The 144,179-nt window shown below is 41.6% G+C and overlaps 3 protein-coding genes across 5 annotated transcripts; 2 read left to right on the top strand and 1 right to left on the bottom strand.

The window, feature by feature from the left end:
• Window positions 1-5,465: 5,465 nt before the first annotated feature.
• LOC109899866 (kelch-like protein 31) lies at window positions 5,466-10,617 on the bottom strand. Of its 2 annotated transcripts, none has more exons than XM_020495473.2 (3): window positions 10,510-10,617; window positions 7,768-8,973; window positions 5,466-7,607 (listed from the first exon to the last, which is right to left on the bottom strand). In XM_020495473.2, the coding sequence occupies exons 2-3, from the start codon at window positions 8,940-8,942 to the stop codon at window positions 6,875-6,877; spliced, it is 1,908 nt and encodes a 635-aa protein (XP_020351062.1). In that variant the 5' UTR covers window positions 8,943-8,973; window positions 10,510-10,617; the 3' UTR covers window positions 5,466-6,874. The 2 variants fall into 2 exon arrangements, with proteins under 2 accessions (XP_020351062.1, XP_020351063.1); XM_020495474.2 differs by having other exon boundaries at window positions 7,768-8,970; window positions 10,510-10,611.
• Window positions 10,618-38,482: 27,865 nt separating this feature from the next.
• LOC109899864 (leucine-rich repeat-containing protein 1) lies at window positions 38,483-107,752 on the top strand. 2 transcript variants are annotated; one of them, XM_020495471.2, is made up of 15 exons: window positions 38,483-39,210; window positions 72,152-72,269; window positions 76,975-77,053; window positions 79,489-79,578; window positions 83,271-83,327; window positions 83,856-83,919; window positions 84,434-84,508; window positions 86,306-86,450; window positions 87,207-87,325; window positions 87,847-87,930; window positions 93,107-93,222; window positions 96,779-96,951; window positions 105,000-105,139; window positions 105,663-105,782; window positions 105,931-107,752. In XM_020495471.2, exons 1-15 carry the CDS (start codon window positions 39,052-39,054, stop codon window positions 105,952-105,954), a joined length of 1,563 nt encoding a protein of 520 aa, XP_020351060.1. In that variant the 5' UTR covers window positions 38,483-39,051; the 3' UTR covers window positions 105,955-107,752. The 2 variants fall into 2 exon arrangements, with proteins under 2 accessions (XP_020351060.1, XP_020351059.1); XM_020495470.2 differs by having other exon boundaries at window positions 38,599-39,210; window positions 105,663-107,752.
• Window positions 107,753-111,863: 4,111 nt separating this feature from the next.
• On the top strand, window positions 111,864-120,852 carry LOC109898909 (protein scribble homolog). The gene is made up of 7 exons (XM_031835449.1): window positions 111,864-112,381; window positions 112,597-112,833; window positions 113,039-113,128; window positions 113,489-113,566; window positions 115,473-115,778; window positions 116,001-116,099; window positions 119,023-120,852. The coding sequence occupies exons 2-7, from the start codon at window positions 112,630-112,632 to the stop codon at window positions 119,173-119,175; spliced, it is 930 nt and encodes a 309-aa protein (XP_031691309.1). The 5' UTR covers window positions 111,864-112,381; window positions 112,597-112,629; the 3' UTR covers window positions 119,176-120,852.
• The last annotated feature ends 23,327 nt before the right edge of the window (window positions 120,853-144,179 follow it).

Below are 144,179 nucleotides of genomic sequence, written 5' to 3' on the forward strand. Positions count from 1 at the left end.
ACAGTAATGGCAACATTGCCATCTCTCTAAAGTAAATTTTACAACATCATAATATGGCAAAGTTGTTTCCTACTAGTTATTTGCCTACTTTAGCAAAGTCATCGTATTTCCATGCCACTGTAAATTAGTGTAGTTTACATGAAACAGTCACATTAGCCTCCGAGGTGCAACCCATGTCTAGGGCACAAATAAATATTGAATGCAGCTATGGTGCAGCCTGGTCTCATAGCCTAGATGTAACATAGTAAATGTAAATCCGGGACACTCAAATTAGCATGATATGTTATGTTTGGTATGGTCACATAAGACAGAAGGTTACTTAAGGCAAAAACGATGGAAGAATGGTTGGTCGAGGTGGATGGGTATAATGTGAACAAAAGGTTGCATTTTCGAATCTCATCACTGACAACTTTAGCATTTTAGTTCATTGGATACTTTGCAAGCGCTTACTACTTTTTTGCTACTTTGCAACTACTTAGCATGTTAGCTAACCCTAACCTTAACAATTTAACCTAACTCCTAACCCTAACCTTAACCCTAACCCCTAGCCTAGCTAACGTTAGCCACCACAAATTGGAATTTGTAATAACATACTGTACGAATTGCAATTCGTAACATATAATAAGATTTGTAATTTGAAACATATCACATGAAAGGGATGTTGGACATCCACAAATTAATACATACTATATCATATTAAATGGATATTGTCCCGAGTTACTGCCCTGATGACACAGATGACTTCATCAACAACGACAGGTAATGTGTGTAATGTAAAATGTGAAAAGCTGTCCTATTTTTTTTACCTGGCTTGATAAAATATTAGGCTAATTCTTCAGCTCTTGCTGCGGGCGATTCCCTGATCCACCTCTACGCAGACGACACCATTCTATATACTTCCGGGCCGTCCTTGGACACTGTGCTATCTAACCTCCAAACGAGCTTCAATGCCATACAACACTCCTTCCGTGGCCTCCAACTGCTCTTAAATGCTAGTAAAACCAAATGCATGCTTTTCAACCGTTCGCTGCCTGCACCCGCACGCCTGACCAGCATCACCACCCTGGATGGTTCCGACCTTGAATATGTGGACATCTATAAGTACCTAGGTGTCTGGCTAGACTGTAAACTCTCCTTCCAGACTCATATCAAACATCTCCAATCGAAAATCAAATCAAGAGTCGGCTTTCTATTCCGCAACAAAGCCTCCTTCACTCATGCCGCCAAACTTGCCCTAGTAAAACTGACTATCCTACCGATCCTCGACTTTGGCGATGTCATCTACAAAATTGCTTCCAACACTCTACTCAGCAAACTGGATGCAGTTTATCACAGTGCCATCCATTTTGTCACTAAAGCACCTTATACCACCCACCACTGCGACTTGTATGCTCTAGTCGGCTGGCCCTCGCTACATATTCGTCGCCAGACCCACTGGCTCCAGGTCATCTACAAGTCCATGCTAGGTAAAGCTCTGCCTTATCTCAGCTCACTGGTCACGATGGCAACACCCATCCGTAGCACGCGCTCCAGCAGGTGTATCTCACTGATCATCCCTAAAGCCAACACCTCATTTGGCCGCCTTTCGTTCCAGTACTCTGCTGCCTGTGACTGGAACGAATTGCAAAAATCGCTGAAGTTGGAGACTTTTATCTCCCTCACCAACTTCAAACATCAGCTATCTGAGCAGCTAACCGATCGCTGCAGCTGTACATAGTCTATTGGTATATAGCCCACCCTTTCTCACCTACCTCTTCCCCATACTGTTTTTATTTATTTACTTTTCTGCTCTTTTGCACACCAATATCTCTATCTGTACATGACCATCTGATCATTCATCACTCCAGTGTTATTCTGCAAAATTGTAATTATTTGCCTACCTCCTCATGCCTTTTGCACACATTGTATATAGACTCCCCCTTTGGTTTCTACTGTGTTAATGACTTGTTAATTGTTTACTCCATGTGTAACTCTTTGTTGTCTGCTCACACTGCTATGCTTTATCTTGGCCAGGTCGCAGTTGCAAATGAGAACTTGTTCTCAACTAGCCTACCTGGTTAAATAAAGGTGAAAATATCAAAAAGCTTTGTCCTTTCATTAGAACAAAATGCAATTTACCACTTGGCTGTCTATTATATCACCCTGTCGCAGGACATCCCAGTCATCACCATCTCATACGATTGCATGCTGCAGTTGTTTGAGAGATGTCCAGTATGCAGGTGAACATGCAGCATAGAGGAGACAAGCAAGGGGGCCCTCATCAGCATCATGCAGACATGCAGACAGGTTGTCAGCAACCTTCACCTGTCAGCGGCAACAGCTTTCACAGGCTCATCATTTGTACAAGTACAGAAGGTAACCCACTTAATTTACTTTGATACATTTGATAACCCAATTGTGAAACATAATATATGTAAACTGACATTATTTGTTGCGTATTTCCTACTTAGAAGCATAGAATGTCCAGGGCATAACCAAGCTTGATGGAACCAGCCTAAGTGCTGTGTCCACTATTCTATTTCACTTCACATTTTATGATATCTGAAGTAAAATATAAAATGGCTGTTGGTTCCACCAGGCTAATCATAGCCACCATTGATAATGAAATCAGTGCTCTCTGTGTGTGTGTTTGTGTGTGACTGACCAGTATCTTTGATGAGGGGCCAGGAGCTGATCTAAGCTGCTATGCCCATCAATGGCAAAAACCTCACCTTCAGCCTTACCTCTTTCCTGTTCACAAATGGTTGCCGATGGGGAGAACATAATTAGTTACAGTGCCTTTTTCCACATTTTGTTAGGTTACAGTCTTATTCTAAACTTGATGGAATAGTTTCCCCCCCCTCATAAATCTACACACAGTACCCATAATGACAAAGCAAAAACAGATTTTTAGAAAGGTCTGCTTATTTATAAAATAAAATAAATGGAAATATCACATTTACATAAGTATTCAGACTCTTTACTCAGTACTTTGTTGAAGCACCTTTGGCAGCAATTACAGCCTCGAGTCTTCTTGGGTAGATGCTACAATCTTGGCACACCTGCATTTAGGGAGTTTCTCCCTTTCTTTTCTGCAGATCCTCTCAAGCTCTGTCAGGTTGGATGGGGAGCGTTGCTGCACAGCTATTTTCAGGTCTCTTCAGAGATGTTCGATCGGGTTCAAGTCCCCAGGCTCTGGCTGGGCCACTCAAGGACATTCAGAGACTTGTCCCAAAGCCACTCATGTGTTGTCTTGGTTGTGTACTTAGGGTCTTTGTCCTGTTGGAAGGTTGAACCTTCGCTCCAGTCTGAGGAGTGGCTTCCGTCTGACCACTCTACCATAAAGGCCTGATTTGTGGAGTGCTGCAGAGCTGGTTGTACTTCTGGAAGGTTCTCCCATCTCCATAGAGGAACTCTAAAGCTCTGTCAGAGTGACCATCAGGTTCTTGGTCACCTCCTTGACCAAGGCGCTTCTCCCCAGATTGCTCAGTTTGGCTGGGCAGCCAGCTTTAGAAAGAGTCTTGGTGGTTCCAAACGTCTTCCATTTAAGAATGATAGAGGCCACTGTGTTCTTAGGAACCTTCAAAGCTGCAGATATTTTTTGGTACCTTTCCCAAGATCTGTGCCTCGACACAATCCTGTCTCGGAGCTATACAGACAACTCACGTTTAGTTTCTGTCATGGCCTCCAGCATTTCTTGAGGAGCAAACCAAAAAATGAGGCTAAATTAGTGGGTGCAGTTCCCCTTTTAAGCGTACATTTTTCTTTCTGCCTTCAAAGGGGGGGGGGGGGGGGGGGGGTCATCATAGAATTAGGAATTAAAATACTTTTGTGGTCAGCCTTTGTGGTCAGAAAATTGGTCAACCATGGTTTTCCAGTGCTATGATAAGATATTGTTTAAATAATGCATTTAAAGAATTTATGTGCACTGTATGTTTGTTAGCTAGCTAGCCAGACAGTTTTAGAGGAATGATTCCATAAATGTTTCTTATTAGCTGCCAGTATGCCAACATTCCAATCAAACAATGCAGTCAATCCACAGGTTTACACTGGCTGAAATCAGTTGATGATAGGACAGTTGTAAATGCAACAAGTACTGATATTGTATCATATTTTAGCACTCACACAGCTTTCCACGAAAACCAAAAATGCATATAAAGTATATAAACTGTTTGCATATATTTTAGACCCTATTTATACATACAATTTGTATAAACCCATATAAACTGTATTTATAATTATATGACAATATTTTAGGTTGACAATACATCTATTACACAATTTCTGATATATCACATGCCTTACTTTTATTTTCCTGCATAAGTAATATCCAGATTATGCCTCTACTGCCTTTCATTCCAATTAGACTGGTATGGATTTCTCACTGGCTGTCATTTTAACCCCATTCTGAAAGTTTGAAGGTTTATGACACAGCCTGTCTAGTCATTTAATAGGATCTCTATGAGGGCCACTAAAAAAATTGCCCGCTCGGTGGGGGGTCCCCCACCTTGCCTCGTCTCTTTCTGGAGGTACAGGGTTCTGGTCTGGAGCCAATGGGCCTTCTTCTCTACCTCTATTTATTTCTCCCTTTGTCTCCTTCTCAAGTAATATTATTGTTCAAGTTGATCATTAAACATCTTTGTAACTTAAAAATGTTTATTTTCTTAACCAAACTACTATATAGTAAAAAACAACAATATAGGTTTTTCAGATATCAAGACAGAATCGCTCTTTTGAAAATAGCAAAACGGGGCAAGCAAACTTGATGGAATAATGAGTAAGTCATATTGCCATTTAGAGTGACTTACATTGCTGACGTTACTGTATCACATATACACACTGTTAACCTTAGATCTGTAATTTATTACTGACAACTCACAGATGTTGGTTTTGAGATGATCTGTATTATCGATGCTGCAAGTTACAGGGCTAAAATTGTTTTTGCACACTTCGACACTGTGAAGAGGACTGAAAATGTCGCCCTCTGTAGTCTACTACTTGTACTTCTTCTCTACATGAGATTTGAACCTGATAGTCACAACGATTCAACAATGTGTGGAGTTAGACCATGAAATAAGGTGGCTCATGTATGATTACTCAAGTTCATAGGCAAATATGTCTCACCGCCATGGGATTTACTGCAAATAGGCCAAGTAAGCTCAGACCTGTTCTGCAGACCTGGGTCAAATACATGTAATATACTTTCAAATATAGAAAGTATTTGAGGTGTGCTTGATTTAGCTCACTAATTTAATTAGACTATTCCCTTGGTTCCATTGAACAGGTCAAACTAAATAAACTACTCATGTACAGTTATTATACTGATTGATGATGAATAACTTTTTTGTAGATGTATGCCTACAAATGAAATGACTTAGCTTCTGTGGCCTCATGAAAGTTAGCAAACTCATATCAAAGGTAAAATGAAACATGTGTTTGCATATAGGACAGTAAATTATAGCTTTGTATAAATAACAGAGAAATAGTCAAGTTCAGACAATATTTATGTTGTTTTGTTTTTATAGTGGTGTATAGCCTTGAAGAAAAAGGCTATAGGTACAGTGAAAGGTGTTGTTTTACAGAGTCAGCCATAGTAGTACAGTATGATGAGACAATCCAGCTTCATCTACAAGTGAGGGCACCTTTTAAAAATGTAAACATAAGAACAAGACAAATTATGAGTTTTCAGGGAAATTAAGAGGCACTGTTGCAGAGTGCCCACACCCTTAACAGCTCAGGCTAATAGCTTAATGTTCCAGTATTCACCATTTTTTTACAAAACATATTTGACCGCTGTCAAATTCATTTTTGACCCCATTCAACCCTCACCATAACTACATTCTCCCAGACAGTACATAGGATCATAATTTGACCTATATTGTCACAGCAAAATAATCCTGCAGCAACAGGATTTGAATGTTTAGTCCACAATGTTGCTTGATCGGTGGTTAGGCTATTAGCTGGCCAAAAGTAGTCTACATGAAAAGTGCCGTAATATAACCATGTGTTATTATGGGTTTTCAGTGAATTTATGGATTTCACTAAGCTCATCAGCATTTCCTGCTATGCAGGCAGATCTCAAAAGAGCGATCAAATTCATCCCAATTCACATAACTGTACTGTGTAGTGTGTTAAATGCTCAAGTAAAAGAAGCATCAAATACTAACCAACAGCACCTACTCCTGGTAGGTACAATATATCATTTCTTCATGATTTATTAATCCAGCAACAGAGTAATTCCTTTACCTTCTGCATTGACATCTAATTTCAGAGACATTTTCTTTTCAAGCTTGAAATGTTATTTCACAGTTGTATACCTGTTTATGATGTTTTAAGTATACAGTATTCCATCATCATATGTCCAGTCTTTGTTTATACTATATACAGTGTATTTAGCTTTATGTTACTGGAAAATAATGATAGTGGCATTATAATAAGGGTTCAATATATGGGCATGTGTATGTGTATTGTACAAATAATGCTGTTACTATTAGCATATATACCGTCAAATAAGTATTATATTGGGAATAACAGCTATGGTCGGTGGAGTATAGGCTCATTCAACTATTATGGCTGAATAGGCCCCAAAATAAAATAAATGTTCCCATCATAATAGAAGATTTTAATTAGTCTCACAACACAAAACAACTTCCTGAATTGTCACACATTAAAGCCTTAATAAAAGTAATGAAAACAATTTGAATATATCTGATTCAATTCCAGATTAGTTGCATGCGTGACATTTTTATGTTATCACTTTTTTTCTGACCTTAAGTAGGGATGATCACTTTCTGCAATGAAAGCCATAAAGGATTTTCTGAAATGAACTGGCTAGAGAATTGTTGGTCTTGCTTCAATTAGCAAGTAAACTACTTTTCAAACGACCTACCAGACTCTATATGCTGACTGGCGCAGATAAAACTGAGCTGGACCTGGACTCTCGTGTTTTGCGTGTGGGTATGGTAACGACACAGCATGAGATGCCAACTGTAGCCTCTGGCAACTCATCGTCCTCAGTCCATTCATTGAGGTCAGGGTTATACACCTGGATGCATTTCTTGTACTTCTTCTCAATCTCGTTCCAGCCTCCAAGAAGATAGATCTTATTATTCATGCTGACGATACCAGCAGTGCTCACTCCTGTGTTCAGGGGGGCAGAGTAGCTCCACTGCCCATTGTGAGGGTTGAAACACTCAACAGCTAAGACATCCACCCTCTCTCCACGGCCACCCAGCTGGCTGCCACCAATCACGTAAGCCCGTTCTCCGACTGTAGCAGCGGAATGCCAGCCTCTAGGGGAGCTCAAACTGTTCTTATCCTGCCACACATCAGTGGAAGGATCATAGCTGCACACAGCCCTGGAGTACGCATTGTTGATGTAACCACCGCTAACAAGGATTTTGCCATCAATGACGGAGCTGGCGTGGCAGCACCGGGGGATTTCCATGGGGGCTTTCATCTGCCATTGGTTGGAGGAGGGCACGTAGCACTCCATTGAAGCCTGGCATCCATCAGAGTTACGACCACCAATAGCGAACAAGAGGCCATTGAAGGTGTTGAGACTGAAGTGGGTGCGCTTCTGGATCATGTTGGTCAAATGAATCCAGGTGTTGAATCGAGGATCATACCTAATTGCCCCAAAAATCTATTAGATACATATTATTATTCAATACACAATTGAATGTACAGTACAATAGCCTATCATGGTCTGTGTAATATCGGCCATACTTTAAGAGCAGAGAAAATACATTTACAATAGAATAAGCTTATATAGAATCAAATCCTCACCTGCAGAAGTTGCTGACAGCATGTTTAGCCTGGTTCCTGGCATCATTCTGGTCTTCACCACCAGCAACATAAAGGAAGCAATCCAGGACTGCCACACACTGATTGAAGCTCTTGGCTGGCATCTCTGTGAGCCTATTCCATACATCGTCATCATCCCTGTAGAGGACCTCTTTGCTGAGAGACTTCTCCGTCAAGGCCGGTCGTCCACCCACTGTCAGCATGACCCGGATGCCACCACGTACCTTTGTTCTGCGGGACTGAAGAATGTTCTGCTGGTAGGGCAACAGGTGGTAATTCATGGCGTCCACTAGGAGACGATGGCACTCGGGGTCCTGCATCATTCTGGGCACACTCTGGACATGGTTGACCAGGTCCATGGCTGAGATGGTCCCGAAGCGGATGTTGGTCAGAAGATCTGGGGCGTATTTCAGCCTCTTCTCGTTGAAGTCCAACCACTTCATAGCTATCTGAAAGGCTGTAATCTCAGAGGGCAACTGCAGGGAATCATCACTGAGGAAGTCGTTGATCTGCTCGTAAGTGAGCTTCAGGAACTGCTCCATCTCAGAGAACTCTATAAAGTTCTCCCTCATGAACTTCTGGGTGGCCTGCTTTGTTTCTTTGAGGTTGTAGGTGTCGGCGATGTTGGCCACGTACATGCAGTTCTCCGCACTGAGCTCCTGCATGAGGAAGTCGCTGCACATCTTCACCAGGGTGTTGATCTGCAACAACATGGCTGCTGCGATGGTGCTGCCAATGCTGTACAACGACAGGGTTAGTTTCCCTGAGTAGGCGTATGTGATGGCTGTGGCCAGGCCTGTGGGTGAAAGGTCGTTCAGGTCGATCTTTGTGAGGGCGGAATCGCTCTTTAAGATATTCTGAATGTACTCACTGCAGGAGGCCATGACAACTTTGTGGACATCGAAGGACTTTGACTTGGTGGAGACGGTCAGGTCACAGAGGAAACTGTCCTGCCTCATGGTACTAAGACCCTCCAAGAGATTAGGAGCATAAACAGGGTCAGTGACTTCACTTGAGATGCAGCTGAAGCCGTTTCCTCCCTCCAACAAGGTATTCAGCCCATTGATATTATTGATCGGGCTATCCTCGACCATTATGGTTATTTCATTGATATCCCCTTTGTTTTTTTTGGCAGTCTTGTTCTTTTTGGGAGCCATGTCTGCAGCAGAGGGACACAGCCCAGATCTACTGTAAAGAGAATAATAATATGACAGAGAGAGAGCTACCTTTTGATATTAACAATCACAATCGCAACACCAAATGGTAAATAAATACATTGAAGGCAAATCTGACTGATGTACAGTTTACTAAATATTGTCATACAAAATATTGTCAAAATCAGATGTGTAATATATTAGGTAATAATCATTACCTGTATTTGTGGTTATAAGTAGGTCTGCTTTTAGAAAATATCAGTCAAATCAAATCAAAGTTTATTTGTCACGTGTGCCGAATACAACAGGTGTAGTAGACCTTACAGTGAAATGTTAACTTACAGGCTCTAACCAATGGTGCAAAAAAAGCTATTAGGTGAACAATAGGTAAGTAAAGAAATACTGCATTTATGCTGCATTTATGCAGTACTGCATACTGCATTTATGCATGTTATATATGTTTCTGAAATGTTGCTGCTGCCATTTGACAATGTATGTTGTGGAATAATTGACTAAGTGGTTGAATAAATCAAATCAAATTTCCACCAAATACAACAGGTGGCCTTACAGTGAAATGCTTACTTATAAGCCCATTTAACCAACAATGCAGCTTTTAGAAAAATAAGTGTTAAGAAAGTATATATTCAAATAAACTGTGAATAAGGGAATGAAGTGGCTACATAAGGCTGTCTGAATAATAAATAAATAAATTGTGTGCATTTATACTGCAATTTGGATATTTTAACCAAAGTTCAACACGTCAATGAAAATATTACCTTTTTTTTTCTTCTGACATTTGGAGAGGATTGTGACAAGGGCATTACATTCCCAAACCACGTGAAGGCCTATTCTATCTTAGTTGCATTTTTGGCATTTATATTTAATACAAATTTAAAGCAATTTTGTTAGGCAATCAACGTCAATATGATTACTATAAACTGCCAACTCCCCCCACCCATCAAATAAATTAAAACAACAGTAGGTATAGTAGGACTATACCGGAATAATGCTATAGCCCAAGTCAGCAAGACAACATTCCTCTCTCTGCATCTGTCATGATTTATCAGTACCATGTCCAGGAATAGCAATGCTTGATAGTTCAACCATGACGTTCCTTTTATAGACTTTGTGGCATGAGGACCTGGCCTAATGTCCTTCTAAAAAGTTCTGTTATTAATTATGATTTTTTTTTACAGAAGTCCTAATGATCAACTAATCAATGAAAATATCCACGTTTGTAGAATTATAAATCTGAAATAATCGGAAAGGTTAATGAAAAATCCCAAACATTATTGAAAAAGTCATCAGATCTACAGCCAATAATAATACCAGCCTACAATAAAATATTGAGCCTATAGTAGAAACTTGCCTAGTTATTTGGAAATCTGATGGAAATACACTGACAATACAACTATGGTTGCAAACTTACACATCAGGCTACTGTAATGTGTCACTGTGCCAATATCAAACCAAACCGGTTGACACACATGTAGGCAACTTTTTTCATTGACAGACACAGAGAAAATTCAGTGACATAGGAATAATATGGCCTAAACGGGGACTTACTTACCAAAGATATGAGAAGCCGGTGAAGAAAAGACTTGCACCTCCAGATAGTGTGCAGGAGAGAGAGACTCGCTACTCAATGGTGCCAGAAGAGTTGGGCAAGCTCCTCCTCTGAGCATATGCGAATAGAAGTATTGCACAATACGTGTGAGGAAGACTCATGAGTTTGGAGACTCTGAAGGCTGAAACCATACTCCTAATCAGGCAATCCGACACCCTAACAATAGTATATTGATTTGTAATATGACAGCTGGGATCACCCTGAATAACTTTTCATATAGTGTAGACTACATTAAAATCCATCTTTCCGGCTTGATATCACAGGCCTAGTTGTCAACCAATTTTAATACCTCAAGAGCATCGAGAGCATCCTGACCGGTTGCAGCAACTGCTTGGCATCTGACCATCTTTACTCCACACACAGGGATGCATACAAAGCTCTCCTCCGCCCTCCATTTGGGAAATCTGACCATAATTCTATCCTTCTGATTCCTGCTTACAAGCAAAAACTAAAGCAGGAAGTACCAGTAACTCGCTCAATACGGTAGTGGTCAGATGATGCGGATGCTACACTACAGGACTGTTTTGCTAGCACAGACTAGAATATGTTCCGTGATTCATCCAGTGGCATCTAGGAATACACCACCTCAGTCATCGGCTACATCAATAATAAGTGCATCGATGACGTTATCCCCACAGTGACTGTATGTACATATCCCAACCAGAAGCCATGGATTACAGGCAACATCCGCATCGAGCTAAAGGCTAGAGCTGCCGCTTTCAAGGAGCGGGATACAAATCCGGACGCTTATAAGAAACCCCTCTATGCCCTCAGACGATCCATCAAACAAGCAAAGCGTCAATACCGGATTAAGATTGAATCCTACTACACCAGCTCTGACGCTCGTTGGATGTGCCAGGGCTTGAAAACTATTACTGACTAGAAAGGGAAACCAAGACGCGAGCTTCCCAGTGACTCGAGCCTACCAGATGAGCCAAATGCCTTTTATTCTCGTTTTGAGGCAAGCAACACTGAATGCTGGGACCGAGAGACTGAAAAACAGCTTCTATCTCAAGGCCATCAGACTGTTAAACAGCAATCACTAACATTGAGTGGCTGCTGCCAACATACTGACTCAAATCTCTAGCCACTTTAACAATAAAAAATGGGATGTAATAAATGTATCACTATTCACTTTAAACAATGCCACTTTATATAATGTTTACATACCCTACATTACTTATCTCATATGTATATACTGTACTCTATACCATCTACTGCATCTTGCCTATGCCGTTCAGCCATCGCTCACCCATATATTTATATGTACATATTCTTATTCATTCCTTTACACTTGTGTGTATAAGGTAGTTGTTGTGAAATTGTTAGATTACTTGTTAGATATTACAGCAAGGTCGGAACTAGAAGCACAAGCATTTCGCTACACTCGCATTAACATCTGCTAACCATGTGTATGTGACCAATAAAATTTGATTTGATTTGACTCTGGGACTAAACACCTCCCTCTGCAACTGGATCCTGGACTTCCTGACAGGCTGCGCCGAGGTGCTAAGAGTAGGCAACAACACGTCTTCCACGTTGATCCTTAACACTGCGGCCCCTCAGGGGTGTGTACTTAGTCCCCTCCTGTATTCCCTGTTCACCCACGACTGCGTGGCCAAACACGACTCCAACACCATCATTAAGTTTTCTGACGACACAACAGTGGTAGGCCTGATCACCGACAAGGATGAGACGGTCCATATGGAGGAGGTCAGAGAACTGGCAGTGTGGTGCAAGGACAACAACCTCTCCCTCAATGTGAGCAAGACAAAGGAGCTGATCGTGGACTACAGGAAAAGGCAGGCCGAACATGCCCCCATTGACATCGACAGGGCTGTAGTGGAGCGGGTCGAAAGTTTCAAGTTCCTTGGTGTTCACATCACCAACGAACTATCATGGTCCAAATATACCAAGACAGTCGTGAAGAGGGTATGACAAAACCTTTTCCCCTCAGGAGAGGGTCCCCAGATCCTCAAAAGGTTCTACAGCTGCACCATCGAGAGAATCATGACCGGTTGCATCACCGCCTTGTATGGCAACTGCTCGGCATCTGACCGTAATGCGCTACAGAGGGTAGTTTGAAGGACCCATTACATCACTGGGGCCAAGCTTCCTGCCATCAAGGACCTATATAATAGGCAGTGTCAGAGGAAATTCCATAGAATTGTCAGAGACTCCAGTCACAGTTGCAGTTCAAACTTAAGCTCAAAGAATCAAAGAAGCAAGGAAGGTATTTTAGACGCACTAACAAGTGTAATTGCCTGTTTTAATCTGATTCTTTATTGTACAATTACTCACATCCTGGACAGTAATAGATTGACACCAATGATTCAAATTTGGCAGCCCTCATTTGCTTTGTCGACAGAATCACAATTATTGTACATTAGGCTACTGATTTATATTTTAAACACGCATATTGTCTGTAGAGCTGCTTCCTAAATCAATTCATGAAATGCTTGTTTTGTTTGACACTAATGAATGTTTGAAAGAGTTTACAAACAACTATAGTTAAAGTTTACATGGGAGTTTCTTGTGACTGGTTGTATGCTGCTGTGTCTGAGAAGGCATTGGGAAGGCACCACTTTAGATTGGATTGGGAGTGTGGAGAAGCAGGACTAGACATAACAAAGTAAACGTAAATCTGGGACACGCCAATTAGAATGATATGTTACGTTTCATATGGTATGCATTACTTTGTGGATGTCCATCATCCATTTTGTATGATATGTTACGAATTGCAATTCGTACAATATGTTACGAATTTGCAAAACATCTGATTTAATAAGAATTCCAAATTGCTGTGGCTAACAGTGACTAGGTGGCTAATGCTGACGTTAGCTAGGGGGCTAACATTAATTAGGCTAGTGGTTAAGGTTAGGGTTATGGGAAGGGTTATCTAACATGCTAAGTAGTGGCAAAGTAGCTAAAAAGTCGTAAGAAGATGCAAAGTTGCTAAAATGCAAAAGTTGTCCGTGATGAGTTTTGAACATGCAACCTTTGGGTTGCTAGACAGTCGCTTTATACGCCCACCCCGATCAAGCATCCTACTTTCAATTTTGTCATAAGCATTCCAAACGTTACATACCACACTAATTTCAGTTTTTCCCGGATTTAAGGTTACTATGTTACATCTAGCCTATGAGACCAAGTTGGGGTGGAGGAGAGTGTTGGGGGGAAGGGGAGATGCTCTGGTGCTATAATTAACAACCCAGTCAGTTGCCCAACTTGTGGCTGCTGTCTGTCAATTCAGCACTGAGTTGCAGAAACACTTACTGGAATGGTTTTGTTTGAGATAATTATGAATACAGATGTAGCGCTCACCATCTGTCATGTGTGAAGACCTTGTTTTAAGTGTGTGCCTTGTGTTTCTGGGCTGCATGTGGGGGCCTCTGCTGCAAACATACATGCAGTAGGCTACGTAGGCAGCCACATTTTACAACCGAGGTGGATGCAGGCATTGCCCATTTATAGTTCATAGTAAAAGGAGTAGCCTAGCTGGGCGGGGGGTGTTCCCATACATAGCTCCTTCTCGGAATGCACCTTCAGCAATTCTGACTTTCTAGTCAACCGAAACAAGGATTACCATTTTGGGATGTATGTCAATTTGTTTCAGCTTTCATACACATTTTCATTTGTACTTTTTCACACAAATTCTGCATGATGTCCATGGTAGTTCATGATAAACAATAATGTTGGCCATTATAATCGTGCAAGGACAGTATTATAATGTATCCTAATCACAAGTGATTGGTGGCACCTTTATTGGGGAGGATGGGCTCATGGTAATGGCTGGAGCGGAATTGGTGGAATGGTATTAAATACATCAAACACATGGTTTTCATGTATTTGATGCAATTCCATTTGCTCCACTCCAGACATAATTATGAGCCACCCTCTCCTCAGCAGCCTCCACTGATCCTAATGTAAACTGAAGGTTTATGCTAAACATTATGGTTTATGCATAGACATCTGTTTATTTACAGATCCTGAAAACCATAAAGAAACTACAGGAGTTGATGATTGTGTCCACTGTCCATTATCAGCATGTTTGAATTTCTCCCTAATACAGCCATACAGACACGGATGATGCTTTGCAGAACAAGTTTTTGAAAACTGAAGTGGAGGTTCAAAACAGCTTAAAGGAGGAGTGCTCAAAACAGTTTCTTGGGTATGACGCTACAATCTGGCACACCTGTATTTGGGGGATTTCTCCCTTTCTTCTCTGCAGATCCTTTCAAGCTCTGTCAGGTTGGATGGGGAGCGTTGCTCCACAGCTATTTTCAAAAACGGAAATATCACATTTACATAAGTATTCAGACTCTTTACTCAAGTACTTTGTTGAAGCACCTTAGGCAGCAATTACAGCCTCGAGTCTTCTTGGGTACGATGCTACAATCTTGGCACACCTGCATTTAGGGAGTTTCTCCCCTTCTTTTCTGCAGATCCTCTCAAGCTCTGTTAGGTTGGTTGCTCCACAGCTATTTTCAGGTCTCTTCAGAGATGTTCGATTGGGTTCAAGTCCGGGCTCTGGCTGGGCCACTCAAGGACATTCATAGACTTGTCCCGAAGCCACTCCTGCGTTGTATTTGCTGTGTGCCTAGGGCCGTTGTCCTGTTGGAAGGTGAACCTTCGCTGAGCTCTTGAGCGCCCTGGAGCAGGTTTTCATCAAGGATCTCTCTGTACTTTGCTCTGTTCATCTTTCTCTCAATCCTGACTGGTCTCCCATTCCCTGCCGTTGAATCCCCACACCATGATGCTGCCACCACCATGCTTCATGGTAGGGTTGGCACCAGGTTTCCTCCAGATGTGACTCTTGGTATTCAGGCCAAAGTGTTCAATCTTGGTTTCATTAGACCAGTGAATCTTGTTTCTCATGGTCTGAGGGTCCTTTAGGTGCCTTTTGGCAAACTCCAAGTGGGCTGTCATGTGCCTTTTACTGAGGAGTGGCTTCTGTCTGACCACTCTACCATAAAGGCCTGATTGGTGGAGTACTGCAGAGATGGTTGTCTTTCTGGAAGGTTCTCCCATCTCCAGACAGGAACTCTGGAAGCCTTTCAGGGTGACCATCAGGTTCTTGGTCACCTCCCCGACCAAGGCCCTTCTTCCCGGATTGTTCAGTTTGGCCAGGCGGCCAGCTCTAGGAAGAGTCTTGGTGGTTCCAAACTTCTTCCATTTAAGAATGATGGAGGCCACTGTGTTCTTGGGGACCTTCAATGCACAAAACATGTTTTTGGTACCCTTTCCCAGATCTGTGCCTCGACACAAAGCTGTCTCAGAGCGCTACAGACAATTCCTTCGATGTCATGGCTTGGTTTTTGCTCCTACATGCATTGTCAACTGTGGTACCTTATATAGACAGGTGTGTGCCTTTCCAAATCATGTCCAATCAATTTAATTATGCACAGATGGACTCCAATCATGTTGTAGAAACATCTCAAGGATGATCAATGGAAACAGGATGCACCTGAGATCAATTCCGAGTCTCATACCAAAGGGTCTGAATACTTACATCAATAAGTTATTTATGTTTTTTATGTTTAATCAATGTGCAAAAATGTCTACAAACCTGTTTTGCTTTGTCATTATGAACCGGAAAAGGCAGGTCTATTCTGGTTCCATGTGCTTTTCTGCCAACCATGATGTCCTTGAACCAGCAATGTATCCGGGAACTGCAGAACAGTGACTGCGAGTATAGCTCAGGCAGGGAACCAGAGCTGGCTCAGCCAGTACTAGAGCACTGTATACCTGATCAGCTGCTTCATTTTGAAGAATGCAACACGGTAAGAATCCCAGTCTTTTTGAAGAGTCCTGATTTAAGTGTTGTGCCTGCAAGGTTTAATGCTGGATAGACCTCTGATAACCTAACTTGACCCATACTTAACCCATAATCTAACTAGATCCATACTTGACCTATACCCTAACTTGACCCATACATGGGTAAAATGTATGCATGCATTACTGTAAGTCACTTTGGAAAAAAAAAAATATATATATTTACCCCTGCGTGTCTACTCACAAGTACTTCCTGTATATCTGATAGGATTGCATAGGTAATGGCTTCACCTTGGCATGTGATAGGCTTGGTGATGTTTTTTCATGTTTCTTACACCAAGTTCTTCCACCTCATTGCTGTGAATAGTGATGGCTTAGATTTGTAAGGTTTTGTAAGAAATATTTTGTCAGTATCTACTGTTAGCAGATTTGTCATTGCGACTGATCATGCAAAGCTCTCTGACAGGTGTACGTTGGATTGACTGATCACTTATGGGAAAATCACTGTCAGCAAGACTTTAGGAATACCCAGCTGGAAGAGTACGAGTCCTGGAGAGAGATGCACATGAGGCGATATGAGGAAAGAGAGTGGAAGCTCCAAAGACTGACCAAACCATAGTCTCTGTCCATTCAGGAAAACTCAAAGGTGTGTGAAGTTGCTGTTTATGTATAATTGTATTACTTTTTTATTGATTAATATAATTCACAGGAAATCCTTATCGTTCAAGCTCTTGGACAGGTCAAAATGGAGCCCTAGCTATCTTACCAATCAGCCATGTGATTGGTAAGTTGCTCAGTTGATGTTAATTTGTTACATTTTTCAAATGAGATTCTCTTCTTCTTTACAAACTCCAGTCACAGTTTGAAGTTACTTATTTGTATTTATTTAACCTTTATTTTAAGAGGGAAGACATATTGAGACCTAGGTCTCTTTATCAAATGCACCGTGTATAATACAACATAAATATACACATAAAACACAATATATACTGTATAGACAGTACCAGTCAAAAGTTTGGAAACACCTACTAATCCCCCCCCAAAATTTTTTTTCAAGTGTCTCAAGCAAAACACCCCCACACAATCACACCTCCTCCTCCACTCTTCACGGTGGGAACCACACATGAAGAGATCATCTGTTCACCTACTCTGTTTCTCACAAAGACATGGCGGTTGTAACCAAAAATCTCACATTTGGACTCATCAGACTAAAGGAAAGATTTCCACCGGTCTAATGTCCATTGCTCATGTTTCTTGGCACAAGTCTCTTCTTATTGGTGTCCTTTAGTAGTTTTTTTGTGTGCAGCAATTCGATCATGAAGGCTTGATTCACATAGTCTCCACTGAACAGTTGATGTTGATATTTGGCTGTTGAACTCTGTGAAGTATTTATTTGGGCTGCAATCAGTGCAGTTATTCTAATGAACTTATCCTCTGCGGCAGAGTTAACTCTGGCTATTCCTATCCTGTGGCGGTCCTTATGAGAGCTAGTTTCATCATAGCACTTGATTGTTTTTGTGACTGCACTTGAAGAAACTTTCAAATTTTCTTTATTGACTGATATTCATGTCTTGAAGTAATGATTGACTTTCTGATTTTGACTGATTTTCTGTATACCCACCCTACCATGTCACAACACAACTGATTGTCTCAAATGCATTAAGAAGGAAAGAAATACCACATATTAACTTTTAACAAGGCACACCTGTTAATTGAAATGCATTCCAGGTGACTACCTCATGAAACTGGAACATGCCAAGAGTGTGCAAAGCTTTGAAGAATCTCAAATCTCAAATATATTTGGATTAGTTTAACGTTTTTTTTGGTTACTACATGATTACATATGTGTTATTTTATAGTTTTGACATCTTCACTATTATTATACAATGTAGGAAATAGTAAAATAAAGAAAAACCCTTGAATGAGTAGGTGTGTCCTAACCTTCGACTGGTATTGTATTTATATGAAAATACAAAAACACGGGAATGTCACGGACCAGGGCGCAGCGTACATAGAGTTCCACATGTTTAATCAGATGAAACTCACAATAATAACAAACAGCAAATGAAACGTGCCGTTCTGTAGCGCTCACAGGCATCAACACAAAAACAAGATCCCACAAAAACCAGTGGGGAAATGGCTGCCTAAATATGATCCCCAATCAGAGACAATGATAAACAGCTGCCTCTGATTGGGAACCATATCAGGCCAACATAGAAATCAACACAATAGATCACCCACCCTAGTCACAACTCGACCCAACCAAAATAGAGAATAAAAGGCTCTCTATGGTCAGGGCGTGACAGGGAAGCACAAAAAACATCACAAATCACCCAGAAAGACAGTTACATTCCTCGAACAAATAATTCCCCAATCAATATTTTCCCCCGAACTGCACCAAAACATCAAGATAAAGTGACTTGGCAACAGTTGGACCAGTTGTTTTCAAGTGATGTGAGCAAGTCTACTCAAAAATAATGGCCAGGCACTGGGTTAACAAAGACATGGCCATCTGTCCTCCGACCATCTGAGGCTGTGAATTGGTCTGGGGTGAAACTAGCTACAGGGCTAAATGAGACCCTTTCAATTTGTCAGAGTCCTCGTTGGCATTGTCGGGCATAAGTTTGTTTATTAAAATATGAGAGGATCCTAACAGGGTTGGGGTCAATTCTGAATTGAGATGCGAATTGCTATTTAATTCCAATATCAATTCACACCTCACAGGAAACAGAATGTTTTAATTGAGTTTGAATGAAAGGAAGTAGAATTTAATTCAATGAAAATCATATGGATTATTTATTATACACATCACCATTTACATTTTTATTTTGACATCATGTATTCTTACCAATACCATGTAGCATAAGGTTGTGTTTTCTCATGTCATTGAACTTATTCGTTTTTCATTGGTGGCCCAAAAACATCTGACCATGGACAACGTTTGTTTTATTCCCGTGGTCTACACACTACTCCCCCAAATGAAAATGATCAGCAACAGTAGCTAAGCAGGTTCATAACATGGCTTTTAGAGATTGATGTGATGGTGCTGGCTGAAATACCTTTGAGGTTTCATTCTGGTTAGAGACCAGGGCTTGTCCTCGGTCTGATGTCTACTGGTAGTGTACATAGTCTCTGCCCTGCCTTTACTCTGACATCTGTAGCATGCCGTTATTTCAGGCCCAGTGGAACATCAACAAATCATCCTAACAGACATTGTATACTAGATTGAACTAATTTGACATCATTTGGCAGTGTCAATACAACAGAAATGGTTCGTTAACAGAAATTGCTGATGGTGCTTTCGAACGGATGCTATTCAAAAACAGGACACCAAACATTTTCAATGTTAATCCTTTACTTGGTCTGTGTGTGTGGTTTGCAGTTTATCACCAACAGTGTATTGATATTAGCCCTTTAAAGAGGAAATGCCTTTAAAAAGCAACAAATCCCTTTCAAAAACACCTTTTGTGGCATCGATATAAGTCAGAAACAGTTATTCTAGTGTAAAGATTTACTGAAGTGTAAATAGGATAATTTGGGTCACAAAGTCAGTCTTGTCTAAAACGGAGTTTGTGACATCCGTGTGTCACAACGGGTAAATTAAGGTCTGGTTTTGATTTGACAATGTCCATTTGCCCACTAACATGCGGTGAACAGCTGCGGTGATTGCTCTCTATCTAATAGCATAGACAGTGAGACAGACCTGCCCAGCAGCTCCTACTTTGTTTACATAAGACAACACATTGCACATTTTTTTACTTGAGAAATACTGCACCAAACTCTTTAGTTAGAACCTCCGGTATTGGAGTTGTTGGTTCTGTGGGTTGGGCGGATGGGGCACCAGCATCCTCCTCCTGAATCCTCCTCACGATGTGTCGTGTTATTGACTATCATTAAATGTGAAGACTGTATATTATCAAATCAATTCTCTAAGTGTAATTTAATTATGCGATTAAACTAATCATGTAACTTTAATTAACTAGGAAGTCAGGTGTACCATGGAAAAATTATGTTTATAGAGTGTCAATTTCCTGAATATAACTCTTTAGATCTTTTCGACAGGTTGCGTTCCTAGTTGATACATCAGGCATACCCATGTTGTCGCATAGAATAGATGTTCTGTGGCTTTTGGGATTCTTCGTCCTAGGCTACATACATTTCCAGCTGCAGACTGAAAAGGCCTCATCTAAGATTTGTTCCTTCTGTGGCAATGTTTTAAAGTTCAACCACTTTTAGCCGTGTAGCCAACGCTACATGCTGTATGGTCTTAGAAATTAAACCATTTGCAACCTTAGATTACACCGTGGTTTGCGTGATCTGGTGTGAATTGCGTCACGGGGGATTTTATACTTGGGTAGAAAAGGGCCCTTCTCATCGTGTTTGTGCCAACCTGGGCGTGGCTACTGACTGTGCATAAGTTACCATAAAATAACCAATTCTCATTTAGAAGACTACATCACATTGTTAGATTTTCAAAAGTATTCTTATACTTATTCATTCATTTTATACAACATTCAGATGTAAACCTGACAGCTGGGAAATTTACACTTTAGGAGATACAGTTATGTGTGATTCCTGTCCTTCATGGGATCACCAAATGAAACACACTCGACATGACTGTCCCTTAATGTCCCTTAAGTGTCCACGGACCATTCCAACACTCTCAAAAATATAAATATTGTTTAATTCTCCCATTTTGGGGATTAGGAGTTTTGACAGAAGAAGCACTTTGTTCTCCATAGACTCTCCCTCAATACTCTCCCTCAATACAGCATGGCAGTTTCTACCAGGTATTTATGACCGTTGTAAAACCTGATGTGGGAGAGCGAGTGAGAGAGGGGGGGAGCCACGATATACACCCCAAAAGGGCCATGTCATGAAACCGGGGTCCTTGGGATATGTTGCCTCCTCTGGATTTGAGGTCTTACCAATGCCTTGCCCAGCTCCTCGACAAAGAGCCAACTGGAGCTTCCCTCTATTCCAATCTGGGTTCAACGCCATCCACATGACAAATGCTGTCACGACTTCCGCCGAAGTCGGTCCCTCTCCTTGTTCGAGCGGCATTCAGCGGTTGACGTCACCGGCCTTCTAGCCATCGCCGATCCACTTTTCATTTTCCATTTGTTTTGTCTTTGTCTTACACACCTGGTTTCAATCCCCCAATTACTTGTTCATTATTTAACCCTCTGTTCCCCCATGTTTGTTTGTGAGTGATTGTTTCTTGTATTGCGGTCCGTTATGTGTTGACGTGTATTGTATTATTGTTGAGTAAATTACGTACATTACTCTTATCTGCTGTCCTGCGCCTGACTCATCTACACCAGCTACACAGAGACGCATTACAAACATGTTGTACCCCGAGATGTCCAAGATGTTGAAGAATATCACAAGTGGCCAGCGTAGGGTTCTTCTTTTGCAGCTGTAGTCAGTCACTAGCTTGTCTAAATTGTCCACCCATCCTTTTGTGGCATAGTAATCCATTATGATTTCTGGTTTTTGATGTTCCTGGCCACAGATTCTCCCATCCCTATGCAGCATACTCATGAGTACCACATTTGTGCCTTTCTTTGGCACGTAGGACACTATGGACTTGTCGGCCGTGAACACAAACTTAGAGGAATTGATAGGCTTGTTCCGTGTATTCAACAGTTCAAAATCAAATCAAATCAAATTTATTTATATAGCCCTTCGTACATCAGCTGATATCTCAAAGTGCTGTACAGAAACCCAGCCTAAAACCCCAAACAGCAAGCAATGCAGGTGGAGAAGCACGGTGGCTAGGAAAAACTCCCTAGAAAGGCCAATACCTAGGAAGAAACCTAGAGAGGAACCAGGCTATGTGGGGTGGCCAGTCCTCTTCTGGCTGTGCCGGGTGGAGATTATAACAGAACATGGTCAAGATGTTCAATGTTCATAAATGACCAGCATGGTCGAATAATAATAAGGCAGAACAGTTGAAACTAGAGCAGCAGCACAGTCAGGTGGAAGTTGAAACTGGAGCAGCAGCATGGCCAGGTAGACTGGGGACAGCAAGGAGTCATCATGTCAGGTAGTCCTGGGGCATGGTCCTAGGGCTCAGGTCAGTTGAAACTGGAACAGCAGCATGGCCAGGTGGACTGGGGACAGCAAGGAGTCATCATGTCAGGTAGTCCTGGGGCATGGTCCTAGGGCTCAGGTCCTCCGAGAGAGAGAAAGAAAGAGAGAAGGAGAGAATTAGAGAACACACACTTAGATTCACACAGGACACCGAATAGGACAGGAGAAGTACTCCAGATATAACAAACTGACCCCAGCCCCCCGACACATAAACTACTGCAGCATAAATACTGGAGGCTGAGACAGGAGGGGTCAGGAGACACTGTGGCCCCATCCGAGGACACCCCCGGACAGGGCCAAACAGGAAGGATATAACCCCACCCACTTTGCCAAAGCACAGCCCCCACACCACTAGAGGGATATCTTCAACCACCAACTTACCATCCTGAGACAAGGCTGAGTATAGCCCACAAAGATCTCCGCCACGGCACAACCCAAGGGGGGGTTAAGGTGGGAGCTCTGGCTTGTTTTTTTATACTGTTGCTACCATCGTCAGATTTCTCGAGGAGCTCCGGTCCCAGCTTGTGCAAATTAAAAAAGTTATCACGTGATGTTGTGGCCACGGAGTCCCTTTGTCACGTTCAGGACAACCCGCATCCCTTTGTTCTTCTCAGAGGCTCCTCCCATCTTGCTTCCTCGTATACACTTGCAAGTTCCATGCATACGATGAAGCAGCGTCACAGGCAGCCCAGATCTTGATTCCGTATTTTGCGGGTTTAGATGGTATATACTGCCTGAAGGGGCAGCGGCCCCTAAATGGCATAAGCTGCTCATCAACAGTAACGTTGGGCCCAGGGTTGCAAAACAGGGGAAGGCGGTCCACCCACTTGTCACACACTGACCTGATTGCAGCTAGCTTGTCTCTCTGCCGTCATATTAGTTGTGTCCCTCCTCCAATTTGCACCTGGCTGGGGTAGAGTGTGAGAAAGGACTGCATTTTTTAACAATGTATCAAAATGAGGTATTGAAATAATGTATTGTAATGACATTGTGCAAGTTCCCGCAAGACATTGTGTAGTTTCACACACTACAAAGGGTAAAGAGTGCGAGAAAAGCGGGAGATAGGCAGGTTCTTGGTGCTATGTTGGAACAGCAGGCCCAGGGAGGAAGAAGACAGAGTGAAGGCACACACACACACACACACACTTTTATTACCCTCAGGTCCAGTGGACCCAAACACCACATATGTCAAATAAATGTGTAGGAAGGTACATAGTGTGCACTCAATGAAAATGTGTTATTTTACATGTTCTTCACAGAAAATGAGCCGGGCGGTTGAGATAATTTTGACAACCAATTTTAAATTAAATTAAAAATATTAATTTTGTTTGGCATATTTTATTTCTCAACCAATGACATTTAATAAAATTACCATTTGGTTTTCATTATTGGACTCCTGTATTTTGAAAACCAGGAAGTGAATTTTAGCAAAACCGAACCTCATTAATCACATGTTTTCAGTACTAATTGTGTATAAAATGGGAAATTACAAGACTGTAAAATGTTGTTGACGTCTAAAACATTTTGGAATGATGAAATTATTAAAATGTTGCTTCATAATTTTAGGAACTCGTGAAAAATATGCTCTACCAGGTGGTTGAGTTGCCCATTAAAGGAATGCTATTTACTCAAAGCTAGCTATTATGGACAATTTTTGGGTCTGTGCAAATACACACACATTTTCATATTCATATCAGTATTTACAGCACGTTTTGTACATAGTCCTCCCATTTTAGAGAACCAAAAGTATTTGGACAATTCACTTGTGTATTAAAGTAGTCAAAACTTTAGTATTTGGTCCCATATTCCTAGTATGCAATGGCTACATCAAATCAAATCAAATTTTATTTGTCACATACACATGGTTAGCAGATGTTAATGCGACTGTAGCGAAATGCTTGTGCTTCTAGTTCCGACAATGCAGTAATAACCAACAAGTAATCTAACTAACAATTCCAAAACTACTGTCTTATACACAGTGTAAGGGGATAAAGAATATGTACATAAGGATATATGAATGAGTGATGGTACAGAGCAGCATAGGCAAGATACAGTAGATGGTATCGAGTACAGTATATACATATGAGATGAGTATGTAAACAATGTGGCATAGTTAAAGTGGCTAGTGATACATGTATTACATAAGGATGCAGTCGATGATATAGAGTACAGTATATACGTATGCATATGAGATTAATAATGTAGGGTAAGTAACATTATATAAGGTAGCATTGTTTAAAGTGGCTAGTGATATATTTACATCATTTCCCATCAATTCCCATTATTAAAGTGGCTGGAGTTGAGTCAGTGTCAGTGTCAGTGTGTTGCCAGCAGCCACTCAATGTTAGTGGTGGCTGTTTAACAGTCTGATGGCCTTGAGATAGAAGCTGTTTTTCAGTCTCTCGGTCCCAGCTTTGATGCACCTGTACTGACCTCGCCTTCTGGATGATAGCGGGGTGAACAGGCAGTAGCTCGGGTGGTTGATGTCCTTGATGATCTTTATGGCCTTCCTGTAACATCGGGTGGTGTAGGTGTCCTGGAGGGCAGGTAGTTTGCCCCCGGTGATGCGTTGTGCAGACCTCACTACCCTCTGGAGAGCCTTACGGTTGAGGGCGGAGCAGTTGCCGTACCAGGCGGTGATACAGCCCGCCATGATGCTCTCGATTGTGCATCTGTAGAAGTTTGTGAGTGCTTTTGGTGACAAGCCGAATTTCTTCAGCCTCCTGAGGTTGAAGAGGCGCTGCTGCGCCTTCTTCACGATGCTGTCTGTGTGAGTGGACCAATTCAGTTTGTCTGTGATGTGTATGCCGAGGAACTTAAAACTTGCTACCCTCTCCACTACTGTTCCATCAATGTGGATAGGGGGGTGTTCCCTCTGCTGTTTCCTGAAGTCCACAATCATCTCCTTAGTTTTGTTGACGTTGAGTGTGAGGTTATTTTCCTGACACCACACTCCGAGGGCCCTCACCTCCTCCCTGTAGGCCGTCTCGTCGCTGTTGATAATCAAGCCTACCACTGTTGTGTCGTCCGCAAACTTGATGATTGAGTTGGAGGCGTGCGTGGCCACGCAGTCGTGGGTGAACAGGGAGTACAGGAGAGGGCTCAGAATGCACCCTTGTGGGGCCCCAGTGTTGAGGATCAGCGGGGAGGAGATGTTGTTGCCTACCCTCACCACCTGGGGGCGGCCCGTCAGGAAGTCCAGTACCCAGTTGCACAGGGCGGGGTCGAGACCCAGGGTCTCGAGCTTGATGACGAGCTTGGAGGGTACTATGGTGTTGAATGCCGAGCTGTAGTCGATGAACAGCATTCTCACATAGGTATTCCTCTTGTCCAGATGGGTTAGGGCAGTGTGCAGTGTGGTTGAGATTGCATCGTCTGTGGACCTATTTTGGCGGTAAGCAAATTGGAGTGGGTCTAGGGTGTCAAGTAGGGTGGAGGTGATATGGTCCTTGACTAGTCTCTCAAAGCACTTCATGATGACGGAAGTGAGTGCTAGTAGTCGTTTAGCTCAGTTACCTTAGCTTTCTTGGGAACAGGAACAATGGTGGCCCTCTTGAAGCATGTGGGAACAGCAGACTGGTATAGGGATTGATTGAATATGTCCGTAAACACACCGGCCAGCTGGTCTGCGCATGCTCTGAGGGCGCGGCTGGGGATGCCGTCTGGGCCTGCAGCCTTGCGAGGCTTAACACGTTTAAATGTCTTACTCACCTCGGCTGCAGTGAAGGAGAGACTGCATGTTTTCGTTGCAGGCCGTGTCAGTGGCACTGTATTTTTTAAATTTATTTATTTAACCTTTATTTAACCAGGTAGGCTAGTTGAGAACAAGTTCTCATTTGCAACTGCGACCTGGCCAAGATAAAGCATAGCAGTGTGAGCAGACAACAAAGAGTTACACATGGAGTAAACAATTAACAAGTCAATAACACAGTAGAAAACAAAGGGGGCGTCTATATACAATGTGTGCAAAAGGCATGAGGAGGTAGGCAAATAATTACAATTTTGCAGATTAACACTGGAGTGATGAATGATCAGATGGTCATGTACAGGTAGAGATATTGGTGTGCAAAAGAGCAGAAAAGTAAATCAATAAAAACAGTATGGGGATGAGGTAGGTGAAAAAGGGTGGGCTATTTACCAATAGACTATGTACAGCTGCAGCGATCGGTTAGCTGCTCAGATAGCTGATGTTTGAAGTTGGTGAGGGAGATAAAAGTCTCCAACTTCAGCGATTTTTGCAATTCGTTCCAGTCACAGGCAGCAGAGTACTGGAACGAAAGGCGGCCAAATGAGGTGTTGGCTTTAGGGATGATCAGTGACATACACCTGCTGGAGCGCGTGCTACGGATGGGTGTTGCCATCGTGACCAGTGAGCTGAGATAAGGCGGAGCTTTACCTAGCATGGACTTGTAGATGACCTGGAGCCAGTGGGTCTGGCGACGAATATGTAGCGAGGGCCAGCCGACTAGAGCATACAAGTCGCAGTGGTGGGTGGTATAAGGTGCTTTAGTGACAAAACGGATGGCACTGTGATAAACTGCATCCAGTTTGCTGAGTAGAGTGTTGGAAGCCATTTTGTAGATGACATCGCCGAAGTCGAGGATCGGTAGGATAGTCAGTTTTACTAGGGTAAGCTTGGCGGCATGAGTGAAGGAGGCTTTGTTGCGGAATAGAAAGCCGACTCTTGATTTGATTTTCGATTGGAGATGTTTGATATGAGTCTGGAAGGAGAGTTTGCAGTCTAGCCAGACACCTAGGTACTTATAGACGTCCACATATTCTAGGTCGGAACCATCCAGGGTGGTGATGCTAGTCGGGCATGCGGGTGCAGGCAGCGACCGGTTGAAAAGCATGCATTTGGTTTTACTAGCGTTTAAGAGCAGTTGGAGGCCACGGAAGGAGTGTTGTATGGCATTGAAGCTTGTTTGGAGGTTAGATAGCACAGTGTCCAAAGACGGGCCGAAAGTATATAGAATGGTGTCGTCTGCGTAGAGGTGGATCAGGGAATCGCCCGCAGCAAGAGCAACATCATTGATATACACAGAGAAAAGAGTCGGCCCGAGAATTGAACCCTGTGGCACCCCCATAGAGACTGCCAGAGGACCAGAGAGCATGCCCTCCGATTTGACGCACTGAACTCTGTCTGCAAAGTAATTGGTGAACCAGGCAAGGCAGTCATCCGAAAAACCGAGGCTCCTGAGTCTGCCGATAAGAATATGGTGATTGACAGTCGAAAGCCTTGGCAAGGTCGATGAAGACGGCTGCACAGTACTGTCTTTTATCGATGGCGGTTATGATATCGTTGAGTACCTTGAGTGTGGCTGAGGTGCACCCGTGACCGGCTCGGAAACCAGATTGCACAGCGGAGAAGGTACGGTGGGATTCGAGATGGTCAGTGACCTGTTTGTTGACTTGGCTTTCGAAGACCTTAGATAGGCAGGGCAGGATGGATATAGGTCTGTAACAGTTTGGGTCCAGGGTGTCTCCCCCTTTGAAGAGGGGGATGACTGCGGCAGCTTTCCAATCCTTGGGGATCTCAGACGATATGAAAGAGAGGTTGAACAGGCTGGTAATAGGGGTTGCGACAATGGTGGCAGATAGTTTCAGAAATAGAGGGTCCAGATTGTCAAGCCCAGCTGATTTGTACGGGTCCAGGTTTTGCAGCTCTTTCAGAACATCTGCTATCTGGATTTGGTTAAAGGAGAACCTGGAGAGGCTTGGGCGAGGAGCTGCGGGGGGGGCGGAGCTGTTGGCCGAGGTTGAAGTAGCCAGGCGGAAGGCATGGCCAGCCGTTGAGAAATGCTTATTGAAGTTTTCGATAATCATGGATTTATCAGTGGTGACCGTGTTACCTAGCTGGGAGGAGGTGCTCTTGTTCTCCATGGACATCACGGTGTCCCAGAACTTTTTGGAGTTGGAGCTACAGGATGCAAACTTCTGCCTGAAGAAGCTGGCCTTAGCTTTCCTGACTGACTGCGTGTATTGGTTCCGGACTTCCCTGAACAGTTGCATATCACGGGGACTATTCGATGCTATTGCAGTCCGCCACAGGATGTTTTTGTGCTGGTCGAGGGCAGTCAGGTCTGGGGTGAACCAAGGGCTGTATCTGTTCTTAGTTCTGCATTTTTTGAACGGAGCATGCTTATCTAAAATGGTGAGGAAGTTACTTTTAAAGAATGACCAGGCATCCTCAACTGACGGGATGAAGTCAATGTCCTTCCAGGATACCCGGGCCAGGTCGATTAGAAAGGCCTGCTCACAGAAGTGTTTTAGGGAGCGTTTGACAGTGATGAGGGGTGGTCGTTTGACTGCGGCTCCGTAGCGGATACAGGCAATGAGGCAGTGATCGCTGAGATCCTGGTTGAAGACAGCGGAGGTGTATTTGGAGGGCCAGTTGGTCAGGATGACGTCTATGAGGGTGCCCTTGTTTACAGAGTTAGGGTTGTACCTGGTGGGTTCCTTGATGATTTGTGTGAGATTGAGGGCATCTAGCTTAGATTGTAGGACTGGCGGGGTGTTAAGCATATCCCAGTTTAGGTCACCTAACAGAACAAACTCTGAAGCTAGATGGGGGGCGATCAATTCACAAATGGTGTCCAGGGCACAGCTGGGTGCTGAGGGGGGTCGGTAGCAGTCGGCAACCGTGAGAGACTTATTTCTGGAGAGAGTAATTTTCAAAATTAGTAGTTCGAACTGTTTGGGTATGGACCTGGAAAGTATGACATTACTTTGCAGGCTATCTCTGCAGTAAACTGCAACTCCTCCCCCTTTGGCAGTTCTATCTTGACGGAAGATGTTATAGTTGGGTATGGAAATCTCTGAATTTTTGGTGGCCTTCCTGAGCCAGGATTCAGACACAGCAAGGACATCAGGGTTAGCAGAGTGTGCTAAAGCAGTGAGTAAAACAAACTTAGGGAGGAGGCTTCTGATGTTGACATGCATGAAACCAAGGCTTTTTCGATCACAGAAGTCAACAAATGAGGGTGCCTGGGGACATGCAGGGCCTGGGTTTACCTCCACATCACCCGCGGAACAGAGAAGGAGTAGTATGAGGGTGCGGCTAAAGGCTATCAAAACTGGTCGCCTAGAGCGTTGGGGACAGAGAATAAGAGGAGCAGGTTTCTGGGCATGGTAGAATATATTCAGGGCATAATGCGCAGACAGGGGTATGGTGAGGTGCGGGTACAGCGGAGGTAAGCCCAGGCACTGGGTGATGATGAGAGAGGTTGCATCTCTGGACATGCTGGTAGTAATGGGTGAGGTCACCGCATGTGTGGGAGGTGGGACAAAGGAGTTATCAGGGGCATGAAGAGTGGAACTAGGGGCTCCATTGTGAACTAAAACAATGATAACTAACCTGAACAACAGTATACAAGGCATATTGACATTTGAGAGAAACATACAGCGAGGCATGCAGTAATCACAGGTGTTGAATTGGGAAAGCTAGCTAAAACAGTAGGTGAGACAACAGCTAATCAGCTAGCACAACAACAGCAGGTAAAATGGCGTAGACTAGGCAACGGGGCCAACAGATAAAACAAACAAGCAGAATGGAGTACCGTGATTAATGGACAGTCCAGCGTGCATCAGCTATGTAGCCAAGAGATCAGTGTCCAGGGGGCAGCGGTGGATGGGGCAGGGAAGCTGGACTGGCGAGTGTTATCCAGGTAAAAAAAAACTAACAATGACTAAATAGCTTGTAGCTAGTTAGCTGGTTAGCTTCTGGAGGTTCTTGAGTGTGTTCTAAAAATAAAAAAATTATAGCGATTCCGTATCACATTGGGTGAGGCAGGTTTCCGGAAGGTATAAACAAATTAAAAGTCAAAAGAGATAGAAAGTAAATATGGGTCCGGTAAGCGTTTGGGACGCGGCGATTCAGGCGGTTAGCAGGCCTGTGCTAACAAGCTAACAGTTTGTAGGCCCGGGCTAGACAAGGTAGCAGTTAGCGGACCGGAGCTGGACAAGCTAGCAGTTAGCAGGCCGAATTAGCAAGCAGGGAGATAGTGAGGGCTAGAGAGTTAGCCTTTGGGGGACGTTGCGATGGGGTGAGTCTGTTTATTCCTCTTCATGCGATGACATCGATAGACCGGTCGTGGGCCCGGGTATTGTAGCTCAGGAGTATGCTACGGTGGTAGCACAGGTGCTACGGCCGGGCTAACTTCAAGCTAAGTGGGTGGAAACGCTGGCCAGGAGTAATCCGGGGTTGCGGTTTAGCTAGATAGCTAGTTGCTGAAAACTCCAGCTGAAAGATGTTCCGTTTGCGGTGGGAATCCGGGTATGAATCTGGGGATGAAAAATAAATAGGTCCGTTATGCTCTGGTTAGAGTCGCGTTGTACGAACAGGCGAGAGCTTTCCGAACTACAGGTTAGCTGATGACCGGTTAGCTGAAGACCGCTAGCATACCCGCTGGTTAGCTGGCTAGCTTCAGTTGAGGGGTCCCGAAGTAAATATAAATACTTTAGGAATTTAGGAAAAATAGCTACATTGGGTGAGTCGGGTTGCAGGAGAGTATTTGGAAGCTTAGGGTTTAGCAAAATGTTTTCAAAGAGATATGTGGAGAAAATATGTAAAAATATGTAAAAAACGAAAAAGAAACGATAAATACAGGGACACGACAGGACAGGACAGGACGACTTACTGCTATGCCATCTTGTCCTGAAAGCGGGCAAAGCGGGCAAAAAAGTTATTTAGTCTGCCTGGGAGCAAGACATCCTGGTCCGTGACTGGGCTGGATTTCTTCCTGTAGTCCGTGATTGACTGTAGACCCTGCCACATGCCTCTTGTGTCTGAGCCGTTGAATTGAGATTCTACTTTGTCTCTGTACTGACGCTTAGCTTGTTTGATAGCCTTGCGGAGGGAATAGCTGCACTGTTTGTATTCGGTCATGTTACCAGACACCTTGCCCTGATTAAAAGCAGTGGTTCGCGCTTTCAGTTTCACGCGAATGCTGCCATCAATCCACGGTTTCTGGTTAGGGAATGTTTTAATCGTTGCTATGGGAACGACATCTTCAACGCACGTTCTAATGAACTCGCACACAGAATCAGCGTATTCATCAATATTGTTATCTGACGCAATACGAAACATATCCCAGTCCACGTGATGGAAGCAGTCTTGGAGTGTGGAGTCAGCTTGGTCGGACCAGCGTTGGACAGACCTCAGCGTGGGAGCCTCTTGTTTTAGTTTCTGTCTGTAGGCAGGGATCAACAAAATGGAGTCGTGGTCAGCTTTTCCGAAAGGGGGGCGGGGCAGGGCTTTATATGCGTCGCGGAAGTTAGAGTAACAATGGTCCAAGGTCTTTCCACCCCTGGTTGCGCAATCGATATGCTGATACAATTTAGGGAGTCTTGTTTTCAGATTAGCCTTGTGAAAATCCCCAGCTACAATGAATGCAGCCTCCGGATAAATGGTTTCCAGTTTGCAAAGAGTTAAATAAAGTTCGTTCAGAGCCATCGATGTGTCTGCTTGGGGGGGGGGGGGGGGGGTATATACGGCTGTGATTATAATCGAAGAGAATTCTCTTGGTAGATAATGCGGTCTACATTTGATTGTGAGGAATTCAGGAACCATGGTGGGCCACCAAAAATGTTGTCGGATGACATGTCCAGTCAGTCTAGAGGAATGTGCCTATACCAGGACCAGGGAATCTGCAGACCCCCCCACCCACTTGGGGTCAGATGGTGTAGCAACGGGGCTATACAGGCGTGAGAGCATGTCAGGCTTCACATTCTTGGACCGAGGGCGGTAGGAGATAGTTTAATTGAACCGAATGAATAACGGCCCATCGAGCCTGCCTTGAGTTGAGGAGCATAGTGGTGTGGAGATATTCCAGGTTCATATGGTCAGTCCACACTAAGAATGGATGTTCCGCACCCTCTAACCAGTGCCTCCACTCCTCCATTTCCCATGTCATATTTCCTCTCAGCAGGGTTAAGATGATGGGAAAGGAAAGCACAGGGATGCAGCTTTTGGTCTTGGGCAGAACGCTGGGACAGGACGGTCCCCACTCCAACGTCCGAGTCGTCGCCTTCCACCATGAACTGACAGGACTGTTCCGGATGGATCAAGATGGGAGCTGTAGTGAATCGATGCTTGAGATCCGAGAATGCCCGGTCAGCTGCTGGAGACCACGTGAACGGAACATTGGGGAAGGTGAGTTCTGAGAGGGAAGCCAGAGTGCTGTAACCCCGGTTGAAACGGCGGCGCAACCTGCCACGGGAAATGAGCAAACCCCAGGAAACGTTGCAGCTGTGCTATGGATGTGGGTTGAGGCCAATCCACTACCGCTCTCACCTTGTCAGAATCCATCTGATTGGCCTGGAACACTGCAGGAGCGTTGGTCAGTCCGAAATGACATAACAAGGTACTCGGAGTGGCCGCTAGCCGTGTTAAAGGCTTTCTTCCATTAGTCTCCTTCTCGTATTGAAACCATATGGTAGGCGTTTCGAAGGTCCAACTTCGAGAAAATCATCACCCTCTGGAGAGGCTTGAATGCCAAGGAGATGAGTGGTAGAGGGTAACGGTTTTTAACCATGATGTCATTAAGGCCCTGATAGTCGATACACGGGCGGAGGTTTTTGTCATTCTTCTCCACAAAGAAGAACCCAGTGCCGGCAGGGGGAGGCAGATGGGTGAATACTACCTGCAACAAGAAAGTCCTCAATGTACCTTTCCATAGTCTTAGTCTCCGGACCCAACAGTGAATAAAGCCGCCGCCGAGTCAGTGTAATTCCTTGGAGAAGATCGATAGTGCAGTCGTAGGTTTGATGCGGAAGGAGAGATGTAGTGGGGGCCTTGTTGAAAGCCTCCTGGAGGTCATGGTACTTCGCGGGAATGACGGAGAGATCCGAGGCTTCTCACAAGTCCACAAGAAGACGTCCCGTGGCAGGTTGCGCCAACTTCAGACAATGTGTGGCAGAACAGGCTCCAACCCATGATAGAACCAGTAACACAGTTGATCAGGGGATTGTGCCTGTGAAGCCATGAAAACCCCAAAACCACATGCACATGTGGAGATTCAATGAGCTGGACCTGCTAGACTCACTGTGATTACCTGACACTCACATGTTAATAGGAAACATATTCTGGGTGACTGCCAATAGAGCGCCCATCCAGCGCTCTGACGTCCATGGGGATGGAGAGGGGTTGTGTGGAGATTCCCAGCTCTGACACCAGGATAACGTCGATAAAGGTCTCGTCGGCCCGAGTCAATGAGCACCCAGAGAAATTTGGACTGGTCACCACACAACAGGATGACATGGATAGGGGTACGAGTAATGGAGGATTGGACACTCCCCGTACGGCTCACTAGCGTACTCGTACCTACTGATGAGCCTGGTCTTCTAATGGACAGGTAGATATATAATGTCCTGTAGTTCCGCAGTACAAACAGCTCTTGGTGCTCAGTCTGCGTAAGCGTTCAGCAGGAGACAATCTAGCCCTGCCCAGTTGCATGGGCTTGGGTGACATCGGATTTTCCCAGTGTTGTAGACGCCAAGGACTTCCGGGATTCTTTGGAGACGAGGTGGGAGCCATGGATGAGCGAGTGTGACCGGGAACGGACTTCCTCCCTCCTACGTTCTCGCAGCCGCCCATCGATCCCTATGGTCAAGGCTATGAGAGAGTCAAGGTCCATGGGAAGCTCCTGGGCTGCGAGCTAGTCTTTAACCACCTCCAATAATCCATGAAGGAATGTGTCAAAGAGAGACTCTGGGTTGCAGGCACTCTGCATAGTCTGCCACACTACGGGGGTCTTGACGCAGTTGAAGTAGCTTCTGAGCAGCCTCCCTCCCAGACGATGAAGAATCGAACACCTTTCCAACCTCCGCCTCAAACTCCTCCAGACTGAAGCAAATGGTGGATTGTTGCTCCCACACTGCCGTAGCCCAGGCGTGTGCCCTCCCGGACATCAGCATTGTCAGGTACGTTATCTTCGAGCGACCGGAGGGAAACGAAGAGGGCTGCAGCTCGAAGATAAGGGAGCACTGGGAGTGAAACGCCCGGCAGGTTCCTGGATCTCCAGCGTAGCACTTTGGAGGAGGTAAGCAGCGTTTTCGGGAAGCTGGGGTAGGCTGGGAAGAGGCTACGCTGGTAGTGGGGTTACTGAGAGTTTGGGTGTTATCGTAGTGGCTTGCTGCCTAGTAGATAATCTGCAGAATTGCTCCAGCAATGCATTGAAAGCGTGATCATGGCATTCTGCCATGGTCTGGACTCTTTTCATAAGGTTTTGAAGTAGCTCCCCGTGTCTTCCAATGGTGGCTCCTTGGGAGGAGACAGAGTTACGAAACGGGTCTGAGTCTGCTGGGTCAGTCATGGCCAGTTCGTACTATCACGACTCAGGATATGACCCAGATGCAGACACAGGAGGCGGATAGTTCGATTCTCTGAATATTTATTATCACAAAGGGGCAGGCAAAAGGCAGGTCGAGGGCAGGCAGAGGTTCGTAAACCAGGTCAGAGTCCGGCATGTACAGGACAGCAGGCAGGCTCCAGGTCAGGATATGCAGAAAGGTAACAACTGGGAAGACTAGAAAACAAGAACTTGAAAACAGGAGAAACGGGAAACGTGCTGGTAAGACCTGACAAAACAAGATGAACTGGCAAAAGACAAACAGAAAACGCAGGTGTAAATACACAGGGGACAAGCACAAGACAGGTGAAACAGATTAGGGTATGACAATACTTTTGGTTCCCTACATTGGTGGGACCATGTACAAAAACTGCTGTAATTTCTAAACGGTTCACCCGATTGGATGAAAATACCCCCAAAAAGACCCCCTTTTGGAGCTCACTGTAGTTATTGGACCATTTTTGTCTTTGTACAACAAGCTGTTTGCCCATGCTGTTTGTAAAAAAATCGATGTGTATGAATGATGAGTATGTTGGCCAAAATCTAAATTGAACCTGGAATAATAAAATCCTCTTGCATTTCGAAGATGATGGTACAAAAGAAATACAAAAAAACTGTTGTTTTTTTCTTTGTATTATCTTTTACCATATCTAATGTGTTATATTCTCCTACATTCCTTTCACATTTCCACAAATGTAAGTGTTTCCTTTTAAATGGTACCAAGAATTTGCATATCCTTGTTTCAGTGCCTGAGCTACAGGCAGATAGATTTGGGTATGTCATCTTAGGCGAAAATTGAAAAAAAGGGTCCAATCCTTAACAAAGTGTGTCCGCTCCCTCATGCTTGTGTACCCAAAATGTTCCCGCTTTGGGGTATTTTTCATTAGGGCACTGTGGAATGACTCCAGATAACCTGAGTTTACAAAAAGAAAAGGTCAGAAGAGAGGGGTAGACTAAATTGATTACATAGTCTGGAAGGTACGCTGTGGTCCTCAGGCTACCTCTAACCACCTGTAACCCCATAACATAACCCTACAAACACTACCCAACTCATGTTTATACCATGCTTACTGTAAATTGAGCTAACTTAGCCGTCAGATTGTAAATATTTTGGACAATTTACCTTCACCTTGTGGAGAGCTAGGGGTTGGAAGTGTATGTTGGTGGAATTAGATTCTGTACCACCTACAACAAAATACACAACAATACCTAATTTATCCACACCCAGTCTGCTAGACTGGCTAGCTAAGCATACCTAACATGGACATTTCAATATTGCCAGCTTGCTGTTAGCTAACTAGAGCCACTAAACTGGCAGCCAGCTGAGACTAGATTGCTACCCAGTTGAGACTGGCTGAGAACCAACTAACCTACCATAGACGATTTATACACATTCATCATTGCCACCAACACACAGAGTGAGTTGGCAATATTGAACATTTTATTTTTAGTTACATTAGTGTTTTCGAGAAAAAGGTGGAATATATGGCTACCAAATTGATATACTCTTTACTTGGTAACATTAGCTATCTTATGTTAGCTAACGTCAGTCAAAGATAGAACGAACAATCAAACGTGTTTACTCTGCTGAAGGTAGCTACCAGTCTAGCATACTACCATGTCATAGGCGAAATTGACTGACAGTTTGTTTACCAAAAGATTGCTATATGATTTAGCTTATGGCTTTCAGAGGTCAATACAGGACTGTAGCGTTATCTAGCTAGCTAGCTAACTTACCCAGCTAAGCTAGCAAACTAGCAAACGTTAGGTTACCTCTAATTGAGAATCTTCTGTGTTCTTGTGAAGTAAAAAATGTGCTGATGTTCCATCACTTCTGAGCAGCCATTGAAATGGATTCCACATCAGTTCAGCCTTAAAATCCTTCTGATAATCTTTGGCCTCCGCAGCCATCATCCCCTTTAGGAAAAAAACAATTGCAGTCAGAGTGCAGTTAGGGTGCAATATAAATGCAGTATGCTGCAAATACTGCGTCCTAAATAACACAGCATTTTATACTGCAGTAATTTTGCAGTGTAACTGCAGTTAGAGTGCAAAATAACTGCAGTTCAACTGCAGTACACTACAGTTATTCTGCAATTGCTGAGTCCAAAATACCACAGTGGACTGAAGTTACTGCACTTTTACTGCAGTTTCAAAACGGCAATCTTTTTTTGTAAGAGTCTTGATAGCCCAAGCCACTGGCAGAATCGGGGTGAATCTCTGGTAGGTAGAAGATAACTCATTTTCGTGCTTGTTTGTAATTAGCACAGCCAGGCACAGAACACTATACGAGCATGATGACAAACAGTGAAAAACAAATGTTTTCCAAAAAATCTTGCCTGGAGAAGTCCTGAGATTTACTGTGTGTTGGTCGTTCGAGGTAAACAACTCCATTATTCAAGTTTGTTTGCATGCCACTTCTACCTAGCGGGCGGTATCAGCATTAGCTATGAATGCCGGACTTTGTGGTTCACTATGAGCAGACCAATGCACAGGGAGTCGAAACTTCCCGATTCTACCAGTTAAATTAAAATGTGCTAGTCCTAGCTTGTGGTTTGGATAATTGTGATGTTTATGATAAAAACATAATGTTGTTAATATAGTAATGACTATATGCCGTGGCAAAGCCAGGGTGAAATTCCCCTTTAAATTTCATAAACCATGCATGATTGTTTTTGGCCTTACATCCACTTGTGGACATAATGTGAGCGTTCTTTTCAGGGTGCTAGTGTTGTCATTAAGTAGGCATTAGTGCCTCTTAGTGGATAAGAGAAGAAAATTAGAGGCAAGTCAGTCGTTCCCATCATATTATCAAGGCTCTCATTTTGTCAACTGGCAGTGGTTCTCAAAATGTTTGGTTACTGTATACCCTAATCACATTCTGCTCTACCCAAGGTATCCCATCATCTGCAACTGATCATTATGCCTATGCTCTTGAGTCTTCCCAAGTATCACCTGTGGGTATACCATATAACACCAGGGGCACAAGTACCCCAGGGTTGAGACCCACTGACCTAGATGTTCACCAAGTGGAGACTAATTATTAATCCTGATTAACAAAGGCAAGCAATGACTTGAGTTCAGACGCTACACCCTCACTATTTAGAAAATGGATTCTATATTTGTATTCATTACTTTTGATAAATGGACATACATTTGGGTGCATTCAGCATGACAGAACGGTGTTTAACAAGTCAAATGAAACTACCATACTCAACGACCAGTTGAGAGAAGAACAAGAACAGTGTGATTGTGGCCCAGAGGGCGGTTGTGCATGTGGGCTGCATGAGTTTTGCGATTTCTGATGGTCACACCCATATTGATTAGGCCAGACTTCGCCACACCCACCAAAAGGGAGCAAACGTAGCCCTACCTCAAAGGCGGTTGAAAAATGATGCACACCCTTTTGGTAATTCAGTACACTACAAACCGTCAAACGTATCAAATGTTGAACCAAACTGAATGCACCCCAGATTTACATGTTCAATTCAGACAGGGAGACCATAAAGACAGGTTGACATTTGAGAGAAATGCTTTATTTAAAAAAAAAACATCCATGCTGAAATGCATTTTTAAAATGTTATTTAGTTATTTGTACTCTACCTACCTACTCTAAAGTATAACTCCAGAATAAACTGTATAAAAAAAAGGTCAAAAGATATGTATAACTGTAGGCTATTTCAGGCTAAAATAACACTGAGCTGAGGTACAGTAGGCCAACTGAAGAATGAATCAGAAGCCTATCTATAATCCTCTCTGGCTTCTACTTTTCTAGAGGGGGAGGGAGATATACAAAGGGGGGAGCGGTTAGGATTGGTGACGTCAGATTGGAATGAGGGAGTGAATGTTCCGGGTCAGACTGAGAGGAAATTAACTCTGGGACAAGGAAAACAGTACGTTACACGAAATAAAACAGAGATGTGATCGTTTTCTGGACACGATTAGAAAAACTACTAACATCCCAGTGGCGACGTGATTAAAGGATAAAGAACCAAGCGAAAATCAGGTGCCTACAACTATTCAAAGTGAGAGACAGCGTATGTAGTATTCCATGGTGTCCAGTGCAATTTATTTACGCCTGTGGAGGTGGTTTCGATGTTTGTTGTCTTTGAAAATTCGTTCGAATAGCAAGAAGGTGTTTGGCAAGCCATCTAGCTAGTTCAGTTCGAGTAGTAGCTGTCCGTATTCAGTTGCGCCTTCCGTTTCATTTATTTTACGTCTTTTCGGGCTATTTTTTAAGAACGGATTTTGCCATCACCCCGTGATGTTTCAGTGTATACCCCTGTGGCGGTGCAATCGTCATGTTGAATTGATCGATAAGCGGCACTGTTCTCTGTTATACGTTCCGGATGAGATCTACCGCTACAGTCGGAGTTTGGAGGAGCTTTTGCTGGATGCTAACCAACTCAGTGACTTGCCCAAGGTAAGCAGAATGTTTTCCAACTGGCTAAGTTAGCTGCTAAGCTAAACCTGTAGAATGCGAAGTTCGCTGATAAGGTTTACATGGTGGCATGTCAGGAAAAAACACAAGTTGTAATTTAAATGTAACCAATGACCACGTGTTGTTCATGTGATGGAAAATACCATAACCTGCAGTTTAAACAGATCGTTAGGTACATGATTGCATCTCAGGGGGGACATCATTACGCAATATCGCCATTCGTCAGGACAGAGAGGGAACGCGTATGTCGTAGGCATTTTCCTTGGACAGATTTTTTACGTGGAATGATGCGCACGCCTTATTTGACATTATGCAAACTGCAAAACATCGCCTACTACAAAAGACACTTTCTACTGTCATGCTATTTGATCTTTATTATGACGAGCGAAGACTAATCAGCTGCAAACTTCTTTATTCAATAACCAATCTACATAAAACAATCATTAGGATCCGCTTGATTGTCACACATATCTGGCTATGTGGATACTATATGGTAGTTGTCAGTATTTGAAAGATTAAAGGTGAAATAGGCCTGTCACAATGATGAGTATCTCTGGCCCTGTGGTTTTGAAGTGACTACAACAGTTAGGCCTAGGCTTAGCCCAATAATGGACTAAAGGAGCTTAACTTTATTAACTCTATTCCAGCAATATTTAAACTTAAAAATTTAAACATCATCAAACCAACAAGGCTATATGTGCTTAGTTTAATACACTGAAAACAAATTTTAAAGATATCAAAAACAATTAGTCTAATCAATTTAGCAAAATATCACGTGTGTGTGTGATGACTCACCCTACTTAGACTAGTTGAACGCCAATGCCATCTTCCTCTCTTTCATGTTGTCAACGGTCTATGGAACTTTCATACAGATACAGTACACTTTTATTTTTTGTTGTCACAGGCTACCGAGCTAAAATGCTTGATCGCCTGACTTCCTCCAATGGGCAACAATGAACCAGCTAAGTTAGCTAGCTGGCTAGGTAATGTGAGCCTACTAGGCTACATATTGAACTTCAATCATCTCAGGCCAGTGGCACAACATATTCACTTATGGTTAGGTAAGAAACACTGTCTTAATCATTGGCCTGTACAGAGAATTAAGTCAAAACCACAAGTCCAAATCCCCATCTCCATCCATGGCTTAGGAAAGGGCCAATTTAGCAAGCTAGCTACTGCAGGACATCAACATAAGCAGACTAGAAACAGACAAGTGATTTGATTGGTCTGAAGCCACATCACAACTGGCCTCCCTTGGGGGGCGTTTTGCTGCACCTGGACAACCCATAGTTGAGCTCAGCTCAATGCTGATTGGCTAATTTAAGATTTTTTATTTTTTTTCAAGGGAGACCAAATGCTTGCTGGCATCAATCAATCAAATGCTATGGCAGCAACATGTTATACTCTTTTGGTCCAGACAGCATCAAATACATGGGCTACACATACTGAGAGAGAGGGACACTGTTTCCCTCGCTCGGATGATTTCTCCAGTGAGATTTGGCCACTTGCGAATTGATGGAAAGTTCTGAAAACCCAGAGAGAGATGAAAGATACATTTTGGCGCATTATGTTAACCTGTTATGGCTTCAATCCCATATCGCGATAAGTGTCATCAACAACCGCTGAATAGCATAGCGCTACATACAATAAATATTCATATTCATTAAATCACAAGTGCAATATTGCAAAACACAGTTTAGCCTTTTGTTAATCCACCTGTCGTGTCAGATTTTGAAATTATGCTTTACAGCGAAAGCAATCCAAGCGTTTGTAAGTTTATCGATCGCACGATAAAACATTAAGTACACTTAGCATCAGGTAGCTCGGTCAAAAGTGTTTTCTATCCAATACTAATAATAATATGCATATATTAGCAACTGAGACTGAGGAGCTGGCCGTTTACAATGGGCACCTTTTCATTCAAGCTACTCAATACTGCCCCTGCAGCCATATGAAGTTAAGTAATGTTTTGCTTCCAAAACATCCAGTGATTTTGCAGAGAGCCACATCAATTTACAGAAATACTCAACATAAACTTTGATGAAAATACAAGTGTTATACATGGAATTAAATATATACTTCTCCTTAATGTAACCGCTCTCAGATTTCAAAAAAGCTTTACGGAAAAAGCACACCATGCAATAATCTGAGTACAGCACTCAGACACAAAAACAAGCCATACAGATACCAGCCATGTTGTGGAGTCAACAGAATTAAAAATATTCACTTACCTTTGATCTTCTTCAGAATGCACTCCCAGGAATCCCAGTTCCACAATAAATGTTTGTTTTGTTCGATAATGTCCATCATTATGTCCAAAAAGCACCTTTTGTTAGGGCATTTGGTAAACGAATCCAAAAGTTAAAAAAGTTCCGTTACAGCCCGTAGAAACTTGTCAATCTAAGTATAGAATCAATCTTTAGGATTTTTTTAAACATAAATCATCAATAAGGTTCCAACCGGAGAATTCCATTGTCTGTAGAAAAGCAATGGAACGAGAGCTAACTCTCTAATGACCGCGCCTCAGAGTCTGTAGAAATCTGCCAGACACCTGGCTCAAACAGCCCTTATGAGCCCCCACTTCACAGTAGAATCCTCAAACAAAGTTCTAAAGAATGTTGACATCTAGTGGAAGCCTTAGGAAGTGCAACATAACCAATATCCCACTGTATCTACAATAGGGGCTGAGTTAAAAAAAACTACAAGCCTCAGATTTCCCACTTCCTCGCCTGCCATATGAGTTCCCCCCCCCAATACTACTAATAATATGCATATATTAGCATCTGGGACAGAGTAGCAGGCAGTTTACTCTGGCCACCTTATTCATCCAAGCTACTCAATACTGCCCCCCTGTCACCAAGAAGTTAAACTTATCTTATAAAAAACAATCAATCAATCATAATCACTAGTTAAATACACATGGTTGATGATATTACTAGTTTATCTAGCATTTCCTGCATTGCATATAATCGATGCAGTGCGTATCGTTGCTCCAATGTGTACCTAACCATAAACATCAATGCCTTTCTTAAAATCAATACACAGAAGTATATATTTTTAAACCTGCATATTTAGCTAAAAGAAATCCAGGTTAGCAGGCAATATTAACCAGGTGAAATTGTCACTTCTCTTGCTTTCATTGCACACAGACTCAGTGTATATGCAACCGTTTGGGCTGCCTAATTTTCCAGAATTATATGTAATTATGACATACCATTGAAGGTTGTGCAATGTAACAGGAATATTTAAACTTATGGATGCCACCCGTTAGATAATGGTGTTTCAAACGTCACTCGCTCTGAGACTTGGAGTAGTTATTCCCCTTGCTCTGCATGGGTAACGCTGCTTCGAGGGTGGCTGTTGTCGTTGTGTTCCTGGTTCGGGCCCAGGTAGGAGCGAGGAGAGGGACGGATGCTATACTGTTACACTGGCAATACTATAGTGCCTATAAGAACATCCAATAGTCAAAGGTATATGAAATACAAATGGTATAGAGGGAAATAGTCCTATAATAACTACAACCTAAAACTTCTTACCTGGGAATATTGAAGACTCATGTTAAAAGGAACCACCAGCTTTCATATGTTCTCATGTTCTGAGCAAGGAACTGAAACGTTAGCTTTCTTATATGGCACATATTGCACTTTTACTTTCTTCTCCAACACTTTGTTTTTGCATTATTTAAACCAAATTGAACATGTTTCATTATTTATTTGAGGCTAAATTGATTTTATTGATGTATTATATTAAGTTAAAATAAGTGTTCATTCAGTATTGTTGTAATTGTCATTATTACAAAAAAAAAAAAAAAATATTTAATCGGTATTGGCTTTTTTTGGTCCTCCAATAATCGGTATCGGTGTTGAAAAATCATAATCGGTCGACCTCTAGTAGAAATATACAATATCCTCCTTCGCATATATGGGTAGTTTTCTTTAAAAAAAAAATTCTCCCCAATTTCGTGGTATCCAATTGTTTTAGTAGCTACTATCTTGTCTCAACGCTACAACTCCCGTACGGGCTCGGGAGAGACGAAGGTTGAAAGTCATGCGTCCTCCGATACACAACCCAACCAAGCAGCACTGCTTCTTAACACAGCGCGCATCCAACCCGGAAGCCAGCTGCACCAATGTGTCGGAGGAAACACCGTGCACCTGGCAACCTTGGTTAGTGCGCACTGCGCCCGGCCCGCCACAGGAGTCGCTGGTGCGCGATGAGACAAGGACATCCCTACCGGCCAAACCCTCCCTAACCCGGACGACGCTAGGCCAATTGTGCGTCGCCCTACGGACCTCCCGGTCGCGGCCGGTTACGACAGAGCCTGGTGGCACAGCTGGCGCTGCAGTACAGCACCCTTAACCACTGCGCCACCCGGGAGGCTATATATGGGTAATTTTCTACACACTGGACCGAGTTTGGGAAACCCTGGAGTGGAGTTCAATATAGTACAATACGGTACATTATACTGTACTGAACTATAAAATTGTTTTCTTTACTGTACTCTACTGTGCTTCACTGTGCTGTCCAAACTTGTGAAACATAGACATCTATGATTGGTTCAGATTTGGTCAGTCACCAGTCTGTTTGGGCCAAATCAAGGCCGGTCTGTCCTGGCCCAAAAAACTACATCTGTGGATGTTGAAATCAAGGCCAGGGCAAACTGACCAAGTATTAACTACTTTTCATTGTGCATGGACGTCCAGTGTCAGTTGGCGTTCAGTGGGTGCGGACACTGGTTACAGTCAATGGAAAGAGCGTGCTCATGGGTATGTTTCAGTAAGGGCCGGGATTAACTGGAGAGAGAAGAGATGAAGAAAGGCAGAATTACGAGATTTAATCACTTAATTTGTAAACAAAAAAGTATATAAGTAAAAACACTAACCAATTGGTAAATCTACCTTTATTTGTTAGTACTGTGAGGGAATCTACCTTTATTTGTTAGTTCCTCATGAGGGAGAGAAATAAAATATCTTAAAATATATATATGTAGGTTTTTGGTAATGGAATTACAATGCAATGTTTCTTTAATTTACAGAAGGCAAATACTTTCTCAGCCTAAATATGTGTTGATATTAGTTGGTAGGGGTCTTTACTTCAATTTGATTTTGTTTTGATCTATTTCTAATACTTTAAGACTTATTCTGGTAGGTGTTTTTTAAGACACCAGATGGAAATCTCTTTGATCAGAAATAAAAACAATTACTCATGCCAAAATGTTAAGATAGACAATGGTTGAGAAACATACAGTACCAGTCAAAAGTTTAGACACACCTACTCAATCCAGGGTTTTTCTTTATTTGTACTATTTTCTTCGTTGTAGAATAATAGTGAAGACCTCAACCTGGATTTTGTGTTAACTCTACAACAAAGCTTTTTTAGTGTCCAACAAACATTCTCTGCCCTTTACCTTTGTTTTGGAGGTGTTCAGAATAAGGTTGTGGTTTGGTAAGGTGAATGCACCTCTCCCCACCAGTGTGATTACTACCTCTGAGGGTTTAGAGCTTGAGGTAGTCACCTCATACAAGTACTTGGGAGTACAGCTAGACGGTACACTGTCCTTCTCTCAGCATGTATCAAAGCTGCAGGCTAAGGTTAAATCCAGACTTGGTTTCCTCTTATTTTTTATTTTATATATATTTTTTATTTTTTACATTTAACCTTTATTTCAGTAGGGAAGTCCGTTAAGAACAAATGATTTTTTACAGTGACGGCCAAACCTGGACGACGCTGGGCCAATTGTGCACCGCCCTATCACGGCCGGATGTGATATAGTCTGGATCGTAATTGCTCCTCTTTCACCACAGCTGCCAAACTAACCCTGATTCAGATGATCATCCTACCCATGCTAGATAACGGAGCAGTAATTTATAGATCGGCAGGTAAAGTTGCTCTCGAGTGGCTAGATGTTCTTTACCATTCAGCCATCAGCTTTGCCACCAATGCTCCTTATAGGACACATCACTGCACTCTATACTCTTTAAACTCGTCATCTCTGTATACACGTCGCACGACCCACTGGTTGATGCTTATTTATAAAACCCTCTTAGGCCTCCCTCCCCCTATCTGAGATACTTACTGCAGCCCTCATCTTCCACATACAACACCTGTTCTGCCAGTCACATTCTGTTAAAGGTCCCCAAAGCACACACATCCCTGGGTCGCTCCTCTTTTCAGTTTGCGGCAACGAGCTGCAGCAAACACTCAAACTGGACAGTTTTATCTCTTCATTCCAATACTCAATCACGGATACTCTTACTGACAGTTTTGGCTGCTTCGTGTGATGTATTGTTGTCTCTACCTTCTTGCCCTTTGCTGTTGTCTGTGTCCAATAGTGTTTGTACCATGTGTTGTGTTGCTGCCATGCTATATTGTCTTAGGTCTTTTTCGTTATGTAGTGTTATGGTGTCTCTCTTGTTGTGATGTGTGTTTTGCCCTATTTTTATTTTTTTAAATCCCAGCCCCCGTCTCCGCAGGAGGCCTTTTGCCTTCTCGTAGGCCATCATTGTAAATAAGAATTTGTTCTTAACTGACTTGCCCAGTTAAATAAAAAATGAAATAACACATATGGAATCATGAAGTAACAAAAAAAGTGTTAACAAATCAAAATATAATTTAGATTTGAGATTCTTCACAGTAGCCACCCTTTGCCTTGATGACAGCTTTGCACACTCTTGGCATTCTCTCAACCAGCTTCATGAGGTAGTCACTTGGAATGCATTTCAATTAACAGGTGTGCCTTGTTCAGTTAATTTGTGTAATTTATTTCCTTAATGCATTGGAACCAATCAGTTGTGTTGTGACAAGGTAGGGGTGATATGCAGAAGATAGCCCTATTTAGTAAAACACCAAATCCATATTATGGCAAGAACAGCTCAAATAAGCAAAGAGAAATGACAGTCCATCATTACTTTAAGAAATGAAGGTCAGTCAAGTCACAAAACCATCAAGCGCTATGATGAAACTGGCTCTCATGAGGACTGGCACAGGGAAGGAAGACCCAGAGTTACCTCTGCTGCAGAGGACAAGTTCATTAGAGTTAACTGCACCTCAGATTGCAGCCCAAGTAAATGCTTCTCTGAGTTCAAGTAACAGACACATCTCATCAGCTGTTCAGAGGAGACTGCTTGAATCAGGCCTTCATGGTTGAATTGCTGCAAAGAAACCACTACTAAAGGATATCAATAATAAGAAGAGACTTGCTTGGGCCAAGAAACACGAACAATAGACATTAGACTGGTGGAAATGTGTCCTTTGGTCCAAATTGGAGACTTTTGGTTCCAACCGCTGTGTCTTTGTGAGACGCAGAGTAGGTGAATGGATGATCTCCACATGTGTGGTTCCCAACATGAAGCATGGAGGAGGAGGTGTGGGGGTGCTTTGCTGGTGACACTGATTTATTTAGAATTCAAGGCACGCTTAACCAGCATGGCTACCAGAGCATTCTGCAGCGATACGCCATCCCATCTGGTTTGCACTAGTGGTTAGAGCATTGGCCACTGTTCCCCGGGCGCTGAAGACATGGATGTTGATTATGGCAGCCCCCCGCACCTCTGCTTCAGAGGGGTTGGGTTAAATGTGGAAGACACATTTCAGTTGAATGTGTTCAGTTGTGCAACTGACGAGGTATCCCCATTTTGTTTTTCAACAGTGCAATGACCCAAAACCCACCTCCAGGCTGTGTAAGGGATATTTGACCAAGAAGGAGTGTGATGCAGTGCTGCATCAGAAGACCTGGCCTCCACAATCAACTGACCTCAACCCAATTGAGGTGGTTTGGGATGAGTTGGACTGCAGTGTGAAGGAAAATCAGCGAACAAGTGCTCAGCATATGTGGGAACTCCTTCAAGACTGTTGAAAAAGCCTTCCAGGTGAAGCTGGTTGAGAGAATGCCAAGAGTGTGCAATGCTGCCATCAAGGCAAGGGTGACTAATTTGAAGAGTCTCAAATATATATTTTGATTTGGTCAACACTTTCTTTGATTACTACATGATTCCATTTGTGTTATTTCATTAGTTTTCTTCATTATTATTCTACAATGTAGAAAATAGTAAAAGAAAAACCCTTGAATGAGTATGTGTCAACTTTTTATTGGTACTGTATTTCTGCCTTAATTTCCCAAAAATGTAGACCCGTAGCTTTCATTTGACACCCAATTTGATATATGACTATGAACTTCACATGTTGGTGCTCATGGGTCATTTTTACATGGAAATGACCCAAGGTAAAACATTAGGGAACACGGAGAAAACATGCTTTTTCATCCCATTCATCATTCTCTAAGCTTTAATTTTAATATATTTCTGAGAGAGTAGAAGAGGGGAGCTCCCTTGCTTTGCATGCCATGCTGTAAGAAAGACCACAACCATAGTTGATGGTGCTCCTTGGCATGTAACTAATACGATCTAGGCTAGCTGAGTGAGCGCAAGACGAGTCAAACAGAATAAACCCTCCAGATCACTGTTGTACTGTAATGTGCTCTGCTCATTCTGTGGTCCCATCACATTTGCTATCAATGTGGTGATGTAACACTTGCCTTAACACAAGACAGGCCTATAGTATTTACATTTGGTCATTTCCATGTAATAGGACCCATGAGCAGCAATGTGAAGTTTATAGGAGCATTTCAAATTTGGTTTCAAATGAAAGCTAGGAGTCTATATTTTTGGGAAATTAAGGCATAGATACATTTTTTAACCGTGTTACATCCCAGAAATGTGTAAAAAGCAATAGCTTTGATTTCTGGTCACTCAGATGGGGAAAGGGGTCTTTAAAAAAGTATAGTAGAAAATATCTTAAGATTAAAAATACACCAACACAATAATGTTGAAGAAACGGCCACTGACAATTAATATCAACATTTTATATTACGTTTTTCAGAAAGTATTTGCCTACTGTAAGTTTAAGAAATGTTGCCTAATGTCTTGTCATTTTTTTAAACCAAAAACCGACATATCTTTAATTTATTTTCAGGAAGGATTATGAGAGTTCACAGAAGTACCAAGTAAAGGTAGACCTACAAATGTAGTTAACATTATTAAATAATAATATTTAATAGTGTTATAGTTAACACTATTAAAGCTGACCCCCCCCCCCAAAAAAAAGTTTGCGTTTTTACCGATAACTATTTTGTTTATGAATTATTAAGTTATTAAAGCGCTTCACTCTGTTACCAAACCGGTAACAGTGACCGCAATTGAATTGGCCACAATGGGGGAATCAGAGTATTCACAAAACACAGTAAGGGTAGGGCAAATCACTTTTTGGTTGCAAATTATGGTGGAAAATAAGTATTTGGTCAATAACAAAAGTTTCTCAATACTTTGTTATATACCCTTTGTTGGCAATGACAGAGGTCAAACGTTTTCTGTAAGTTTTCACACACTGTTGCTGGTATTTTGGCCCATTCCTCCATGCAGATCTCCTCTAGAGCATTGATGTTTTGGGGCTGTTGCTGGGCAACACGGACTTTCAACTCCCTCCAAAGATTTTCTATGGGGTTGAGATCTGGAGACTGGCTAGGCCACTCCAGGACCTTGAAATGCTTCTTAGGAAGCCACTCCTTCGTTGCCCGGGTGGTGTGTTTGGGATCATTTGTCATGCTGAAAGACCCAGCCACGTTTCATCTTCAATACCCTTGCTGATGGAAGGAGGTTTTCACTAACAATCTCACAATACATGGCCCCATTCATTCTTTCCTTTACACGGTCGTCCTGGTCCCTTTGCAGAAAAACATCCCCAAAGCATGATGTTTCCACCCCCATGCTTCACAGTAGGTATGGTGTTCTTTGGATGCAACTCAGCATTCTTTGTCCTCCAAACACGACGAGTTGAGTTTTTACCAAAAAGTTATATTTTGGTTTCATCTGACCATATGACATTCTCCCAATCTTCTTCTGGATCATCCAAATGCTCTCTAGCAAACATCAGGCGGGCCTGGACATGTACTGGCTTAAGCAGGGGGACACGTCTGGCACTGCAGTATTTGAGTCCCTGGCGGCGTAGTGTGTTACTGATGGTAGGCTTTGTTACTTTGGTCCCAGCTCTCTGCAGGTCATTCACTAGGTCCCCCCGTGTGGTTCTGGGATTTTTGCTCACCGTTCTTGTGATCATTTTGACCTCACGGGGTGAGATCTTGCGTGGAGCCCCAGATCGAGGGAGATTATCAGTGGTCTTGTATGTCTTCCATTTCCTAATAATTGCTCCCACAGTTGATTTCTTCAAACCAAGCTGCTTACCTATTGCAGATTCAGTCTTCCCAGCCTGGTGCAGGTCTACAATTTTGTTTCTGGTGTCCTTTGACAGCTCTTTGGTCTTGGCCATAGTGGAGTTTGGAGTGTGACTGTTTGAGGTTGTGGACAGGTGTCTTTTATACTGATAACAAGTTCAAACAGGTGCCATTAATACAGGTAACGAGTGGAGGACAGAGGAGCCTCTTAAAGAATAAGTTACAGGTCAGTGAGAGCCAGAAATCTTGCTTGTTTGTAGGTGACCAAATACTTATTTTCCACCATAATTTGCAAATAAATTAATTAAAAATCTGATTTTTTTCCCCCCTCATTTTGTCTGTTATAGTTGAAGTGTACATATGATAAATTACAGGCCTCTCATCTTTTTAAGTGGGAGAACTTGCACAATTGGTGGCTGACTAAATACTTTTTTGCCCCACTGTATGTGTGTATATATTTAAATAAATAAATAATTTACCAGCACAAACAAGGCTTTAGATTTTTTGTTAATTTAAAAATATATATATATATATATATATTATAAAAACAATTACAATATGACATTTACATAAGTATTCAGACCCTTTACTCAGTACTTTGAAGCACCTTTGGCAGTGATTACAGCCTCAAGTCTTGTATGACGCTACAAGCTTGACACCTTTTATTTTGGAGTTTCTCCCACTTTTATCTGCAGATCCTCTCAAGCTTTGTTAGGTTGGATGAGGAGTGTTGCTGCGCAGCTATCTTCAGGTCTCTCCAGAGATGTTCAAATCTGGGCCCTGGTTGGGCCACTCAAGGACAATCAGAGACTTGTCCCCAAGCCACTCCTGCGTTGTCTTGGCTGTGTGCTTAGCCTTGTTGTCCTGTTGTAAGGTGAACCTTCTCCCCAGTCTTGAGGTCCTGAGCGCTCTGGAGCAGGTTTTCATCAAGGATCTCTCTGTACTTTGCTCCGCTCATCTTTGCCTCAACCCTGACTAGTTTTCCAGTCCCTGCCGCTGAAAAACATCCCCACAGCATGATACTGCCACCTCCATGCTTCATAGTGGGGATGGTGCCAGATTTCCTCCAGAAGTGACGCTTGGCATTCAGGCTAATGAGTTCAATCTTTGTTTCATCAGACCAGAGAATATTGTTTCTAATGGTCTGAGAGATTTTGGTTGACTTTTGGCAAACTCCAAGTGGGCTGTCATGTGCCTTTTACTGAGGAGTGGCTTCCATCTGGCCACTCTACCATAAATGCCTGATTGGTGGATTGCTGCAGAGATGGTTGTCCTTCTGGAAGGTTCTCCACAGAGGAACTCTAGAGCTCTGTCAAGAGTGACCATCAGGTTCTCGGTCACCTCTCTGACCTCTTGGTCAACGAGGTCACCACTTGTTCCTTCTCCCCCGATTGCTCAGTTTGGCTGGGCTGCCAGCTCTAGGAAGAGTTTTGGTGGTTCCAAACGTATTCCATTTAAGAATGATGGAGGCTGCAGTGTTCTTGGGGACCTTCAATGAAGCAGACATTTTTTTATTACCCTTTCCCAGATCAGTTGAATTTACCAAAGGCGGACTTCAATCAAGTTATAGAAACATCAAGGATTATCAATGGAAACAGGATGCATCTGCTCTCATAGCAAAGGGTCTGAATACTTATAAATAAGGTATTTCTGTTTTTAATACATTTGCAAAAAATGGACTTTCACTTTCATTATGGGGTATTGTGAGTAGATTGTATTTTTTTCCAATGTAATCCATTTTAAAATGCGTAACGTAACAATGTGGAAAAAGTCAATGGGTCTGAATACTTTCCGAATGCACTGTATACCACCTTCACTTATTTGCTTAACCAGAAACCAATTAACCAAATTGTCTATGCAGAGATTCAGTGAAACAAAATCACATTAATTGATTATCAAACAAGTCGGTGAAGTCACAGGCTTTTGGTTGGGAGTAGGCCTAGGCTACTAGGCGACTGCGAGTGTAGAGCAAAATAATCCATTAGTTAATCTCCATAACATGGCAAAATGTTCTAATAAATGAGCATACTAGACAAGATGATCATGGGCAGCACTCACCTCAATTTAGGTAACATTTTCCCAGCCTAATTGTAGCCTAAACAATATCCAAATGGAGATTCGGGGAAAACAAAAATCTGAGTCCCCACGCTTGTGTCACAGCATGATGGTACTGTCCTAATCAAGACGGTGCTGAATTTATAATCTAGTTGATCACACGCGGGTAGGCTATTGCTTCAAATGTATTACAAGGAGTGGATGACTTTGGGAGTTTCAGTAAGCAACAATTTGATACATGCCTTGAATTGCATTTACCTACTTTATTCCAATATTTCAGTCATTCAGGGATATTTATTTCCATATAAATTATTTCATGCATCCATCTAGTTGTGGTTAAGAAAACAGTGGTGGGTAGGGCTGTTGTGGTGACCGTATTACCGACACCCCGTCACGAGTCATGAAGGCAGTCAAATTCCACATGACCATTTAGTCACAGTAATTAGGCTTCTCCAAGCTCTGATGCTACTGCTGGTCATTAGTAGCCTACCAAACGCGCTAACTGCCTGGTACTTAGCACTCTATTGTCCCTCTAATCACTGACATCAATGCAAAGGTATTCAAAATCTAATCAAACACTTCATGAGAGCCCTTGAGCTCATGTTGTGCAACATTTCTATAGGTTATGCAATTGCGGGAGAAAACAGAGTTTTGATGGCCTCTTAAAAAGTGGATCCCATCTTTCTATAGGCTAAGCCTACGATATTTATTTTATTTATTAACTTTCCTAATATTAAGCACAAGTTATTCTCCTGTTGTAAATATAAGCAACCTGGCTGGCATAAAAATAAACCAGGGGGAAAAGCATCCACCATTAGCTATTTAAGTGCATAGATGACATGTTATTTTTCCCACTGCCCCTGTTTCGATACAGGTGCATATGTTATATAGCCAGACCCACTGGCTCCAGGTCATCTACAAGTCTATGCTAGGTAAAGCTCCGCCTTATCTCAGCTCACTGGTCACGATGGCAACACCCATCCGTAGCACGCGCTCCAGCAGGTGTATCTCACTGATCATCCCTAAAGCCAACACCTCATTTGGCCGCCTTTCGTTCCAGTACTCTGCTGCCTGTGACTGGAACGAATTGCAAAAATCGCTGAAGTTGGAGACTTTTATCTCCCTCACCAACTTCAAACATCAGCTATCTGAGCAGCTAACCGATCGCTGCAGCTGTACATAGTCTATTGGTAAATAGCCCACCCTTTTCACCTACCTCATCCCCGTACTGTTTCTATTTATTTACTTTTCTGCTCTTCTGCACACCAATATCTCTACCTGTACATGACCATCTGATCTTTTATCACTCCAGTGTTAATCTGCAAAATTGTAATTATTTGCCTACCTCCTCATGCCTTTTGCACACATTGTATATAGACCCCCCCTTCGTTTTCTACTGTGTTATTGACTTGTTAATTGTTTACTCCATGTGTAACTCTTTGTTGTATGCTCACACTGCTATGCTTTATCTTGGCCAGGTCGCAGTTGCAAATGAGAACTTGTTCTCAACTAGCCTACCTGGTTAAATAAAGGTGAAATAAAAAAAATAAAAATAAATTTAGTATATGTAAAGACAAGATTTAAATAGGCTAATATTGTCACCCATCAGGCTATCACTTGTGAATTATATATTGTCACTTGTGAATGATGCCCAGCACAATGGCTTTTTTTTGCAACTTGTTTGAACCATAGTCGTCTAGCTCATATGTTTTAGTAAGGTTTGTATCACAACTAAAGTGGCCAAATAACTTCTTAATTTAGCACATTAATCTGCTTTACAAGGGGTGTAGAGCCTAACTGGCATACATTAACGGTGAGTGAGTTTCCAATATTATGATAATAGCTAAAAATGCCAACATCGGTATCGGCCCGATGTCTAGTTTAAAGCCGACGTTAAAAAACAATTTTTTGTTGACCAAAAAATTCTGGGTGGATTTTCCTCTGGTTTTTGCCAGCCATATCAGTTATGTTATACTCACAGACATTATTTTAACAGTTGTAGAAACCGCAGAGTGTTTTCTATCCAATGTTACCAAGGTTTTGCATATCCTAGCTTCTGGGCTTGAATAACAGTGGTAGGCCCTAGTGGTAGGCTATGCGAAGAGATGGGTGAAGTGACATGCCTTGCAAAGTTTAGAACCTGTAGGAGGATGGTTAACGGGCTAACCTAGCAACCATCAAGAGTTTAAGAGCTTAGTGCATGCCAATGCCGCCTCGGCATTACGGCTATGTTTCATACTAAGCCGTAGGCAGAACTTTACCGAAATGATTACTAGGTTGTTGGGTGGAAATACAAACTTTTGCTTTGATACTGTCAATACCTTTCAGATATAAAGAAAATGCAGAAAAAAGTTGATTGTGTAATAAAGTTTGTGGAAAAATGTCGTAGTATGAAAGGGATAATATTGTTATGGGTCAACATGATTATTTCTTTGTTCTGTTGTACTCTAGTCCTAGCATCACACCTGAAGTTTATTGCCATTGTCTTATGTTAAGTAAGATGCTAACTTAGCCTAATATACAAAAGACAGTACGAGTCAAAACCGGACCCCTTTCTCCAATATGCAAGTTTTAAAGATCTAGGCTAGCGTGCTATGATATCCAATTGTTAGTAGCTACTATCTTGTCTCATCGCTACAACTCCCGTACTGGCTCGGGAGAGACGAAGGTTGAAAGTCATGCGTCCTCCGATACACAACCCAACCAAGCCGCACTGCTTCTTAACACAGCACGCATCCAACCCGGAAGCCAGCCGCACCAATGTGTCGGAGGAAGCACCGCCCTTAACCACTGCGCCACCCGGGAGGTCCACCATTTTCTCTTTTTAAACAGTTGCTCTTCTTTTTGTAAAGAAACTGGTACAGAGACAAATTAGAAGTTTAGTTTGTTGGAGTCATTAGGCTATCCCTCAGTCTGACTTAACCCAATTAGATTCCAAATATTCACTTAGTAGTGGAGAACGGTTTAAGTATAACCTATTTGTGAGTTTGTCTGCATGGTGTGGAGGTTGGTTTAGAGGGCTGCGGGTCCAGACCGAGATCATTGCAGCACAGTGGATTTTTCTTCATGCTGCGGGCGGGAGCTGGGGGTCACACTGACAACTTTGGGAAGATATTAGAGGTCGATTAATTAGGGCCGATTTTCAAGTTTTCATAACAATCGGAAATCGGTATTTTTGGACACCAATTTTGTATTTTTACACCTTTATTTAATCTTTATTTAACTAGGCAAGTCGGTTAAGAACACATTCTTATTTTCAATGACGGTCTAGGAACGGTGGGTTAACTGCCTCGTTCAGGGGCAGAATGAGATTTTCACCTTGTTAGCTCGGGGGATCCAATCTTGCAACCTTATAGTTAACTAGTCCAACGCAATAACGACCGTTGCACTCCACAAGGAGACTGACTGCCTGTTACGCGAATGCAGTAAGCTAAGGTAAGTTGCTAGCTAGCATTAAACTTATCTTCTAAAAAACAATCATAATCACTAGTTAACTACACATGGTTGATGATATTACTAGATATTATCTAGCATGTCCTGCGTTGCATATAATCTGACTGAGCATACAAGTATCTGACTGAGCGGTGGTAGGCAGAAGCAGGCGCGTAAACATTCATTCAATCAGCACTTTCGTGCGCTTTGCCAGCAGATCTTGGTTGTGCTTCAAGCATTGCGCAGTTTATGACTTCAAGCCTTACAACTCCCGAGATGAGGCTGGTGTAACCGAAGTGAAATGGCTGGCAGGTTAGCGCGCGCTAATAGCGTTTCAAACGTCACTCGCTCTGAGCCTTGGGGTGGTTGTTTCCCTTGTTCTGCATGGTTAACGCTGCTATGAGGGTGGCTGTTGTCATTGTGTTCCTGGTTCGAGTCCAGGGAGGAGCGAGGAGAGGGACGGAAGCTATACTGTTACACTTGCAATACTAAAGTGCCTATAAGAACATCCAATAGTCAAAGGTATATGAAATACAAATGGTATAGAGGGAAATAGTCCTATAATTCCTATAATAACTACAACCTAAAACTTCTTACCTGGGAATATTGAAGACTCATGTTAAAAGGAACCACCAGCTTTCATATGTTCTCATGTTCTGAGCAAGGAACTGAAACGTTAGCGTTCTTACATGGCACATATTGCACTTTTATTTTCTTCTCCAACACTGTGTTTTTTTGCATTATTTAAACCAAATTGAACATGTTTCATTATTTATTTGAGGCTAAATTGATTTTATTGATTTATTATATTAAGTTAAAATAAGTGTTCATTCAGTATTGTTGTAATTGTCATTATTACAAATAAAAAAATAATTTAAAAAATTGCCCGATTAATCGTATTGTGTTTTTGGGCCTCCAATAATCGGTATCTGTTTCGGCGTTGAAAAATCATAAATCGGTCGACCTCTAGAAGTTATTTTTGATTTTTTTGCCCCGCAGATTATTTGGAAATGATTGTTTTTGCTTTGTCTGTGTTAGCCTACCTACTGTATTAAAATGTTTGTTGCTTTGTTCACACACTCAGATTTTCACTGCTTCAAGTGAAGTAGCGTTCCTCTTCTCCTAGTTGGACGTGCAAGATCAAGTGTGCCTACAGTAAACGTTTAAACGTAATTGGGATCCTTAACGTAACAAAAAATCCCTAGCGAACCCCCTTTAAAATCTTTTTTGATGTACAATTTTAATCACTGCAGTTGTCACAACTACCACTAACAAGTCCCAAACATCATATAACAAATAATAATAGTAAGAGGAGGAAAAAAGGACATTTTAGCTACTTTATGAACCGTCTTGAAGCAGCGCAGCAGCTTAAATGTGAATGAAGAGTTGAGCAGGGAGGGGGAGAGATGGCAGTGAACTTAACTTGCACTGGTACACTACATTTTGCTAGTTATTTATCTGATTATGTAGTACCTGTCTTGACTGCATCAAATTGAGAGAAGCTAGTTAAGCTAGCGTTAGGTAGACTAATTGAGACTACATAACTTTTAACTGTGTGCTTTCTCCCCTTCCCGAATCCTACAGAAAATAACAACCACACCATTCAAATTATTAAGTAGCAGCCTACCTGTTGGCTTTTGGTGTTGTAGCTTGTCCTTCTCATTTAACTTTTAGTTCTGTCATTTTAATTCCATCTTCCTTTTAATTAGCCTAGATATCTCGAAATAACTACACAGAGGCTCTATGACTGAAGCCCAGTGCTGGTTTGACTCGTGATTGAACGATAACAACAAGTTACATGCGCCACTCTCGTGAAACTCAAGAGCAGCAGCAGCATAAATGATACAATTTTCTCCCTCTGCTGGATGCGCAATGTAAACCATCTGCATTGTAAATGTCGCAGTTTGAACATAAAGAAAAACAATTTGTCACATCCCTGGTGTCGAGGTTCAGCTTGGGCGGTATACCAGGGTATTTGGAAGTAGCCACGGGATGGTTTTTCAATAGCGTTTAAACTATTTTGTTTATTTTAAATTTCCAATAAATGTTTATATTTGTAGATACTTGTGCAATACGTTAGATAAATCAGATCGCGTTCTTCATTTTCACCTGTAATATTATTTTACATTATGAAGCTTACCGTAGTTCCCCAGAACATTTGAGCGTTTGTTTGTAAATAATACAACGGGAGAAGGCGGGAGCAGGTGAGTCCAGCTGTGTATTGACGGGTTGTGTTTTATATTGAAAGTCAAGTGTCTTTTTGCAGTGATCAGGGATGCGCAACTATAGTTTTCCTAAACAGGAAATACATTAGTGCAACACAGTCGGCAGAAAATAGCTTCATTTTCAACGGTAAATAAGCTTACAAAAAGCAAGGTATTTTTTATCGTTGCAAAGAACGATGCATGTCCATCATATTTCTAATGTTTATCATAAAAATAATGTAACCAGTTACTTTTTTAAATGTTTTGCTTAAAGTCAATCTTGCATATTACCAGGCTGGCTACACTGAGAAAAGTAGCTACACCAGTCAGAGTGCTGTGTTTTGATAGAATGCCCATTTTGTGAATTCTCATCTGAGTGGAAGTGCAACTGAAGCACAAAATGAGTTTGATGCTGAGATTAAATTAAAATAAGAAGCATTTTAGATCTGCATTTAAAAAACGCAACACGATATTTCTTAAGCATGAAAATCGAATAATTCTGCTTTAGGGCGACCCTTAACAAGCAAGTTAAACATATCTAAGTAAGTGGCTGAATTAATAAGCTCACAGGGGCATCATATTGTGTTAGCTTTGACATGTTTGAGAAGTCAATGCCTGTTGGATGAGTAATATGTGCAGCTGCCACTGCAGCTTGATTCCCTTGCATTTTTGCCCCTCTCCTCTCAGTTCTAGGCCCGTCTGCTCCTCCCCTATCTTCTGAGAGCAGGCAGGCCCATTGCCCAGACTCCACACAGACCGTGTGTATATAGTACTGCTCTTCCTTCAGACAAGCATGCATCAAACTTTGTTCATTTGCACAATGTTTCTCGTTCACATTCGCTTGTAAATGTCCAAACTCACCCAAAATGACATTTGGTAGTGATACCTACAGTAAGACACCTTGACTTTTTCCACATTGTTACGTTACAGCCTTATTCTAAAACACATTTTCCTCAGCAATCTACACACACTAACCCATAATGATAAAGCGAAACCAGGGTTTTAGATTTTTTTTCAAATGTATTAAAAAAGAAACTCAGCAGAAAAAGAAAAGTCGCTTTTTCAGGACCCTGTCTTTTCAAAGATAATTCGAAAAATCCAAATACAGATCTTCATTGTAACGGGTTTAAACACTGATTCCCATGCTTGTTCAATGAACCATAAAAAATGTATGAACATGCACCTGTGGAACGGTCGTTACGACATTAACAGCTTAAGACGGTAGGCAATTCAGGTCACAGTTATGAAAACTTAGGACACTCAAGGCCTTTCTACTGACTCTGGAAAAACACCAAATGAAAGATGCCCAGGATCTCTGCTCATTTGTGTGAACGTGCCTTAGGCATGCTGCAAGGAGGCATGAGGATTGCAGATGTGGCCAGGGCAATAAATTGCAATGTCCGTACTGTGAGATGCCTAAGACGGTGCTACAGAGAGACCGGACGGACAGCTGATCGCAGTGGCAGACCACGTGTAACAACACCTGCACAGGATCGGTACATCCGAACATCACAGCTGTGGGACAGGTACAGGATGGCAACAACAACAACTCAACTCCAGCCACTCTAATAATGGAAATTGATGTAAAAATGTATCACTAGCCACTTTAAACAATGCGACTTAATATAATGTTCACATACCCTCATTACTCATCTCATATGTATATACTGTACTCTATATCATCTACTGCATCTTGCCATCTTTATGTAATACATGTATCACTAGCCACTTTAAACTGCCACTTTATGGTTATATACCCTACATTACTCATCTCATATGTATATACTGTACTCTATACTATCTACTGCATCTTGCCTATGCCGTTCTGTACCATCACTCATATATCTTTATGTACATATTCTTTATCCCTTTACACTTGTGTGTATAAGGTAGTAGTTGTGGAATTGTTAGATTACTCATTGGTTATTACTGCATTGTCGGAACTAGAAGCACAAGCATTTCGCTACACTCGTATTAACATCTAACCATGTGTATGTGACAAATAACATTTGATTTGAACTGCCCAAGTTACATCAGGAATGCACAATCCCTCCATCAATGCTCAGACTGTCTGCAATAAGCTGAGAGAGGCTGGACTGAGGGCTTGTAGACCTGTTGTAAAGGCAGGTACTCACCAGACATCACCGGCAACAACGTAGCCTATGGGCACAAACCCACCGTCGTTGAACCAGACAGGACTGGCAAAAAGTGCTCAAAGTGCTCATCACTGATGAGTCGCGGTTTTGTCTCACTAGGGTTCATCGGATTCACGTTCATCGTCGAAGGAATGAGCATTACATCGAGGCCTGTACTCTGGAGCGGGATAGATTTGGAGGTGGAGGGTCCGTCATGGTCTTGGGCGGTGTGTCACAGCATCATCGGACTGAGTTTGTCATTGCAGGCAATCTCATTACTGTGCGTTACAGGGTAGACGTCCTCCCTCATGTGGTACCCTTCCTGCAGGCTCATCTTGACATCACCCTCCAGCATGACAATGCCACCAGCGATACTGCTCGTTCTGTGCATGATTTCCTGCAAGACAGGAATGTCCGTGTTCTGCCATGGCCAGTGAAGTGCCCAGATCTCAATCCCATTCAGCACGTCTGGGACCTGTTGGATCGGAGGGTGAGGGCTAAGGCCATTCCCCCCCCACAAATGTCTGGGAACTTGCAGTTGCCTTTGTGGAAGAGTGGGGTAACATCTCACAGCAAAAACGGGCAACTCTGGTGCAGTCCATGAGGAGGAGATGCACTGCAGTACTTAATGCAGCTTGTGGCCACACCAGATACTGCTACTTTTGATTTTGACACATTCGATTTCTGTTAGTCACATGTTTGTGGAACTTGTTCAGTTTGTCTGTAGTTGAATCTTGTTATGTTCATACAAATATTTACACATGTTAAGTTTGCTGAAAAATAAACGCAGTTGACAGCGAGAGGACATTTCTTTTTTGGCTGAGTTTGTATACCTTATTTACATAAGTATTCAGACCCTTTGTTAATGAGACTCAATTGAGCTCAGGTGCATCCTGTTTCCATTGGTCATCCTTGATGTTTCTACGACTTGATTGGAGACCACCTGTGGTAAATTCAATTGATTGGACATGATTTGGAAAGGCACACACCTGTCTATATACGGTCCCACAGTTGACGGTGCATGTCAGAGCAAAAACCAAGCCATAAGGTTTAAGGAATTGTCCGTAGAGCTCTGAGGCAAGGTTGTGTTGACTCACAGATCTGGGGAACTGTATCAAAAAATGTCTGCTGCATTGAAGGTCCCCAAGCACACAGTGGCCTCTATCATTCTTAATTGGAAGAAGTTTGGAACCACCAAGACTCTTCCTAGAGCTGGCCACCCAGCCAAACTGTGCAATCGGAGGAGAAGGAACCCGATGGTCACTCTGACAGAGCCCCAGAGTTCCTCTGTGGAGATGGTTGTCCTTATGGAAGGTTCTCCCATCTCTGCAGCACTCCACCAATCAGGCCTTCACGGTAGTGGCCAGACAGAAGCCACTCCTCAGTAAAAGGGACATGACAATCAGCTTGGAGTTGGCCGAAAGGCACCTAAAGGACTCTCAGACCATGAGAAACAAAATTATCTGGTCTGATGACAGAGTTTGAACTCTTTGGTATGAATGCCAAGCATCACGTCTGGAGGACACCTGGCAGGACACCTGGCACCATCCCTCCTTGGCCCTCCTCAAGCTGATTCCACTACTGCCCTCATGGAACTTAACTGGACTTCATTCAAACTGGAAACCATATATCCTGTGGCTGCATTTATTGTAGCTGGGGACTTTAACAAAGCACATTTGAGGAAAAGGCGACCTAAATTCTATCAATTTATTGACTGTAGTGCTCGCCTGGAAAAACACTGTGTTGACCATTGTTATTCTGACTTCCGGGATGCATACAAGGCCCTCCCCTGCCCTCCTTTATGCAAATCTGACCATGACTCCATTTTGCTCCTCCCTTCCTATCGGCAGAAACTCAAACAGGATGTAACCGTGCAAAGGACCATTCAATGCTGGTCTGACCAATCAGAATCCACACTTCAAGATTGTTTTGATCACGCGGGCTGGGATATGTTCCGGGTAGCTTCATAGAATAATATCGATGTGTATATACCGAGACAGTTACTGAATTCATCAAGAAGTGTATTGGAGATGTTGTTCCCACTGTGACTATTGCAACCTACCCTAACCAGAAACCGTGCATACAGTTGAAGTTGGAAGTTTACATACACCTTAGCCAAAGACATTTAACTCAGTTTTTCACAATTCCTGACATTTAATCATAGTAAAAATGGCCTGTTTTAGGTCAGTTAGGATCACCACTTTATTTGAATTAAGTGAAATGTCAGATTAATAGTAGAGGTTATGATTTATTTCAGCTTTTATTTCTTTCATCACATTCCCAGTGGGTCAGAAGTTTACATACACTCAATTAGTATTTGGTTGTATTGCCTTTATATTGTTTGACTTGGGTCAAAAGTTTCAGGTATCCTTTCACAAGCTTCCCACAATAAGTTGGGTGAATTTTGGCCCATTCCTCCTGACAGCTGGTGTAACTGATTCAGGTTGAAAGGCCTCCTTGCTCGCACACACTTCATCAGTTCTGCCAACAAGTTTTCCATAGGATTGAGGTCAGGGCTTTGTGATGGCCACTCCAATACCTTGAATTTGTTGTCCTAGAGCCATTTTGTCACAACTTTGGAAGTATGCTTGGGGTCATTGTTCATTTGGAAGACCCATTTGTGACCAAGCTTTAACTTCATGACTGATGTCTTGAGATGTTGCTTCAATGTATCCACATAATTTTCCTCCCTCATGAGGCCATCTATTTTGTGAAGTGCACCAGTCCCTCCTGCAGCAAAGCACCCCCACAACCTGATGCTGCCACCCCCATGCTTCAAAGTTGGGATGGTGTTCTTCGGCTTGCAAGCTTCCCCCCTTTTCCTCCAAACATAACGATGGTCGTTATGGCCGAACAGTTCTATTTTTGTTTCATCAGACCATAGAACATTTCTCCAAAAAGTATGATATTTGTCCTCATATGCAAGTTGGAAACCGTAGTCTGGCTTTTTATGTGGATTTTGGAGCAGCGGCTTCTTCCTTGCTGAGCGGTCTTTCAGGTTATGTGGATATAGATACTTTTGTACCTGTTTCCTCCAGTATCTTCACAAGGTCCTTTGCTGTTTTTCTGTGATTGAAATGCACTTTTCGCACCAAAGTAAGTTTGTCTCTAGGAGACAGAACGTGTCTCCTTACTGAGCGGTATGACTGCTGTGTGGCCCCATGGTGTTTATACTTGCGTACTATTGTTTGTACAGATGAACGTGGTACCTTCAGGCGTTTGGAAGCTTCTAAAGCCATGACAATATTTTCTGGAATTTTCCAAGCTGTTTAAAGGCACAGTCAACTTAGTGTATGTAAACTTCTGATCCACTGGAATTGTGATACCGTTAATTATAGTGAAATAATTAGTCTGTAAACAATTGTTGGCTAGGAATATGAGAGGATACAAACAGAGTAGTCATTCCCTTCTCAAGGCAATCAAACAGGCAAAGGTCAGTATAGAGACAATGTGGAGTTGCAATTCAACGGCTCAGACACGAGACGTATATGGCAGGGTCTAAAGACAATCACGGACTACAAAAGGAAAACCAGCCACGTCGCGGACATTGTCTTGCTTTTGGACAAGCTAAACACGTTCTTTGCCCGCTTTGAGGATAACACAGTGCCACCAACGTGGCCAGCTTCCAAGGACTGTGGGCTCTCCTTCTCCGTGGCCGATGTGAGTAAGACATTTAAACGTGTTAACCCTCGCAAGGCTGCCGTCCCAGATGGCATCCCTAGCAGCATCCTCAGAGCAAGCGCAGACCAGCTGGCAGGTTTGTTTATGGACTTGTTCAATCTCTCCCTGTCCCCTATCTGCTGTCCCCACATGCTTCAAGATGGCCACATTGTTCCTGTACCCAAGAAGGCAAAGATAACTGAACTAAATGACTACCGCCCCGTAGCACTCACTTCTGTCATCATGAAGTGCTTTGAGAGACTAGTCAAGGATTATATCACCGCACCCTAGACCCATTTCAATTTGCTTACCTCCCCAATAGGTCCACAGATGATGCAATCACACTGCACACTGCCCTATCCAATCTGGACAAGAGGAATACCTATGTAAGAATGTTGTTCATTGACTACAGCATTCAACACCATAGTACCCTCGAAGCTCATCATTAAGCTCGAGGCCCTGTGTCTGCACTGTGTCTGTGTCTGATGGGCTGCCCTAGGTGGCGACGGTAGGAAACAACATCTTCACTTCGCTGATCCTCAACACTGGGGCCCCATAAGGGTGCGTGCTTTGCCCCCTCCTGTACTCCCTGTTCACCCATGACTGCGTGGCTATGCACGCCTCCAACTCAATCAAGTTTGCAGACAACTCAACTGTAGTAGGCTTGATTACCAACAACGACGAGACCGCCTACAGGGAGGTGGTGAGGGCACTGGGAGTATGGTGTCAGGAAAACAACCTCGCGCAACGTCAACAAAACAAAGGAGATGATTGTGGACTTCAGGAAACAGCAGTGAGAGCACCACCCTATCCACATCGAAGGGACAGCAGTGGAGAAGGTGGAACGTTTAAAGTTCCTCGGTGTATACATCATGGACAAACTGAAATGGTCCACCCACACACAGTGTGGTAAAGAGGCTGAAGAAATTTGTCTTGTCACCTAAAACTCTCGTAAACTTTTACAGTTGCACAATTGAGAGCATTCTGGCGGGCTGTATCACTGCCTGGTACGGCAACTGCACCGCCCACAACCGCCGGGCTCTCCAGAGGGTGATGCGGTCTGCACAATGCATTACCGGGGTCAAACTACCTGCCCTCCAGGACAGCTACACCACCTGATGTCACAGGAAGGCCAAAAAGAACATCAAGGACAACAACCACCCGAGCCACTGCCTGTTCACCCCGCTATCATCCAGCAGGTTAGGTCAGTACAGGTGCATCAAAGCTGGGACCGAGAGACTGCTACAGTGGGGAGAACAAGTATTTGAGACACTGCTGATTTTGCAGGTTTTCCTACTTACAAAGCATGTAGAGGTCTGTAATTTTTATCATAGGTATACTTCAACTGTGAGAGACGGAACAAAAATCCAGAAAATCACATTGTATGTTTTTTAAGTAATTAATTTGCATTTTATTGCATGAAATAAGTATTTGATCACCTACCAACCAGTAATAATTCCGGCTCTCACAGACCTGTTAGTTTTTCTTTAAGAAGCTCTACTGTTCACTCATTACCTGTATTAACTGCACCTGTTTGAACTCGTTAACTGTATAAGACATCTGTCCACACACTCAATCAAACAGACTCCAACCTCTCCACAATGACCAAGACCAGAGAGCTGTGTAAGGACATCAGGGATAAAATGTAGACCTGCACAAGAATGGAATGGGCTACAGGACAATAGGCAAGCAGCTTGGTGAGAAGGCAAAAACTGTTCACGCAATTATTAGAAAATGGAAGAAGTTCAAGATGACGGTCAATCACCATCGGTCTGGGGCTCCATGCAATGTCTCACCTCGTGGGGCATCAATGATCATGAGGAAGGGAGGGATCAGCCCAGAACTACACGGCAGGACCTGGTCAATGACCTGAAGAGAGCTGGGACCACAGTCTCAAAGAAAACCATTAGTAAAACACTACGCCGTCATGGATTCAAATACTGCAGCGCACGCAAGGTCCCCCTGCTCAAGCCAGCGCATGTCCCGGCCCGTCTGAAGTTTGCCAATGACCATCTGGATGATCCAGAGGAGGAATGGGAGAAGGTCATGTGTTCTGATGAGGCAAAAATAGAGCTTTTTGGTCTAAACTCCACTCGTGGTGTTTGGAGGAAGATGAAGGATGAGTACAACCCCAAGAACACCATCCCAACCGTGAAGCATGGAGGTGGAAACATGTTTTTTTTCAGAATGCTATTCTGCAAAGTGACAGGATGACTGTGCCGTATTGAGGGGAGGATGGATGGGGCCATGTATCGCGAGATCTTGGCCAACAACCTCGTGGCTGGGTCTTCCAGCATGACAACGACCCGAAACACACAGCCAGGGCAACTAAGGAGTGGCTCTGTAAGAAGCATCTCAAGGTCCTGGATTGGCCCAGCCAATCTCCAGACTTGAACCCAATAGAAAATCTTTGGAGGGAGCTGAACGTCCGTATTGCCCAGCAGCAACAGCCCCGAAACCTGAAAGATCTGGAGAAGGTCTGTATGGAGGAGTGGGCCAAAATCCCTGCTGCAGTGTGTGCAAACCTGGTCAAGAACTACAGGAAACGTATGATCTCTGTAATTGCAAACAAAGGTTTCTGTACCAAATATTAAGTTCTGCTTTTCTGATGTATCAAATACTTATGTCATGCAATAAAATGCTAATTAGTTACTTAAAAATCATACAAGGTGATTTTCTGGATTTTTGTTTTAGATTCCGTCTCTCACAGTTGAAGTATACCTATGATAGAAATTACAGACCTCTACATGCTTTGTAAGTAGGAAACACTGCCGATTTTCAGGTTTTCAAATACTTGTTCTCCCCACTGTATCTCAAGGCCATCAGACTGTTAAATAGACATCACTTGCACAGAGAGGCTGCTGCTTACATACAGACTTGAAATCATTGGCCACTTTAATAAATGGAACAGTAGTCACTTTAATAATGTTTACATATCTTCGTTACTCATCTCATATGTATATACTTTATTCTATACTATCTACTCTTAATATATGTCGCTCTGACATTGCTGTGTGTGTGTGTGAGATATATATATATATATATATATTTCTTAATTCCTTTGACTTGGTGTTTGTTAGATTTTATTTGTTAGATATTGCTGCACTGTCGAACTAGAAGCGCAAGCGTTTCGCTACACCCGCAATAACATCTGCAAAACACTTGTATGTGACCAATAAAATGTGTTTTGATCTGGCAGCATCATGCTCTTGGGATATTTTTCAGCGGCGTGGACTGGAAGACTTGTCAGGATCAAGGCAAAGATTATCAGAGCAAAGTACAGAGATCCTTGATGAAAACCTGCTCCAGAGCACTCAGGACCTCAGACTGGGGCGAAGGTTTACCTTCCAACAGGACAATGACCCTAAGCATACAGCAAAGATGATGCAGGAGTGGCTTCGGGACAAGCCGCTGAATGTCCTCGAGTGGCCCAGCCAGAGCCCGTACTTGAACCCAATCACACATCTCTGGAGAGACCTGAAAATAGTTGTGCAGCGACGCTCCCCGTCCAACCTGACAGAGGTTGAGAGGATCTGCAGAGAAGAATGGTAGAAACTCCCCAAATACAGGTGTGCCAAGCTTGTACCGTCAATCCCAAGAAGACTCAAGGCTGTAATCGCTGCCGAAGGTGCTTCAACAAAGTACTGAGTAAAGGGTCTGAATACTTAAGTTAATTAAATAGTTCTGTTTTTTTGTTTTTATGCATTTGCAAACATTTCAAAAACCTTGTTTTTGCTCTGTCATTATTGGGTGTTGTGTTTAGCTTGATGAGGGGGGGAAAACACTTTAAACCATTTTATAAGGAGTCAAGGGGTCTGAATACTTTCCCAATGCACTGTATGTATAACTTTGAGCTGGATTCCCTGTCTTTGCAATTAGTTTATTTTCGTTTGCGTGTACGTTAGCATTTTTTTGCTAGCAGACTCCATGGAAATTCGCTATTATGTGTGCTAATTTATTTAGCGTTCTGGTAATAAATGTCCAATTGGCTTTTTTTTGTGGGGGGTTTTGGTGCCCCCTTGTGTACTAGCCAGTAACCCCGGTGTGATCGAAGGACTGAATGAGGATATGAAAATCTGGATACCACCCCATCCTAGTCGAGGTGCAATCAAAAAATTGTGAAAAGGCGCAGCGTGCACATAGGCTACCATGTTAAGTGAACGATTGCAAGATCGAATCCCCGAACTGACAAGGTTAAAATCTGTCATTCTGCTCCTGAACAAGGCAGTTAACTCACTGTTCCTAGGAAAATAAGAATTTGTTCTGAACTGACTTGCCTAGTTAAAGGAAGGAATGGAAGGAAGGAATGTGCAAGTGTCCGCAGTCTGTCCAACTCTGCTCTCTTCAAACTGTCTAGCCTATTGGCTGATATAGACTATACCGATAACTTAATATAATGGGCCACATAAGAATCACAGGTAATTTAAATTTCTTCAGTTATTTGTTTGAATTTTGATGTTGCCTATTGGGTGCAAAATAGATGGCACCATGGCTGGCAAGTGAGCTGTCACGTTCGCCTAAAATAACATTGCGGGACTGGGGGGAAGCGGTCTGACAGAAAGCCAGCAGGAACGGGCGGGTACGGTATGAAAAGCTGCGGTTTTGGGCGGCAGCGGGATGAAGAAATCTGTCATGCGCAGACTTGATGGGTTCCTTGTGTTGGGGGTGAATAACGGTAACAGGAAGAGCAGGTTAGGCTAGCTGACATTGTATTCTGGAGCAGCTGATTGACCTGTCTTGTCGGGACATTGGAATAGGCCTAGTCTATAATGAACACACTAGAGGCTTTTGTGCTCCTCTGTCTGGCCAAAGGATCATTGAAACCATGAGTTTCAGGCCAGGACAAACATTCTATGAAACCAGTGTAGGTTTTATCCACACATCAGATGGCCAAGGTTGTATTGTCCGGGTTTGTGTGTCTGTGCCTCCATACTAAGAATACCAGTTTACAGTTCAGTTATCATTAGGCTAGGTTTGTTTTTGACATAGCAGAATGTGTTACTGTGAACAGGAAAATGTACATTTCCAAAGAACTCAACCACAATGTAATATTTTTATCAGTTAACCTCACACAGTCAACAAAGGCACATGTGGACCTATTAGCTTGCCTATTTCATTCTCTAGTTTACATTTTAGCATATCATTGTCTCCTCTATTTTATTATTATTATTATTATTATAAGTAGGCCAAATCACAGCCTGGCTACCATTCAAACATAAAATGCAGTTGGTGTTGAAGCTGTAGGCCTAGAAAGTCCCAGTATTGATCTACTTTCCTTCACGCGAAGATGGGCAGGCCTTTGTCATAAAGACAACCTGCAATAGTTATGAAAGTTATATCAATGGTAAAGGATGATCAAAACATTGATGGATTTGAAGGACTCCTTATTACCTTTTGAGTTCATAGCACCTAAGAATCACTAGGCTATTTAGCCTGTGTGTTAGCCTAAATAGCCTAACTCGATTTCTGTCCTGAAGTTATAAAACCTTGAACATTTCTGGAAGTTTACTTACCGGTAGAATGTCTAGGCTACATTTTCATTTTAAATGAATGTAAAATATGGAAGCCTAAATTGAGTGTGCTCTTGAAAATGCAAATTGGAGTCCAGTTCACCATCACTGATTGCATTGTTTGCAATCAAAGTAAGCTACTTGTCCTTAAAATAGGCCTACTTCAATAGAGATTTTTTTATACCTGTTATGCTGTAGCTTATTATTCATATTCAATTAAGGTGGAGGGCTATTCCCTCACGACTTCTGTTAGTCTCACTATAGGTCTCTACTCCTGGGTCGATGTGCATTTACACAGGCAGCCCAATTCTGATCTTTTTCCACTAATTGGTCTTTTGACCAATCACATAGCTCTTTTACCCAAACCTACAAAATCTCACAATTGGGCTGCCTCTGAAAACGAAGCCTAATTCAGAACTTTTGCCAATTATTTGCATATCTCATACCCATCCTATTTATACCACCTTTACACAAGCAGCCAAATTCTGATCATTTTTTCACAAATTGTTATTTTATACAGTAAAATCAATCGATAATCAGAGGCTACACCAGTGTGAATCTGCATCTCTGATATGGTTAATGTAAAACTGAAATTAGGCCTAGATATAGAAATAAAAAAATCTGATTTTGAGTTTTTAGGGTGGATTTGTAAACACTGCATTTTCAAGAATACTATGGTTGTATGTTTTTGAAACAAGTCTTTTGGGGTTAATGTTAATATTTATGAAACAGAGATGGTGTCAGGATAAGGCAGCATCCAAGTAGGTCATCATCCAGATAAAAGAACAGGCTAGTTGATTACATCAGAGAACTGGGTAGGAACGGAACAATATTTGCCAGACCACTGACTACCACTCTTAAGCCTAATTGCTTTACTTTTTGCTGGTTAAAATGTATTTAGTGAGTTGATTGTGGTCAAGTATGGTCTTTCAGTTAGCCTGTTATTACATATGTTTAACAGTAGCTAGGTGTCCATCCAGTCGGCAACAGATTTTAATGCAACTAATGTAAAAACTATGCGCATTTTCCCACCAGACATTTTTCCATCAAACTGACTTGTTGTTGATAAGTCTATGTATGAGGACGTAGTGCACATAGAAATAACTTTACTCTGTTTTTATAGCAAATGTTTACAGATAACAACCTCATCATGTAGGCTCTGGATAAGAGCGAGATTATTTTTGTTGGTTAAATGGCAGCCAAGCATCCATCATCATGTCACCAGAACAGAAACCCTCGATATTTATTGGAAAGGAGCATCAAGCTCATCACCGTGTGCTTTCACCACCCTGTGAATTTCATCTTAACTTATTGCATTTTTGTAGCCTTATAAACTGCATGCTTTCCCAAGTCGTAGTGGGATAACAACAAACAAATTGTCTATCAACATTTAAAAAATTGTACTGACATTCCCTGTTTCCATCAACCCAGTTGTGATTTTTTTGTCAGGTAATTCATCCACATGAAATGGTTGGATGGAACCTGGTTAGTCACTCAACATTTTAAAGTGGCAATCAGAAGTTGAAACAATAACAAAGCCTTTCCCTGCCCCCGTTTTGGTAAAAAGTTGAGGCATGTGGCTGGAGACATGTGACCACTCAAATTAAAAGACAGAGGTTTTGACACAAGGACTGACCATCCATGATATCAAATGATAGTTTTAACCATATTTTGAGGTTATATAGTGTTTGTTTAAATGTTCTTCGTTTACAAATATTTGAGTTAAACAAGCTTATATTTTGCATTCTGATTTACTGTTCTTGTCTACTTGCAGTGTTTTAGGTTTTGTGTGCACCCTAGGAATAATAGCTGCTACTTCGGCAAATGCTAATGGCAATACGAATAAACCAATAAAAAGACAACAGTTATATTTTTCAAGAATCAAGTGGTACATCATTCATTTTATAAGCCCCAAAATGGATGTACAGTGGGGCAAAAAAGTATTTAGTCAGCCACCAATTGTGCAAATTCTCCCACTTAAAAAGGAGAGAGGCCTGTAATTTTCATCATGGGTACACTTCAACTATGACAGACAAAATTAGAAAAAAAATCCAGAAAATCACATTGTAGGATTTTTTTCATGAATTTATTTTCAAATTATGGTGGAAAATAAGTATTTGGTCACCTATAAACAAGCAAGATTTCTGGCTCTCACAGACCTGTAACTTCTTCTTTAAGAGGCTCCTCTGTCCTCCACTCGTTACCTGTATTAATGGCACCTGTTTGAACTTGTTATCAGTATAAAAGACACCTGTCCACAACCTCAAACAGTCACACTCCAAACTCCACTATGGCCAAGACCAAAGAGCTGTCAAAGGACACCAGAAACAAAATTGTAGACCTGCACCAGGCTGGGAAGACTGAATCTGCAATAGGTAAGCAGCTTGGTTTGAAGAAATCAACTGTGGGAGCAATTATTAGGAAATGGAAGACATACAAGACCACTGATAATCTCCCACGCAAGATCTCACCCCGTGGGGTCAAAAATGATCACAAGAATCCCAGAACCACACGGGGGGACCTAGTGAATGACCTGCAGAGAGTTGGGACCAAAGTAACAAAGCCTACCATCAGTAACACACTACGCCGCCAGGGACTCAAATCCTGCAGTGTCAGACGTGTCCCCCTGCTTAAGCCAGTACATGTCCAGGCCCGTCTGATGTTTGCTAGAGAGCATTTGGATGATCCAGAAAAAGATTGGGAGACTGTCATATGGTCAGATGAAACCAAAATATACCAAAAAGTTAAACTCAACTCGGCGTGTTTGGAGGACAAAGAATGCTGAGTTGCATCTAAAGAACACCATACCTACTGTGAAGCATGGGGGTGGAAACATCATGCTTTGGGGGCTGTTTTCTGCAAAGGGACCAGGACGACTGATCCGTGTAAAGGAAAGAATGAATGGGGCCATGTATCGTGAGATTGTGAGTGAAAACCTCCTTCCATCAGCAAGGGCATTGAAGATGAAACGTGGCTGGGTCTTTCAGCATGACAATGATCCCAAACACACCACCCAGGCAATGAAGGAGTGGCTTCGTAAGAAGCATTTCAAGGTCCTGGAGTGGCCTAGCCAGTCTCCAGACCTCAACCCCATAGAAAATCTTTGGAGGGAGTTGAAAGTCCGTGTTGCCCAGCAACAGCCCCAAAACATCACTGCTCTAGAGGAGATCTGCATGGAGGAATGGGCCAAAATACCAGGAACAGTGTGTGAAAACCTTGTGAAGACTTACAGAAAATGTTTGACCTCTGTCATTGCCAACAAAGGGTATATAACAAAGTATTGAGAAACTTTTGTTATTGACCAAATACTTATTTTCCACCATAATTTGAAAATAAATTCATTAAAAATCCTACAATGTGATTTTCTCATTTTGTTTCCTCATTTTGTCTGTCATAGTTGAAGTGTACCTATGATGAAAATTACAGGCCTCATATTTTTCAGTGGGAGAATTTGCACAATTGGTGGCTGACAATACTTTTTTCCCCACTGTACAGTAGCAACTGCAGCTTGCCCCTTTTAATTGTGTTCATAGGTTTCTGGAAAGTGTTTTATCAATGATACTGTTCCATCACATTTTCAGGATGGGACAAATAGTAGGCCATTGAAAACCATATTTTATCTCATTTGTTCACACTGAATGCTTTTACTAGGTCCATGTCAACTATACAGCCAGTCTAATATGTGTGTTTTGTCTTTTTCAGCCATTTTTTCAGCTGCTAAAGCTACGAAAGCTGGGCCTGAGTGACAACGAGATCCAAAGACTTCCTCCAGAAATTGCAAACTTCATGCAGCTGGTAGAACTTGATGTCTCTCGTAATGGTGAGAAGAGAGAACCACTGGTCTTAAACACTGTTGGAAGGATCTTCAACCCCACCAAATACACTCACATTGATTCAACCACTGGTGCTATGAATGAACAAACATTTTAAAACTGTTGATATTTTGATAACAATCAATCAAATGTATTTTTAAAGCCCTTTTTACATCGGCAGATGTCACAAAGTGCTATAAAGAAACCCAGCCTAGAACCACAAACGGCAAGCAATGCAGATGTAGAAGCACGGTGGCTAGGAAAAACTCCCTCGAAATGAAGGAACCTAGGAAGAAACGTAGACCTTGGTTATAAGATGTTATTACTATGATAGGCCTATATGTTAGAAAATGTAGCGAGTAAGTGCTAGACAAGCAATAGAAGTAGCTCAAACCACCAGTCATGCTCAGCACTATCCATCCTCTCGCTTTCACTGTACACATCAAACATATTCTCAGAGCCATAATGGTGTGGTTTCTCTCATAACGTCTGGACTAAAAGGGTTAACATTCCTCAAAGAAAGCTGCCAACACAGAGCTTCCTAGCAGGACCAAATCCAGAATGCTTCCTAGCAGGACCATATCCAGAATGCTTCCTAGCAGGACCAAATCCAGAATGCTTCCCAGCAGGACCAAATCCAGAATGCTTCCCAGCAGGACCAAATCCAGAATGCTTCCCAGCAGGACCAAATCCAGAATGCTTCCTAGCAGGACCAAATCCAGAATGCTTCCTAGCAGGACCAAATCCAGAATGCTTCCCAGCAGGACCAAATCCAGAATGCTTCCCAGCAGGACCAAATCCAGAATGCTTCCTAGCAGGACCAAATCCAGAATGCTTCCCAGCAGGACCAAATCCAGAATGCTTCCCAGCAGGACCAAATCCAGAATGCTTCCCAGCAGGACCAAATCCAGAATGCTTCCCAGCAGGACCAAATCCAGAATGCTTCCCAGCAGGACCAAATCCAGAATGCTTCCCAGCAGGACCAAATCCAGAATGCTTCCCAGCAGGACCAAATCCAGAATGCTTCCCAGCAGGACCAAATCCAGAATGCTTCCCAGCAGGACCAAATCCAGAATGCTTCCCAGCAGGACCAAATCCAGAATGCTTCCCAGCAGGACCAAATCCAGAATGCTTCCCAGCAGGACCAAATCCAGAATGCTTCCCAGCAGGACCAAATCCAGAATTCTTCCCAGCAGGACCAAATCCAGAATGCTTCCCAGCAGGACCAAATCCAGAATGCTTCCCAGCAGGACCAAATCCAGAATGCTTCCCAGCAGGACCAAATCACATGCAACAATCCATGTTTGGCGCAACAACCATGATAATTTAGTGGCGATTCAAATTATTTTAAATAGACAGTTCTCCTTTATGTATGTTTTATGTCTATCTGTTTACATGGTCTGGACCAGTAGCTTTTAGTGTAATGTCTAGTTGGAAGGACTTTCTGAACTATTTTGTAATCTTGATTGAGGGATGTCATAGTTAATGATTTTATAGTTTGGTCAAGAAAGCTTGTCTTCACAACTTGTCTTCATTTTATGTCCAATGTTTGATACTCGATACCAGTGGTTCCCAAACTTTTTATAGTCCCCCGTACCCCTTCGAACATTCAACCTCCAGCTGCGTACCCCCTCTAGCACCAGCGTCGGCCGACTCTTAAATGTTTTTTTTGCCATCATTGTAAGCCTGCCCACACACACTATATGATACATTTATTAAACATAAGAATGAGTGTGAGTTTTTTTCACAACCTGGCTCGTGGGAAGTGACAAAGAGCTCTTGTAGGACCTGGGCACAAATAATAATATCATTCTAATCAATAATTTTGCTCTTTATTTAACCATCTTGCATATAAAACCTTATTTGTTCATTGAAAATTATTGCGAATAATTCATCACAGGTTAATGAGAAGGGTGTGCTTGAAAGGATGCACATAACTCTGCAATGTTGGGTTGTATTGGAGAGAGTCTGTCTTAAATCATTTTCCACACACAGTCTGTGCCTGTATTTAGTTTTCATGCTAGTGAGGGTTACAAATTCACTCTCACATAGGTACGTGGTTGCAAAGGGCATCAGTGTCTGAATAGCGCGATTTGCCAAGGAAAGATACTCTGAGCGCAGCCCAATCCAGAAATCTGTCAGTGGCTTCTGATTAAATTCAATTTTCACAGAACCACTTGTTGCAATTTTGATGATGCTCTCTTGTTCAGAAATCGGTAAGTGGACTGGAGGCAGGGCATGAAAGGGATAACAAATCCAGTTGTTTGTGTCGTCTGTTTCAGGAAAGTACAGTGGGGGGGAGAAGTATTTGATCCCCTGCTGATTTTGTACGTTTGCCCACTGACAAAGAAATGATCAGTCTGTAATTTTAATGGTAGATTTATTTGAACAGTGAGAGACTATCAACACAAAAATCCAGAAAAACGCATGTCAAAAATGTTATAAATTGATTAGCATTTTAATGAGGGAAATATGTATTTGACCCCTCTGCAAAACATGACTTAGTACTTGGTGGCAAAACCCCTGTTGGCAATCAGAGGTCAGACGTTTCTTGTAGTTGGCCACCAGGTTTGCACACATCTCAGGAGAGATTTTGTCCCACTCCTCTTTGCAGATCTTCTCCAAGTCATTAAGGTTTCGAGGGTGACGTTTGGCAACTCGAACCTTCAGCTCCCTCCACAGATTTTCTTTGGGATTAAGGTCTGGAGACTGGCTAGGCCACTCCAGGACCTTAATGTGCTTCTTCTTGAGCCAATCCTTTGTTATATTGGCCGTGTGTTTTGGGTCATTGTCATGCTGGAATACCCATCCACTACCCATTTTCAATACCCTGGCTGAAGGAAAGAGGTTTTCACCCAAGATTTGACGGTACATGGCCCCGTCCATCGTCCCTTTTGATGGAGTTGTCCTGTCCCCTTAGCAGAAAAACACCCCCAAAGCATAATGTTTCCACCTCCATGTTTGACGGTGGGGATGGTTTCTTGGGGTCATAGGCAGCATTCCTCCTCCAAACAAGGTGAGTTGAGTTGATGCCAGAGCTCCATTTTGGTCTCATCTGACCACAACACTTTCACCCAGTTGTCCTCTGAATCATTCAGATGTTCATTGGCAAACTTCAGATGGGCATGTACATGTGCTTTCTTGAGCAGGGGGACCTTGCGGTGCTGCAGGATTTCAGTCCTTCACGGAGCAGTGTGTTACCAATTGTTTTCTTGGTGACTATGGTCCCAGCTGCCTTGAGATCATTGACAAGATCCTCCTGTGTAGTTCTGGGCTGATTCCTCACCGTTCTCATTATGATTGCAACTCCACGAGGTGAGATCTTGCATGGACCCCAGGACAGGGGAGAGTGACAGTTCTTTTGTGTTTCTTCCATTTGTGAATAATCGCACCAACTGTTGTCACCTTCTCACCAAGCTGCTTGGCAATGGTCTTGTAGCCCATTCCAGCCATGTGTAGATCTACAATCTTGTCCCTGACATCCTTGGAGACTTCTTTGGTCTTGGCCATGGTGGAGAGTTTGGAATCTGATTGATTGATTGCTTCTGTGGACAGGCGTCTTTTTTATACAGGTAAGAAACTGAGATTAGGAGCACTCCATTTAAGAGTGTGCTCCTAATCTCAGGTCGTTACCTGTATGAAAGACACCTGGGAGCCAGAAATCTTTCTGATTGAGAGGGGGTCAAATACTTATTTCCCTCCATTAAAATTCAAATTAATTTATAACATTTTTGACATGCGTTTTTCTGGATATTTTTGTTGTTATTCTGTCTCTCGCTGTTCAAATAAACCTACCATTAAAATTATAGACTGATCATTTCTTTGTCAGTGGGCAAACGTACTAAATCAGCAGGGGATCAAATACTTTTTTCCCTCACTGTACCTGTGTAATTTTGCACCCAACTCAATCAGCTTTTTACAATTTGACATTGTCCATAAGCTTGAGTTCATTTGCACACAAAAAAAATCATAGTGATGGAAAGACCTGTGTGTTGTCCTTGTTAATGCAGACAGAGAAGAGCTCCAACTTCTCAATCATAGCCTCAATTTTGTCCCGCGCATTGAATATACTTGCGGAGAGTCCCTGTAATCCTAAATTCAGATCATTCAGGCGAGAAAAAACATCACCCAGATGCCAGTCGTGTGAGAAACTCGTCATCATGCAAATGGTCAGACGAGAAAATTATGGTCAGTACAAAGAACTTTAAACTCGTCTCTATTCAAAAAAGTGTCAATACTTTGCCCCTTGTTAACCAGTGCACTTTTGTATGTTGTAAAAGCATTACATGGTCGTCTGTCAGGCATTCCCTTGGCAGCAAGAGCTTCTCGGTGGATGCTGCAGTGTACCCAAGTGGCGTTAGGAGCAACTGCTTGCACGCTTGTTACCACTCCACTATTTCTCCCTGTCATGGCTTTTGCGCCAGTACAGATACCAATATGAGCAGCAGCTACGTTTGGCTACATACAGTGGAATTCCTGCAAGAGTAACGGTTGTGATTGGATGATAATTATTTGACTATGCTACCTGTATTTGACATTAATGTTATTTCGCTGAAATCTAAATGGTTTCATTTTATTTTTGGTAGTGAAACGAGGCTACTCGGGCGAGAAAAAAACCTCACCCAAATGCATAGCCACGTTGGAAAATATAAATGGACAGTGTGTGTTGATCAAGATGTACCTAACATGTATTTCTTTTCATCTCTCATATAGACATCATGGAAATTCCAGAGAGCATTTCTAACTGTAAAGCTCTCCAAGTAGCAGACTTTAGTGGAAACCCATTAACAAGGTAACTGATCTTTGAATTCATGTCGCCATAAATGTTTAGCAAATGGGAGTGAACAAAACAAACATATCGTAGCAACACAGTAGTGTAGCAGCACTGTAGTAAGTTATATCTAGGAACTTTGAACAACTCCTTCTCTAGTTGTCATGCAAACACAAGCAGAAAACGAGCTATATTCAGAGGAAAATTGAGTAACTTTTATAAAGGTATTTTCAGACAGGATTTATCTTTTTTGCTCTAACTGCTATTCGATGGACCCGTTTTAGTGACAATTTTGTTGATGACATTGAAGAACTACAGTATTAGATCTGCTCTATTTAACAGGTAATTTATACTAATGAATATTGTATGGGACATTTTTTGCTCCAGTTTGCCTGTCAGCTGTCTCATGGTGAGGTCTGTATAGTTTGCATCCTAGTGGAGGCCGTCACAATGCCATATGGTTCAGTTTGGGACTGGCCATGCCCTGGGATGTGCAATTTGCCTACCTAGTAAACATAGCCTAGATCTCTCAAACTCAACTCTGGACCTCAAAGCCAGTTCCACTGCATTTTTACATAGTTCCCCTGTAATCAGGGACTCATTTAGACCTGGGACACCAAGTGTGTGCAATGAATTACCAAGTAGAACAGAAAAACCAGTAGACTCTGGACCTCGTAGGGTAAGAGTTGAGTACCCCTGGCTTAGATGTTCTTGTTAGACAGCTTTACAGCTACTCAGTCGGGGAAGGGAATATGTAGTGCTCTGACCTGCAGATTATATAATATGGTTAAGCGTTGTGCTTTGGATTGTAATGTGGTACGGCATTACAAACCTTTCACACTCCCACACTGACAGAATCATTGTGTGTCTGAGATTGTCTCTGGGTGACCATGTTAGATAGAAGGGAATCGTGTCATAAAGGCTTAACTATACAGTGCATTTGAAATATATCTATAATCTAATTGTTATATATAACAATTCAATCAGATTTACATAGTTATTCAGACCCTTTACTCAGTACTTTGTTGAAGCAACTTTGGCAGCGATTACAGCCTAGACTCTTCTTGGGTATGACGCTACAAGCTTGGCACACCGGTATTCGGGGAGTTTCTCCCATTCTTTGCAGATCCTCTCAAGCTCTGTCAGGTTGGATGGGGATGGTTGCTGCACAGCTATTTTCAGGTTTCTCCAGAGATGTTCAATCGGGTTTAAGTCCTGGATCTAACTGGGCCACTCAAGGACACTTGTCCCGAAGCCACTCCTGCATTGTTTTGGCTGTGTGCTTAGGGTCGTTGTCCTGTTGGAAGGTGAACCTTTGCCCCAGTCTAAGGTCCTGAGTGTTCCAGAGCACTTTCATCAAGGATCTCTGTACTTTGCTCTGTTCTTCTTTCCCTCGATCCTGAATAGTCTCCCAATCCTTGCCGCTGAAAAACATCCCCACAGCATGATGCTGCCAACACCATGCTTCACCGTAGGGATGCTGCCAGGTTTCCTCCAGATGTGACACTTGGCATTCGGGCCAAAGAGTTCAATCTTGGTTTCGTCAGACCAGAGAATCTTGTTTCTTTTGGGTGCCTTTTGGCAACTACAAGCGACCTGTCATGTGCCTTTTATTGAGGAGTGGCTTCCTTCTGGCCACTCTACCATAAAGGCCTGATTGGTGGAGTGCTGCAGAGATGGTTGTTCTTCTGGAAGGTTCTCCCATCTCCATGGAGGAGCTCTGTCAGAGTCACCATCAGGTTCTTGGTCACCTCCGTGACCAAGTCCCTTCTCCCCTGATTGCTCAGTTTGGCCAGGCGGCCAGCTCTAGGAAGAGTCTTGGTGGTTCCAAACTTCTTCCATTTAAGAATGGAGGCCACTGTGTTCTTGGTGACCCTTCCCCAGATCTTTGCTTCGACATAATCCTGTCCCGGAGCTCTACGGACAATTCCTTTGACCTCATGATATGGTTTTTGCTCTGACATGCTCTCTCAACTGTGGGACCTTTTATATAGACAGATGTGTGCCTTTCCAAATCATGTCCAACTAATTGAATTTACCATAAGTAGAAGGAGAAACATCTCAAGGATGGTCAATGGAAACAGGATGGACCTGAGCTCAATTTCAAATTTCATGTAAATGAGGTATTTATAATTTCTAAAAACCTGTTTTCGCTTTGTCGTTATGGGGTATTGTGTGTAGATTGAGGATTACATTTAAAAAAAAATCCATTTTAGAATAAGGCTGTAACGTAACAAAAAGTGAAGGGGTGTGAATACTTTACAGATGCACTGTCATCAAATGGAAAGAAAAAGTTAGTTTAAACTTTCCCGTCAGAGAGGAAAGTAGTAAGCCTGTATTAGCTTTATAGTATTGCCTATATATACAGTTGGATCCATTGATTTTTCAGGATTCTGCCACCATTTATTTCAGCTGCAAAGATCTGATTTGGATTTGAATTCCTCTTGTTTTTGCAGATTGCCTGAGAGTTTTCCAGAGCTTCAGAATTTAACATGCCTTTCCATCAATGACATTTCGTTGCAGGCTCTTCCCGAAAACATTGGAAAGTAAGTGCTTCTTTCTGGCATAAAAAAATATAATATATTGTTTCATAGTCCTGTCATACAGAAACGTGTTTAATGGGTTGGAAATTAGTTCTCACTTATGTGCTTTTGATGTTCACATGGTCTGTGACTTTGAACATAAAAAGAATGAGTAAGAAATTGTATGCTACTGTCGGTCATATTTCTTAGTCACAGGTGGTTATGAAACTGCTTCCTGTTTTTAAGTTCTGAACAATGTAATGACATACTGTGACTACAAATTGTCTGTAACTGACATTTTTGGAAGTTGCTGACACTCACACCCTCCTTCAATGGACGTGGTTTGGAGCTGTGTGTGTTTCCATGACGATCTATTTGAATAAATACTGCTATGTTACTGTGTAATATCTTTTGGTAGTTTCATGATGATCCAGGGTATAATTTCATGGTGTTATTTGATTTATGGCATAATAACTTACAAGGGTAGTTGTATCAGTATGTTCTGCTTCTTTCCTGTCCCCCTCTATCCCCAGCGACCCTGAAATTTCCTGTGTAATTTCCTCCAGCCTGCCAAGTTTGTTTACGTTTCACTTGCAAAAGAATGCCAGCCATCTCTCCCTTCAAATAACTGAATAATATATAATGTAGTTATCATGCAGTAGACTGTATGTTAACTACAGTCTACAGACAGCAGCTACAGTCATAATCTCTCTTTAGGCTCCTACTAGGATTTATCATCATCAGATGAGGCACTAATATTATATGACGCCTCCAACACTCACCGGCCGTATATCGTTCTGTACTCGTTGACAGGCCCCTTTTGTGTTATGCACAACGCAGCAACAGATTTTGAAGGAACACTTGAAAAAATTTAACTAGTGTAAAACTAAATAGGCCTCTGTTTTGACTTGACATGTTTCTGTAAATTAGGGATTACTGTATGTAGCATAACTTTACATGGTTAATGTAAATATGGTGTTTTGCAGAATGATTCAGCTGTGTTTCTCTCTGTGATAAGTAGGTCTAGATTATAGACTGAGTAATGTTACTTATTGTGCTCGATTAAGTCATATTAAAGCTGTGTTGATCTATGAGTTACCATGGTGACCTAGTAAGAGCTCTGTGACAGTTGGTGAAGATGTGAGAAGACAGACCTACTCGTGCATACATGCACAGTATTAGGCCAGATATTGATTGTTCATCCATTCACTCACTCGCTCGTCTAGCTGTGGAGGGCTGAAATGCTGTCACCCAAATGGTGTAGGCTTAATGGATTTGTAGGGGGAAAAAAACTATTTTCTACACCTCTGTTAATCTCTCGTGGACAGACGCACGTAACATAAATGGTATCGTAGTGTCTGTCAACAGACTGTGGGATGCGACTAAGGAGGAACTTTGTTCCGATGTGCAGTTTTTTTCATCACTGATCATTTGAAAAAATCACAGTTTTGCATCTTTCAAAATTTTGAAGGGGATGGGACATTTGACCCATATACTTGCCTGTAACTTCAGAGAGGGGAGGGTGGAGCTACCCCTTGACTTTTTCCACGTTACAGCCTTATTCTAAAATTGATTCAACTGTTCTTTCCCCTCATCAATCTACAGACAATACCCCATAATTACAAAGCAAAAACAGCTGTCTTGAAAAAATGAAATTACATTTACATACAGTACCAGTCAAAAGGTTGGAGACACCTACTCATTCAAGGGTTTATTTCTATTTTTACTATTTTCTACATTATAGAATAATAGTGAAGACATCAAAACTATGAAATAACACATTTTGAATCATGTAGTAACCAAAAACATGTCAGACAAATCAAAATATATTTTATATATTTGAGATTCTTCAAAGTAGCCACTCTTTGCCTTGATGACAGCTTTGTACACGCTTGGCATTCTCTCAACAAGCTTCATGAGGTAGTCACCTAGAATGCATTTAAATTAACAGGTGTGCCTTGTTGAAAGTGAATTTGTGGAATTTCCTTCCTTTAATGCGTTGGAGCCAATCAGTTGTGTTGTGACAAGGTATACAGAAGATAGACCTATTTGGTAAAATACCAAGTCCATATTATGCCAAGAACAGCTCAAATAAGCAAAGAGAAATGACAGTCCATCATTACTTTAAGACATGAAGGTCAGTCAATCCAGAAAATTTCAAGATCTTTGAAAGTTTCTTCAAGTGCAGTCGCAAAAACCATCAAGCACTCATGAGGACTGCCACATGAATGGAAGAACCAGAGTTACATCTGCTGCGGAGGATAAGTTAATTCGAGTTAACTGCACCTCATATTGCAGCCCAAATAAATGCTTCACAGAGTTCAAGTAACAGAGGAGACTGCTTGAATCAGGCCTTCATGGTTTAATTGCTGCAAATAAACCACGACTAAAGGACATCAATAAGAAGAAGAGACTTGCTTGGGCCAAGAAACACAAGCAATGGACATTAGACCGGTGGAAATCTGTCCTTTGGTCTGATGAGGCCAAATTTGAGATTTTTATTTCCAACCTCCGTGTCCTTGTGAGACGGAGAGTAGGTGAATGGATGATCTCCGTGTTTGTGGTTTCCACCGTGAAGCAAGGAGGAGGAGGTGTGGGGGGCTTTGCTTGTGACACTGTCAGTGATTTATTTAGAATTCCAGGCACAGTTAACCAGCATGGCTACCACAGCATTCTGCAGTGATATCCCATCCGGTTTGAGCTTAGTGGGCCTATCATTTGTTTTTCAACAGGACAATGACCCAACACCTCCAGGCTGTGTAAGGGTTATTTGACCAAGAAGGAGAGTGATGGAGTGCTGCATCAGATGACATGGCTTCCACAATCACCCGACCTCAACCCAATTGAGATGGTTTGGGATGAGTTGGACTGCAGAGTCCAGGAAAAGCAGCCAACAAGTGTCCAGCATATGTGGGAACTCCTTCAAGACTGTTGAAAAAGCCTTCCAGGTGATGCTGGTTGAGAGAAAACCAAGAGTGTGCAAAGCTGTCATTAAGGCAAAGGGTGGCTACTTTGAAGATTCTCAAATATATAAAATATATTTTGATTTGTTCAACGCTTTTTTGGTTACTACATGATTCCATATGTGTTATTTCATAGTTTTGAGGTCTTCACTATTATTATACAATTTAGAAAATAGTAAAAACATTAATAAAAAACCTTGAATGAGTAGGTGTGTCCAAACTTTTGACTGGTACTGTGTACATGTTTACTTTTTGCCATTTGATTCGCAATAACCCATGATTGATTTTAGGCTTTAATTTTCCAGTCCACAAGATTTTTAAATGTCTTTGCTCCTCATTTAACTAATGCAGTTAGGCCTATATTTCACCACTGATGTCCAAGCCATATCTTCTGAGACTGGAAGCAAATATTTGCCTAGTTAAATAAAGGTTAAATTAATAAAAAATATATACCTTGGCAAGAAACGTCTAGTTACAGAATGTGCATAATAATTTATTCTCAGCAGAGCTTCATAGCTCCGCTGCTGCGATTACTAATTACAACTATTATCCTTTCTTTTGGGAACAAAGACATTACCTCCAAGCCATTTTGTGCTCCTAAAAGCCTCAATTCTTGGAATTCATCGACTCTGTCCTAGATGGCTTCGATCAGTAATCCTCATGAAAAGGATTACTGTATTTTCTGTTGTTCGTGATCATTTGGGGATAATAACAAACACCAAATGGCCCTCCCTCTTTTGCCTCTCTCCACAGCCTCTCCAACTTGGTATCACTGGAACTCAGAGAGAATCTGCTGACATATTTACCAGAGTAAGTACTTACCCTGGATAGATACTGTATGTTTCATGGCAAACAATTAATTGGAGGCAGAAGACAAATAGGCCTGCTTTATTAGTCCATGCAAGATGGAAATTCTTATTTCACTCTGCTCCCAACCCCCCAGACATCAGTGTTCCACAAAGTGTAAGAAGTAACGTCTATGTGGCTACATTACAAGCATGTAACAAATTTGGTAGACCACAGATGAAGCCTTATGTGTTTCAGATGATGTGTGTGTGTGTGGACTTTAGAGGTGATATAGAATGCAGTGTACCCTCTAAGGAGTTGTTGGTCTATATTCAGCCAATGCGCGACTATTATGTTGGCACAACAACAGTCTTCCTATGTGGCCAATACATTTTCACTCGCACATGGTTCAAATTAAACAGCAGTGAAACAGACTGAAAATGAGAAGCAGATACAATATAAATCCGTCACTGTATGATGATTATTTCATTTTTTTCAAAGCCTATGTCATCTTTTTAAAAAGCTTTATAACCCTTCTTGTGCATTCCACAGGTCACTATCGCTACTTCACAGGCTTGAAGAACTTGACCTAGGGAACAATGAACTTTACAATTTGGTGAGTTTCTGACTTTGCGAATCTCAGTAAAATGTTGATTTCTTGGAATAGCATTCACACAGAAGAAAACAATTTGCATAGCTACGCATGTGTAGAATGGGCAGCCCTCAAATCTCACTGAACACTTTTCTTGTTATGTGAAACATAATTGGGTGTACTCCTTCTTATCATCCTGAAGGGGTAGTGTGACAGGGACGTTGAGTTTTTAAGTTATAGTCTGTTACAACATAATGTCAGGTTTGATGTTTATAAAAAGTTAACTCTGAGATGGAGGCACACTCCCTGAGAGAGTGACTGAAACCAGACAAGGCTAGGGATTGACAGTTTACACAGGGTTGAAATTATTCCACAGTCTTGTTTACATTTGCCTCAGTCGTGTATAATTGTCTCTATTTCTCCCTTTCTCTCACACTTTATTTCTCTGTCTCTGTCTCTCTCGCTCCCTTTTCTCGGTGTCTTTCTCTCTCTCTGTGTCGGTCTCTCTCTTTTGCCTCCAATCCTTCCTCCCACACAGCCAGAAACAATAGGATGTCTTGTCAGCTTAAAGGACTTGTGGCTGGATGGAAACCAGTTGGCTGAAATACCTGCAGTAAGATTTTTCTGAGATATTTAGACTAATAATTGTCATTTTTTAAGTGCCTTGATATTATGGGTCTCCCGAGTGGCGCAGCGGTCTAAGGCACTGCATCTCAGTGCAAGCGGCGTCACTACAGTCCCTGGTTCGAATCCAGGCTTTATCACTTCCGGCTGTGATTGGGAGTCCCATAGGGGTGCAGCACAATTGGCCCAGCATCATCCAGGGTAGGCCGTTCTTAGGGCTGCAATCCCATTAACGGGATCGATATGACAACAGCCAGTGAAAGTGCAGGGCTCCAAATTCAAAACAACAGAAATCTCATAATTAAAATTCCTCAAACATACATGTATTTTATACTGTTTTAAAGATAATCTTGTTGTTAATCCCACCACAGTGTCCGATTTCCAAATAGGCTTTACAGCGAAAGCACCACAAACGATTGTTAGGTCACCACCAAACCAAAGATGGGAGTCACAAAAAGCACAAATGGAGATAAAATTAATCACTAACCTTTGATCTTCATCAGATGACACTCATAGGACTTCATGTTACACAATATATGTATGTTTTGTTTGATAAAGTTCATATTTATTTAAGTTTACATTGGCACATTACATTCAGTAGTTCCAAAAACATCCAGTGATTTTGCATAGCCACATCAATTTGACAGAAATACTTATCATAAAGTTGATGAAAATACAAGTGTTAGACATAGAATTATAGATATACCTCTCCTTACTGCAACCGCTGTGTCAGATTTCAAAAAAGCTTTACGGAAAAAGCAAACCATGCAATAATCTGAGAACGGCGCTCAGAAAAAAATACAATTATCCACCATTTTGGAGTCAGAAATCAGAAATAACATTACAAATATTCCCTTACATTTGATCTTCATCAGAATGCACTCCCAGGAATCCTAGATCCACAATACATTTTTAATGTGTTCGATAATGTCCATTATTTATGTCCAAGTAGCTACTTTTGTTAGAGCGTTTTGTACACAAATCCAAATGCTTGTGCAGGTCCAGCCGAACATTGGACAAAAAGTTCAAAAAGTTATATTACAGGTCGTAGAAACATTTCAAACTAAGTATAGAATCAATCTTTAGGATGTTTTTATCATAAATCTTCAATAACGTTCCAACCAGAGAATTCCATTGTCTGTAGAAAAGCCATGGAACGCAGTTCGCTCTCATGTGAAATGCGCATGACCAGGACCTGGCTCTCTGCCAGACCACTGACTCAAAGAGCGCTCATCTGGCCCCACATCACAGTAGAAGCCTCATTCAAGTTTCTAAAGATGGTTGACATCTAGTGGAAGCCCTAGGAAGTGCAACTTGAACCATATCCCGCTGAGTTCAAAAACTACAAACCTCAGATTTCCCACTTCCTTTTTGGATTTTTTCTCAGGTTTTTGCCTGCCATATAAGTTCTGTTATACTCACAGTTTTAGAAACTTCAGAGTGTTTTCTATCCAAATGTACTAATAATATACATATATTAGCATCTGGGACTGAGGAGCAGGCCGTTTACTCTGGGCACCTCTGGGCACCTTTCATCCAAGCTACTCAATACTGCCCCTGCAGCCATAAGAAGTAAACTGACTTAGTTAAATAAAGGTAAAATTACAGTTGAATTTGTATGATATGGTTTGATTCCCCAAAAAGTGAAAGGCTAACACCTATTTTTTAGGCTAAATTAATATTGCAACTTCTGTTGATATAATGCAGTCACGAGATGCACCATTATCGTTAGTCACTAACACAGACTGTGAAATGTATTTACAATTGAAGTGTGTTCAACCCGTAGGAGATGGGCAGCATGAAAAGCCTCCTGTGTCTAGATGTATCAGAGAACAAGCTGGAGCACCTTCCAGAGGAGATGGGTGGCCTGGTCTCCCTTACTGACCTGCTGGTGTCCCAGAACCTCATCAATGCTCTGCCAGAGGGCATAGGTCAGCACGCTGCTGCACTGTACACGACAATAGTGTGTGTGTGTTTTTTGATTTTACTATCCTTGTGGGGATCAGAAGTCAGAAATTCGGACAAGTGGGGACATTTTGCTGGTCCCCACAAGGAAAAAGGCTTGGGGTTAAGGAGTTGGGGTTGAAGTTCGGGTTAGGTCAAGGTTGGGAAAATATAATTTTGAATGGGAATCAATTGTTTTGGTCCCCACAAGGATAGTAAAATAAACGTGTGAGTGATGTGTGTTTGCAGTTGTGTGCACTCATGCGTTTGTATGCATGCGTGTTTGTGTACATGTTTATTATTGGTCACTTGTTTCACCATGTCATGCATTGGACCATGCTGAAACTGATTAGGTCAAAGATGGGATCAACATCAATGTAAACTGAGCATAAACCGTTCATCTGAACAGATGAAACAATGTTTAGTACTTTTACCAAAAGAGATTGTGAATCACATAATAAGATAGTCCACATTTGGTAACTGAACTGATTTAATAACACAGGTGATGTGCCCCTTAGGGCACAATATAACTTTGGATGAATGGAAAATGAAATTTGACAGTCATTAAATCCATATAAAATTATTTGATATTTTATTGATCTGTCGTTTCATTAGCCATAGGCTCTAGTGTTGGTTGCAAATCAACTAACTTGTTTTACGAATTATATTGATTGCCATGCTATCCTCACTACTCTCATATGTCTATATCAAAGTATGTAAAAAAAAAAAATGTTGCTCTGCAGGAAAACTAAGGCGACTGTCGATATTGAAAGCAGACCAGAATCGGCTTGCCCAGCTACCAGAGAGCATTGGCAACTGTGAGAGTCTCACTGAACTGGTGCTCACTGAGAATCGGCTACAGGTGAGTTTGTGGTTGCGCTATACTTGCTCATATATACATATTATTATGAGGGCAGGTTTGATAAGTAAGACTCAATTACTTTTCTTTTATGTAATTGAGATCACAAGACACATGGCTGACTTTTTCAGCCCATGACAAACACTTTAATTTGATATAACTCAACTCTAATGGCTGCCCTCTTTGGTCCTTTGAAAGACCTTGTGACTTACAGTGTAGCATAACAAATTGTATTTTTACTTCTGAAGGGATGTATTCTCTTATTATTGTGTAACCTTTGACCTCCATTATGCCCTTAGTCTTCACTTCCTAATAGGCTAAAAACATCTAAGTGTGCGCCAGGAACTTATCCTCTTTACCACTAGCCAATCAGATATGTTTATGTCATCCTCACAGTGGGACTGTGCATGTAATCCCCATGCTCAGGCCACTAGCCGGTCTACTGTCACTGCTACACCGATTACTGTATGTGCGAACTGTAGATGTTTAATGTATTATTTCTTCATTGTTGTTTCTCTCTTTAGAGTTTGCCAAGAAGTATTGGTAAACTAAAGAGACTTTCCAACTTCAACTGTGATAGGAACCGACTAGCGTCATTGCCAAAAGAGGTATGCTATAGTCTTTCAACATGTAATCATTTGAAGCAAATGTGAAACTTGTTGATGAATGGTAGGTCCTTCATGATTCACAGGAAACCACAGTCCATAGTCTAGTGCAGGTATTCCCAACCTGGGGTACGGGTATGCGCAATGCCATCGGAGGTACGCCAATACAAATGTGGTTCACATACAAAATAACTTTTTAAATATTTTAAATGTAAAAAATAAAATTATCTTCACATTTTCAAACAGTCCATATATATATTTTCCCACATGGCTGTACATTTGGGTGAGTTTTTCTCTCTCGCCTGAGTAGCCTCGTTTCACTGCCTAAAATGAAACCATCTAGTGTTCAGCGAAATAACAACAATGTCAAATACAGGTAGCCTAGTCAAATAATTAACATCCAATCACATCAACCGTTACTCTCTCGCGGGAATTCCACTAACGGTCCATATGTAGCCAAACGTAGCTGCTTCTCATTCCGTTGGCTTGAAAACTGATAAATGGTTAAAAACAAGTAAGGCCTTGTCCATACCAGCAGTACTACACCTGCACCTGTTGACGACACGCGTTGTTCTGCTTCCACAAGCACATCCAATGCTAGCATCAGTAATTCTACATTTGTTTTTAGCCCAGCTAGCATGGACACTGACAATTGTGATTCTGATGCAGCCGAAGAGCTACTGCCCCCTTACCTGGGAAAGCACCGAACAACAGACAGGGACGTTGGACCAACAAATAGGCGCAAATAGGATGAGAACTACATTGATTTGGGGTTCACTTATATTGGGAGTAGTGACTTTCCTCTGCCACAGTGTGTTATGTGAAAAGTACTATCTCACAACTCGATGAAACCTTCACTCATTTAGAAACAAAAAATGCCAATTAGAAAAATAAGCCACAAGTTTTTTTTGTGCGAGAATTAAGACGACTTTCAAGTAGACAGACATATATAAAAGCAACATGTACCATTAATAAGAAGGGGCGAGAAGTGTCTTATATGGTGAGCTGCTGAGTGGCTAGGACAGGCAAGCCCCATACTGATGTGGAGGACTTCATTCTTCCTGCTGCCGCGGATATGGCTGGTACAATGCTGAGGGAAAAGGCAAAAAAACTATACAGACAATGCTTTCATCAAACAACACTGTTTCACAACATATCAGTGACATGACAGGAGATGTTTTGAAAAGGTTACTGCTTCGCATACAAGGCCAGTGAATTCTATGCGTTACAGCTAGATGAGTCAACAGAGGGCCTGGCACAGCTCCTGGTATATGTTTGTTATGTTTATGGGGGTCAATTAAGGAAGACATCCTCTTCTGGAAACCAGGACAACAGGAGAGGATATTTTTAATTTTTTTAAGTATTGGACAGCTTTGTGACATCAAATGGACTTTGGTGGTCAAGATGTGTTGGTATCTGTACTGATGGCGCAAAAGCCATGATAGGGAGACATAGTGGAGTGGAAACGCGCGTGCAAGCAGTTGCTCCCGACGCCACTTGAGTACACTGCAGCATCCATTGAGAGGCTCTTGCTGCCAAGGGAATGCCTGATGGCTTGAAAGACATTTTGAACACTACAGTGGATAACTTTTTAAAGCAAGGCCCCTGAACTCTCCTGTATTTTCTGCACTATGCAATGATATGGGCAGCGACCATGTAACGCTTTCACAACATACAGAAGTGCGTTGGTTATCAAGGGGGAAAGTATTGACATTTCTTTTATTGAGAGACGAGTTTAAAGTTCTTTACTGACCCCAATTTTCACTTGTCTGACCGCTTGCATGATGATGAGTTTCTCACATGACTGGCCTATCTGGGTGATGTTTTTTCTCACCTGAATGATCTGAATCTAGGATTACAGGGACTCTCCACAATTATATTCAATGTGCGGGACAAAATTCTGCATTAACAAGGACAACACACAGGTCTTTCCATCACTGTATGATTTTGTGTGCAAATGAACTCAAGCTTACGGACAAAGTCAAATGTGATTTAGCGAAGCACCTGAGTGAGCTGGGTGCGCAATTACGCAGGTACTTTCCCGAAACGGATGACACAGACAACTGGATTTGTTATCCTTTTCATGCCCTGCCTCCAGTCCACTTACCGATATCTGAACAAGAGAGCCTCATCAAAATTGCAACAAGCGGTTCTGTGAAAATGTGAATTTAATCAGAAGCCACTGCCAAATTTCTGGATTGTGCTGCGCTTAGAGTATCTTTCCTTGGCAAATCACGCTATTCCGACACTGATGCCCTCTTTTATTTATTTTTTATTTATTTCACCTTTCTTTAACCAGGTAGGCAAGTTGAGAACTAGTTCTCATTTACAATTACGACCTGGCCAAGATAAAGCAAAGCAGTTCGACACATACAACGACAGAGTTACACATGGAGTAAAACAAACATACAGTCAATAATACAGTACCTTTGCAACCACGTACCTATGTGAGACTGTATTCTTGACCCTCACTAGCATGAACACTAAATACAGGCACAGACTGTGTGTGGAAAATGATTTAAGACACTCTCTCCAATACAACCCAACATTGCAGAGTTATGAGCATCCTTTCAAGCACACCCTTCTCATTAACCTAGGATGAGTTATTCACATTTTTCGATGAACAATTAAGGTTTTATATGTAAGTTTTATAGTTTTATATATTTTATATGCAAAATTATTGATTATTATTTTTGCCCTGGTCCTATAAGAGCTCTTTGTCACTTCCCACGAGCCAGGTTGTGACAAACTCACACTCATTCTTATGTTTAATAAATATATCGTATAGTGTGGGTGTGTGTGGGGCAGGCTTACAATGATGGCAAAAAAACAACATTTGAGAGTGCACTGACCCTGGTGCTAAAGGGGGTACGCAGCTGGAGGTTGAATGTTTGAAGGGGTACGGGACTATAAAACGTTTGGGAACCACTGGTCAAGTGTATTTGTGCCAAGCTTTTATTATCTTAGCTATATTTATTTATGTTGTCAGGACACGAGGCTGCTTCCTTCTGAGTTTCTTTCTGGGATACAAGCACTTTTCCTTTTTTTTTTTTTTATTGCTCAAAGTTTTCTTCCATCTCCCGTTGTGATCTTACCGTATCGATCACGTTTTGTGATGCAGCAGTGAAGTAGTTCCACTGGACATTGTGATTTTACAACCCCGTTCTTGTATTATCTGAATGAGTGCGGACTGGATCCAAAGCAATTTCTTCCCTTGCCACTTCTTCTGTGGGTGCTCTAGAATCAATGTGTGAGTGAAGTTGCTTATTTTGATGTAATGCTATGTTAACCATTTTACCCCAATACTGTAAGCAAAATGCTTGTGCATGCTAGGTCTGAACATGCTCAGAAAAAGCTAACATAAACCTTGATTGCATCTCATTTTGCCTTCATGATTTACCCTGCTGCTCGGACAAATGGATGTAAAATCATAGAAGCCTCAGTCATGAGTCAGTGGAATCTGGTTAGTGCATCCCCCAGTGATCACTGTATGATTTGCATGCAGAGCTTTGCTGGACTAAACCTGACCCCCTCTGATTTTAATGGGTATTGTAAAAAGGCTAATCCTTACACCTGCTAACCAGCAAATCTGGTCTGTGTGAGCTGAATCCCATTCAGTGGAAGCGTATGCCACAGTGGTACAATGCAGGCAAAGGTCGATTTGTCATATCGACCTGACCTGGAGCACTCTCACAGGCACAAAATCCATCTCTCACTGTGACTGTCTTCACCCTAGACATGACTGTGTGACTCTTCATTGTGTGTGTGACTTTACTGTCTGTCTGTCTGTACTTTAGCATGATTTCAACTCTCCGGCTTTAGCTCTCCGGCTGTTGGCATGCTATCTTTTGTTTCCAGGGGATTCAAGCACAGACAAAACAAGCGCACACACACTGACTGCAGTTCTCTGGTGTATTCAGCACTGGTTTATTGTCCCAGAATGCCTGCTTCGTGTGTGTGCGTGTGAGAGAGATACTGTTGTTGATTCTAGCCTCTTGTCTATTAAAGCGAAGGCAAGCTCCCTCTGGTTAAAGTTTAATCTGAAAGAGCCCTTTAGTAGTTATACAATGCCCCTGTGTCTCAGTGTGAGTCCACAGAACTGCACAGATAATGCCATTGTTTTATTATCTCTAACCATTAACATTTCTAACAGTAACAATAGTACTAGACAACTACTTGTTTACCACAGGTGTCGGGATGTAGCTATGTTCTTTTTAATTAATAGTCATGACTGATAATTGGCTAAAAGTTCCAAAACCTGATCTTGTTGTGATTTTAAATCCACACATTCAAGGTAAGATATCTGCTGGACATTGGCTTATTTCCATTTTAATTGAACAGTTGCATATTAATTTTGTAATTACCCCCCCCCAAATAAAAAGGTCTGCAATTTGTTCATATTTCCAATGCACAATTCTAATGAATTTCATAGACAAACAACGTACCCGGTATTGACGTTGTTTAAGCGTGGGCCCATGCATGTAGTACTTTGTTAATTCTACTTCTGAGGTAATGGCTAGACTTTGAGTAGAACCTGTGTGTTGCCTACTAACTGTAACTCCTGCTGATATTTGGACTTCTCTTCGAGGCACCTCTTTAAATCAATCTTTAGTACTCCAGTGAGAGCATCAGCTTAGCCAGATCCTTTTAACATGATGAGACTCCATTACTGTATTTGGTCCCTGTTCAGGTCTGTCTGGCCGCTGGCTGATAGTAGATTACAGTCTGACTACAGCACTTTAGCTGGCCCATCCGGTCCCTACTTCAACACACTACTAATTGCAGCTAATTTTAGCTCCTACTTTGCCAAACTCCATAGCCCAATTCCATCAAGATGCCCAATTCTGTGGCAAAGCTCCCAAATGCTCTTAATGGTTTACCTATCTATGCCCATTATGCTAAATAGATTTTAGATTTTTTTTTAAATACATTTTTATAAACATATATTAATTTTCTGTGATTTAGAAAATGCTAAGGTATAAAGGTAAATACTTAATTTTTATTATATTTTTTACATGAACTGTTCTTACCAAAGCCTACTGCTCAAGATGTTTGTGTGCCTCAAAGAACACCTTCTCTGTTCGTATATGGAATTTTGTGGGTGTGTGATGATAAATTAAAACAGTGTCTTTTAGAGTTTTAAATTATCTTATTTGTATGCCTTTCTTCCCTAATCCAGATTGGAGGCTGCAGTAGCCTGAATGTCTTCTGTGTTCGAGGGAACAGGCTGACAAGAATTCCCTCTGAGATCTCTCAGGCCACAGAACTGCATGTGTTTGATGTGTCTGGAAATAGGTAGGCTACATAGGCTAATAAATATACATTGAATTTAATTTCTATGATCATATTCACATTACATCATATACACAACCGGTCAAAGTTTTAGAACACCTACTCATTCAAGGTTTTTTTCTATATATATTATATTCTTTATAGTCTACATTTTCTACATCGTAGAATAATAGTGAAGACATCAAACTTATGATATAACACATGGAATCATGTAGTAACCAAAAAAGTATTAAACAAATCAAAGTATTTATTTTATTTTAGATTCTTCAAATAGCCACCCTGTGCCTTGATGACAGCTTTGCATACATACTATTGGTATTCTCTCAACCAGCTTCACCTGGAATGCTTTTCCAACAGTTTTTGTTGGAAAATATTTCCCACATATGCTGAGCACTTGTGGGCTGCTTTTCCTTCACTCCAACTCATCCCAAACCATCTCAATTGGGTTGAGGTCGGGTGATTATGGAGGCCAGGTTATCTGATGCAGAATCATCACTCTCCTTCTTGGTAAAATAGCCCTTACACAGCCTGGAGGTGTTGGGTCATTGTCCTGTTTAAAAACAAATGATAGTCCCACTAAGCCCAAACCAGATGGGACGGCGTATCGCTGCAGAATGCTGTTGTAGCCATGCTGGTTAAGTGTGCCTTGAATTCTAAATAAATTACAAGCAGTGTCACCAGCGAAGCACCCCCACACCATAACACCACCTCCTTCATGCTTCATGGTGGCAAATACAGATGCAGAGATCATCCGTTCACCCACACCATGGCTCACAAAGACACGTCGGTTGGAACCAAAAATATCCCATTTGTACTCTAGACCAAAGGACAGATTTCCACCGGTCTACTGTCCATTGTTCATGTTTCTTGGCCCAAGCAAGTCTCGTCTTCTTATTGGTGTCCTTTAGTAGTGCTTTCTTAGCAGCATTTTGACTGAAGGCCTGATTCACACAGTCTTCTCTGAACAGTTGATGTTGAGATGTCTGTTACTTGAACTCTGTGTTAGAATGGTGCCGGAAGAGATGACTGCCATTTTACGGACTCCTAACCAATCGTGCTATTGTGTGTTGTTTTTTTCACGTTATTTGTAACTGTGACAAGTGACAAATAACATTTTATTTGAAGCATTTAGTTAGGCTGCAATTTCTGTGATTGATAATAAAGGTCGACCGATTATGATTTTTCAACGGCGATACCTATTATTGGAGGACTAAAAAAAAGCCGATACCGATTAATCGGACGATTTTTTACATTTAAATTTTAATTTGTAATAATGACAATTACAACAATACTGAATTAACACTTATTTTAACACATCAAAATCAATTTAGCCTCAAATAAATAATGAAACATGTTAAATTTTCTTTAAATAATGCAAAAACATTTCAGTTCCTTGCTCAGAACATGAGAACATATGAAACCTGGTGGTTCCTTTTAACATGAGTCTTCAATATTCCCAGGTAAGAAGTTTTAGGTTGTAGGAATTATAGGACTATATCTCTCTAACCCATTTGTATTTCATTAACCTTTGACTATTGGATGTTCTTATAGGCACTTTAGTATTGCCAGTATAACAGTATAGCTTTCATCCCTCTCCTCGCTCCTACCTGGGCTCGAACCAGGTAGGAGCGAGGGGAACAACCACTCCAAGTCTCTTAGCGAGTGACGTTTGAAATGCTATTAGCGCGCACCCCGCTAACTAAGCTAGCCATTTCACATCGGTTACACCAGCCTAATCTCGGGAGTTGATAGGCTTGAAGTCCTAAACAGCGCAATGCTTGATGCACAATGAAGAGCTGCTGGCAAAACGCACAAAATTTCTGTTTGAATGAATGCTTATGAGCCTGCTGTTGCCTACCACCGCTCAGTCAGACTGCTCTATGAAATCATAGACTTAGTTATAACATAATAACACACAGAAATACGAGCCTTAGGTTATTAATATGGTCGAATCCGGAAACTATCATCTCGAAAACAAGATGTTTATTCTTTCAGTGAAATACGGAACCGTTCCGTATTTTATCCAATGAGTGGGAACCATTAGTCTAAATATTCCTGTTACATTGCACAACCTTCAATGGTATGTCATAATTACGTACATTTCTGGCAAATTAGGCGGCCCAAACTGTTGCATATACACTGACTCGGCGTGCAATGAACGCAAGAGAAGCGACACAATTTCACCTGGTTAATATTGACTGCTAACCTGGATATCTTTTAGCTAAATATGCAGGTTTAAAAATATATACTTCAGTGTATTGATTTTAAGAAAGGCATTGATGTTCATGGTTAGGTACACATTAGAGCAACGATACGCACCACATCGATTAAATGCAACGCATGACACGCTAGTTAACTACACATGGTTAATGATATTACTAGTTTAACTAGTGATTATGATTGATTGTTTTTTAGAAGATAAGTTTAATGCTAGTTAGCAACTTACCTTGGCTTACTGCATTCGCGTAACAGGCAGTCTCCTCATGGAGTGCAATGAGAGGCAGGTGGTTAGAGCGTTGGACTAGTTAACTGAAAGGTTGCAAGATTGAATCCCCTGAGCTGACAAGGTGAAAATCTGTTGTACTGCCCCTGAACGAGGCAGTTAACCCACCGTTCCTAGGCCGTCATTGAAAATAAGAATGTGTTCTTAACTGACTTGCCTAGTTAAACACCAAATCGGTGTCCAAAAATACAGATTTCCGATTGTTATGAAAACTTGAAATCAGCCCTAATTAATCGGCCATTCGATTAATCGGTCGACCTCTAGTTGGTAACTTTATTGATCTTTTCCTCTGCAGCTGGGTCTTCCATTCCTGTGGCGGTCCTCATGAGAGCCAGTTTCATGATAGCACTTGATGGTTTTTGTGACTGCACTTGAAGAAACTTTCAAAGTTCTTGAAATGTTCCGTATTGACTGACCTTCATGTCTTAAAGTAATGACTGTCGTTTCTCTTTGGTTATTTGAGCTGCTCTTGCCAAAATATGGACTTGGTCTTTTACCAAATAGGGATATCTTCTGTATACCCCCCTACCTTGTCACAACTCAACTGATTGACTCAAATTAACTTTTATTTAACCTTTATTTAACTAGGCAAGTCAGTTAAGAACAAATTCTTATTTACAATGACGGCCTACCTTTTAACAAGGCACACCTGTTAATTGAAATGCATTCCAGGTGACTCATGAAGCTGGTTGAGAGAATGCCAAGTTGACAGCTTTGCACACACAAGACCTAGGGTTGCTATTTGGAGAATATACACTTTTTTTGGTTACTACATGATTCCAAATGTGTTATTTCATAGTTTTGATGTCTTCACTATTATTCTACAATGTAGAAAATAGTAAAAATAAAGAAAATCCCCTGAACAAGTTCTAAAACTTTTGACCTGTAGTGTATATTATTTATCTTATTATACTCCAGACCCAGTAATGCTTTTAGATGTAGCAAAGTAAGTCATAATATTTGACACCAATGTAGACTCTGAGCTGTCCACAAATCAATAAGGGTCACTAAATATTCTCTGCAGTCTTTCAATAACACATTATCATCTCTCTCCAGACTACTCCACCTACCCATATCTCTGACCATGCTGCGACTCAAGGCCCTGTGGCTGTCAGAGAACCAGTCCCAGCCTCTACTCACCTTCCAGAATGACATGGATCCAGAGTCGGGGGAAAAAGTGCTCACCTGTGTTCTCCTGCCCCAGCAGCCTTTAGAACCTGACAGTAAAGGTAAGGTCTTGTCATGTACTACCAACTCTGTGGTTACTCAGCAGAGTACTGGAAGGAAAGGTGACCAAAGGAGGAATTGGCTTTGGGGGTGACCAGTGAGATATACCTGCTGGAGCGTGTACTACAAGTGGGTGCTGCTATGGTGACCAGCGAGCTGAGATAGGGTGGGGCTTTACCTAGCAGAGACTTGTAGATAACCTGTAGCCAGTGGGTTTGGCGACGAGTATGAAGCGAGGGCCAGCCAACGAGAGCGTACAGGTTGCAGTGGTGGGTAGTATATGGGGCTTTGGTGACAAAACGGATGGCACTGTAATAGACTACATCCAGTTTGCTGAGTAGAGTGTTGGAGGCTATTTTATAGATGACATCGCCGAAGTCAAGGATCGGTAGGATGGTCAGTTTTACGAGGGTATGTTTGGCAGCATGAGTGAAGGAAGCTTTGTTGCGAAATAGGAAGCCAATTCTAGATTTAATTTTTGATTGGAGATGCTTAATGTGAGTCTGGAAGGAGAGTTTAGTCTAATGTAAAGCGGAGCACTAGACGAGCAGGAGTGAAGCCACTGTCCACATAAGACGGTAAAGACCCACATATTGAGTCCTCGTTGTTTTTGCGAAATTTAATTGGCACTCTGAATAAAGCCAATTTATCATTTGACCATATCCTGGGATTTTTTTATTTGTCAGCTAAAAAAAGGCTTTTAGCATAGCCCCTTTTACACTTCTGCTTGCTTACCCCTACTAGCTAACCACTAGCAGCCTTGAAACGCATCACTTATTAGCAGTTCAGTTTCTTTACATAGTAGACATTGAACATCTATAACCAAACTGGCAAAAACTCTGTTGTTGGCCGATGGTAGCTATAGCTAGCCACCTGCTAGCCTAACATTGCTAATATTGCTCGCAGCAACAGTAAATCCAGGTATACTGGTTAACTAACACACATTGGCTACCATGATATCCTGCAAGTTATATCTTGCCTAGCTAAATAAAGGTCCCAAAAATAATATTAACTCAGCCCCAGCAAGTAGTTCAACAAAAATAAAGACATACCCTATATATCCAATAGTACCCCTTCAAACCACACCCGTTGCTGACCGGTGTATAAAATTGACAGGTGTATAAAAACATTGGCAGTCAAATGGCCTTACTGAAGAGCTCAGTGACTTTCAACGTGGCACCGTCATAGGATGCCACCTTTCCAACAAGTCAGTTTTTCACATTTCTGCCCTGCTGGAGCTGCCCCAGACAACTGTAAGTCATGTTGTTTTCAAGTGGAAACATCTAAGAGCAACGAAAGCTCAGCCGCGAAGTGGTAGGCCACACAAGCTCAAAGAACGGGACCGCCGAGTGCTAAAGCTCATAGCACATAAAAATCGTCTGTCCTCGTTTGCAACACTCACTACAAAGTCCCAAACTGCCTCTGGAAGCAACGTCAGCACAATAACTCTTTGTCTGGAGCTTTATGAAATGGGTTTCCATGGCCAAGCAGCTACACGTAAGCCTAAGATCGCCATGCGCAATGCCAAGCGTCGGCTGGAGTGGTGTAATGCTCGCCGCTATTGGACTCTGGTGCAGTGGAAATGCGTTTTCTGGAGTGATGAATCATGCTTCACCATCTGGCAGTCCGACGGACGAATCTGAGTTTGGTGGATGCCAGGAGAACTCTAGAACTCTCATAGTGCCAACTGTAAAGTTGTAATGGCCTTGGTTTTTTTTCATGGTTTGGGCTTTATTCCAGTGATGGGAAATCTTAACTCTGCAGCATACAATGACATTCAAACTTTTGACTAATATTAGTTTTTGATAATTGTATTTCACATTGTGAAAATAAGTGTGTGTGTAAAATGTTTATGAACTTTTGCATAAAGACATTTTTAGGAAGACTATCATCAATCTACATTGCTGTCATTTCTTTCAAATCCAATCCATTTTCATCACCAGTAACAAAATGCTAACATCTAAGAACTGCTAGCAAACTTGCTAGCACAACAAGTGAACAACTTTAGGAGGGCAAGCTTGCCAAATACAGACCCCTGGAAATCATCCCACGAAAGTAAGAACTGCAATTAAACTGAAAATATACGGTCAGTGGAAAATTATTATTCTGATAAAGGAATTTTGAGTGGGGGGTGAAATGGAGGCATGCTAGAACAAAAAAAACGCAACGCCATGTGTAAATTAATAACAAATGAGTGCAGGATATTTAAGAAATTCGTGAAAATTCAGGAATTTAACAAATAACTGCAAATGGAAAACCATTGGTTGAGTTCTGGAACTTGAGGCTACAAAAAGGGATTTTAATTCCTATGCAATGTTCTACAAATAGGACTAGTTCACTGTCAGTTTTGTCCTCCTATTATTTTTGTTGAAGTCTTGTTGAACAGTAAAAAGCAATCAGATTGGAGAAAAGCCCATTCAAACCACTTGGAATTAATTTGTTGCCATCCTAGGGCCATGCACTACCCATAAAGCATATTTAGAACTTTTATTATTCAGAAACCTCAAATACCGCCCTACCTTTAAAAATGCCAGGATATCATATTTTAAATCACTGAGCTTTGTATGTTCTACTGTCAAAACCACTATGACCACCGCAGCTGCCTACAGTAAAAACCTGTATCACTGTAATGTCAGTGATTCTTTCTAAATGGGTTTCAATTTGTATTACGTGATCTTGGTCATTGGCAATTTCATTACCTAAAAGCTTTCTCAGGGGTCACTGGCCTCTCTATACACCTACTGTATGTAATCATTTATAGATCAGCTATAAGCGCCTTTACTTCAAATTCTACCCCATAAAGAAATTAGTTTAATCCCACAGGTTATATCCTATTCCCATTCTATGTCACTCCTTTGCATATTCTCCAGAGTCCTACAAGCATTAGATTTGGTCCGAACATGATCAAAACCGTGGGGCACTTATCACACATCTACTTCCATTTCTGAAGCTGGTAACTCGAATGAACTTGTCCTCTGCAGCAGAGGTAGCTCTGGGTCTTCCATTCCTGTGGCGGTCCTCATGAGAGCCAGATTCATGATGGTGCTTGATGGTTTTTGTGACTGCACTTGAAGAAACTTTCAACATTCTAGAAATGTTCCGTATTGGCTGACCTTCATGTCTTAAAGTAATGATGGACTGTCATTTCTCTTTGCTTATTTAAGCAGTACTTGCCATAGTATGGACTTAGTCCTATTTGGTAAAAGACCATCTTCTGTATACCCTCCTACCTTGTCACAACACAACTGATTGGCTCAAACGCATTAAGAAGGAAAGCAATTCCACAAATTCACTTTTAACAAGGCACACCTGTTAATTGAAATGCATTCCGGGTGACTGCCTCATGAAGCTAGTTGAGAGAATGCCAAGAGTGTGTGAAGCTGTCATCAAGGCAAAGGGTGGCTATTTCAAGAATCTCAAATATTACATTTTTTGATTTAACACTTTTTTGGTTACTACATGATTCCATGTGTTATTTCTTAGTTTTGATGTCTTCACTGTTATTCTACAATGTAGAAAATAGTCAAAATAAATGAAACACCCTTGAATGAGTAGGTGTTCTAAAACTTTTTGTGTGTGCGCACACTCGGAAAGTGTTCAGAGATCTGGACTTTTTACTCATTTTGTTATGTTACATACTTATTCTAAAATGGATTAAATAAAATAGAAAATCCTCATCAATCTACACACAATACCCCATAATGACTAAGAAAAAACAGGTTTTTAGATTTTTTGCTAATTTATAAAAAATAATAAACCGATACCTTATTTACATAAGTATTCGGACCCTTTGTTGTGAGACTCGAAATTGAGCACAGGTGCATCCTGTTTCCATCCATCATCCTTAAGATGTTTCTTCCTGTGGAGTCCACCTGTGGTAAATCTCAGTTGATTGGACATGATTTGGAAAGGCACAGACCTGTCTATATAAGGTCCCACAGTTGACAGTGCAAAACCCAAGCCATGAGGTAAAAGGAATTGTCCGTAGAGCTCCGAGACAGGATTGTGTTGAGGCACAGATCTGGGAAAGTGTACCAAAAAATATCTGCAGCTTTGAAGGTCCCCAAGAACACAGTGGACACCGTCATTCTTACACTGAACCCAAACCGGCTGCGTGCGTGCGCCATCGGGCATAAATTTATTTTGTCCGACCACAACAAACGCTATCACGACATACAGGTTAAAATATCAAAACAAGCTCTGAAACAAATACATTAATTTGGGGACAAGTTGAAAAGCAGTAAACATTTATGGCAATTTAGCTAGCATTTGTCCTATTTAGCTAGCTTGCTGTTGCTAGCTAATTTGTCCTGGGATATAAACATTGAGTTATTATTTTACATGAAATGCACAAAGTCCTCGACTCCGACGATTAATCCACACAAAACGGTCAATCGAATTGTTTCTAGTCATCTCACCTAGGCTTTTTCTTCTCTTGACTTTATATTGCGATTGGCAACTTTCATATATTAGATGCATTACTACCACTGAACTCGCTCGTCTTTCAGTCACCCATGTGGGTATATCCAATGAGGAGATGGCACGCGACATGAGCGTTGTAGTCAGCCTGTTAAATGGGAGAAGTTTGGAACCACCAAGACTCTTACTAGAGCTGGCCGCCCGGCCAAACTGAGCAGGGGGAGAAGGGCCTTGGTCAGGGAGGTGATCAAGAACCCGATGGTCACTCTGACAGAGCTCCGGATTTGCTCTGTGGAGATGGGAGAACCTTCCAGAAGGATAGCAATCTATACAGCAGTCCACCAATCAGGCTTTTATGTAGAGTGACCTGACGGAAGCCACTCCTCAGTAAAAGGCACATGACAGCCCGCTTGGAGTTTGCCAAAAGGCATCTAAAGACTCTCAGACCGTGAGGAACAAGATTCTCTGGTCTGATGAGGTCAAGATTGAACTCTTTAGCCTGAATGGCAAACGTCACGTCTGGAGGAAACCTGTCACCATCCCTATTGTGAAGCATGGTGGTGGCAACATGTTTTTCAGTGGCAGGGACTGGGAGACTAGTCAGGATCGAGGGAAAGATGAACGATCTAAAGTACAGAGAGATCCTTGATAAAAAATCTGCTCCAGAGCACTCAGGACCTCAGACGAAGTTCGAACATTCACCGTTGAACAGGACAACGACCCTAAGCATACAGCCAAGACAATGCATGAGTGGCTTCGGGACAAGGCTCTGAATGTCTTTGAGTAGCCCATCCAGAGCCCAGACTTGAACCCAATCAAACATCTCTGGAGAGACCTGATAATTGCTGTGCAGCAACGCTCCCCATCCAACCTGAAAGAGGTTGAAAGGATCCGTAGAGAAGAATGAAAGAAACTCTCCAAATACAGGTGTGCCGAGCTTGTAGCGTCATACCCAAGAAGACTTGAGTCTGTAATCCCTGCCAAAGGTGCTTCAAAAAAGTACTGAGTAAAGGTTCTGAATACGTTTTTAAATGTGATATTTCAGTTCATAAAAAGTGCAACATATCAATATAAAATGTGTCATTATGGTGTATTGTGTGTAGATTGATAAGAAAACAAATATTTTTAATTCATTTTACAATAAGGCTGTAACAGAATGTTTTAAAAAATCAAGGTGTCTGAATATTTTCAGAGTGCACTGTATAACAATTTCATAGCATTTTTATTCAACCACCTGTGGGCCGGATTAAGTGGGATCCCATTGCCTTGAGTTTGTCACAAGCTCTAATCTATCTTGATCTGATCCTATGCTGCCACCAAGGGCCTGCTCCTTTTCTATGTATTGGAAAATAAAAAAGACCTCAGTGGATTGTACAGCTTTTTAAAATTATTATTCTTTTTTTTAAATTTAACTTTATTTAGCTAAATTATTATTTATAATGACGGCCTAGGAACAGTGGGTTAACTGCCTTGTTCATGGCCAGCACGACAGATTTTTACCTTGTCAGCTCGGGGATTCGATCTAGCCACCTTTCGGTTACTAGCCCAACGCTCTAACCAGTAGGCTGCCTTCTGCCCCAGATAAAGAGGCTTAACTCTCAACTGAACTTCTGCCATTAAGATCTTTCTCTGCTGGGCGAGGAGAGGCTCGCTCTCTGACTCAGCTGAGGCCTGGTGGAATCTAGGCCTGATCCAACTGTTGATAGTGATTATTTTGCGCGATCTCCACAACCTGGTTGCTGCACCCATATGTCATGTTTTTATTTTATTTGAATCATTGAATGAATGACTACGGAGCATGTTCCTTGTTACGCCCATCCCCCTTAGTCCCTGACGTGCCTCGGAATGAGAGGACTATGTACTTATGTTCCATTCCATGGCCCTCATTCACTTGTGGAGCAGCAGATGAGGATCTACAACTTGTGGAGGTCAAGTCAGTGAGCTCGAATTTGGGGGGGGGGAGATTGTCTAGCTCTAAGCTTGTGACTAAGCTGGGATTTGAAACTGTGATCTGGATGTTTCCAAGCGCTCATCTGGGGGGTTGGGGGTGCAGATTGAGTGATGCAATCATACCGAACACATTGATTTTAATCCGTTGGTTAATTCAGGCCACTTGTGTGTTCGTTTTTACACAGGTCTTACATTTCAAGCATGCATGTGAACATCATTTTGAAAAGCCAATTATTAACCTCTCTGGTTTCAGTGGGACGGTAGCGTCCCACCTCGACATCAGCCAGTGAAATTGCAGGGCGCCAGATTCAAAACAACAGAAATCCCATAATTAAAATTCCTCAAACATACAAGTATTATTTATACACCATTTTAAAGATAAACTTCTTGTTAATCCAACCACAGTGTCCGATATTAAAAAGGCTTTACGGCGCAAGCACACCATGCGATTAAGTTAGGTCAGAATCATACAGCCATTTTCAAGCCAAGGAGAGGACTCACAAAAGTCAGAAATAGCGATTAAATGAATCACTAACCTTTGACCTTCATCAGATGGCACTCACAGGACTTCATGTTACACAATAAATGTTTGGTTTGTTCGATAAAGTTAATCTTTATGTCCAAAAACCTCAGTTGAAATTGCCGCATTATGTTCAGTAATCATTGTCTCAAACAAACATCCGGTGAAATTTCAGAGAGCCACATCAAATTACAGAAATACTCATCATAAACATTGATGAAGGATTAAAGATAAACGTCTTGTTAATCCAGCCGCTGTGTCAGATTTCAAAAAGGCTTTACGGCGAAAGCAAACCATGCAATTGCGTTAGGTCAGCGCCTAGCCACAAAAACCACACAGCCATTTTTCAACCAAGGAGAGTTGTCACAAACGTCAGATATAGCGTTAAAATTAATCACTTACCTTTGATCTTCATCTGGTGGCACTCCCAGGACTCCATGTTACACAATAAATGTTTGTTTTGTTCGATAATGTCCCTCTTTATGTCCAAAAACCTCTGTTTTGTTGGTGCGTTTTATTTCAGTAATCCAAAGGCACAAAGTGCGCTCTCAACATCCAGATGAAAAGTCAAAGTACAATAAAAGTTAGTAGAAACATGTCAAACGATGTTTAAAATCAATCCTCAGGTTGATTTTGTCATAAATAATCAATAGTATTTCAACCGGACAAAAGCTTTGTCAATAGATCACGCGCTGGACTCGTGTCTGGAAATATCCACTGTCCACTCATTGAAAGTGCTGTATCTCCCTCATTTTTCAGAGTAAAAGCCTGAAACAATGCCTAAAGACTGGCCACATGTAGAAGAAGCCATAGAGATTGTGAACTGGGTCCTAAGTCTTTGTATGGTGGATAGGCTTTCAATGGAAAAACAGTCTTTCAAAATAATAGTACTTCCTGGATGGATTTTCCTCAGGTTTTTGACTGCCATATCAGTTCTGCTATACTCAGACATTATTTTAACAGTTCTGGAAACTTTAGAGTTTTCTATCCAAATCTACCAATTATATGCATATCCTAGCTTCTGGGCCTGAGTAGCAGGCAGTTTAATTTGGGCATGCTTTTCATCCAAAATTCCCGAATGCTACCCCTTACCCTAGTGAAGTTAATAAAGATGTGAATGATTACTATCCTCACACACACATCAAATGTATCCTGTTTTAGGCTCAGACAACCTTGCTCGCTGCGGTGCTCTGGAAAGCCTGGTGAATGACGTGGTGGATGACACCTGGGATGACAGGGCCATGAACAGGATCAGTGCCATCCACTTCCTGGATGATAACGATGACGAGGATGATGAAAAGGTGAGGTGAAGCGCTAGAAGTGTGTGAAGGGGAATGACAGGAGGCGATGAGGTCGAAAAGACCTTTCACCATTCACAGGGGTCGTTTGAAACGTCAACTGTCAATACTCACTAAACAAGGAATAGAGATTTAAAGATATATGTATTCAACTAATATAAAGCGTTGTTACTACCATGCATGAAAAGCCTAGGAGGCCAGCCGTTTCTGAGATACTGGATCATACCACGGTTAAAGTTGCTTAGGTCACCCGTTTCGCCCATTCTAATGTTCAATCGAACAGTAACTGAATGCCTGTCTGCCTGCTTTACTGTATATAGCAACTTATGGCCATGTGACTCACTGTCTGTAGGAACGAACCATGCATAAACTGGTGACTGAGTGTATAACATATTATATACGTTGCTGTGAAGGTAATATAATACATGACAGAATGACAGACCTGTTGATTAATCTGGGTCCATTCAGTCTTACAGATCCGTCTCACTGTTTCTCCTCCCTGTCCCTCTTTATTTTCTCCCCACAGGGAACGCTGATGCGACGGGCCACTCCTCACCCAGGCGAGCTGAAGACTATGAAGAAAGCAGCGGAGAACCTCCGCAACGACCTGAACGCTGCCAAAGGCCTGGATTCCAACAAAAACGAGGTCAATAATGCTACAGTCACCACGTCTGTGTGACTCTTACCTCAGAAACATTCTTACCTCTTGTGTCTCTCACCATGTTCTCCTGCACAACCCCTTGAACCTACTTTTCCCCACAAACCCCTCTGCGATCTACCTACCCCTCCTGCAGCTCATCCCTGGGACTCTGCTGTGATCCTCTTGTCCAGTATCTTACTTCATCTCCAATACCCTGCACGGTATCTGGCTCAGACTACCAGGGCCCATGTGCCTTCTTTTCAAACTATTGTGCTATCTTTTCAAACAGCAATAATATGCACAGGTGTGTTCCTTTTTAAAGGTATTTTTTAAAGTTAGTGCTTTTTAAAGATGTATTTTTTCCTTTTTTTTTACAGACAATAGGTAGTTGCACTACTGTAAGTCTTAAGTATATTAAATAATGTTGACATTTATATATATTTGTTTTATTTTTTAAATACTGGGGAATATTTCTTTTTACATTTTGGGGATACTTCGTTTTTGGACCTACTGATTTAAGGATTATTGTATAGTCATTTGTGAATATCGATACTTTTATACTTTTTGGCAGCTCAGATGGTGTAAATTAAAACAATGTATAGCAAGTTTCTTAAACTATCGCAGAATTTAAAAAATGTTATCTTGGTATTTGGTACGTATTTTATTTCCTTTTTAGTGTTTTCCTTTTAAGTAAAAAAACAAACAAATGCAGTTGCTAATGTCTTATCAAAACAATATAATTCCCTTTGGGTGAGTAGACAGCCTCGAATCTTCTTTTCTACTCCATTGTCTAACTTCTTAATCAAATCCTAAACTCATTTTTATATAGACATGTTTGGTAATTTTGTAATTAAGTTTGGAACATGTACCATAACCACTCTCCCACAACAGATTGAGTGGAAGTGACAAGGCTGTCTTACTTTCTTTCATTGCGATTCACTGCTTTGAAATGTTTTCTTAATACCAGATACCAGAAACAGCTGCATTTTAACATTTGCCACTTTCTCCCTTTAACACATGAGCTTAGACTTTCAATGGCCAATTTTCATTACAAACAAGGTAATAAGAACCAGGGTGGAATCTTTTGAAAATGCAGTTTAAGCATACACTAATGCACTTCTTAGTTTATTGCGTCTTAATAAAACGGAATGTTCTTCAAATGGTACACTACAACATTGATTTAACTTTTTTTGTTTTAAATGTATTTCAAGGAGAGGACCATATAAATTTGTTTTAATGTGGATTTCATCTTTCTTTTTAAATTATTTTTATTTTAATGATCAAGCTGCACAAAAACACAATTTGAAATTGGCATGGACACTGAGCCTACAGGTTTGGACGACTTTTAACCACTGATAAAATAAAATGGGTTTAAAACCAAACATGATTCGTTATTCCCCTTAACTTAGTTTTTAGTCCATTACTCTTTAGTGTTTCAGCCTTTAGTCCTTTATGAAAAATGTAGACCTTCTGTTTTTGCTTCACCATCTCACATTGTTAACACGTCATCTAACGTCTCATATCTGTTAACATGTCAAATCATAAATGCCATATTTTGTGTATTCAAGCCGCACATGCCCGTTATCATTGATTATTCTTAAATACTGTATGTATTTGCCATTCAAATTGGATTAGATTTTAACCGTTTAATTTCATTTTTTTTTTTAAGGAAATCACTCATAGTTTTAACAATGCCCAGTGATAAAAAGCTCATCAGGGTGGTCATTCACACGTTAGTACTTTTTCCTCAACCATTCATCTCCTGTTTTGTCCATCCAACTTGCATTGCATGACTTGTGTATATAGTATGCAACACCTCACCCAACTGTCATGTGCTGTATGTGAAGTCTGCTTGTCTTGAAATGAGAGTGTAAGTATGGACTGCATTCAATGTTGCATTCACAAAGTTTAAATTCCATGTGTTTATCTCAAGTAGATGTTTATATTGTATTAATACAATGCAATGAGTATCGTTATCCCTAACCGTTCCCTGGTTTTATTTAGGCTTGTAAAGGCAAATTATACATCCCCTGAACAGCTTGTATGATTTTCATGTCTACAGTACCTTCAGAAAGTATTCATACCTCTTGACTTATTCCACATTTTGTTCTTACAGCCTGAATTCAAAATGGATTAAATATATTTTCCCCACCTATCTACACACAATACCCCATAATGACAAAGTGAAACATGTTTTTAGACATTTTTTCTAATTTATTGAAAATGAAATACAGAAATACCCGCCTGAGTCAATACAAGTTAGAATTACCACTGTGAGTCTTTCTGGGCAAGTCTCAGAGCTTTGCACACCTGGATTGTACAATATTTGCCCATTATTCTTTTCAAACCGTTTCAAGCTCTGGCAAATTGGATGTTTATCGTTGCTAGACAACCATTTTCAAGATTTGCCTAGGGTTTCAAGTAGATTTAAGTCAAAACTAACTTTGCTATACAGGAACATTCACTGTCTTCTTGGTAAGCAACTCCAGTATAGATTTGGCCTTGTTTTAGGTTATTATCCTGCTGAAAGGGGAATTAATCTCCCACTATCTGGTGGAAAGCAGACTGAACCAGGTTTTACTCCAGGATTTTGCCTGTGCTTAGCTCCATTCAGTTTCTTTTTGTATCCTGAAAAACTCCCCAGTCTGTAATGATTACAAGCATACTCATAACATGATGCAGCCGCCACTATGCTTGAAAAATATGGAGTATACAGATAAGCCTAGTGGTTAGTGTTGGCCAGTAACCGAAAGGTTACTGTATCAAATCCCGAGCTGACAAGGTAAAAATCTGTCATTCTGCCCCTGAACAAGGCCATTAACCCACTGTAGGCCGTCATTGTAAATAAGCATTTGTTCTTAACTGATTTGTCTAGTTAAATAAAGGTTCCTTTTTTATATATATAAATAAAAAAGTGTTGTATTGGATTTGCCCCAAACATAACACTGTATTGAGAACAGGATGCATGTTTTGGAATAGTTTTCTGTACAGGCTTCCTTTTCACTCTATCAATTAGGTTAGTATTGTGGAGTAACAAGAATGTTGTTGATCCATCCTCAGTTTTCACGTATCGCTAAACTCTGTTTTAAAATCCCTGGGTGGTTTTCTTCCTCTCCGGCAAGTGAGTTCAGAAGGGCGCCTGTATCTTTGTAGTGACTGGGTGTATTGAAACACCATGCTCAAAGGGATATGTTTACCCATCTACCAATACTGTAGGTGCCCTTCTTTGTGAGACATTGTAAAACCTTCCTGTCTTTGTGGTTTAATCTTTGTTTGAAATTCACTGTGGGACTGAGGGACCTTAAAGATAATTGTATGTGTGGGATACAGAGATGAGGTAGTAATTCCAAAATCATGTTAAACGCTATTATTATTAAACAGGCCATGCAGTTTATTATGTGACTTGTTAAACAAATGTGTACTCTTGAACTTATTTAGGCTTGCCATAACAAATGGGTTTAATACTTAATGACTCAAGACATTTCAGCTTTTAATTTTTAATTACTTTGTAAAGATTTCAAACAACTTCATTCCACTTTGACATAATGGGGTATTGTGTGTAGGCCAGTGACCATAAATCCCATTTTTAATCAATTTTAAATTCAGGCTGTAGCACAACAAAATGTAAGTCAAGGGTTTGTGAATACTTTCTGAAGGCACAATATCACCCTGCTTCCGAAGTGTTCTGGTCCTTAATAGATAACCAATAGAACTGTATAGCTTACTTTTCCTTATCTGCCATTTTGTAAAGGAAGTGTGTACATCTCCCAAAGGGACTGTCTCTCTGATTTCATCATTCCTGGAAAGGCAGAGCTCCCTATTTCCTGCCATGTCAGTCGACTTCTATAATTGATTAAAGCCTCTAGATTGCTACAATATACTTTGGTCTTAACAGCTGCAATGATGTACGTGGTGCTTTGTCTCTGAAACCTAACAGAAATGAAATACAATCATCTACTGATAAATATGCATAGAGCTGGTCGTGACCGGCACTGAATTGCATGAGCATGCAGTTCTTAAGTGTGTAAAATAATTAACAAGAATGTAAACTAATTGAGACTGGAGAACAAAGTTTCCTTTCATCTGAAATGTAGACAGATATACCGTCCGGTAAGAATATAATTTCACAAGAACTAATTATCTCTGAAAACACTACTGCTACATTACATAGCATTCCTCCTCATGCCATGGTGCTTGTTTTGGCAGCCTGTCTAGGTGCCTGCACAGTGAACTCACTGTATCATGATTCCATTTTAATCCTTCAAAAATACAAATATTTAATCTGAGCATTATTAGTGCCAATGATCTAAAGGTACATTTTTTTTATTTAGTTCATAATCAAATAAAGTGTATTGTTGCTTAATACATAATCTAACACATTTTTCTGTGTTAAATTGTCATTTATGTATAATGTGCATCTGGTTTCCTCCTGGCTTTGTATTCTTATTGTGCAATAACTTCTGGATTTATCTCATTTTCAACAGCAATGCCTTAAATGTTCAATTCAGCTATTTTGACTTTATCAAATATTTTCTGGGTAACAATTAAGTACCTGATTTGTTTTTAAATTAAAATCGTAAAAAATAAACAAATAGCTTCTTAGCAAAGAAAAACCTCTCGAACAAGGATTTTGCTAGGAGTGTTTTGAGTGGGCAAGGTAAAACTGATAATTAGCTGTTATTGGCAGAGTTTTGGAACTCTTTCTTATTGGTCTATTAACTACTTTACTGCATGTGTTACCATGAAAGGCCAAAACTCCCTCCCACCAAAACAGGCAGAAATTTCAGCTGGACTTTTCAAACATCTCTTACGCTAAAAGGGCATTATCATTTTCACAATTTCAGTATTAATCCAACCTCAATAGTGTGGATATATATATAAACAACAGAAAAATCTTGTTTTTGACTGCTCTAGGCCTTTAAGATGGAGATCATTTTAATGTTCAAAATTAAATAGCTTTTGGGGTCTTGGCTATTTCACAGCACTTGGACACAGTTCACATACACTACATGACCAAAAGTATGTGCAAACATGCTCGTTGAACATCTCACTCTAAAATCATGGGCATTAATATGGAGTTGGTCCCCCCTTTGCTGCTTTAACAGCCTCCACTCTTCTGGGAAGGCTTTCCACTAGTTGTTGGAACATTGCTGCGGGGACTTGCTTCCATTCAGCCATGAGCATTAGTGAGGTTGGGCACGGATATTGGACAATTAGGCCTGGCTCGCATTCGGCGTTCCAATTCATGGGGTTGAGGTCAGGGCTCTATGCAGGCAAGTCAAGTTCTTCCACACCGATCTCAACAAACCATTTCTATATGGACCTCACTTTGTGTTCAGGGGCATTGTCATGCTGAAACCGGAAAGGGCCTTCCTCAAACTGTTGCCACAAAATTGGAAGCACAGAATTGTCTAGAATGTCATTGTATGCTGTAGCGTTAAGATTTCCCTTCACTGTAACAAAGGTGTCTAGCCCGAACCATTATTCCTCCTCCACCAAACTTTACAGTTGGCACTATGCATTGGGGCAGGTAGCGTTCTCCTGGCATCCGCCAAACCCGGATTCAAGCATGATTCATCACTCCAGAGAATGCATTTCCACTGCTCCAGAGTCCAATGGCGGTGAGCTTTACACCACTCCAGCCGACACTTGGCATTGCGCATGGCGATCTTGGGTTTGTGTGCGGCTGCTTGGCCATGGAAACTCATTTCATGAAACACCTGACAAAGTTATTTTGCTGACGTTGCTTCCAGAGGCAGTTTGGAACTCGGTGTGTGTTGCAACTGAGGACACAATTTTTATGCGCTACATGCTTCAGCATTTGGCGGTCCCATTCTGTGGACTACCACTTCGCGGCTGAGCTGTTGTTGCTCCTAGACGTTTCCACTTCACAATAACAGTACTTACAGTTGACTGGGGCAGCTCTACCAGGTCAGAAATTTGATAAACTGGCATCCTATTACGGTGCCACATTGAAAGTCACTGAGCTCTTCAGTAAGGCCATTCTAATGCCAATGTTTGTCTATGGCGATTGTATGGCTTTGTGCTCGATTTTATACACCTGTCAGCAACGGTTGTTGGCTGAAACAGCCGAATCCACTAATTTGAAGTGGTGTCCACATGCTTTTGTGTATATAGTGTACATTGCTGCTTATGAACTTAAAAGAAAAGTAAAGGCAGGTTGTAAGCTGACTGGTATATACTAATGTTTATTGTGTTACTGTGAGTACACTAGTCTAAAACGGTGCACTATTTCAGTTTAAAACTAAATGAGACCATTTTAAAGTAGATTTATTTATCTTTGAAGTGTAATCTCAATAAACAAAATGAGTTCTGATCCACAATCATTGTAGACTAATCATAACATGTTTAGCTATGCATGATATTTTCTGACTCTCCAGGGGTGTAGAAATGCTCAGGCTAACACATCCTCCAGTCGCAGCAGTAGCCACAACTGGCCCATCTCTGGCCTGCGCTGGGTGGGAGCCTCCAAGGAGCTCCTGCATGGGGGCCTCAACCTGTTCCCCGTCAATGACAGCGTGAGGGGACGCTGCTCCAGTCCAGAGAAGGATGCTGAGCAGATCGAGGAGGAACAGCTTGAAGACGTGAGCATACTCTTCCGTTGACCTTCTGTCTCATTGTTGTCTTTGATTAAATTTTAGATTTTTTTTCTTTAGATTTTGAGGTCTCACTTTGTTGACGTCCCACTTATTGGGTATATTGTTTTCTGTCTCAAAAGGTTGTACTTAAGCTGCTGAAAGCTACAGATTGCAACTTTTTCCTTTCTCTCCCTCTTCCTTCTCTCCCTCCCTTCTCCCAGGATGGTTCTGTCCATTTCTCTGAGGGAGAGGGGATGCCCAGGAGGTTCAGGCATGACAGAGGAGACGTCCAGGAGGACAGGAAACTGCAGCGATGCAGAGCTCAGCAAGCAGGGCCCAGTCCCCAGTCCCCCCCACATAGCACTGAAAAGTTTGCTAGCTCCGGGAAACAGGTCCAAGCTGGGGCTGCCGACAGGACCTCGTCACACGACTCGGTCATCTCCAAAGTGCCGTTAAGAGTAAATCTGCACGCCCTATGATAATGTATTCTATTTGTTTTTCAAACTTCAGTTCCTACTAGTGCTAAAATGCAAGTCCCATGGTATAGAAGCTTTATGGTAGAGGTGTACCATCATTTTTTATTTTGTATGCAGACCATGTTCTTTCTGTAGGTCGCTCTGTTGAGATACAGGCTCATTTGTACTTGTGTTTTTCCCCACTTAGCTACAGATCAAAGTTTGCGGCCAGAGGGGCAGTCTGGGAATCAGCATTGCAGGAGGGAAGGGCTCTCTGCCTTACAAGGAGCGTGATGAGGTCAGCCTTATCGCAGTAGCAGCAGAGCTGTCGGACTTGATGCGGCACTGCTGCAACTCCAATCGAAGCACCACCTCCTGCATTATTACCATAGCTAATAATAATATCTGTGGAGTGGCATTTATTAATGGCAGGAATGCTAGCCAGCAGTAATATAGCCGAATATTTACTTAAGTAGTTGATATTACATTTCAGTGGTAGGTCTCAGCTGACTTATTTAAGAAGCATGAGAGATGCAGACAAATCCAGATTATTGGAGGCGCAGTGAAACCACAGTTGATTAAAAAATGTCCCTTGATCATGTTCACTATTTAAATGCCAGTTGTTGTACTTCTACTAGTGTATATTTTCCTTTTTCAGGGCATCTTTATTTCCAGAGTGTCGAAAGGAGGGCCATCAGAAAAGGCGGGGGTCCACATTGGAGACAGAGTACTGGAGGTTGGACCCAAACATCCTCCCATGTTTATAGTCCCTGTAGTTTTAGCCGTTCTGATTATTTACATGTAGGTCTTTTGACCACCATATGATAAATCAACAGCCCAAATCCCCTCCATACCAGGCTTAGTAATAGAGGCCATTGCAATTCACCTCCTGGACAGCGGAGGGCACCATTAGATGGACACAAACTGTTGGCTGCAGTGTTAGACAGCCTCTTTTTCTGCATGTACAGTGAGGGAAAAAAGTATTTGATCCCCTGCTGATTTTGTACGTTTGCCCACTGACAAAGAAATGATCAGTCTATAATTTTAATGGTAGGTTTATTTGAACAATGAGAGACAGAATACAACAAAAATCCAGAAAAACGCATGTCAAAAATGGGCTGAGATTAGGAGCACACTCTTAAAGGGAGTGCTCCTAATCTCAGCTTGTTACCTGTATAAAAGAAACCTGTCCACAGAAGCAATCAATCAATCAGATTCCAAACTCTCCACCATGGCCAAGACCAAAGAGCTCTCCAAGGATGTCAGGGACAAGATTGTAGACCTACACAAGGCTGGAATGGGCTAAAAGACCATCGCCAAGCAGCTTGGTGAGAAGGTGACAACAGTTGGTACGATTATTCGCAAATGGAAGAAACACAAAAGAACTGTCAATCTCCCTCTAACCTGGGCTCCATGCGAGATCTCACCTCGTGGAGTTGCAATGATCATGAGAACGGTGAGGAATCAGCCCAGAACTACATGGGAGGATCTTGTCAATGATCTCAAGGCAGCTGGGACCATAGTCACCAAGAAAACAATTGGTAACACACTACGTCGTGAAGGACTGAAATCCTGCAGCACCGCAAGGTCCCCCTGCTCAAGAAAGCACATATACATGCCCGTCTGAAGTTTGCCAATGAACATCTGAATGATTCAGAGGACAACTGAGTGAAAGTGTTGTGGTCAGATGAGACCAAAATGGAGCTCTTTGGCATCAACTCAACTCACCTTGTTTGGAGGAGGAATGCTGCCTATGACCCCAAGAATACCATCTCAACCGGTCACAAATGGAGGTGGAAACATTATGCTTTGGGGGTGTTTTTCTGCTAAGGGGACAGGACAACTTCGCCGCATCAAAGGGACGATGGACGGGGCCATGTACCGTCAAATCTTGGATGAGAACCTCCTTCCCTCAGCCAAGGCATTGAAAATGGGTCGTGGATGGGTATTCCAGCATGACAATGACCCAAAACACACGGCCAATGTAACAAAGAATTGGCTCAAGAAGAAGCACATTAAGGTCCTGGAGTGGCCTAGCCAGTCTCCAGACCTTAATCCCATAGAAAATCTGTGGAGGGAGCTGAAGGTTCGAGTTGACAAACTTCAGCCTCGAAACCTCAAATACTTATTTCCCTCATTAAAATGCTAATCAATTTATAACATTTTTGACATGCTTTTTTCTTGATTTATTTTGCTGTTATTCTGTCTCTCACTATTCAAATAAACCTACCATTAATATTATAGACTGATCATTTCTTTGTCAGTGGGCAAACATACAAAATCAGCAGGGGATCAAATACTTTTTTCCCCTCACTGTATAGGTTACTGTTACAACAAAGTTATGCTGGTTTGTAGAACAAACAATATTTTGCTCTTAAAGCAAGTATACAAAAATATCTATATCTAGAGAGTAGATGTCAATATATGAGTGATATTGATATTGCTCAAAGAATTGACCTTTCATTGGCACTACAAATGAAATGTCAAACTCTTAGACCAAATGTGGATATGAATTGTGGGCCCATAAATATACCTGTTTATTTTCAGTGAATGCACATTTTGATGCGATAGCTTCTATTACCCACCCTTGACCCCTGCTTCTGTTGGCATCCAACCGGATCATTTGTCACTTGTCCATCCAGGTCAATGGCCTGGACATGCAGCAGGTCAGCCACCATGAGGCTGTCACTGTCCTGAGGAATGCCGGGAGCTGCATCAAGATGAAAGTCATGAGGGAGAGGACTATCCCGCGCCTCCATGCCTGCCGGGCCCAGCAGGAAAGTACTGTTGCCGTTACCGCGGAGACGGACATTCTCATGAGCTGGCAGCTTGTTGACCTGGAGGATGGACGCCAGCAACCCAAGGCCAAGCAGCCAGGTTCGGAGCCCTCTGTGGATTGTGACCTGACCAAGAGGATTGCGGCTGGAATCTGTAACGGCAATGGAGGGGTGAGTGGAGTTGACCACTAATGGCTCTAACTATAATTGTGTTGACAAAATAAAGGTGAGGCAGAACAGAATCATTTTAGGTTGGATATTTCACAGGTATCAGAAAGTCCTCAAGATGTCCTTTTAAAACGACTCCATTATTATACTGTCTTGTGTTCTCTGAACATTCTCTCCAGCTAGGTTATGGTTTTCATTATTGTTCGTGTCTTTGTTTCTTTTCAGTCTGATCTGCAGAGCGATCTTAATTGGTCCTTCTTAAAACGAGAACCGGAGGTCTCGTTTAAAAGCAATGCACTTCAAGTGGTGAAAAATACCATGACGGTAAGCAAAAGGATCTTCTCAGGGGTCAAAAAAATGTCCTTTCCTCACCCCCTCTCCTTTATCTGCACTAGTCTGAAAAACTGACAAGGTGAAAGCCAGCTATTGGAAGCTCATCATTAGGCTGGTGGTTTTCACCTGGTCAAGTCTTTAACAACCAGTCCAGTTAATGGGAAGGAGACAAAGGCAGGACAGATTATGATATATATATTTTAAGAGCCTCGCAAGACTTTCTGATGCACATAGCTGTGGGAAGTAGGGGTGCTGGGGGTGCTGTGGCACCCCCTAAGAAATGTAAATAATCTTTCCAAAATGTGTCAAAATATTTTCCACAAAACTCCTGTCTGAACAGTCATTAAGAAAAAAATAATAATACACCAGAGAGCTACAGAGGATCAATAGCTTCTAAAAAAAATTGCTGTGGATTAAATTTGATCAAACAATTACATGCGGGAAGGCCACAATTTGGGCAGTACGTGCGCTAAATGTAGAACAGCTTGTTGCATTGTGGCCATAGACACAATCCATACAATGATTTTGGAACCTCTAACCCTGGCACTGACTGTTAAACTGATGGGTACACTTGCAATAGCTGCCAGTTCTGACTTGAATGGGAACTGCCATCTATGGATTATATTTTTATGGCTGTCAGTTTGCCCTTCACACATTTCAAAATACAATAGCGAGAAAAACAGACCTACTGTTTGGAAAGCAAATGACTACGAATCTGTCAATTCTCAACGACGTTTGAGCTATTCTGAGTGAGCAGCACTGTTTTTCAAAGTAGCTTATCTTGAGATATTGGAACAAGTGAAAGTTTATTTGTAGCATACTATATACAGTATATATCAGGATGTCCGATAGGAGAATTTGGTGCCAGACCAGTCATGCATATGCATCGGGTGCGTAACCCATTAGGGAGTACACCTACGCCGCCATCAATAAACAAGTCATATAGGCCAAATAAGCCACGTCCTTAAAAACAGCCCTTAACAAATTACAGAAAGACTATTCCTTGTTTAAATTGCGGCCATTCTGACCTTGAGCAAGTCAGTTAACCCCCAATAATAACTGTTCCCTGGGCGCTGATGACGTGGAAGTTGATTAAAGCACCCCCTCTCTGATTCGGAGGGGTTGGGTTAAATGCGGAAGACGCATTCAGTTGTGCAACTGACTAGGTATGCCCTTTCCCTGACATTTTTTTGTTTTTACATTCCTAAAACAATAATTGTCCACCTCATGGTTCAGCTGTCAGAGATTTGAGCACTAAATGCATCAAGACATTACATACATAGGCATATTTTTTTACCTTTATTTAACTAGGCAAGTCAGTTAAGAACATTTTCTATAGGCTTAGGCATCCACTGTATGATATTAATCTAAAAAATAATATATATCAAACCCACAAATGCTGATGCTCCAGATACTCAACTGTATTGTATTGCTTCTTTAATCAGCACAACCATTTTCAGCTGTGCTAACATAATTGCAAAATGGTTTTCTAATGATCAATTAACCTGGTTGCTGATAATGGGCCTCTGTATAACTATGTAGATATTCCATTAAAACCGTCCGTTTCCAGCTACAATAGTCATATACAACATTAACAATGTCTACACTGTATTTCTGATCAATTTGATGTTATTTTATTGGACAAAAAATTAGATTTTCTGTCTAAAACAAGGACATTTCTAAGTGACCCCAAACTTTTGAACGGTAGTGTATATAAATAAAGGAAGAGAAGCCCAGAGAGATAGATATGCAACGACACCTGCAAGCATTTCTTAATCCATGTCAGATAGGCTATACAGATATGGGCATGAAGAAGGAGGCTAATTTGTTAATCAAAATATTATATTGTTAGATTATAGGAATAACTCTGGTAGTCCTCAAACTTTCTTCCTCACCTCAAGTTCAACTGTCGGAGTCAGTTGGAGGGCAAGTGTGCACTGCCTTCATATCCATAGGCCTGCAGTATAATAGACTAATAGCCATACCATACCAAACCTTCACAAAAGTTTCTAAACTTTATTGGGGTAATATCAAAAGTAAGTCAAGACTTTGTTCATAGTGAAAATACGAGCAGGATATTATATTGCGGCAAACACAACATTACAGTTGAAACTTCATTTGGCCAAAGAAAATGTCCCAACAGAATAAAACAAAACACATTTTGCTTTTTTAGATTTAGGTTATTAAGTAGGCCTTCAATAATAACAATGATATACAAGAAATTGTATCCTACCTGAATAGCGAGTCACACAGTAGTAGCCCGCATTTGGCCATTTGTGTGTTATTAAAAAATATTCTGCTAATGTCGTCGATCCTGTAAATGACGTAGAATTGGATGAAATGCGTTTATAAAACGCACAAAAAAAATCCAGACCCTTCTATAAAAAATTTTGTTTATTTTTTTATTTTTATAAATGTCTGCTGAGCTTCATGCCCGCCCCCTCCAGCATCTCAACACATCTTTCCACCGTGTCTATGCTGATGCAATCTTTGCAACTCGTCAGTCATCTCAGTGTCCCTTAGATGTTACACTCTTGTTGAATAATTCATCATTTACAGTATTAGCACTATCAAACGCTCTTAACGGGATTCTTCACTTCAAATGTTTGTCAGATGTGTTCTAAGCTCATAAGTGGTGTAATATCAAGTTTAGGTCATGTCTCACACCATCTGTTGTTTAGATCCTATTATAGTATAACTCAACCCCAAATGAATCGAAAAGATACACACTGTCAAATTTCCACATTTTATTCAGTGTGTCTTTTCCATTAATTTGGGATTGGGGTGTAAATTTAGACAACAGATAGTCAGATGTGGACTCATCACAACAATTGTGAAATGTCAGTATGCCTTCAAACTAACTCATTTTATTTCCCACCCATTAATGTTCAATTTCTGGGCAATTTCCTGCTAGATACCTCGGATTATCCTCACCCACCCCTCCACCTCAGACGAGGATGTAGAGCCCTTGACACAGGACCCTAGCAGTGAGCCATTAGAGGACTTTGAAGATCCTGACAGCCACATCCACTCTGAGTGCTTTAACAGTGCGTTCTATCCCCCCTGACCACATGCCTAAAGTTTGCAATGTTGAAAACTGACTTGTTATACACAATCCACTGGGCACAGATGTCAGTTCAACGTGTAGTTTTGATTTACATTTGGTTGAGTTGTAAAATCAACAAAAAATGTCACCATGTCATTGGATTTAAGTTAAAAGTTTGGTGAAAAAAATACATTCCCTTACGTTGATGACTTTTTCCAATCAGTTTTCCACATTGATTGAACATCAACATATTACATTATTTTGGTTGAAATGATGTGAGAACGGTCTTTCTCCTGTCTTTTGTATAGATTGACTTGTTTAAAAAATGATATTCCAGCTAAAAATTTGTTTACATGATTAAGAAACTAGTAAAAATGGCTGTTGTCCTTGCACTGCTATTTTGGGATGATTTACACCACTGTTTTGTTGAATTAATGTTGATGGCTGCTACAGTAAATGTTAAGACCATGGCAGGAATTAACTCATTAACTTGTGCCAAAACAGACTTGTTTTGCATTGCATCAGCCATGTGGGAGACCAACCACAATGAATCAAGACAAAAAATAGTATTGTTACACTCCAGCTTCTCTGTCTCTGAAAGGGAGATTCACAAAACAAAGGATAGTTATTTAGAGGAAAATTATCTGTACGACACTTCAAATCTGTTGTGCACTTTCAATTTAGAGGTTTGTGTTCAGTTGGGCAAAGTGTTATTCTTCTAGCTACCTCTACCAATGAGCCACTGAAGCAGATGTTTTGTCAAATGTTATGCCCCCCTAGCCACGAGAGAGAGATGTCCTTTTACTCTCCCCAATAGGAGCTTAGATCAAATGTCACATGCCTGGAGTGACTATACAGTGGGTGTGTCCCTGCCGAGGCTCTGGAGACAGTCTGAACCCTGACCCCCTTCTCCTAACACCTGCAACCCAATGCTGTCTTTTCACCTGGTGGAAATATTTCTAATGTATGAAAGGCCAGTCAGTCTAATGTCATAACCTCTTAATACTTCTATACTGGTCTGAGTCACTCGGAAAGGAGTCTTTCATGTAGTAGTTGTGGTGATGTCTTCAAATGTACTTTGAATTAAGAGAGTGTGATGTTGCTAAAGAGATAGCAAATCAATTGATTTCACACTTCTCAGGTTTGATGCCTCACCAATGCCTTTGGTATTCTCACCACCGTGTGTACACGATGGCCACTTCTAAAATTGTGTATGAAGACTCTCGCCTGAGAGGATATTCTTGCTTACTCTTCAGTCCACGCTGAAAAGCACCAATGTTCAGGTTATGATATGTCAGTTGCGACAGAAATCATTCTAGGCAGCAAAGCAATAAACCTCAGTCTTCCTTTAACATTATTCCATCAAGTCTCTGCTGTCGCTGAAAGGGAGCATTGGTATACCAGCAGAGGAGAGGCTTATTGTGGAGATAATGAAAGATTTATGTTGTGCCCACATTTTCTGCAAGAATCTTAGCCAGAGGTTTTAGTTATGCATGGCCTCTGAATAAACATACCTTGTTTACTGATTCCAATCTGTGTAAAATCAAAGAAAGAATTGTACTTAACTGGTTACCTGCTACTGTACTAGAATGTGGAACACTTTAGACCTCACTTTCCTTGTAAGATATTATTTTATTTTGATGTTCATTCTCACCATTCTTATATTACCAAATACTTAATTTCTCAATAAAAAGTTATCTGAAAGTTTTGTTTTGCAAACTTTTTTAAAGCTCTGTGAAACCTGTATTTTTCCAAGTTAGAGGTAAGTGCAACTCCAAAAGGGTGTACATGTACAAATGACACAGCTACACATTTATGTTCCTTGAAAGGGACCTTTTATTTGACCTATGATTAGTTTCTGCTGTGCCGGTGTACCTCTTGTATCCCATTGGCCACAACAGCTTGGTTTTCCCAGCTAGTCTGCAGGATGCTCAATACTCTGCTCAAATAGCTGGAGTAGCAAGGTCACGACCTCCGGCGTGCCCGCCTTTTCCACACACACTTTACATGTTTTTAAAATGTGTAAGGGTTTTGACTCTGCAATGCTGTACATGAAATAAACTTGTAAGGGTGGAGCTCCCTGACTTAAATGTAAGATTGACATTTTTTCTAAGAAAGCTGTCATTTCTGCTGTATATAAACAGATGGCAGAGTATCATATTACTACAGATTATGTGTGCGTTTGCATTGGATTTAGACATTATGTAATTACATCTGTTGAGGTGAAATATACTGAATCTGATTTAGTGAAACTGTCTTGGGTAGGGTGGAGAAGCTAGCAGGTGTTTTAATAAATTGTTACGGTATGAGTCCTGAGACTGATGGGTATAGCAGTGCAACGTAATTATTGCCAGAAAGTTTACAAATTTGATGACAGATCATGTTATTGTTAAAGCATTATTGGTTTAATACATTGTCATTCATTTTTCATTCTCACAGAGACTAAAGAAAGGCCTATCGAGCAGCACGATCATATGTCGAGCAGCACGATCATATGTCGAGCAGCACGATCATATGTCGAGCAGCGCGATATGTCGAGCAGCGCGATGATATGTCTGGACAGACGCTGACTGATGACACCACAAGGGAAGGAAGAGCTGAGACAGAGCTCTGTTTTTGTTCACATTTCTTGGAAACCGATATAGAAAGAATGAAGGTCTGCACTCAGCAATTTGAAGTGGAAGAAAATGTTACCACAATACATCAAAATGCAGTGGAGTGAGGGATAGCCTGTTGGTCAGGGTTATTCCTTAGTGTTCCTTCTGGCAGAAGCAGGTTGCTGTGCATTCATAGTGTTGCCATGGTGCAGAGAACATCCCCACAGCCACATACACAACAGAACATCAATTACTACTGGGTTGGGTTGAGTTGATATTTGCTGACACTAACATATCACTTTCTTTCGAATCAAGAAAGTCAAAAACATATCGCTAAAATTATTTTGGAACTAAATAATGTAAATAACTGGTTCAAAGCAAATAAGTTGTCCCTAAATGGAGAAAAAAAAAAACATAATTATATTCCAATTCAAACTGAACCTTTTCCCTCTTTCTTTTCGAATTCAGGTTAATAATTTTCGCCTTGAACTGCCACTGATCTGAACACCCTTTTCTGTATCAGATTAGGGCAAATTTTCAATCACTTACAGAAGTCAGTTTTTATGGAACAGTCTCTCGGACCACCTCAATAACTGAAACAATTTCAACTCCTTCAAATACAAAATGAAAAAAGATCTACTGGATATTCCATACAATGACTCATCCCAATAATCGTCTGCCGATCTGTCAATGTTGATTTGACCGGAATCGATCAAATTTATTTTTATCCCTGATCTATCATGTTTTTCTTTGTGTAAATCCCCAACTATTTGCTTCTCTGTTTTAATAATCATGATATCATTTTTTGTTTTGCTCTATAAATATTTGAAATTTGCCCTTACAAGCCCCTCGGGTAGTTTTATTTTGTTTAGTGCACATGCACTTTTCACTTGGCTTTTAAACTCACATTGGTCACGTTCTCCTGCTCAGACGTTATGTGCCACGTCATTGACTGTGCAGTCAGGTACCAGATTGCTTTAACATGATGGGGTTAGCTGATGCGTAAAATACCTATCCAGACATTGTAAGATCTGGCAGGCGTCAGCAACCTGCATGCGCCCCTTGTCTTGTATTTTCTTGTGTGCAATTTAAAAAAAAAAAATGTCGACATGTGACTCAAAAGACAAAACCAATCAAAAACTGGATTCCTGGAAGAAGAAAAAAATACCCCAAAGCGAAAGAGCTTGTTTACAATTCATTAGTTGTTTATTTTGGTTTACACTGGTTTTTGTTGAGTACTCCCAATATATTACATACTTTGTTCTTGTAACATACAAACAATTATGTTTTTTGACTGAATACAGGCAGGGTTTGTCCCAGACACAGAAATTAGTTCAGGTAGGAGTAGAAATTAACTCAGTGCAGTGAAATACACCAATCATACTGTATATACTACCTATCAAAAGTTTGGGGTCACTTAGAAATGTCCTTGTTTTTGAAAGAAAGTGCTTTTTTTGTCCACTAAAATAACATCAAATTGATCAGAAATAGTGTAGACTTTTTAATGTTGTAAATGACTACTGTATCTGGAACCGGCTGATTTTTATTTTATTTTTGTGGAATATCTACATAGTTGTACAGAAACCCATTTATCAGCAACCATCACTCTGGTGTTCCAATGGCACATTGTGTTAGCTAATCCAAGTTGATCATTTTAAAGAACTAATTGATCATTAGAAAACCCTTTTGCAATTATGTTAGCACAGCTGAAAACTGTTGTGCTGATTTAAAGAAGCAATAAAACTGGCCTTTATACTAGTTGAGTATCTGGAGCATCGGCATTTGTGAGTTCGATTACAGGCTCGAAATGGCCAGAAACAAAGAACTTTCTTCTGAAACTCGTCAGTATATTCTTGTTCTGAGAAATGAAGGCTATTCCATGAGAGAAATTGCCAAGTAACTGAAGATCTTGTACAACGATGTGTAAGAGGACAAGTACATTAGTGTCTAGTTTGAGAAACAGACGTCTCAAGTCCTCAACTGGCAGCTTCATTAAATAGTACCCGCAAAACACCAGTCTCAACAGTGAAGAGGCGACTCTGGGATGCTGCCCTTCTAGGAAGAGTTTCTCTGTCCAGTGTATGTGTTCTTTTGCCCATCTTAATCTTCTGTTTTTATTGGCCAGTCTGAGATATGGCTTTTTCTTTGCAACTCTGCCTAGAAGGCCAGCATTCCGGAGTTACCTGTTATGCCTTAGACCCCTCCTCCCCCCAACACCACGTAAAGTATATTTGGTGAAAGATAAAAATCCAACTAAAATCGTAGCTGAGAGAGAACTTAGTGATTTTGAAATTATACACTATGTGTGGGGCATTAAACACTGTCTGCTGACATCTGGCATTGCACATTATTATGACAGAAGGTGCAGGCTTGCCAGCTCTATTGTTAGTAGATGTAATGTACAAATTCTGACATTTAGCAGATGCTTTTATCCAAAGCGTCTTAGTCATATTTTACATATGCGTGGTCCGGGAATTTAACTCCCTACCCTGGTGCTTCAAGCACCATGCTCTACCAACTGAGCTACAGAGGATATAGAGTACACACTTCTTCCTCTCATTATATTGCAGTTCCAGTCCTAGACAGGGGGAGGGAAATGATTGGGCAGAGGTGGACAGGGACAGCTGTGAGGAATGAGGAATGTGACACACTCAAGGGCTTAAACTCCACTCCCAAGGTCTGCTTTCGTTGGCTGGTCAGGAGTGACACGGACTGGCCGGGTCGGGAGGGCACATTTTAAAGCCTAACTTGTTTTGAGCCACCTGATGAGTCATTATTCGGAGACACTCAGTCAGGAGCAACAGTCTGCTGTCTCGATTTACTGTCAGATTTTAGGTGGATTTGACTTGTCATGGGTAGACGAACAGGTCTGCTCTGTCTGCTCTCTCTACTGCCGAATAAACTAAACCAGTTCTACTGCAGATTCACCCCCCCCCCATCATCATCTACCACCAACCCCCAGTTCACCAGCATTTAGTCCTAATACCCAGACATTATTTACCTCTGGTTCGTTCAGCCATCCCTATGGGGAAATTAATGGTGAAAGAATAGAGTTTTGGGATAACCTCAGAAAATAAGGTCTGGGGTTAAAACACAGGCTTAGGAGATCTTATAAGTTTTGTTATGAAATATCAGTTAGTTAACATGACTTATGAATTAGGAAGCCTTTGTGCTATTTTAAAATGAGATATGTTTCAAAATTCACAAAAATGACGTTAGCAAATGAAGATTATCTCATAGAACAAAACGTAGAAGCTCTACCCCCGTGTTTACCACAGACCTTATTTTTGGTATTTCAACAAAACCCTTTAAAAAAAACACAATTCCCCATAGGCTTTTTCCTACAAACCATGGCGGAGTTGGTGCCTACAAAAAGACAATATTACTATTTATCTCTATGCCAAAAATAATAAATCATGTCATTTCTACACGGTTCACCCGATATGGATGAAAATACCTTAAAATGAAAGCTGATAGTCAGCTTTACTTTACTTTCAAACCCAAACTTTTGGAATATAGAGCCAAAAGAAGAAAAAGTGCTTCAATGTCCAAATAATTACAGAGGGCACTGAAGTTAATATCATAGGTCTCATAGTACTGTAGAGCTCTTTTTACTTACGCACAACATAGCTGAATTGCCCCGACCTGCCCCCAGGGGTCCACCACCCTGCAGCGCCCCAACCCAACACACCCCACTCAGCTTTAGGATCCTAGTGAAACATTCATTATTGGTTTCAGGTGTGTTAGGCCAAGGCCAGAGTGACAACAAACAGCACGGCAGACCCCCAGGGCCAGGACTAAGCAGCCCAGTAGCTAGGGATATTTAATAGGTATCTTCCCTAACTTGGGCATGTTTTCAATACAGACTCCTTTTGTCGTACAGTATTCAATATAAGGCATACAGACTTTATGAAAGTTGCACAGTACAGTTCTTTCGGGAAGTTTTCAGACCCCATGACTTCCACATTTTGTTAGGTTACAGCCTTTTTGTAAAATGGATAAAATCAAATAAATTCCTCATCAATCTATACACAATACCCCATAACGTGCTTCTACACCTGCATTGCTTGCTGTTTGGGGTTTTAGGCTGGGTTTCTGTACAGCACTTTGAGATATCAGCTGATGTACGAAGGGCTATATAAATAAATTTGATTTGATAATGACCAAGCGTTGTAAATCAATCAATTGTAAATTCAATTGATTGGACATGATTTGGAAAGCCACACGCCTGTCTATATAAGGTCCCACAGTTGACAGTGCATGTCAGAGCAAAAATCAAGCCATGAGGTCAAAGGAAATGTAGAACTCTGAGACAGGATTGTATCGAGTCACAGATCTGGGGAAGGGTACCAAACTCTTCCTAGAGCTGGCCGTCTGGCCAAACTGAGCAATCGAGGGAGAAGGGCCTTGGTCAGGGAGGAGACCAAGAACACGATGGTCACTCTGACAGAGCTCTAGAGTTCTGCTGTGAAGGTGGGAGAAACTTCCAGAAGGACAAAAATCTTTGCAGCATTCCACAAATCAGACCTTTATGATAGAGTGGCCAGACAGAAGCCACTCCTCAGTAAAAGCCACATGAAAGCCTGCTTGGAGTTTGCCAAAAGGCACCTAAAGACTCCCAGACAATGAGAAACAAGATTCACTGGTCTGATAAAACTCGTTGGCCTGAATGCCAAGCGTCATGTCTGAAGGAAACCTGTCACCATCCCTATGGTGAAGCATGGTGGTGTTAACATCCTATTGTGGGGATGTTTTTCAGTGGCAGGGACTGGGAGACTGGTCAGGATCAGGGTAAAGATGAAGGGTGCAAAGTACAGAGAGATCCTTGATGAAAACCTGCTCCAGAGCACTCAGGACCACAGACTGGGGTGAATGTTCCCCCTTCCAACAGGACAATGAACCTAAGCACACAGCCAAGACAACGCAGGAGTTGTTTCGGGACAAGTCTCTAAATGTCCTTGAGTGGCTCAGCCAGAGCCCGGACTTGAACCTGATCGAACATTTCTGGCGAGACCTGCAGCTCTGCAGTGAGCTCCCCATCCAAACTGACAGAGCTTGAGAGGATTCATTTTTTTATTTTATTTTTATAAATTTGCCAAAAATTTGCCAAAACCTGTTGCTGCTTTGTCATTATAGGGCATTGTGTGTGTGTATATTAATGAGGGGGGAAAAACGATTTAACAAATTTTAGAATAAGGCTGTCATGTAACAAAATGTGGAAATAGTCTAGGGTTCTGAATACTTTACGAATGCACTGTACACTCTTAGTCTTGTAAAATATAAAATCTAGTGATACATAACTTGACATTTCTGCCATCCATTGTGACACTGTGGGAGGATAACCAACCTTCCAATTTATGGCAATGCATTTGTTAGCCGCTATAAATGCTTGGTTACACTGTTTCTTCTGATATATCTCCAGTATCAACATTTCCAAGCAAATAAAAACAGGGAGAAAAGAGAATCTATAGACATGCTGAGATAAAAGAACATGCTCTTCACCAGAATTCAGTCAGCCTTCACAAGAGATCAGCATATGCAGATGTGTCCCCTTTTGTGTTTTACCCGTCCAGCAGAGGAATTACATTTCTAGGTGCATGATATTCAGTTTCACTGGCATATAGTACATTCTATCGATGGTCTTAAACTCCAGTAATTTATGTCTGAACATGACTGGCCATTCAAACATACCTGTATCAATTCATCATCATCAGTAGTATCTCCCAGGTCGTCTTCACATTTTTTGTATTATATGTTTTGTGCCTCTATCAACCCTTGATACAGTTTGGAAATCAACTTTAGAGGTTTGTCAGACTGCCTTAAAATACAGTAGTTTCAATCTTTGAAGCTTCTGGCTCGTCCAGTGTACAGAGAGAATAAATTGTTGCATCAGCAAAAATTCACCTCAGCCCTGTCAGACTGAGACCCCTGTCACCATCTGATCCTGCTCAGATGTGGCATGACAAATAATTACCTTGGTGTACATTTACACATTGATTCTATTCTTGGATAATATAATCGTTCAATTGAAATTACTATTATTCCCAGATCCCAGACTGTAGCCTACCCATCAACTCAAGATGGAACTTTATATCCATTCACCAATTCAAATATACTGCAGAATTCACCTGAGCTCCGTAGACTGGTCTTCCCTGGCTGTCTGACCCTGCTGGGACCTGTCACAATCTATTCCTGCTAAGACATGATGAGCATAGTGGTGTGTACTGACTGTGCACCATGACAGTGAAGCCTGTAGAGCTGTTTATACCGTGTCAGTGTGAAAAGTAGGGAATTAGCTTGGGAAACTGACAGCTCAATAACGTTACATTGTAGAATAGTGAAAATTCACTTTGTCTGAGGATGGCAGAACTGGCGTAGAGGGACTATGGCCCTAATATATGATGTACTACCTGACTCCATTATAATTCGAAGGCTAAAGGCCAATAATTGTATCCAGTGGGTGTAGCCAAGGTTGCGAGCCTTGTGTCACCACTCGGAATACTATAGGATGCATGTGTCTAGGTTTACCATTAAGCAATTATTAAAGAGGCTAATTATTGAGTTAACCTTAGCTCAGAGATGCACAGTTAGAGGTAGAGTATACAATGGCTTGCGAAAGTATTCACCCCCTTAGCATTTTTCCTATATTGTTGCCTTGCAACCTGGAATTAAAATAGATTTTGGGGGGGTTTGTATAACTTGATTTACACAACATGCCTACCACTTTGAAGATGCAAAATATTTTTTATTGTTCAAGAAAAAAGACAAAAAAACAGAACTTGCGTAACTATTCACCCCCCCCCACCCAAAGTCAATACTTTGTAGAGCCAACTTTTTTTTCTTTTAAAGAATTTGACCCCCTTTTCTTCCCAATTTCGTGGTATCCAATTGTTAGTAGTTACTATCTTGTCTCATCGCTACAACTCACGTGCGGGCTCGGGAGAGACGAAGGTCGAAAGCCATGCATCCTCCGAAACACGCTTCTTAACACAGCGCGCATCCAACCAGGAAGCCAGCCGCACCAATGTGTCGGAGGAAACACCGTGCGCCTGGCGACCTGGTTAGCGTGCACTGCGCCCGGCCCACCACAGGAGTTGCTAGTGCGCGATGAGACAAGGATATCCCTACCGGCCAAACCCTCCCTAACCCGGACGATGCTAGGCCAATTGTGCGTCGCCCCATGGACCTCCCGGTCGCGGCTGGCTGCGACAGAGCCTGGGCTCGATGTAGAGCCAACTTTTGCAGCAATTACAGCTGCAAGTCTCTTGGCACATCTAGCCAATGGGATTTTTGCCCATTCTTCAAGGCAAAACTGCTCCAGCTCCTTCAAGTTGGATGGGTTCCGCTGGTGTACAGCAATATATAAGTCATACCACATATTCTCAGTTGAATTGAGGTCTGGGCTTTGACTAGGCCATTCTAAGACATTTAAATGTTTCCCCTTAAACCACTCGAGTGTTGCTTTAGCAGTATGCTTAGGGTCATTGTCCTGCTGGAAGGTGAACCTCCATCCCGGTCTCAAATCACTGGAAGACTGAAACAGGTTTCCCTCAAGAATTTACCTGTATTTAGCGCCATCCATCATTTCTTCAATTCTGACCAGTTTCCCAGTCCCTGCCGATGAAAAAGATCCCCACAGCATGATGCTGCCACCACCATGTTTCACTGTGGGGATGGTGTTCTCGGGTTGATGAGAGGTGTTGAGTTTGTGCCAGACATAGCGTTTTCCTTGATGGCCAAAAATTTACATTTTAGTCTCATCTGGCAGGAGTACTTTCTTCCATATGTTTGGGGAGTCTCCCACATTCCTTTTGGCGAACACCAAACATTTTTGCTTATTATTTTCTTTCAGCAATGACTTTTTTTCTGGCCACTCTTCCGTAAAGCCCAGCTTTGTGGAGTGTGCAGCTTAAAGTGGTCCATGGACAGATACTCCAATCTCCGCTGTGGAGCTTTGCAGCTCCTTCAGGGTTTTCTTTGGTCTCTTTGTTGCCTCTCTGATTAATGCCCTCCTTGCCTGGTCTGTGAGTTTTGGTGGGCGGCCCTCTCTTGGCAGGTTTGTTATGGTGCCATATTCTTTCAATTTTTTAATACTGAATTTAAATGGTGCTCCGTGGAATGTTCAAAGTTTCTGATATTTTTTTATAACCCAACCCTGATCTGTACTTCTCCATATCTTTGTCCATGACCTGTTTGGAAAGCTCCTTGGTCTTCATGGTGCCCCTCGCTTACTGGTGTTGCAGATTCTGGGGCCTTTCAGAACAGGTGTATATTTACTGAGATCATGTGACAGTTAAATAAAGTCCACCTGTGTGCAATCTAACTAATTATGTGACTTCTGAAGGTAATTGGTTGCACCATATCTTATTTAGGGGCTTCATAGCAAAGGGGGTGAATACATATGCATGCACCACTTTTCAGTTTAAATTTTTTATTTTTTGCATTTTACATGAAATTCAAATACAAATCCATTTAAATTACAGTTTGCAATGCAACAAATTAGGAAAAAAGCAAAGGGGGATGAATACTTTTGCAAGGCACTGTATACAGTATGCTATGGATATTGTGAATAACATTTACCATTAAACATTTCACTAAATAATAATATTACACAGAAATGTGAGGACTACGGTTCATATCCATTTAAAAATAATCAGATTCATTAGTTTCACAAATAAGAATATAATTAACAAATGGTACACACCAGAAATCTTCATGATGAAAAGAATACAACATTTCCTATGTCTTTTAACAGCATAGAAAAATCACCACTCCGGCATACAAGCATATCGTATATCAGGAGATCGGTTTACCAATGACTCTATGATCGTTTAAACCCAGCTTATATTCTTCCAAGAGCGCCAAATCCCAGTATCTCCCATAGTCTAATTAACATCACTTTGCATGGCTCAAAACATTTTTATATATTCTTGGATCTAATCTTCACAACTCGTATCTAAATTATACAGGCGCAGCCGTGTATCGCTACTCTTTAAACTATTCCCTGTCCGACGAACAGAATAACAGTTTCTCTGTAACAATAAATCCATAGCACTTACAGTACAATGAAACATCAAAATTCTTGGCTCTTTATGAACTCTTTAAACAATCCAAACATGACAATTTAATTCACAGTGACATTAATTTAGTCGATTCAAGTTTCATTAGTCTTCACCTTTCCTGGCTTCAGTGACCCTAGGACTTCTGTGGAAATGTATCTTCATCTAGATTGCCACAGATAAGGTTTGTTTGACCCTTGTGACAGCCCACAGATGGTCTATGGCAAACAATGCCATAAATCATGATTGTGTCATCACGTTGGGCCTCGGCTCTAGACATATCTTCATCACTGGCCTTCTTCACCGTTAATTTGTTCACTCTCTTTCCCACTACAACATTGCTATGCTAACTCTATTGAAAACTCGCATTGCTCTGTCAGTCTTCAATCATTTGGCCGCTGGTTTCATAATTTCATTCATGTCTAGTGTGATTGAGGAAAAAATAATAGCTAACGTTAGTCAACTTTTGGTTAGCTCTAATGGTGCATCAGCTGGTGAAAATGAGCCAAGTTAATTTACTTCTGTTGAAATGGGACAAAGCAAAGGCTACAAAACATTTCCATACATTCAAGAGCTGTTAGATAGTGATACCTGACAGATAGCTACCACAGCCAGTTCAGCTCTAGCTGACGTTACATGTGAGTTACACTACTAGCTCAGCACTGGGAATAAAATAATACTTTTTTCTGTTAAGTCAAACAGCAGTTACCTTGCCAGCTACATCATTCAAATAAAGAGTAGCCAGTTTCTCCTCTGCTTGCTTTTACAACTCTGAAAAAAAGCACAACACAGAGAGACATCTGCCTCTGTTCGCACGCTCTGTGGTGTCCTAAATCCAGCCGGCTGAAACTTCCAAACAGCCTACCCAAACGCTCTGAGGCTTCCGCATGGTCCTAAAGCATACTGATACCTCTTTTTGTATCACAGTGTAATGATAATACTAGGGGGACAAAAATGCAATTTCAGAATGTGGGGCGGGTCACGTCCCCCGTGAATGTTGTGCCCCTGAGTCTTAAGTTCCGAGGACAGGTTGACCGACTAATGGCCTGGTGCAGTCGCAACAACCTGGAACTCAATCCAGTCAAAACCCATGAAGATGGTGGTTGACTTCAGAAAATGTTCCTCACCATCTCTCCCCCTCGAGGTTGATATCTCAGCCATTAGCACAACTGAATCATTAAAATTCCTGGGGACCATCATCTTCCACAACCTGGGAGGACAACATCTCAGTGGTGACCAAGAAGTCTCACTAGAGGATGTACTATCTGTCTGCACTAGCTGAAGAAACGCAGCCCCTCTCAAACAATACTGGTTTGGTTCTACACGGCTACCCTTGAATCCATCTTCACCTCTTCCATCACCGTCTGCATCTGCCCGCTCCAATGGAAAACTTCAGCTCATTGTCCAATCTGCTGAGAGGGTCATAGGCTATCCCCTGCCCTCCATCGAGAATCTGCAAGACAAGGTGAGGTGCAGGAAAGATAATCACTGAAACCGCCCACCTCATCTTTCAAATCCCCCCTCTGGCAAACGGTTGAGGTCATTCATGACCAAAACCACCCGCCACCTGAACAGTTTCTTCCCCCATGCTGTGGCTCTCTCCAACTGACCATCAGGCTAATCGGGAGTAAGAGACGAACATTGCACCTTGACATCAATGACCTGTAATACTAATAACGGCACTATACTGCAGCTGAGTTTTGTGTAGACTTTAGCATGTTTTATGTATGCACTGTCTGCTCCCCGGTGGTATCCATGGAGACGCAGGATCCATCTGCCACTAGTTGCCATTTTAATGGCCGCCTCTTGGCGGTGGAGAGAGCAGTTTTAAAGTTAATTTCCTGAATCATGTAGTAACCATAAAGTTTTAAACATATCAAAATGGATTTGAGATTTGAAATTCTTCAAAGTAACCACCTTTGCCTTGATGACAGCTTTGCACACTCTTGGCATTCTCTCAACCAGCTTCATGAGGTAGTCACCTGGAAGGCATTTAAATTAACAGGTGTGCCTTGTTAAAATATAATTTGTGGAATTTATTTCTTTATTAATGCGTTTGAGCCAATCAATTGTGTTGTGACAAGGTAGAGGTGGTATACGAAAGATAACCCTATTCAGTAAAATACAAAGTCCATATTATGGCAAGAACAGCTAAAATAAGCAAAGAGAAAAGACAGCCGATCATTACTTTAAGCCATAAAGGTCAGTCAATACAGAACTTTTAAAGTTTCTTCAAGGGCAGTCGCAAAAACCATCAAGCACTATGATGAAACTCTCATGAGGACGGCCACAGCAAAGGAAGACCCAGCGTTACCTCAGCTGCAGATGATAAGTTCATTAGAGTTACCAGCCTCAGAAATTGCAGCCCAAATGAATGCCTCATCTCAACATCAACTGTTCAGAGGAGACTGCGTGAATCCGGCCTTCATGGTCAATAAAGGACACCAATAATAAGAAGAGACTTGCTTGGGTCAAGAAACATTAGCAATGGACATTAGACTGGTGGAAAATCTGTCCTTTAGTCTGATGAGTCCAAATTTGAGATTTTTGGTTCCAACCTCCATGTCTTTGTGAGACGCAGAGTAGGTGTGTCACACATTCAAAGTCATAGTTGCATAGTCACTCATCCTGGCACTGCATATGGTGACGGGTGTCGGTTCTGTTTTTGTCTGTCATGTCTATTTACTTTATTTTGAGTTTTTTTCTCATATTATATCTGTGAAAATGTGATCGCATGTGTGGTTCCCACTGTGAAGCATGGAGGAGGTGGTGTGGGGGTGCTTTGCTGGTAACACTGTCTGTGATTTATATAGAATTCAAAGCACACTTAACCAGCATGGCTACCTAGTGGGACTATCGTTTGTTTTTCAACAGGACAATGACCCAATACACATCCAGGCTGTGTAAGGGCTATTTGACCAAGAAGGAGAGTGATGGAGTGCTGCATCATCAGATGACCTGGCCTCTGCAATCACCCAACCTTAACCCAATTGAGATTGTTTGGAATGAGTTGGAGTGAAGAAAAAGCAGCCAACAAATGCTCAGCATATGTGGGAACTCCTTCAAGACTGTTGGACAAGCATTCCAGGTGAAGCTGGTTGAGAGAATGCCAAGATTGTGCAAAGCTGTCATCAAAGCAAAGGATGGCTACTTTGAAGAATCTAAAATATATAGTCTATTTGTTTAACACGTTTTGGGTTACTACATGATTCCATGTGTTATTTCATAGTTTTGATGTCTTCACTATTATTCCACTGTGGAATATAGTAAAAATAAAGAAAAACCCTTTGAGTAGGCGTGTCCAAACTTTTGAGTGGTACTGTATGTAATTTCTTTGATTGGTTATTTCTTACCTCACCTTTGATGGGATCACTTTCTCAGGTGCTCACCTGAAGCATCATCAAACAAATCTGAAGTAATAGCTTCCCATTCCATTTAACTTGGTCCTCTGCATGTTCTCTCTATAACACTGTGAATGGCAACTAATGCACCCTACAACATACAATACAGAGTGGATCACATAAGATTTCGGTGTGTACACAAAGCACAGTAATTAGGGGGCAACGGAAAGGTTGCGGTTCTTTCTGTAAATGTCTTAGTATTTTAATGGAAACAGATTACTCGTCCTTGGTCATGATTGCACCTTCTGAGACGGTTGCTCCAGGGACCCCTCGGACAAACTCTGTTTAAATTGAGAGAAGAAGAGCAAATACAATTGTGGCCACGCGTTCCCCGGGGAACATAGCACAGTTACTGGCGATGTAGGTATCATTATTGTTATCGGTGCTCTGCGTGCTGGATGCTGTCTGAAAGCTATTTGTGTCTTTTGTGTGTCTGTAAATGGAAGACAGCACTTATCACAGGGTAATACATGTTAGGACTCCGTATGTACTTCAGAACTTGGAAAAGTTGCCTACTCTGAATTACAGTGTGCAGCCGAATGGAACTCTATAGCCCTGAGAGCATTTTACCTTTACCTGGAAATAAGCAATGTCTAGACGCAGAGAAGTGTGACACTTTAGTGGACAGCTCAAATGAGAAGGTAAGAAGAGACTCAGAATCTTAATAATTGTACCTCACTAAAGAACAAAGATAATATCAGCTAAGTGATATTATGGAGAGATTTTACATACTAAGGTAACACATTTGTGTGTGTTTGTGCTGCCAACAACCTTCATGATTGAAAAACTTTCCCAGCATTCAATTTTATTTGCTCTCCCATTTGTGACACAGCTTTGTTTGGGGAAGATTTTATCTTAAGAGTGAGCATTTCATTGGGTGTGGGAATTTAAATATTTAAATGATTTTGCTTCAATTGAACGGAATGAAATTGCTAGTACATTTGTGCTGTGGTTTATACAACTACAGTGTCAACAGCGTTAGACTAACACACATCCCCATGGCCAGATGCACTAACTGACATCTTCAGGACAATTTCATTGGATATTGTTGCAAAATCACAGTTTAAGTATGTGTTTTAATCCAGTAAAAGCAGATACTGTATGGACTGTTAATATTTTGTTTGATTTTATTCACAATACACTATAATTGAATTCCGGCCTACGACTTCTGTTTTGACGTTTGGTCTAGAGTACTATGTTTAATGTGGTAGGCCAAATGATTCATGTGGTTTTAGTTTTTTTAAATTTAGCCTTTATTTAACTAGGCAAGTCAGTTAAAAACCTGTTTGGGATAGGGGGCAACATTTTCACATTCGGATGAAAAGCGTGCCCAGAGTAAACTGCCTGCTACTCCGGCCCAGATGCTAATATATGCATATTATTAGTAGTATTGGATAGAAAACACTCTGAAGTTTCTAAACCTGTTTGAATGATGTTTGTGAGTATAACAGAACTCATATGGCAGGCGAAAATCTGAAAACAATCCAACCAGGAAGTGGGAAATCTGAGGTTTGTAGTTTTTCAGCTCATTGCCCATCGAATATAAAGTGTCTATGTGATCATATTGCACTTCCTAAGGCTTCCACTAGATGTCAACAGTCTTTTGAACCTTGTTTGGGGCTTCTACTGTAAAGGAGGGGGGAATGAGAGCTGATTGAGTCAGGGCTCTGCCAGAGTGGCATGAGCTGATCACGCGCGCTCACGAGAGAGCGACCTGCATTCCATTGCAATTCTACAGACAAAGGAATTCTCAGGTTGAAACATTATTGAAGATTTATGATAAAAACATCCTAAAGATTGATTCTATACTTCATTTGACATGTTTCTACGAACTGTAATATGACTTTTCGTCTGAACTTTCGCCTGGACTTGCCCGTGCCTCGTGAGTTTGGATTGTTTACTGAATACGCAAACAAAAAGGAGGTATTTGGACATAAATGATGGACTTTATCGAACAAATCAAACATTTATTGTGGAACTGGGATTCTTGGGAGTGCATTCTGATGAAGATCATCAAAGGTAAGTGAATATTTATAATGCTATTTCTGACTTCTGTTGACTCCACAACTTGGCGGATATCTGTTTGGCTTGTTTTGTTGTCTGAGCGCTGTACTCAGATTATTGCATGGTGTGCTTTTTCCGTAAAGTTTAAAAAAAATCTGACACAGCGGTGGCATTAAGAAAAAGTAGATCTATAATTCTTTGCATAATACATGTATCTCTTATCAAAGTTTATTATGAGTATTTCTGTAAATTGATATGGCTCTCTGCAAATTCGCCAGATGTTTTCGAGGCACAACATTACTGACCATAAAGCGTCAATGTAAACTGAGATATTTGGATATAAATATGAACTTTATTGAACAAAACATACATGTATTGTGTAGCATAAAGTCCTATAACTGTCATCTGATGAAGATCATCAAAGATTAGTGATTAATTTTATCTCTATTTCTGCTTTTTGTGACTCCTCTCTTTGGCTGGAAAATGGCTGTATGTGTTTTGTGACTAGGCTCTGACCTAACATAATCATATGGTGTGCTTTCGCTGTAAAGCCTTTTTGAAATCTGGGTAGATTAACAAGAAGTTCAGCTTTAATTTGGTGTATTGCACTTGTGAATGTTCCTAAAAAATATTTTTGAATTTCCCGCTCTGCCTTTTCAGCAGATGTTGTCGAGGTGAACCCCTAGCCAGAACAAATTCTTATTTATAATGACGGCCTACCAAAAGACAAATGGCTTCCTACGGGGACGAGGGATAAAAAATATAATCCAATATAAATCTAGTAGTATATACAACGTTTTTCAGTTTTCAGTACATCTCGAGGGGACATGTTTAATTGGATAATTTACCAGTCTTTCTAGGTATTCTATTTTATAAACTTGATAGCTGATTTGTTGAATTATATGATTTAAATACAATTAGATTCATGTTGTTTCATGTAAATCTTTACAACTTTCCTGTGTTATATATATATATATATATATATATTCACACTATGAGGTTGGAATAATACTGTTAAAAGATTATGATAATGATAATGCTCTTTTAGTGTAAGAGCTGTCTGGAAAGACCACCTGACATTTCAGCCTGTTATGGTGGGATGGAGTTTTGGCCTGCCTGGTGACATCGGGTGGTATATTAGTTAATATACCAATAAGATAGAGGATTCCAAACCTCTCTGCCAATAACACCTAGTTCTTTGTTTTTTCCTCCCTACTCAGACCACTCCCAGACGGTCCTAGCAAAATTCTTGCTTTAGAAATGACTCTTTGCTAAGAAGCTGTTTCTTTTGACCATTTGAATTGAAAACAATGACAGTACGGTACATAAATGTTACCCAGAAATGATTTGATATTGAGATATTGAGATAAAAGGTCCAATGCAGCTGTTTTTAACTAGTCAGCATTATGTAAAAAATAATATGCACTTAAAGCGGCAATCTGCAGTTCAAACAGGCCTAATAACAAAGTGGTCACTCAAATTCATAGACCAAGCTATGGATGAAAGGACTGACCATCAATCAAAATTCTAATATAAAATACTTGCTAGAAATATCATTCTCAATATATGGGGCATTGAACAGTTAACCTTGTGCAGACTATGCCACGACGAAACAGAATCAATAGAACATATTTCTTTGGTACTGTGGCTTGTGGCTTGCTTTTGGAGTCAGGTCCAGGAATGGTTGTCATAAAATGAGGGTTCAGATGGACCTGCAAACTGTACTGTTAGGGGATCTGAAAAATCATGATCAGTCAATAGGAAATATTACTATGTTCTTGGGTAAAGTCGGTAGAAATGTAACAAATAGGGAGTTTAAGGACCCTCTTCAGCGATCAACACCATAGTACCCTCAACTCAACTCAAATTTTATTTGTCACATACACATGGTGAGCAGATGTTAATGAGAGTGTAGAAAAATGCTTGTGCTTCTGGTTCCAACCATGCAGTAATATCTAACAAGTAATCTAACAATTTCACAACAACACCTTATACATACAAGTGTAAAGGAATGAATACGAATATGTACATACAAAGATATGGATGAGCGATGGCTGAACGGCATAGGAAAGATGCAGTAGATGGTATAGAGTACAGTATATACATATGAGATGAGTAATGTAGGGTATGTAAACATTATATAAAAAGTGGCATTGTTTAATAAAGTCGCTAGTGATACATTTATTACACCGAATCTTTTATTATTAACCTCTAGCGTCGAGCAATCCCGTATCCGGGAGCGTAATCATAGCCTCAAGCTCATTACCATAACGCAACGTTTCCTATTCATGAAAATCGCAAATGAAATGAAATAAATATATTCAAACACAAGCTTAGCCTTTTGTTAACAACACTGTCATCTCAGATTTTCAAAATATGCTTTTCAACCAAAGCTACACAAGCATTTGTGTAAGAGTATTGATAGCCTAGCATAGCATTAAGCCTAGCATTCAGCAGGCAACATTTTCACAAAAACAAGAAAAGCATTCAAATAAAATCCTTTACCTTTGAAGAACTTCGGTTGTTTTCAATGACGAGACTCTTAGTTAGATAGCAAATGTAAATTTTTTCCAAAAATATTATTTGTGTAGACGAAATAGCTCCGTTTTGTTCATCACGTTTGGCTAAGAAAAACACCGGAAAATGCAGTCACTTACAACGGCAAACTTTTTTCCAAATTAGCTCCATAATATCGACAGAAACATGGCAAACGTTGTTTAGAATCAATCCTCAAGGTGTTTTTCACATATCTATTCGATAATCTATCAGTGGTGGCAGTTGCCTTCTCATCAGAAGCAAATGGAAAAATACTGCAGCTGGAGATTACGCAATAATTGCGACGGAGGACACCAAGCGACCACCTGGTAGATGTAGTCTCTTATGGTCAATCTTCCAATGATATGCCTACAAATACGTCACAATGCTGCAGACACCTTGGGGAAAACATGGAAAACGTAAGCTGACTCCTAGCTCCTTCACAGCCATATAAGGAGTCATTGCCATGAGGCGGTTTTAAAAAATGCGGCACTTCCTGATTGGATTTTTATCTGGGTTTTTTCTGTAACATCAGTTCTGTGGCACTCACAGACAATATCTTTGCAGTTTTGGAAACGTCAGAGTGTTTTCTTTCCAAAGCTGTCAATTATATGCATAGTCGAGCATCTTTTCGTGACAAAATATCTTGTTTAAAATGGGAAAAAAAGATTCATCCAAAAATTTAAATCTGCTGTTTCCTGAACTCCACGATCATCTCCTTTGTTTTATTGACATTGAGTGTGAGGCTATTCTCCTGACTCCTGGCCCTCACCTCCTCGCTGTAGGCCGTCTCGTTGTTGTTGGTAATCAAGCCTACCACTGTTTTGTCATCTGCAAACTTGATGATTGAGTTGGAGGCTTGCGTGGCCACGCAGTCATAGGTGAACAGGGAGTACAGGAGTGGGCTGAGAACGCACCCTTGTGGGGCCCCAGTGTTGAGGATCAGTGGGGTGGAGATGTTGTTTCCTACCCTTACCACCTGGGAGCGGCCTGTCAGGAAGTCCAGGACCCAGTTGCACAGGGCGGGGTCGACACCCAGGGTCTCGAGCTTAATGACGAGTTTGGAGGGTACTATGGTGTTGAATGCTGAGCTGTAGTCAATGAACAGCATTTGATTGTGATTGCAGTGTGATTGCGATTGCGTCGTCTGTGGACCTATTGGGGCGGTAAGAAAATTATAGTGGGTCTAGGGTGTCAGATAGGGTGGAGATGATATGGTCCTTGACTAGTCTCTCAAAGCACTAGAATGGTCTAGAATGGTCCAAACACACCAAGACAGTCTGAAGAGGGCACGAAAAACCCTCACGAACGTTTCAGATGCACAATTGAGAGCATCCTGTCGGGCTGCATCACCACCTGGAATGGCAAATGCACCGCCCACATCCGCAAGGCTCTCCAGAGCGTGGTGCGGTCTGCGCAATGCATCAACGGGGGCAAACTACTAGGGGCAAACTACTAATTACAGACCTCTACATGCTTTGTAAGTAGGGAAACCTGCAAAATCGGCAGTGTATCAAATACTTGTTCTCCCCACTGTATATATTGTGCTTTATACTATCTATTGCATCTTGTCTATGCCGCTCTGTCATTGCTCATCCATATTTTTTTATGTATATATTCTTATTCCATTCCTTTACTTAGATTTGTGTGTATTAGGTAGTTGTTGTGGAATTGTTAGATTACTTGTTAGATGTTGCTGCACTGTCGAAACTAGAAAGACAAGAATTTTGCTACCCTCGCAATAACATCTGCTAACCATGTGTACCGTGACCAATAAAATGTGATTTAATATGTGCTGACCCCAGTAAAAGCGCTGATGGAGGATTGGGACCGCAAAATGTCCAGTCCCTACTCCATGCATGCCTTGGAGCACAGCCTCCCGCAGTACTTTGGGGACCACCACCTCTCCTCTCCTGTAGCTGACTCCTTCCATGCTTGTTGTAGCATGCCATCAGCCAGCCACAGATCATCAAATTTTGACCACAGCCCTCCACCTCTTCCAAAGGTGGCCTTTGCTGCTCCTCCACCCAGCGGGCCCCCAGCCTGTGTACCACTGTGAAGTCGTATGGCTGAAGCTACTCCACACTAGTGTGCGACCTGCCCATCTGACTCTTTAAAGGAAATTTGCCATTGAAGAGGGGAGTAGTCAGTCCTTAATGTGAAGGGCAGACCACACAGGTAGTACAGTCTAAGGCACTGCATCTCAGTGCTAGAGACCCTGGTTCAATTCCAAGCTGTATCACAACCGGCCGTGATTGGGAGTCCCATAGGGCGGTGCACAATTGGCCCAGAATCGTCCGGGTTAGGGTTTGGCTTGGGTAGGCCATCATTGTCAATAAGAATTTGTTCTTAAATAAAGTTTAAATAAGTATTTGAAGTGTTTGATGGACTCCACTACCGTGAGGTGCTCTCGCCGAAGTGACACGCTTGTGTTTGTTGAATGTTTTGCTGACGTACGCCAAAGGCTCAACCTGGGCCAACACTCTGTGAGCCTGGGATGGCACAGGCACTGCCCTAAGAGTCATTATTCCCTTCCCTTTCATAGGTGCCAGCTCACCTGTGATCGTTTGGAGCTACACAGTTGTGGGCTCGAACTCAGTCCAACCTGGTACAATGTCCACCCGGCTTACTGTGGACCCAGTGTTCACCAGGGCAGAGCAGGGCACCCCCTCCACAGCGACAGGGATGTGACAAAAGTCCCCAACACAGGTCCAGCCCACCACAACAACAGACTCAATCCGCATGCAGTCATCTGCTTCTGGGGGAAATGGAGTCTTGGTCACCGACTCTGTTGTTGGGCTCCTCCTGGCGATGTTGGGGTTTGGGAACGAGAGCCAGGGGTCTGCACCGCCCTGTCTATGCGGACCCTGAGCCCTCTGACAAGATATTAACTGTGGCTGGTATTAAATCAATTGCAGACGATGCATTTTAAGATAGAACTTTCAAAAGTATGTTTGATTGGCACAGCACCTATGCCAATCAAACATTTCTGAAAGTACTATCTGGAAAGTCACTATCAGCCATTGATTGAATACGTTATGTTTTTTTTTTGCTGTAATTTAACACTCGTAATTCAACGTCTTGCAGCAGTAGAGAAAGGGAGAGAAAATCATATGTAGCCACAGTCTTTGGTGTTCAATGGAATGTACTGAAGTATCAGTTGTGTATCAGTGTTTGTGCCAAGTTGAAGTCTTTCCTCGTAAGTTAGCTATGGTCTCATGATAAACCCAGCCTCACTTGGCAATGGAGAAGATAAGAGAGCATGAAATAAACAAGGCTATTTCTGTCTGCCAACATTAAAGGGAGGAGTGGACACCTGCTCGTTGAACATCTCATTCCAAAATCATAGGCATTAATATAGAGTTTGTCCCCCCTTTGCTTCTATAACAGCCTCTATCCACTCTTCTGAAAAGGCTTTCCACTAGGTGTTGGAAGATTACTGCAGGGACTTGCTTCCATTCAGTCACGAGCATGAGTGAGGTTGGGGGTAATTAGGCCTGGCTCGCAGTCAGCGTTCCAATTCATCCCAAAGGTGTTTGATGGGGTTGAGGTCAGGGCTCTGTGCAGGCCAGTCAAGTTCTTCCACACCTATCTCGACAAACCATTTCTGTATGGACCTCGCTTCATGCACAGGGGTATTTTCATGCTGAAACAGGAAAGCGCCTACCCCAAACTCTTGCCACAAAGTTGGAAACACAGAATCAGCTAGAATGTCATTGTGATGCTGGAGCATTAAGATGTCCCTTCACTGGAACTAAGGGGCCTAGCCCGAACCATGAAAAACAGCCGCAGACCATTATTCCTCCACCACCAAACTTTACAGTTGGCAATATGCATTGGGGCAGGTAGCGTTCTCCTGGCATCCGCCAAACCCAGATTTGTCCGTCGGACTGCCAGATGGTGAAGCTATATTCATCCCGCCAGAGACCGTGTTTCCACTGCTCCAGAGTCCAATGGCAGAGAGCTTTACACCACTCCAACCGATGCTTTGCCCTGCACATGGTGATCTTAGGCTTGTGTGTGGCTTCTCAGCCATGGGAACCCACTTCATGAAGCTACCGACAAACAGTTCTTGTGCTACTTCCAGAGGCAGTTTGGAACATGGTAGTGAGTGTTGCAACACTCACTACGCACCTCAGCACTCTGCGGCCCCATTCTGTGAGCTTGTGCGGCCTACCATTTCTTCGCGGCTGAGCCGTTGTTGCTCCTAGACATTTCCACTTTTCCACTACAATAACAGCACTTACAGTTGACCAGGGCAGCTCTAGCTTTGACGAACTGACTTGTTGGAAAGATGACATCCTATGACGGTGCCATGTTGAAAGTCACTGAACTCTTCAGTATGGGCCATTCTACTACCAATGTTTGTCTATGGAGATTGCGTGGCGGTGTGTTCGATTTTATACACCTGTCAACAATGGGTGTTGCTGAAATAGACGAATCCACTGATTTTGAAGGGGTGTCCACATATTTTTGTAGTCAACTGCGAATTTGCAAAAGCTTACAGTATTTTGTCAGCTCATATATGTAGCATAGTAAAATACAAAGCTGTGTCAATTCAGAAAAATGACCAATAAAGCCAGCACTCCCAATATAAGCAAGTTGGTGGCATGGCGTCATTGTGCTACCTAATGAAATGAAAGACCATGGATTGTGGTGCCATTTATTTATACGAGCATGATCCAGCTCTCTTAACTGTGAGTAAGGGACTGTAATCATTTACTTCATGTTCATTTCCTCTGGACTTTTTCAGCATGATCCAGTACAAGTGCAATGCTTCAATATTAAACACTCATAGTCTTTGTTCAGTTGTGATTAATACTGTAGGCTACACACACTTCCTCATCATTTAGCGTTTGTGAAGTTATAGGGTAAGGGAACAGATTAATTGGATGGATAAAAGGGAGACCGATAGAATGAATATACAGTGCCTTGCGAAAGTATTCGGCCCCCTTGAACTTTGCGACCTTTTGCCACATTTCAGGCTTCAAACATAAAGATATAAAACTGTATTTTTTTGTGAAGAATCAACAACAAGTGGGACACAATCATGAAGTGGAACGACATTTATTGGATATTTCAAACTTTTTTTACAAATCAAAAACTGAAAAATTGGGCATGCAAAATTATTCAGCCCCCTTAAGTTAATACTTTGTAGCGCCACCTTTTGCTGCGATTACAGCTGTAAGTCGCTTGGGGTATGTCTCTATCAGTTTTGCACATCGAGAGACTGACATTTTTTCCCATTCCTCCTTGCAAAACAGCTCGAGCTCAGTGAGGTTGGATGGAGAGCATTTGTGAACAGCAGTTTTCAGTTCTTTCCACAGATTCTCGATTGGATTCAGGTCTGGACTTTGACTTGGCCATTCTAACACCTGGATATGTTTATTTTTGAACCATTCCATTGTAGATTTTGCTTTATGTTTTGT

This window comes from Oncorhynchus kisutch, linkage group LG11, assembly GCF_002021735.2.
Source record: "Oncorhynchus kisutch isolate 150728-3 linkage group LG11, Okis_V2, whole genome shotgun sequence".
NCBI classification, from domain to species: domain Eukaryota; kingdom Metazoa; phylum Chordata; class Actinopteri; order Salmoniformes; family Salmonidae; genus Oncorhynchus; species Oncorhynchus kisutch.

What these genes read in the sequence shown, in the direction of transcription:
- LOC109899866 (XM_020495473.2), bottom strand. Translation starts at nt 8,942, where the DNA reads ATGGCTCCCAAAAAGAACAAGACTGCCAAAAAAAACAAAGGGGATATC. An exon ending in GCTGTCAGCAACTTCTGCAG is followed by an intron (nt 7,608 to 7,767) that starts GTGAGGATTTGA and finishes TGGGGCAATTAG; the next exon opens with GTATGATCCTCGATTCAACA.
- LOC109898909 (XM_031835449.1), top strand. Translation starts at nt 112,630, where the DNA reads ATGCCCAGGAGGTTCAGGCATGACAGAGGAGACGTCCAGGAGGACAGG. An exon ending in TCTCCAAAGTGCCGTTAAGA is followed by an intron (nt 112,834 to 113,038) that starts GTAAATCTGCAC and finishes TTCCCCACTTAG; the next exon opens with CTACAGATCAAAGTTTGCGG. An exon ending in TCTGTAACGGCAATGGAGGG is followed by an intron (nt 115,779 to 116,000) that starts GTGAGTGGAGTT and finishes GTTTCTTTTCAG; the next exon opens with TCTGATCTGCAGAGCGATCT.
- LOC109899864 (XM_020495470.2), top strand. Translation starts at nt 39,052, where the DNA reads ATGTTTCAGTGTATACCCCTGTGGCGGTGCAATCGTCATGTTGAATTG. An exon ending in TAGCGTCATTGCCAAAAGAG is followed by an intron (nt 87,931 to 93,106) that starts GTATGCTATAGT and finishes TCCCTAATCCAG; the next exon opens with ATTGGAGGCTGCAGTAGCCT. An exon ending in TTTGATGTGTCTGGAAATAG is followed by an intron (nt 93,223 to 96,778) that starts GTAGGCTACATA and finishes ATCTCTCTCCAG; the next exon opens with ACTACTCCACCTACCCATAT.